At 47.2% G+C, this 140,801-nt stretch overlaps 6 protein-coding genes across 13 annotated transcripts in view; 2 read left to right on the forward strand and 4 right to left on the reverse strand.

Annotated features, from left to right (window-relative positions):
• The first annotated feature begins 7,248 nt into the window (after positions 1 to 7,248).
• On the forward strand, positions 7,249 to 42,839 carry CACNB3 (calcium voltage-gated channel auxiliary subunit beta 3). Of its 3 annotated transcripts, none has more exons than XM_035101107.2 (13): positions 7,249 to 7,339; positions 24,448 to 24,570; positions 26,192 to 26,314; positions 27,488 to 27,603; positions 28,043 to 28,095; positions 31,267 to 31,286; positions 32,354 to 32,434; positions 32,660 to 32,718; positions 32,838 to 32,947; positions 35,176 to 35,327; positions 37,094 to 37,189; positions 37,786 to 37,944; positions 39,912 to 42,839. In XM_035101107.2, exons 1-13 carry the CDS (start codon positions 7,301 to 7,303, stop codon positions 40,224 to 40,226), a joined length of 1,446 nt encoding a protein of 481 aa, XP_034956998.1. In that variant the 5' UTR covers positions 7,249 to 7,300; the 3' UTR covers positions 40,227 to 42,839. The 3 variants fall into 3 exon arrangements, with proteins under 3 accessions (XP_034956998.1, XP_034956993.1, XP_034956985.1); XM_035101102.2 differs by lacking the exon at positions 7,249 to 7,339 and adding an exon at positions 9,090 to 9,350; XM_035101094.2 differs by lacking the exon at positions 7,249 to 7,339 and adding an exon at positions 10,686 to 10,947.
• A 2,403-nt stretch (positions 42,840 to 45,242) lies between these two features.
• DDX23 (DEAD-box helicase 23) lies at positions 45,243 to 63,094 on the reverse strand. Of its 3 annotated transcripts, none has more exons than XM_035101086.2 (17): positions 62,953 to 63,094; positions 60,806 to 61,002; positions 58,657 to 58,767; positions 57,664 to 57,760; positions 56,636 to 56,701; positions 56,286 to 56,424; positions 55,793 to 55,926; positions 54,611 to 54,723; positions 54,106 to 54,249; positions 52,630 to 52,855; positions 52,108 to 52,253; positions 50,245 to 50,422; positions 49,524 to 49,766; positions 48,200 to 48,351; positions 47,280 to 47,388; positions 46,586 to 46,760; positions 45,243 to 46,153 (listed from the first exon to the last, which is right to left on the reverse strand). In XM_035101086.2, the coding sequence occupies exons 2-17, from the start codon at positions 61,000 to 61,002 to the stop codon at positions 45,930 to 45,932; spliced, it is 2,454 nt and encodes an 817-aa protein (XP_034956977.2). In that variant the 5' UTR covers positions 62,953 to 63,094; the 3' UTR covers positions 45,243 to 45,929. The 3 variants fall into 3 exon arrangements, with proteins under 3 accessions (XP_034956977.2, XP_034956969.2, XP_034956965.2); XM_035101078.2 differs by having other exon boundaries at positions 62,899 to 63,042; XM_035101074.2 differs by having other exon boundaries at positions 62,737 to 63,042.
• Positions 63,095 to 68,147: 5,053 nt separating this feature from the next.
• RND1 (Rho family GTPase 1) lies at positions 68,148 to 78,901 on the reverse strand. Its single transcript, XM_035101064.2, has 5 exons — positions 76,589 to 78,901; positions 75,778 to 75,865; positions 73,845 to 73,954; positions 71,584 to 71,718; positions 68,148 to 70,461 (listed from the first exon to the last, which is right to left on the reverse strand). The coding sequence occupies exons 1-5, from the start codon at positions 76,706 to 76,708 to the stop codon at positions 70,216 to 70,218; spliced, it is 699 nt and encodes a 232-aa protein (XP_034956955.1). The 5' UTR covers positions 76,709 to 78,901; the 3' UTR covers positions 68,148 to 70,215.
• Positions 78,902 to 98,369: 19,468 nt separating this feature from the next.
• CCDC65 (coiled-coil domain containing 65) lies at positions 98,370 to 110,680 on the forward strand. Of its 3 annotated transcripts, none has more exons than XM_035102886.2 (10): positions 98,370 to 98,678; positions 100,571 to 100,701; positions 101,374 to 101,513; positions 103,267 to 103,434; positions 103,875 to 104,044; positions 104,160 to 104,298; positions 106,043 to 106,240; positions 107,501 to 107,719; positions 109,235 to 109,387; positions 110,073 to 110,680. In XM_035102886.2, the coding sequence occupies exons 3-10, from the start codon at positions 101,382 to 101,384 to the stop codon at positions 110,364 to 110,366; spliced, it is 1,473 nt and encodes a 490-aa protein (XP_034958777.2). In that variant the 5' UTR covers positions 98,370 to 98,678; positions 100,571 to 100,701; positions 101,374 to 101,381; the 3' UTR covers positions 110,367 to 110,680. The 3 variants fall into 3 exon arrangements, with proteins under 3 accessions (XP_034958777.2, XP_060128125.1, XP_034958785.2); XM_035102894.2 differs by lacking the exon at positions 98,370 to 98,678 and adding an exon at positions 98,762 to 99,193; XM_060272142.1 differs by lacking the exon at positions 100,571 to 100,701.
• Positions 110,681 to 110,752: 72 nt separating this feature from the next.
• FKBP11 (FKBP prolyl isomerase 11) lies at positions 110,753 to 119,749 on the reverse strand. Its single transcript, XM_035102905.2, has 6 exons — positions 119,146 to 119,749; positions 118,687 to 118,752; positions 117,139 to 117,226; positions 114,724 to 114,757; positions 113,618 to 113,688; positions 110,753 to 111,822 (listed from the first exon to the last, which is right to left on the reverse strand). The coding sequence occupies exons 1-6, from the start codon at positions 119,596 to 119,598 to the stop codon at positions 111,605 to 111,607; spliced, it is 930 nt and encodes a 309-aa protein (XP_034958796.2). The 5' UTR covers positions 119,599 to 119,749; the 3' UTR covers positions 110,753 to 111,604.
• A 12,906-nt stretch (positions 119,750 to 132,655) lies between these two features.
• Positions 132,656 to 140,801, reverse strand: part of ARF3 (ADP ribosylation factor 3) — a 14,060-nt gene continuing 5,914 nt past the window's right edge. For both annotated transcript variants that reach the window (XM_035102872.2, XM_035102879.2), the window contains exons 2-5: positions 140,050 to 140,260; positions 137,994 to 138,104; positions 136,039 to 136,163; positions 132,656 to 134,610 (exon numbers count right to left, since the gene is read on the reverse strand). In XM_035102872.2, the coding sequence (XP_034958763.1) occupies positions 134,449 to 134,610; positions 136,039 to 136,163; positions 137,994 to 138,104; positions 140,050 to 140,197 (546 nt within the window). In that variant the 5' untranslated portion in view covers positions 140,198 to 140,260 and the 3' untranslated portion in view covers positions 132,656 to 134,448. The remainder of the gene's footprint in view (positions 134,611 to 136,038; positions 136,164 to 137,993; positions 138,105 to 140,049; positions 140,261 to 140,801) is intronic.

Raw genomic sequence — 140,801 nt, forward strand, 5'->3', positions numbered from 1 at the left:
ATGCTAGTATCCAATCTGGAACCCATCTTCTCAGCAAATTCCCCCCACCTTTCTTTCCTAAAGCATATTCTGTTTGGAGATGCAGGAGGTGCCATCTAGAATGGATAGTGTGCTTTCATCGCAATTTTTCTTTAGTTATTTACTGTATTGCATTTACAGCCCACCTTTTTCTCTAAGGAACTCAAGGAGGCATACATGGTTCTCTTCCTCCTCATTGAGTCCCCACAACAATCCTGTGAGGTAGGTTAGGCTGAGAGGTAGTGATTTGCCTAAGCTTCATGGCCAAGTGTGGATTTGAACCCTAGTCTCTAGCTCTTAGTCTGACACTCTGACCACTAAACCACACTGGCCCTCCTTGTTTACCCTGGAATCCCCTGATCATTAATATTGGCTGCACATGCTGTCACCTAGCGAAGATTTGCTATTATTTTATTTTTTTCCGAATAATTTTATTCATTTTCCAATATTCACAAAAATAAAATCACAAAAAATAAAACAAACAAAAAACAAACAAAAAGATAACATGAAAAAAAAACATAAAAGTTCTTACATTTTTTACTTAACATTGTTGACCTCCTCATTTCCCCCCACACTGGGTCCATTTTAAAATCTCAATTAAACAATTTTCATTTTGTATCTTAAATCATTCTAACACATTTTATCATTATCTCTCAACTATTCTATTCTGAAAAACGTCCACTATCCCCCACCAATAATTAATCAATTAATCCAAATCAAAAATTATTTTCCCATCCTCTATCTTTTATTTCTCCCCTTAGCCTAAAATTTATTACCAAAAACTTTCCATGAATTCAAAGATTAATTTTTCTAACATAATAACATTTAATCACTTAACACTAAATCCACCCCCTTCCCCTAGATTCAGGGTCTCCCAGATGATTCAGCGAGTTCCATAGGTCATTCCAGTTTCGGACAATCTAAGGCAATCAAAAAGTAACATCCAATATTGCTCCTCACCCCACTCCCACCCTGTCCCTTCCTATCCACCCTTCTTCCTTGGTCATCCCCGGCTGCCTCCCCAATTCTTTAAATATTACAAAACACCATCCAACTGCTTTCCCACTTTTTAGCCCTTTCACAATTTTTCTTTCCCTTAAACTCTGGCCCCAGTATGGATTCTGCCCACCCTCTCTCACTGGGATGGCATTATTCCATACTGGTTCTTCTTTAAAAGCTCTTAAAATAAAACATGAATTTTGTTTCCCCCCCCCTCATTAAGGGAACAATGTTCCCTTAGGCTTCCTTTTCTTCTTTTAATTCTGCATTGTCTAGGACTACTGGTTGTAAGTCTTTCTTGTCTAAATTCTCAGTTGGGAATAATCCTTCTTCATTTTCCACACAGTTCTGATTTTTTTTTTCCATTTTTGCAATCTGTATTGTGTTCTGATACACGTCACATCTTAAATCTTCAATAAGTTCCAGAAGTTGTTTTTGAAGGTCCAAGTCAGATGATGTTGTGTCTACTGACATCCTGCTGGTCTCAAGTTTCCTGGGAAAGCAGAGATTACTAGACAGGAAATGGCGTAGTTCTTATTTCCAAAGTTCAGAAACAAAAGTTATGTCCGATCCGGTTACACTCATTTTTAATTCTTCCTTATATCTTTAAAATCTTGTTTCTATTTATGAAAAGAGCATTGTCCAACTTCATATACACAGCCTTATATTTTGTGCTCTCTTCACTGCTGACAGTTTCCAGCCTCAAAGAGGCAAGCAAATTCCTTTCTATTATGATGTCATAATGGCGGCTCGCTGATCCCTCCAGGGACACAACTCCAGCTTCAGGGGGACTTTCCCCTGATAAAAATCTTTACAGGGGTTTTGCTCGGTTCAATCCTTCTCCCCTTTACCCTGCCCTAGAGGGAAGGTTTTAGCTCCAATTTTTGATAATTGAATGCTTCCTATCAGTCTTCCCGGCTTCAGGCAAATTAACTGTGTCTCGATTCACTCAATGGGGGAGATTGACTTCCTGTTTAAATCTCCTCCCGTATCCAATTAAAAACATTTCAAAGTCTTTTTCTTTACTCACGGTGTCCAATGTTCTCAAATCCAGCTAGTTTAGAAGAATCCACCACTCCAGGCTGCTGGCACGGAGCTTCACATTGCGAGGGTAGCAGTTTAACTCAAGCACCCCGTCTCCACTCCGCTCATTCTCAGCGCCCTTATTAGGGCTACCAGGGGGCGGAGGAGACCAAAACGGTGCAGCTGAGTCCCCATGTCCCCAGAACGCTCAATCTGGGGCTCTTTTGGGGGTCTGCGTCACTCTCACGGCTGCCCCCTCCCTCTCAATGCTAGGGAATCCTGGAGCTCAGGATTCTCTCGCCAGTCAGCAATGGCGGCAGACCGGAAGTCGTCGAAAATTTGCTTTTATAACTCAAATGGTAATGCAGTTTTTAATTATTTTTATTGCTATGCTTTGTTTTGTTTTCAAAAGGTTGTGGACCACTTTGGATACCTTGTACATAAATCTGTATAACGTTTCTATAAAAACAAATAGGTAGACATTGTGAATTTGCAGCAGTTCTTGCTTTTGGGATCACAGGGAATATTGGGCCATTATCCAAACTGGCAGCAACTCTCCCCCCACAAAAAAACCCACACCTTTATTTTCTTCCTAACCTTGCTCTGCAGGATGATGATGAAACATCAGAAGTTGCTGGAGTCTCCAGAGGCATAAAACTCTGTCTGTGGTGTCCTCCCATCACTTGCTGTTCTTACATGCACTCTTTAATTCCTAGCTGCCCTCCATATCCAGTATGCTAGGGCATGGGGGGGGACCCTCCAGATCCTGTGCTTGGACTCCCATCAGCCAGCATGGCTCTATAGCCAGGGATCATGGGAGCTGTAATCCAGCAACTTCTGGAAGCAAAAGCAACCTCTTAGCTCCCACTCATCTCTTTTTAACTTGCTAAAGCTGTTTGGAGTAAAACACCCCCAAAATACACTCCTCCACGAAGACTCCATTGTGATGGTGACACTGAAGGAGACCACGGTGAGGCCTCCGGAATATCAGCCAGGAAGGGGCCAGTGTTGACTTTGCTGAGCACATGGCGGGACTATGGAGGACTTTTGTGGCATCCGTCAAAGCTTGTGAGAGTCAGCAGGAAGCATGCCGGCCAGATAGCGCTGCCTGGATCTGTCTTGCTATTTTTATATCTAGCAAATGCTGTGTCAGAGGACAGCATCCGGAGCTGCCGAGCTTCTGAAATACCAGCTGGCAGGGTGACAAGGTGGGCAATTGCTCTCAGCCCAGCAGCAGACAAAGGAGGGGGGTGGTGCATGTGGAGCCCAGGCTGAACCTCCGAGTTAACAATCCAAATGCCGCCATTTGATGGTGATGGTGGGGGAGCATGTTAGAATGTTGAATCACAGTGTGCCTTCTGAGCACCGGTGGACTTCTTGCAGGTTGTTTTAGCACATTTGGTGAAATGTTAATGCAATACTTTCTCCCTTGCACCATGCATAAGAAGTTGCATTGGACTGAGTCAGAACACCAGTCCATCTAAGCCACATCCCTACCCCACTTACTGGGAGTAAGTTCCATTGAAATCAGTGGGATTTGCTTATGCGCTTTTTGTGTTTTTGCTTTAGTGCATAAGATTGCACTGTTAGCCCCTTATTCTAACTGGCAAGAGCTCTCCAGCCCATCAGGTTTAAGTCTTTTGGGCCCCTAAATCCCAGGATGCCAGGGAAAATTAACCTTGCCTTGCTCTGTAATACAACCCAGTCCAGCCTGATTCTATAATGTAGAACAGGAAGGCACCATCTTGTCCCAGGCAGCAAAATGGGTTGGGCAGGTCTTGAAAGACCAGTGATACTGACACAGCTGCTGAGGAGGAACGGTCCTATAATTTGGAACAAAAGCAGGGAAATACTCTCCCTAAATGGCCCTCCTGCATAAGCATAAGATCTGGCAGCACTAGGACATTAAAAAGAATGGCTGAGTGTTTCTCAGCAGAGAGGTTATTTTTGGTAGGGCCCATTTGGCCAAGTACCCCAAGCCCTAATGGGGCTGCCAGTATAAGTTGTCCACAGACAGGGTTGGGGGCTGGGGAGCCACCAGTTGTGTACGCGGTTCGATATGGATCCCTGACAAAAGCGAACTCAGGATCTGTCCTCCCTCCCCCGAATGCAACGGGAGGGAGTGAAGGGCTCCCCCACCTCCTCCCCGCATTCCCTTCCCTTCCCCTCTTCTCCTTCTCCTGGAAAGTGAAGATGCTTCTTGCATCCCCAGGGCCTTCCTTGGCATAGGAGAGCATCCATTAACAGGCCACTCTGAGGGCCCCTCCCCCGCCCTGCCTGCCTTTGTGTTTTCTTATTTATGAAGCTGCTCAGAGGCAGCCAAATGGAAGAATTCTCCACACACACAACACACACTTCCAGCTCTGCCTCCCCCACTCTTCTAAGTGGAGTGACTCACTGTGTGTGTGAGGGGGGGGGCGCAAATAATTTGGATTCAGGCTCCTTATCCTTTTATGCCTTCAGGGTATAACTGAGCACAAGTCCCCCAATGCTGTCACACTGGGCAGAATAAGGGTCCCTTAGGAGGAGATGGAGGGTACTTTCTCAGGCACCTGAGATGGCCTGAATTTTCTGCTCCTGGGGTAGAGTTCCTCATGCCTGGCACACCACCACCTTCACCCACCAAGGGCCCTCTAGATCACCCCCAGTGCCAGCTGCGGGGGGGGGATTGTAGACCAAAACATTTGGAGGGCCGAGGTTGGGGAAGCCTGCCCTACTGAATCTGTGGGTTTTCTCAGTAAGGTGCCATCCGATGAAAGAGCTGCCAGGCTTCCCAGCAATCCCTCAGTGGTTCAAAAACCATTTCACTGGGAACACAAATAGCTCAACCTGTCAAATGGGGCGGGGGTCTTTACTTAGGCCAAAATCAAACAGAATAAAGCATAAGTTGTTGAATAGGGGGGGGGCTCAGTATTTCTGGTCACGTGTGCTGTAGGGGTGGGAGTCTCAATTGCAGACCAACATGCACAGTTGTTTCTGACTCACCTGCAAGGCACAGAAGAGCAGTTGCCTTGAAAGGATGGAGTAGTGAAGGATAGCTCGCCCTCCCCACCACCCTGTCCACAATATTTTCAAAGGCCCTTTGCTCATCTTTCGTATAAAAGGCAACTTGTGTGGTTACAAGGAGCAGCTTGTAGCTGGGAAGAAGTACTGTTACTCTGGGCTCTTCCACATGACCAGGTGTTCATTGAGCATGCACCCTGATTTGTTTGCAGGGGTGTTAAGAATGCATTTTCCACCTTCACTTTCCAGATTGCAAAGTCTGATCTTTTGGGGGAAGCGAGCTTGTTGTGTAAGACCACCCAATCCACTATAACCCAGACAAAAGCAGCAAGAGCCTGGAAGCTCCCCTAGGCTGCAAGCCTTAAGTGGTGCTAGCCTGGAGTCCTGGAAGGAATGGCAATGGAGAGAGCAAAGGAGCCACCTCTTGCTCCTTGCTCTCACCTTCTATCTGATGGGTTCCCAATATGCTAATTGCTGAACATGTACTGAGGATAAATATCAGACCAGTTGAGGATGATTTGAGAGCCCATCCATGGTCTAGAAACTGAACCAATGATGGGTAGAAGCCATAGCTGGAAGAGAAATTCCAGCAAGGGGAGGAGAACTAATGTGGACCAATGTGGGTGGCTGCTGAGTTGGGTGGCTTGCTGATGATGTGCCCTCTTATAGCAGTTTTACAATTTAGAGGGATCTCTCAGGAAGGTTTAGGCCAGGGTTTCCCAAACTTGGGTCTCCAGCTATTTTTGGACTACAGTTCCCATAATCCCTGACCAGTGGTCCTGCTAGCTAAGGATGATCCAAGTTTGGGAAACCCTAGTTTAGGCTTTTATTGGGCACTTGCTGGCCTCCATCTGTCTCTGGAGACAGTGGAGGAGTGCTCCTTTGGAGTAAAGTCAAACTGTTGGAAGGGAGACCAATACGAGAGAGACATAGAATCATAGAATCATAGAATCATAGAGTTGGAAGAGACCACAAGGGCCATCCAGTCCAACCCCCTGCCAAGCAGGAAACACCATCAAAGCATTCCTGACAGATGGCTGTCAAGCCTCTGCTTAAAGACCTCCAAAGAAGGAGACTCCACCACACTCCTTGGCAGCAAATTCCACTGCCGAACAGCTCTTACTGCATCACACTGCTGACTCATGTCAAGTTTGTGGTCTACCAAGACTCCTAGATCCTTTTCACATGTACTGCTCTCAAGCCAGGTGTCTCCCATCCTGTATTTGTGCCTTTCATTTCTTTTGCCCAAGTGTAGTACTTTACATTTCTCCTTGTTAAAATTCATGTTGTTTGCTTTGGCTTAATGATCTGCTCTAGAATCTTTCCTGGTATTGATGTCAGGCTGACTGGGCGGTAATTGTTTGGGTCCTCTCTTTTCCCCTTTTTGAAAATAGGGACAACATTTGCCCTCCTCCAGTCTGCTGGAACTTCGCCTGTTCTCCAGGAATTTTCAAAGATTATTGCCAGTGGTTCTGAAATCACCTCTGCCAGTTCTTTTAATACTCTTGGATGTAGTTCATCTGGCCCTGGAAACATGTTTTGTTACAGCTGGGGCAGAGGAAGGCGTCTGGTTGTGCTGCGTTATTTCTCTCTGCGCTCCTCCCATCAGTCATTCCTCCTCTGGTCTGTCTCCACTGCAGTCATATTGGGCTCACTTACCAGTTTCAACAATTGATCTAGAAGTGATCGTTAGATTGTATCATCTCTCAGTAGCCACTTTTGACAGCCCAGAGACCCATGGCACTGAGATCCTGGCAAGCGACTGCCTCCACCCTGTGAGAATCTTTGTCATGAAAGCCATTTGCACTATAGGCCCGCAATAGTCATGGGCTGCCACTGAAACTGCTCCTGTTGGGTCCCACAAGAAGCTGTGAGCTGATGCCTGAAGCCAGTGTCGTTTTTAAATGCATTGTTGCGGCTGATGCGCTGTTCCACGATGGTTGTTTGTGCTTGGTGCTAAAAGATGATGGTTCACAAAGCTGGCTTTGTGATGCGCACTCCCACACCCATCCACACCCACAATGTCCCACAAGAGCTTGGGAGCCAATGGGATGCTTGCATACGGCGCCACAAGACAACAGTGTGCACGTTGCACAATTTGCTCATGCCCCTGAGCTTGCAGGCTGCTTGCTCTCCATCCCCTGTGGGCAGGGCTTCCTGTCTGCCCCGTGAGCTGGGCTGGGTTCATGAGAGGAAGGTAGAGGAGGTGTGTGAGCCACACAGTGTCAGCTGCAGTCCAGCAAAGCAGACACTCTGCATGTCTCTCTCCAACTCCAGTGTTTTCCTGCTCAACGAGGTAAAGTGCCATCATCCTTGTCTCTTGGGGGGCGGGCTGGAAAAAGAGGAGCGGGTGAGAAGGGGGTGAGGAAGCAGCCTGGAGAGGGGGCTGCCTGGGTGGCAGAACCGCAGCACAGGAAAGTGGAGTCAAATGCAGGAGATGTGGGTTGAGACACTCACCAGAGCTGTCAAGAAGAGTTAGGTTTGCCCAGGTAGGCAGATGGCACCAGCTACTGCAGCAACTCATGGGTGTGTTGAGCCCTGCTGTGCCATTAGCTGCCCCCCTTTCCCCCTTGCCCTGAACCCAAGGCCTGTGCCCTATAGTGCCCCTGCTGAGGGAAGACCACCAAGGCAGGAGCACTGCCCCCCTCCAGCAGCTGAATATTTTCTGCTTTAACCCTTATAGTAACTAAAATATTCCTCCTCCATCTGTGCTCTCTGCAGTTTTCATCCCATACACAGCAAAGTCAGAAGCTTCCCCTCCACAACATCTAGAACTATTGAACCTCAATACATAGCGCCCCCTGCAGGGCTGGAGCTAGGAAGGCTCCATTCTAACTGAGAGCCAGTGTAATGTTATTTTCACAAGCTTGTTCTGAACAGTTTTCTATTGCACTGACCGGGTGGCGCCAAAGTTTGTTTTGCCCCTTTCCCTCCTCACCCCCTGGGCTTCCTTCCCACCCCAAGTTAAGAGTGGTGGTACTGCCTAGGTTGAGCTAAGCTTTTCAGTGATTTATCTGTCCCATCACCCGCCCTCAGTAAGAGGGTCCAGTGGCATCACTGATCTTTCCTCTGCCTCCCTTCTCAAATCTAGCTGCTCTTTCATACTGCAAATAAATATGGTTTCTATTTATTTATTTATTTATGACTAGCATCTGCATACCGGTCTTCATAGCCAAGGTCTGTATTCCCTGATGACAAAAGCCTCAAACTGAGATTAGAATAGGGATCTGCTTTTTTAACCCTGTTTTAAACACACCAAATATTCCCTAGCAAGGGAAGCCGAATCCCGATTATCCTCTTACCTCCACCAGGGGGCGCTCCAAGGAGCTGGGGCAAAGTGCTAGAATGCAGCCGCAGCAGCCACATTGAAATCCCTGGAAACGGGGCGGGAAGGATCTCGAGGTGCCGAGAGAGAACAATGTGCCTTGCTTTTTAACAGTCGGGGATGGCGTCTGCGGGAAATGGCAAAGCTTAATTTCTAGCACAAGAGATGCTAGGGCCGGAGGGCCTTCAAACAACTCTCTGACGGTGGCTGATACGTGGCAATTCTCTGCAGCCACTCCGCGGAAATGCACTCTGCACTTGCTCTAGGGTCCTTTCGACTGTTCCGTTTTCCCCAGGGATGAGCATCTGGCGTGCCAGGGACAGCTGAAACCCTGGGGAAAGCAAGGGAGAACAGCAGCGGGTGAGCGGCTTCCCCCATCTCCAGCTTCTCGGATTTGCAATGCCACCGACGGGCGGGGGAGAGGGAGCGATGGCATTAAAAACCCGGGAAACTGGACTCAGATCTCTCTATCTGCTGGATGAGCATCTGGGAGCTTGTCGACTGCTGGAGCGAGCCGCATCCTGCACGCCAGCGTGCCTCCCTTCTTCTTCAGCCCAGAAGCGCCCCACCCCGGCGAGGAGGACAGGGGAGCCCGGGGAAGGCGCCATCGGAGAGGCTCTTGCTTCGCAGGGCGCATCCTGCCCCCCCCCAACGTGATTATATAGCGCCTGGCACGTCCCCGAGCCCATTCTCGGAAGGGCGCGTGTAGCGCGGCGGGAGGAGGGCCGGGAGGCGCGGCGGCGCGCACCGCGCTCGTCGCCAGGAGGAGGAGAGCGCGGGCGAGCGGACGAGCGCAGGCGGCCAGAGCCGGGCAGGCGCTTCGGAAGCGGCGCAGCGGGGCCGGGGGCGCCTCCCTCCCTCCCTCCCTCCTTCCTTCCTTCTCCCCAGCGGGCAGCGCACCCCGGGCCCGCCCGCCGGCCGGCTCCCTCCCCCGCCGTCTATGTCTTTTTCTGACTCCAGCGCAACCTTCCTGCTCAACGAGGTAACGGAACAGGCAGCGCGCAGCCGCCGCCACCCCAGCGCAGCCCCGGCGCCATCCCCGCCCCGCTCGTCTCGCGCGCCTCTCCCGCGCCAAGCGGCAGCTTCCTCGCGCGCCCTAGACATTCCCTTCCCCACCCCCACTCGCGCCATACAGCCTGAGAGGCGAGGAAGCGCGGAGAGGGAGAAGGGGCGGGCAACTACTGTACGCGCCTCTCCCGCCCCTTCGCTGGGTTCCTCGCCTCTCTCTTGCGCGCCTTCAGTCCGGTTGCGTTTCCTAGATTCGGGGCTGGGGTGTCAGGATTGGTGCTGCGTCCTCTGGCAAAAGGCGGAGGGGTTTCTTTCTGCAGGGACTGCCCAACTTCCGTGGGGTGGGGTGGGGGTCCAACTGGCGCCTGCACCCCTGGCACCGGGCTTGGAGAGGCATCTGGAGACGCAGCTTGGGGACCCCATCGGGCACCATTTCCGGCAAAGCGGAGGACCGAGTCCAGATCAGCGGGCAGCAGTAGCAGCACCTGCCCAGAAGTTAACGATGGTGGTGGGGAAGGCGAACGTCCCCATCTGCCCGTTAGGGATGGAGCTGTGTGATCGTCTGGGTGGGCAATCCGGAGCTTAGAGCCGGAGGAGAGATCCTTAGGGAGAGGCGCTGCATCGGGGAAGCTGGAGGGAGGCAGAGGGTGGCCTGTGCCCTATAGTGCCTGTGCCAGGGGTCGCGCGGAGGGGCATTGGTTATCAGGGGCACTAAAGACACAGGGTGGGGGGCACGGCGTGCCGTGGCGGCGGCCTGGGCTTCTCACCCTTTCCTTCCTCTGTGATTCACTGCCCACATTCCTTCGCTTGCCCGGCCTCGGTGCCCGGGTCTCTGCTGGCCCAAGCAGGAAGGCTGTGTCTCCCCACCACCACCCACAATTCCGTTTCCAGCAAGGCATCCATCTCTGCCCTCCCTCTCTCTGGAGGCAGAATAAAGGGCAGAGCTTGGTTGGTGGGCACTAAGAATGCACTGAGAACGACCCCTGCCCCCCCCAAACCCACATCACACGACGCCCTCCTGTCCTGTCTTCCCTCTCCCCATCCTGTTGTTCCCCTTCTGCTATCTGCACCGCGCCCCTTGGCACCCCGCTTTGGTCTTGCCCCAGATGGGTGCAGACGCATCCGGACAGTTCAGGAGCTGTTGCCTGCTGCCCCACTTCTCTCTTTTCTCTCTCTGCCCGCCCCCCACCTCCCCGCTTCCTTCCGTGCTTGCCTGTCTCAATGCCTGCCCCCAGGGGAGGGCTGGTGGGTGGGCACTATTGTTTTTGCCGTCGTTGCTGAGCGGAGAAAGCGGGCGGGCGGGCGGGCGGGCGGGCGCATGCATGCATCCAGGGGGGAATCTTTCTCGGGGAGCAGACAGAGCAGCTCTGCCATTGCGTGCCATCCGCTGCCCCCAACCCAGCTTGGGGCAGGGGGCACAGCGCGCTGGGCATCCCTCCGATTGGAAGAGCCGTCCCTTTTCACCCCCTCCCCCCTGCTGCCACCACCATCTCTGTCTTGGTTCCTGAACGATTCTTTCATCCCCCATGTATGACGACTCCTGTCTCCATGGATTCGAAGACTCCGAGGTGGTGAGTCTGGCAGAAGCCAGGGGCTATTTTCAGCAGGGGAACCGCCCACTTACAAGAACCTGGCATCGTCCTGGTTTGCGTGCGGGGCTGGATGGCAGGGGGTAAGGTGGGGGGGGGAGCTCTGATGCTATTGACTAGGTGTTAGAAAGTTGGGGCAGGGACCCATGAGGGCAGGGGGGGGGGTGTTGCCGGGGGTAAGGAGACAGTGGAGTAGGCGACTGAGCTCAGGGCACAATCGCAGGGTTTAACTGGGCACCTTTGGTGGAGGAGGACCAAGGCTTGTTAAGGGTACCCCTTAGTTATGGGGTGGTGGTAAGTTGCTTTCCTTGGCTTCTGTTTGGCTCAGGGCTAGAAGACACTTGTAGGCTTGGTCTTCTCCAAGGAGTGGAGGAAAATGATTCTGGATAGATGGGGGTGCAGGTGGAAGCAGGCAGTAGGTTAGTGCCCTGGCATTCAAGGGAAGTGGTGTTCTTTCCCCTAACAGCTCCCCCCCCCCCGCTGGTGGGTGAATCCAGCACATAGGAACATGGGAAGCTTCCTTGTTCATCTAGCTCACTATTGCCTACCCTAGCGGACAGGAGATCCCCAGGGTTTCAGTCTCTCCCAACCATGTCTGGAGATGCATATTGAGAGGCACTGACTGGACCCTGGCATGTTCCTTGTCTGCAGCTGGTTTTTTGGGAAGGGTTTGTGCTTTCCTGAGCCAGGAGTGGTGGGAGCAAGTGCAGGGTTCCTCAGACCATGCACCTGTTTTGGGGTAGATCCTTGGTTGGAGGTCCTCCTACATGATTTGGGTAAGGGGTGGAGAAAGTCTCACGTCTCCCTTCAAGTGGGATCCCAAAAATAACTCCTTCCTGAAAGAGAAGGAGGTGTTTCTTCTCTTCTGCACTTTTCCTGGCTGTTGTCACCCAGGCATTAGAGCTCGAAAGAGGAGTTGCAGAAATCCTGGATGGAGAGTTTGTGGAGGGCTTTGACTGGATGATGTGGGCATAAAGGAACCTGCTTTGTACAGAATCAGATCACACAGCTCATTATTGGCTGCACTGACTAGCAGCGAGACTCTCCAGGAATTCAGGCGGGGATCTTCCTCTTAGCTGGAGATTCTGGGGATGGGACCTGGCCTGGAGTCTTTTACATGCAAAACAGATGCTTTAGCCACTGGACAATGGCTCTTCACCTAACATGCGTAAGCAAACAGGGGCTATAATCTAGATAGATGGCAAGGGAGAGGACACATGGCTAGGAAAATCTCCACCCAGTAGGCTAGTTCAGCAGGTCTGGAACAAGCCACTTTGTCAACCTCTGTAGGAGCCCATCAATTATAAGTCAGGTGTGGGGGCTCCCCTGTGTGATGCCAGCACAATTTTTATCATGCCCAGACCTCAGGCTTCCTGCCCACCTGGTTGGGGTTAGGCACCCACAGCAGGCACAGCTGCTCCGCTTTGAAATGTGTGGGTGGGTGTCGGCAGGAGAAGGTGGATGATCAGCTGACATGACAGAACTGGGCTTTGGAGGGGGGAGGAGGCTGGCATTTCCTAGTGTCTGCCTGAGCTGGGGGGGGGGAGAGAAGAGAGACACTGCATGCTGTAAGTGCGAGATGTTCACCTCTCCTCCCGCCTCCATTTCTAGCACCTCTTACCTAAGTCATAAAAGCACTTTTTAAAGACTGTTGCAAAGTATTTTTTTTCTTCTCAGTGTCTGTTGATCACACTCCATATGCAGAGGGAGGGGAGGACAGTGAAGGTGCAGAACTGGGGGTGGTAGCAAAGGCTGGGATTTATTCGAGGCCTTTGCCTTTCAATTTGCACTGGGGAAACCGGGAAAACATTCCCAATTCCTGGGAACCAGAATCAAGTTGTGCCCAGAAATCCTAGCTCCTGATTCATACCCTATCCAATCTTACTTCTTGGTTTTATTTACTTTATTTTTGCAGGGGTGGGGGACCAAATTTGGCTCAGTGACAGAGCATCTGTTTTGCATGCAAAAGGTTCAATCCCTGGCATCTCCAGAGAGGACTGAGTTTGTCCCATCTGAAACCCTGGAGAGCCACTGCCCAAGAGACTCTGTATAAGGCAGCTTCCTGTGTTCCTGTGTTACACCTGTCATCTTTCTCAAGTTCAGGTTGGCATACATGGTTCTCCTCCCCTGCACTGCATCCTCACAAGAACCCTGTGAGGTGAGTTAGGCTAAGAGAGAGTGACTGAACCCAGGGTTTCCTGGTGATCTTGATGTGGCTGAGTAGCGATTTGAACCTGGATATCTCCCATTCCAGACTGGTGCTCTTAATGACTACACAACATGCTAACTCTGGTTTTCAAAGGGCAAGGTAGGAATGGGGTGGACAGCAAGGCTGAACTGGAGCTGAATTGGCAGCAAAGGGAGAGGAGAAAGGGGGGTCCAGACAATAGCTAGCTTGGGTCTTCAGGCTATTCTGAACCCTCCAATTCTTGCAATGGTAATCTGATTGAATGGTCTGGAAAGGGAGCAGAAGATGGGCTGGTTTCTTATTTAGCTCATCATCATCAAATTTATTGTTCGAGTTTAAAATTCAGAATTAAAAACAAATTATAGTCACAAGGATCAGGCGTGTTGTGAAAACACACATTTCTGGTGTCGCAGGCCAGGGTGAAAAGGGGTAGACTCAGCATTCACTGAAAGCTGTAAGGTGAGGAAGTCAGGCTGGGGGCAGGGGGGGGGGAGAATGCCACAACCTAGGGGCTGTCGCAGAGAATGCCTTATCCCAAGCCACAGACACAAACACACCAATTCCCAAGGGAGGTAGAACTACCAAGAGGGTTCCCTCTGCAGTCCTTAACACCTGGGAGGGTCTGTAGGGAAAGAGGCAATCTTTCAGATATTTGGGGGCCTGGGTGGTTTAAGGCTTTGGTATCTGAGAGGCAGAATACCAGGGATTGTCATTGTGGCACTCCCATAATCCCCACAATGAGTGTTGCAATGTGGCAACATCTGGACGGCACTGCACTGGTCCTCTTCCTTCTTGCTTTCTCATGCCCTTCCTTGGTGTAGGAGTAGAAAGTTGACAGTGCAACCCCTCTCCCTTCACATTCTCCTTTAAAACGAGGTTTATCCCAGGGTGGGTGGGTGTTTCCCACCCCCCCTGCAAAAAGGAGAGGCAGTCTGAGAAGGGAGCTGGGTGAAGTGGTGGAGCTTTTCGTTGGGGAGAGGAGAGGAGAGGAGAGGAGAGGGAGCAAGGGACTGCTGCTCTCTGACAGCTTGGATCTTAAGCTCTTTGGCCGAGATTCATCCTTCTCTCAAGGGGGGGGGACTGTGGTTGCAGCTGTGACAACACAGATTGGGCCAGAAAGAGCCTCTCTCTCTTCCGCCATAGCAGAGAGGGTGACATTTTAAGGATTTTCCATTTTGTGCCTCCAAGTCCAGTTCCTTTCAGCCTGTCTGGGGGATGCCATGGGAGTACATAGGCGCTCATCTTGTGGGTATCTGTAAAGTGAGAAGCCCCTCAAAATCTTAGGACTACAACTCCCATCATCCCTGGCTGGGGCTGTTGGGAGCTGGAGCCCAGCAGCATCGGGTTGAGGGGGGCACAAGCTGCCCACCCCTTGCACTCTTAGGCAACAGTTCTCAAAACTGTTGGATCACTTGATAACCTCCCCCCCCCCTTCAGCCTCTGCTTCAAAACCAGTGCTGCTTTATACAAATTGTGTGGCCTAGGCCAGATTGTTGAGGAGGGCCACTTTTATGGGTCAGTTTTAAGGGGCGAAATCCATTGTGAACAAACATAATAATAATAATAATAATAATAATAATAATAATAATAATACATTTTATTTATACCCTGTTCTCCCTGACCGAGACTGGGCTCAGGGCGGCTAATGCCAAATATATAAAATACATTAAAAACATCAAACGATTCGTTTAAAATACAATTTTAAAATTTAAAATCAAAATAAAATTAAGTGGGAACCCACGATACATAACCGTAGGGATAAGGAATTAAAGGTTCACCAGGCCCACCCCCCCGTGCTGGTCCCATATGGGCCAATAGAAAGAGCCAAGGAGGCCACTTACATACAGGGTCCCATAGAAAGAAGGGGGTCAGACTGGGCCCGGACGGCCTGGCGGAACAGCTCCATCTTGCAGGCCCTGCAGAAAGATGTCAAATCCCGCAGGGCCCTGGTCTCTTGTGACAGCATTCCACCAGACTGGGGCCAGGGCTGAAAAGACTTTGGCCCTGGTCGAGGCCAGTAGAGAGATTTGTGATTGTTTTGCAATATTTTTGTGGACTGTCTGAATGGAGCTTGCAGGTCACCAGAGATGGATCACAATTTCAGAGCCTCCACTCTAAGGCTTAATTTGGGCAAGGACTCCAGGGTAGGGGATCTTCAACACTGGAACCTGTGAAGGTAGTGGTGAATGAAGGAGATACGTTTCTTAGCCACATGCAATGTGCCATTCCCTCGCCATTGAGTAATCATACACATTTTGGATGCATTTGACCTGACATTACGATGACTGGCATCCAGGGCAATGGGCAAGAATTCTGACTGGGATCCAGCACAACTCTCTTTTGCTTTGCTTTGATGAAGCACAAAATATCACCCTGGTGTTTCTAGAGTCATTCCTCTCCCTCTGGTATTCATCCTGTCCTCTCCCTGGCCAATGTAGAGGTTCAGATATCAGTAGAATGGAGGCTTAATTCTCTACACCTTGAGTTGTGTTCAACTAAGTTTTCCTCAGAGTAGTAGAAATTAATGGACCCAACTTTTTCATGGTTATTAATTTCAGTGAGTCTTACTGAATGTGAATCAAAACATAGTACTGTAGATGTTTTTCATGTCTTGTTTCACATCCCCCACTCCCTCTCATTTCCCAGGCAGTCAGAGTTCCATAAAGGAACCTTTGCACAAGGATAGGGAATTTGTGGCCCTCTAGGTTGCTTTGGACTACAGTTCCCATCTCTGACCCTTGTCTGTGCTGGCAGGGGCTGATGGGAGTTGTAGTCCAGCAACATTTGGAGGACCCTGCTTTACAAGGTCCTTTTTCTTTGGAGGACAGAGCATTGGAGACTTAACAGTCTCTTCATTATGCTGCTTTTATGCACGGATAGGTGGAGCAAGCATTATAGGGACAGAGAACAGAAGCACACAGGCAGAGAAAAGTCCCAAAGGGAATATCAACACGCTAGAAGCCCAAACAGTATTCCTTGAATACCTGTCCAAACAGTTGGTTTTTAGCTGTCCAAGCACATGGCACATGCAAATGTATGTGACAATTTCCTGAGTTTTTAAATACAGTGGTACCTCAGTTTAAGTACACAATTGGTTCTGGAAGTCTGTACTTAACCTGAAGCGAACTTTCCCACTGAAAGTAATGGAAAGTGGATTAATCCGTTCCAGACGGGTCCGCGGAGTACTCAACCTGAAAATACTCAAACCGAAGCATACTTAAACCGAGGTATGACTGTAAATGAAATGAGGTTTGGGGAAGCTGCGGTTTTGTGGAGGAGAACAGCAGCCGGAGGGGCTTATTAACCCTTTCATCACCAGCCACTTTCCTGCTCAAAATCATGCCCCCCCAGGAGAAAAGGGGTACATGGGGAACAGCTTAAGCAGCCCCTCCTACCACTGTTTCTGCAACTCAAAATTAGGGATGATTATGATAATAAATAATAATAATAATAATAATAATAATAATAACAATAACAACAACAACAACAATAATAATAATTGTTATTTATACCCCGCCCATCTGGCTGGGTTTCCCCAGCCACTCTGGGTGGCTTACAGCATATCTAAGAAGCAATAAAAACCTCCTGACACAGGGCTGCCTTCTCAATGTCTTCTAAAAGGTGTGTAATTGTTTATCTTCTTGACATCTGATGGGAGGGCGTTCCACAGGGAGGGCGCTACTGCTGAGAAGGCCCTCTGCCTGGTTCCCTGCAACTTTGCTTCTTGCAGTGAGGGAACCACAGAAGACCTCAGGGTCTGGGCTAAGCGATGAGGGTGGAGACACTCCTTCAGGTATACAGGAAGCTGCTTTAATTTAGTGAAGCAGAACAGAAGCTCTGAGGGCTCCGTCACATCCATTTGCACACAACTGTGTATTTGCTGCTCAGGCAGTCCTAGTTTGAAACGCCCCCCCCCCAAAAAAAAACTGGAGGCTGAAGTGGCTCACATTCTGGATGCTCGAAACAGCAATTACAGTGTCCTATTATCACTGATCTGATGCCAGTGCTAAATGGGGTTTTGAATATGAAACTCTTTTGGATCGTGATAATCTCTTACGGACTTCCGAGTGGGTACACAGACCACAGCTTTGGAGTCTTCCTGTAGCCCAAAATGTTCTGTGTCGGGGTGGATGAAATTAAAGAAGAAGAGCAATGTGTAATAACCCCTTTTTGCTAGTGGTAGCATCTGATCACTTTGGACTTTCTACTCTCTTTGCTAAATCTGCTTTTGTTCCTGCTGCCATGGCCTGCTTTTGTTAACCAAGCCAGCTGATGCAAATTTGCTATGTGCTCTGTTCCCTCATTCACTTCTGGAGCTCCTCTTACTTAGCAGTGTATCCCAGTAGCATCACAAGAAGCTGCCATATGCATCCCTTCTCCCCACTACTCAGCTCTTCTGGGCGTCCTTGATGGGCCCCATTGCATCCTTGTCTTTGAACAAATCTTGCCCAGATCCCTCCTCTGGACGTTCAAATGCTGTTTACCTTTTCCCGCCTCACCTTTGGAAACTGGCCCACCCCCTGCTTCATTTTATTCATTGCACTTACGTTCCACCTTTCTTCCAGAGTGGATCTCAAGATGGCATAAGTGGGGTTCCTAGATGGTCTCGTAGAATCATAGAGTTGGAAGAGACCCCAAATGACATCTAGTCCAACCCCTGCAATCCAGGAATCCTGCCCACAGCTGTCTCTGGGTGGCCTTGAACCACCAACCTTCTGGTTAACAGCCGGACACACTGGCCCTCTGTGCGTGTCCAGCTCCAGGTTTGCATAGCTTCAGTGTGAGGTTGCTGCATCATGTAGCTTTAGACCAATAGTGAGAGATGGTGTTGGACTACAGTTGCCTTCATCCCTCCCCATTGGCTGTGCCAGTTGAGGCTGATGGGAACTGAGGTCCAGCAATTTCTGGAGGACCACAGAGTTTGCCACACCCTTGCCTTGCTTTGCTTGACTTGTGCCAGTGAACGGCAAAGGTATAAGTTTGTTATGTACTAAGCTTGGATCCTAGAACAATAGGCAAGTAGGATCCTAGAATGCAACAACTGATTGGCTTGCAGGAGAAGACCAATCAGGCTCCAGGAAGAAGTTAATCAGCCTATTAGGCTTGTAGGATCGTAGAATGCAACAACTGATTGGCCTGCAGGAAAAGACCAATCAGGCCCCAGGAGGGAAGCAGAATCAGCCAATCAGATGGGACTCATTGTGTAGATAATGTATATAAAAGCCTGAGGTTTGGGGGGCATTTCATTCACTGTTTTACAAGCTGCAATAAAGAGCATGAAGTCACTACAGGACTTTGAGTATATTTCGAGAGTATAGTTCCAACGTATAACTGGGAAGGGAAAAGGTATTTCCATCTGTTGGTGCCCCAGATGCAATGCTAGGCCTCCTTCCTTGCCGTGATAAAGCGAGCCCTGCAGAACACTCTGAATCCTCTAAATTACCTGCTTTGGGAAAAGGACATGAAAGGGCTTAATTTGAGTCAGGGTTTAGGCCTAAAACTATTTTTGAATACAGTATAATAATATTGTCTTGGGACATTAATAAAAAAGGCAGGGAAATCCATAACATTAACCAGTCTTCTTAAAAGTAAGAAAATAACAATAATGGTTTAATAAGTGCTAGATTACGGGGGGTTTGGTTTGCTCATGAGTTTTTGAAATGAGCAGTGTCTGGCACCAGTCTGACAGTCATTGTAAATATGCTGTAGATGCTTGAATTTGAACCTTTCATTTGAACCTTTCATTTATTTTATTTTATTTAACAAAATTATATACTGTACTGCCTTATTGTAAGAAAATGTTGAAGCAGTTTACAAAAATATAAAATAAAGCATGATAATTTTTGTTAAAAGAGTTAAACACATGTATTTTAAAACATTCAAAAGATGATTAAATCCAACAGGAATGAAAAAGAAATAAAACACATGCCACTTTTACATGTCTGGATAGGCTTGTCTAAACAAAATACAGGTATGTTTTAAGCAGGTGCTGAAAAGTGAAGGCACTTGCCTGGTATCAACAGGCAGGAAGTTCCAAGTTGCAGGTGCTGCCACACGAAAAGATGGATTTCTTACAAGTGCAGAACAATGCCAGTTCTGCCAGTTCTGTCAAAGCATTTGTATTTAATTGGTGTTTGCTTGCTTGCTTGTTTGTTTAAAGCATTTTTACCCTGATCTTCAGCTGAAAAGGTCCCTAGAGCAATAAAAAATAACACTGTGTCATTTGGGAAATAATCTGAAACACACGACACAAAAGGAAAAGGGGAGGGAGAGGGAGGATGAAAAAAGCAAACTCAGTCACCAGTTCTGAAAGTTACTCATAGGAAGCAAGAATATGAAAGAGGCTCTCAAAAACCTTGTGCTATCTCTCTCTCTCTCTCTCTCTTTGGCCAGCTGTACACAAGAAACATAATCCAAAATGTAGTTGACCTGAAAGTACTTCAGAAAACCCACATAAATTACTGATTTCCATTTCTTCCCTTCATCAACACTCTCCCATGTTAATTTAACGTTGTTTGCTAAGTCTGGTGCTGAGTTTCCTGCTTAGCCATGTAGAGCATTTTGGAGTGTTTTAAAGTGCTTCACATCCCAATGCACAACAACTTTGTAAGGTAGGCCAGGATTACTATCCCCATGACAGAAAAGAGAGGAAGCAGCTTGCCTTAGGCTATCAAGTGAATTCACAGCAGAGGTGAAATTTGAACTTGCCAGATCTGGAGTTGCAAGTCAGCCTTTTGCCCTTGCACCACACCAGTATTCTCAAGCAAATGAAAACCCCTACCAAAGTAGGGGCTGGGGTGGAAGAAGAGCGCCAATAGGCATGTGCAAATGCCAAATGTCTTTTCAACCCCCCACCCATTTGGCCTTTTGGGGAAAGGTTTCAAGGCAGGTTCGTGTCTCCTTTTGTCAGTTAACCCTGGGAAACGAAGACCCTTTGGATCCCTGGGCTTCGCAGGCCTGATTCCCCTCCCCAGTTTATCTACATCGCAGGCGGTTCGCTGCAACGCGAAGCTCAGGAACAGGCAGGGCATCGAGGAAGCGCTAAGAAGCATCTTCTCTCTCACCCGCGCGCGCCTTTCCAGACTCCCGCGTTGCGGAAGAAACGTGGGCCGCCGAGCACCAGCCAGCAGAAACACACGCGTCGTACACGTGTGGGGCGGTCAGAAGAGGAGAGGCTCTGAAGGCTGAACACGGGGCCAGAGGCGGGTGCGCCTAAACGCACAGGCTCCTTTCCCCTTCCACGCGAGATCTAAGCTCCGTCGCGGGCCCCTCTTGCGCGCGGCTTCTCCCACGTCACGTGCCTCTTGGACCGTGTGGACACGCGACGGGAGACACGCGCCTGGTGGTGGCAGCTCCCTGTGGACTCTACAGGCAGAGACCCGCGTGGGCGATTCGTGCGCATCGTTACCAAAGGGGTTGGGCGCGCGGCAGCTCTGAGGCAGCCAGCATGGCGTGTTTTTAAAACGGTGCTCCACCGCCCTCGCCCCTTCCCGGCTTCGCTTCTCCTCCTACGTTTACACAGGCCCTCGTGCTGGGCTGGCACCTCCCCGTGGCGTTGCGCGTTGCTTTGGTGCTAGCTCCCAATTCCCTTCTCCCTCTCCGTCTCTCTCTGTCGCTCCTTCCCCACAGTCGAGACGAGGGAAGATCGGAGGCTGCTGTTCTGCCCCCTGCTCTGGTTCAGCATGGCGGTTTTTGCATGGCATTTTTGGTGCCACACTGTTGGGCGTGGGAAGGGAGGGCAGAGAAGATGGCTTCCGGGAGAGGTGAGGTGAGGGGGTACCCACCCTCCTCCTCCTCCTCCCACCGTCCCTGAATTTGTTTCACTGGAATCTTAGAGAGTCACACTTAGGTGTTCATAGAACTATGGAACTGTAGAGTTGGAAGGACCCCCAAGAGTCATTCTAGCTCAACCCCCTGCAATGCATGGATCCTGCCCACAGCCATCCCTGGGTGGGCTCAAACCATCAACAACCTGGTTTACAGCCAGACACACTGACCCATTGCATATTTTACAATATTGTAAAATACCAAAATAATAAATACACATTTTTTGTGTGTGAGGTATCCTTCTGGAAGCAGTTAGCACCAAAACCAGGCACAGGCTGCTGCTAGGTATTCCTTGCAGCTTAGGTTGCAGCCCTAGTTTCACTTTCCTGGGAGTAAACCACATTGAATTCTGCAGGGTTTGCTTCTGAGTAGACGCGCCTACTACTGTATTAATCTGTGAAAATTGAAGCGGAAGGGGGATTAAAAGTGCAAACCCCACTGATGAACTACCTCTTTTCTTTTAAAGTTAATGGGGGAGGCAGACAGGACTTTCAGATTCCCATTTTTTTAAGGGAGGGGAAATTCCTGCATCTCTTACATTGCTGGGCAGAAAGGAGAATTTTGGGAAATGGAGCTTCACCCATTGCAGTGACCAGAAGCTTCCCTGCTTATGTCACTCCTCCCCCTTCTCCTGTGCAACTGTTATAGAAGTGCAACACACACACCCCACATTTAATGTAGCAGAGGGCAGTGGGGACTTGCCAGAGGTCTGGTCTAGCCAAGTGATGGGGAACCTTGAGTCCAACAGCAATTGGATGGCCCTTTGAACTGTGCTGATGAGACCTTCTTGGGATTTTTCAGAGTTGCCAACTGATCCATCTTTTTATTCCCAGAGCTGGTGTTCCACCTTACAGGGCTGTTGTGGATGATTGCTGGTATAATGTACACAAAGTGTTTGGGACATTTCAAATACGCAGTATTAATAACGGTGGCGGCTGTTTTTGACTTCTAATAGGATGGCATTCCCAGATGCTTCCCTAGTGACATTGCTGTTGGTCTGTGACTTGTTAGAGAAACCCCATCTCCACCTTTAAGGAGAAAGCAGTCAGGTTGTCAGTGGCTGCCCAGGTCACATCCTCATCCCTTCTTCACCTGAGCCCCCTCTGTTTTCCTTCTCTGAATTCCCACCTTGCTTAGATTGTAAGCTGTTGTATGCACAGAATTTGTTAAGCTGATATAGGCAGGCCCTTTCCCTCAAGGAATTTGCATGTGAAAATCAACCAAGGAGAAGATAACACAAGGCAGAGAGAAGTGGGAGCAAGGAAGGGATGTGGGCAAAGGCAATTGATGTGATTGAAGCTAGAAATGGGGACTCATCTGGGTTTCCTAAGGGGAAAGTAGGATTTGAGGAGGGATTTGAAGGAAGAAAGAAAAAAATATGGTATGAAGTGCAGTGGAGAAATGGGAAAGGAGAGCTTGATTCCTCAGCCATAGGAATGATATTCTAGGGAAATCAATAAACAGCACCAATGATATAACTTAGCATTTATGTAACATGTGTCTGGTTTCTAAGGGCTTCTCACAGATTATCTGAGAAATTCTTACAACAACCCTGTAGGGGATGCCAGTATTATTGTCCTCATACTGTATTGCAGATGGAGGGGGCAGCAGCCTTCACCTATCTGGAGGGTGCTAGGTTGGCAAAAGCTGACTTAGCGAATATGTGACTGAGGAGAGAAGGGCCTGTGGACTGAAGGACTTTTGCCATCTTTTTCTGGTGGGCTCTGCTCCTGTACCTTTAAGAATAGTCAGATACCCAAACATGTAGAGTTGGTGGTTTCCTGGGATCAAGGTGCATGGGGGGGGGGAAGCTTCACCTATTGAGTTAGAAGGGACCTCTGAGGGTCATCTGGTCCAACCCCCTGCAATGCAGGAATCTTTGGCTCAACATGGGGCTCGAACCCACGATCCTGGGATTAAGAGTCTCATGCTCTACTGACTGAGCTATCACAGCAGTTCTAGTGAAAGTATAGGAGCAGTCCTGGTACAAAGTAAACAACACAGCTGCCCCCCTGACCACTGAGCTGCTGCTATTCTATACTAGAACAGAACTTGCTCTGACTTTGGGACCTAGCAAACAGCCTTACACTGAGAAAGACCACTATTTGCACTGACTGGCAGTGGCTGTTTAAGATGTCACCAGGGTTATCTGCCATCCCTCCTCGGAGACGGGATTGAACCTGGGACCTTTTGCCCACAAAGCAGATGCTCTACCACTTCCCCTTATATCCTCCAGCTTTCCCTATTTACTTGTCTGCCTGCATTTTGCCTTTGGGCAGATTTGGGGATTAAGAAATTCCCCACAAGCCATGTTAGGGACGGTTCTTGCACAGTGCACAAGCTTCCTTTGCACCTCAGCCATGCTGTGAACATTTTCTTGAATGCATCTAAGTTGCAGCTGTTCCATAAGTCTGACTATATATCTTGTGAAAATAAATGCTATAAAATATTGTTTATGTTGCTGTTTTAAAAAAGGAGATTTTTTTTGGCTTTACTAATAAGCTTTCATCCAAAGCCAGCACAAAGCAGGTGATTGCACAGGAAATAAATATAGCATACAGCTAAGAGCCTTCAGCAGTATATAATAATGTGTGTGTATTGTGGGGGTGGGGAAGCTGATCACTGCGGGGGCAGTGATCTTTAGTTCAAAGACAAAGGTGCTGTAATTATACAGGAGTGTCCTCTTTTCACGGGGAGCTGTTGGAGGGTATCTAATTTGAATATTAAGGCTGCAGTCTTGCATACTTCTGAGGAAATGTTAGGTGAGGAACAAGCTTTAAGAATTCTGATTTAACATATGCACTATTGGCATTGTAAAGCAGCTCCCAATTTTACCAGCCTTCCCCAACCTCCTACTTCCCTGATCCTCTGAACTATGACTCCCATCAGCCCCACTATTTGATCCTGGAGCTGATGGGGTCACGGCTGCGCTGGCTGGGGCTGATGGAGTTGTAGTCCAAAACATCTGCTAGGCATCATGTTGGCGAAGGCTTGACTATAGGCTATTACACCTCAATCAGAAAGCATGGGGAAACATGCCTTAAGGCGCTATAGTTTCTGATATGGCTGGCCCACTGTATTGACCCTGTCAGGGAAACCTCGAACAGCATGGAGGGGGGGGGGTTAATACATTTTTTATCCTCTCTTTCTTCCATCATGGAATTGGAGGACGTATGGATGCTGTCTCCCATCTGGTCCCCCATCCAGGCACACCAGACCCACCCCTGCCTAGCTTAGCAACTTGCAAGGCTCTCAGCCTAAAAGTGTGTGGAGCCCAAATGCACAGGTTTTCAGAAATCAGTGTGAAACTGTGTGGCTGAGGTACCCCTCCTTTCAGTGGCCGTAACGGAAAGAAAAGTCCCATCTCCCGAGAGAAGCTCTGGCAGGTCTCCTCAAATCAGGCTGCATCCTGACTTCCAGTTAGCTTGAATCCCTTACCTCACTCGAGCTTTGAACCTTCTCCTCAGGGCTCTGCTGATTCGTACACCAGCCGCCCATCACTGGACTCCGACGTGTCGCTTGAGGAGGAGCGCGAGGGGGTGAAACGCGAAGTGGAGAACCAGGCTCAACAGCAACTTGAGAAAGCCAAGGTACTGGCAGGGGAGGGTACGCCAGCCTTGGCTTCAGCTAAGCAGATGTTGGGTGAGGACCTCTTTGTCCATGAAACAGCTTTCCTTGGTCCCCAGCAGCTCTGAATGCAGGGAGGGAGGGAGGGAGGGAGGGAGGCAACCTGTGGCCTCCCATATATTTCAGTACCACAAATCCCATCATCCCCGACCACTGGACATACCGGCTGGGGCTGATGGGAGTGGGAGTCCAAGACAACAGCTGAAGAGCCACAGATTCCCCAGCCATGCCCTGGGCCGGGGGGGGGGGCTGTAAGGAGCAGAAAATAATTTTATGTTTTATGTAAACATCATACTGCTTTCTCATGAACATTCTGGAAAGGACTAGTGCATTTCCAAACGGCCTTCAGGATAGCGGCTCCTTAGCCCTCCCCCAAACAGTGACCTCAAAATGATCCATGATGACGGGGGTGGGCTGCTCTTCAACGACTTCTTGGTGGCCCCACATCTGCCCTTCATTTTGGCTTCTGAAGACCACAGAGAGCAGGGGAGCAAACAATTTTTGGCCTTCTGCTTGCTGGTTTCCATGACTGCGGTTTCTTCTCCTTTCTGTAGATTACAGTTGATGTAATCCTCACCCGTTTCTTCCAAAGGCATCATACACAACACACATAAGCCAATGGAGTGGCATTCATTAGTGAATAAAAGAGAAACAGGCTACAATCCAGTATGGGAGGGAGCACATCTGGGCTGCCCTGCGTGTTCTGTGGCTGCAGCTAATGACTACGCTAAGGGCCAAGCTAGACATTACAAAGCACATTCAGACAATAGTTTCCTGATCGTGGTTGTTGTGTATTTTGTTAATAAATAAAAAGCACTGTGTGAGGCTGTGGGTTTGATTTGAGGAGTGGGGGAGGGAGGGGTTGCTTTGCCCTTTCTACTCCTGTCATTCTTTTGCTCAAATTTGCTTCCCACAACAGTTAGTCAGGCTAAGGAGATGTTGCATCTTCGAGGAATGAAGTCAGAGAGAGAGATGGCTGCCTCCCCTGTGCTATTTAGTTACCTATTTTTGAGACCTGTGTCGAGCCACATTTTACAGTGTAATCTAAAACAACTGTGTTAGCAAACTCTTAAGCATACATGGTGAACTTTTCACACTTTGTAGCCCTTGTGTGTCGAGCCGCCTGCAACAGTGCCATTTTGTGACAACTGAGTTAGCAAACCCTTTTTATGTCCACTCTAGGAATGTTGTATTTGACTGCTCTGTGTTTCGTACCCCACACTCACGAGACAACCCCCTCTCCTTAAGTTCCCCTTACCTGCAACGTGTGGATCTTGCCTTATAGGGCTGTTGCAAGGATTGCAAATAAAGTGTTTTAAACACCTATAAGAAGAGAGACCATCAGTGGGCTCTCTAACCAGCGAGAGCAAGAGCAGGTGTGTGGAAATGTACAAACCGAGTCCTTTCCTCAGATGACTCCAACAGCCAAGCCAAACCTTGTTAAGTCTGCCATCGCTACCCTTTGGAACTGGGCATAATCCCGAGAGTGACAGATCCTGCACATTTGTTCTTGAGAGGGAAGTGACAAAGTCCCATCTGACCTGGTGCTGACAGGCTCCCTCTCCGATTTCTTTTCCTCCTCAGAACAAGCCAGTCGCATTTGCTGTTCGTACCAATGTCAGCTACTGTGGGACGCTGGACGAGGAATGTCCTGTGCGCGACTCTGCCATCAACTTTGAAGCCAAAGACTTCTTGCACATCAAAGAGGTGGGGCCTGGGTGGAGATGGGCATAGGGAGAAGAGTTTTCAGCAACAGCTTGTAATTGTAGTACCTCTTTTTCCTGGAGGTACGATGCCACCTGTTGACTCGGGAGATTCAGGGCAGACAAAATCAGTACTATTCACACAGCGCACACTTAAACAATGGAATTTGCTACCAGAAGATGTAGTGGAATTCATGGAGGATAACGGCTACTAGTCTTGATGATTGTGTACTAGCGCCAAAATCAGAGTCAACATGCCCCTGAATGCCAGAATGCAAGTGGGGAGAATGCCATTGCATTAACACCATGTTTGGGGGCTTCCCAGAGGCAACATCTTGTTGGCCAATGTGGAAAACAGGATGTTGGACCAGATGGGCCAAATTTAGATTGGATACTATTGAATTTAGTGCTGTTTTTGTTGGCATCCATCTGACTTGGGAGAGAATGGAGTGAGCCTCTGGGGGGCGAAGTAAATAGCACCAAAGTGACCTCCCTGGTGCGTATGGTGGTGTATGGTGGTCCTGGGCTGCACAGATGACAAGGACCACCACCCCCAGCCTCGCTGATGTCATCGAAAGGAAAGCAGAGCAAGACATTTGGCACCAGCTTGGCGGAAGGAGGCTCACAAGGCGCCACCCAACCGTTTTAGGAACTTCACCCTGGATTTGTGTAGGGTTTACTCCTTAGCCTTTTCTTCTTCCAGAGATATCCCCCAAGGCAGCGAAGGTTTGATTTCAGTTTTCCTTCTCCGAGATGGGATGCCTTTCCAGGTGGATGAGCTCCACCTGCTTCTCTAAAGTGCTAGCTTCTCATCTATTAAATCCTGCTGATTCTCTGATTGCTACATCCAGTGCTTCTTCTATCTGATATGTGACTTGAAATCTGGTCATAGCCTTCTGGTACTGAAGGGTCAGTTCTTCAGCTACTGCATGGTTTATTGATGTTGGCTTGGTTTTTTGTTTATTAAAATTAACATATCGTTACTCATCTTGAGGATTCAAAAATAGTAAAAGAAAAAAGGAAGTTCTAACGCCAGTTGTTTACATGAATAGATACTTCTCATTCCCTCCCTTTTTTTCTATATATGGTAGGAAGGTGTCTTTAAAGGGTTTATGACCCTACAGATCTATGAAGCCTTAAGTCTAATTCTTGACCTTCTACCATGATGTCTCTGCAGAAGTACAGCAATGACTGGTGGATCGGGCGGCTAGTGAAGGAGGGGGGAGACATCGCTTTCATCCCCAGCCCACAGCGGCTGGAAGCCATTCGGCTGAAGCAGGAGCAGAAAGCCAGGTAAGAGGGGCTTCAGTGGATGGGATGGCACATAACTCTGGCTCAGTCAGCCACATCAGCAAGAGAAAGGGATGTGATGCTTTTCTGTGGTGGGAGACAGCTTGTAAAACTGGCAGTAGTACTGTGTACCTGCCCCCCATCTAAGTTCTTTGGTAGCTAAACTCAAACCACTGTGTGATATTGTGCATGGCTTTTCAAGGACACTGATGCTAATTCTAAGTTCAGCATCAATGAAGAGATGCTAACTTAGGTCCTTCAGTATACAGCACTGGCCCTTGTTCCTTTGAGAAAAGGGACTGTGGGGGGGGCACTTTCTTTAGGCAGCTGCTGAATCTGCCAGACTTTGCTTTCCTATTTGGAACAAGCACATCCACACAAGCTTGAGCTCCACATTTCTCTCCAGTTTCCACACTGACTTTCTCTTTTCTTCCTCAATTAGGCATTCTGGTAATCCCGCCATCAGCAACAGGCGATCGCCTCCCCCATCACTAGGTAAAACCTTAAACAGGGTTGAGTGTCTGCTGTGTTTCTGTGGGAGCGCTGGATGCAACTGCCTGAGAACCTTAGCTTTTATTAAACCACAGAAGCAAGATTACGGCAACAATGATATGCTTGAAAACGACTGGTGATATCTTAGCATGTTTTTGCAGACAGAAAGCCCACCCACACCTTGGTTTTTAACAATTTTGTATTGGTTTGGTTTGGTTTATTTATTTCTTAAATTTTATATACTGCTTGTTTGTAAGGAAAAAAACCTCAAAGAAATTTACAAAAAGAACAAAACAATAAAATTATCAATATAAAAAGTTAGAAACAGCTATTTGAAACATTCAGAAAATAATTAAAATCAACAATAAGCTAAATGCAGATTAAAACACATATCAACCTTCTATATATTTGGGTAGGCTTGCTGTCATGAAGTTCCCCAGGCCACCATCCAGTCCCGGACCTACCCTCCCCCTAGTCCCTTCGCCTGAGGGCAACTGGGCTCCGTAGGAACAGACCAAGTGCACCTGGGTTTTTACACGGAAGGAACCGCTCCAACCCGCGGGTAACTTGCTGCCACCAGGGTTCCTTTCCAGGTAACCCACAAATATCACCAGCCAGTAGTATGGTCAAGTGGTTAGGACTTGGATTTAGCCCTGGCGCCAGGAGTAAGAAAAACCAACAGCAAAATGCCTTTAACTATTTATTAAAGTACTGTAAAAGATTAAACAACCAAATATAGCAGATATAAGCAATTATAAGCAATTCTCATAAAAGGAAGGTTACAGAATAAAACAACAAAACTTACTAACTAGCAGGTACATGCATAGAAGGTATCAGGTAACCTGGCTGCGTGGTCTCCATTCGGCAACACGCAGCCATTCAGAATCCCATAGAAGAGTCCCAAAGATGGCAATAGGCAAGAGCCCTGAACAAAACACTTTCCTTACTTTTATCCTTAATCCCTGCCTAGGGGCGTAACAGGTGAACCCACGAGGGATCAAAGCATATAACCAATCAACAGTTGTTTCACATTCAAATTGGCCTATGATGTTTAGGCTGGCCGTTAGACCTGTCAATCAATGAAGACACTTGCCAGACCCCAGGTGATTTACATTTCAAACAACCTTCAGCCTCTCCCCTTCTGGTTTCCCTTCCAAATGTGAAAGCAGTGATCCCCTTATCAGAAAGACCCTTACCCAAACAAGCCTATTCTCACAGCTGGACATGAGGTAATTTACAGCTTAATCAAAGAAGAGCAAGAGGGAGTGTGAATTCTGTTCTCAGGCTGGTTTCTCTGGGTTGAATAGGGCAAATTCCCAGCACAAAATCCCAGAGTTCTCTGCAATGCTTCCCAGCTTGCACTGCAAAAGAACAAGGGTTTCGCCACTTCATGACACTTGCCTAAACATAAATGTTTTTAGCAGGCACCAAAAAGTGAAGGGGTACTTGGCTGATGAACTTGTTGTTGTTTAGTCGTTTAGTCGTGTCCGACTCTTCGTGACCCCATGGACCAGAGCACGCCAGGCACTCCTGTCTTGCACTGCCTCCCGCAGTTTGGTCAAACTCATGTTCGTAGCTTCGAGAACACTGTCCAACCATCTCGTCCTCTGTCGTCCCCTTCTCCTAGTGCCCTCAATCTTTCCCAACATCAGGGTCTTTTCCAAGGATTCTTCTCTTCTCATGAGGTGGCCAAAGTATTGGAGCCTCAGCTTCACAATCTGTCCTTCCAGGGAGCACTCAGGGCTGATTTCCTTAAGAATGGATAGGTTTGATCTTCTTGCAGTCCATGGGACTCTCAAGAGTCTCCTCCAGCACCATAATTCAAAAGCATCAATTCTTTGGCGATCAGCCTTCTTTATGGTCCAGCTCTCACTTCCATACATCACTACTGGGAAAACCATAGCTTTAACTATACGGACCTTTGTCGGCAAGGTGATGTCTCTGCTTTTTAAGATGCTGTCTAGGTTTGCCATTGCTTTTCTCCCAAGAAGCAGGCGTCTTTTAATTTCGTGACTGATGAACTATTTCTGACTAAATGAACTGTGCCGAAGCCAGATCCTAGTGTCAAATAGCACCACCTGCTGGAGCAAAAAAGTTTTTTATTCCCTTGAGAATTTCACGTGTAGCAAGGGGAAGGCTCCTTGCATATGCTCAAAGACACACTTTGAAGACATTGTAGTAGAAGAGGCATCTCACCTATGCCAGCTCTTTCTCCCCCTTGCTAGTTTCACTTGAGAAAGAGAGAGGGACCAAAAAGATATTGCTGGAGGGGTAGTTAGACAGGCAGTGCCAAAAGTGAAGAGCTCCATGACTGCCTCTCTCTGCCTGAACCTACCCAGACCTTGCATTTGTCAGCCTAGGCCCTGCTTTGTGTGCCCCCTCCCTCGGCAGCAAGAGGAGAACGGGCCTTCTCAGTGGTGGCTCCCTGACCGTAGAATGTTCTCTCTAGAGAGATGCACCTGGCGACATCACTACCAGCTTTTTAGGTGCCAGGCAAAGAGGGGGACTGGTTGGTTGGTTGGTTGATTCTTGTTCTGGTTTTTATCATGTATTTTCTGCTTTTATATTTTATGTTTATGTTGTGAACTGCACTGAGATCTGTGGATGAGCGGTAGTATACAAATTTAATAATTAAAAAATATAAAATTCCAGTTCATCTAGACATTTAGCTTTGAATTGGGCTCATACGGTATGTTGATCCCCTAGCCTGCACTGGTGCCCATCTTTTAAGAGGGTGGAGTGGGAGATGTCCTTTTTAATGCAATTTCAGGACAGGCTCTTTTAGTCCGTAATGTTCTTTTAGCTTTTTGTGTGTTTTAAATTTTGTATTATTGTGTGCTTTTATCATTGTAAGTCGTTTTGAGACATGTAGTAAGCGACGAATAAATGCAACAAATAAATAATGCCAAGTAAAACAAGAGCACTGTCACATGATTTGGAAATCAGAGGTTGTTTTAGGGTTCCACAACCAGTGCCACATGGGTGCCACAACAGAGATGCCTTGCGTGAGTGAGGCCAGGGGAGAAGGGGAAACAGGAAGGCAGCCATCACGCCCTGCCCCCAATTCCAACTCCCAAGGGATTAAAGCTCTTAAACTCTTGTCCTCCTTGTAGTCTTGTTCATTTGCTGATACTTCACTGTTGACAACCCCCTATTTTCTTCCCCCCCAACAAGCCAAACAGAAGCAAAAGCAGGTAAGGACTCAATGCTGGGATGACCCTCTTCATGCTGTGCTGTGCTGTGTCTTTTCCCTGCTAGCCAGTTCTACAAGCGGAAGGCGGGGTGAACTATGAGGCCATCCTTTCCAAGGCTGCATTTCCACTATGCCTCTAAACCACATTCAAAACACATTTCCCCCTTCAGAGAATTCTGGGCATTGTAGTTTACCTCTGAGTTACAATTCCAAGCAATCCCAGAATTCTTTGAGGGGCCCCCGCAGAATGTGCTTCCAATGTGCTTTGCACATATGTGTGTATGCAACCTAACTTTGAACAGAGTGGATTTTATGCTAGAATGGCAACTGAGGTGGAGCTGCCTTTGGCTGGAGCAGCTGCCTCATGACCTGCAGTGGTGGGGGCCTTCCCTCCGGCCACCCCAACCTGTGTATGTGTGCTGGGGGCATTTTGCCCCATGCAGAGCAGGATACAAAGGCATCGGGCTTTTTCATCGGTTTTGATTGGGCTTCTTCCCCATGCTCAGCATAGAAATGTGAGAGGAGGGGAAGGCTGGTGGCCCACGTGTCCACAGGAAGGAGGGGACAATTGCTGTCCCTGGTTGAGCCATAATTCCTTGATTCCCAGCTTTCATTTAAAAGAAATGTGTGTGTTAGGTTTCTAGCCCTTTTAGAACCTGAGATATGAAGCAACATGTACAGGTTCTATTCTTCCCATTTTTTGGTGAGAAACTAGCTTGCTCTCCCCTTTTAGTGTTTTACTCCCCGCCACCCAGAAAAATGCCCCCATGTAGCGATTTTGGTGGCTGCTGTAGGCACAGGGCAGAGAAGAGGGGTTGGGGCTGAGCAGGTGAGGCCATTTCCTGTTGCAAGGAGTTCGTAGCTTGTTGATACTGATATGATACTGTAGCAAAGCAAAAGGGATATAGGGGTGGTATCTGATACCTCATCATCCATTGGGTTGTGTATATGCGTTTCCGGTTGAAATGGAGAGAGCCCCCACTTTGTCATTACTGCTGTCCTTTCTCCTACTTCTTGGGCTGCAGAGGAGGGGGAAAGCCGTTTTGTGACACACCCTCCTTTTTACAGACAGAGCACATTCCACCTTACGATGTCGTGCCCTCCATGAGGCCGGTGGTGCTGGTGGGACCATCCCTGAAAGGATATGAGGTATGGGAACGTGGAAGGGACAAAACTCTGCCCTAAACCCATGTTCTGAAATGTGGCTCTAGCCAGTGCATTTTTGGTAGGGATGGGGAAAGACAAGGTGCCAGTACTTGTATATTCCTAGAAGTGCTGCGGGTACCAGCATAAAATAGCTCCCCTGTCACAAAAATATTCCTGGCTGTAGTAGTCATTTGACCAGCACTGCTGCCCTCTGTCCTTTCTTTTCAGGTGACAGACATGATGCAGAAAGCTCTCTTTGACTTTCTCAAGCACAGATTCGATGGCAGGTAAGGCACTATTCTGAAATGAAGAGCAATTTCGACCCCCACCCTCACCTGTTGCCTAGTTCCTGTGCCGCTAGTGAATGTTGGGTAATGGTCTTGTTGCCTGTCATCCTGTCTTTCAGAATCTCCATCACACGCGTCACAGCTGACTTGTCACTGGCCAAGCGCTCAGTGCTGAACAACCCAGGCAAGCGGGCCATCATTGAGCGATCCACGACCCGGTCCAGTATTGGTGAGTCCCAGCAGGTCCCTCAATGGCGACGGGAGTTGGCAGGCGAGCAGTTTGTCTGGCATAGCCACGCTGTTCCTTGGTTTACCCTGTTTCTCCGAAAATAAGCTGTAGCCATAAAATAAGCCATAGCAGGATTTTTAAGCATTCAAAGAATATAAGCCATACCCCGAAAATAAGACATAGTGATAGGCGCAGCAGCAATGCCGGCCGTGGCAGGAGAAGGAGGAAAAAAATAAGACACCCCCTGAAAATAAGCCATAGTGGGGTTTTTTTTTAGGAAAAATAAATATAAGACGGTGTCTTATTTTCGGAGAAACACGGTAGCATCCCAGATTCCTTGCTTATAGAAAATGAGTGTGCCAGGGAGAAAGGTAGTCTAGATTTTCCTCTTGGTGTGGGTAGGTCTCAAGTGACGCTCTTGGGTGCAAATTGTGCAAGTTTCTAAGCAGAATTCACAGCACTGTTTCCTTCACAGCCATCTTCTCCTGCTCTTTCTTTCTGCTCACCCATCAGTAGATTCCAGGGTCCTGCTTTGAAAGGCTGCAATCCACAGAGGGCCCTGGGTGTGAGCTCCCTGAAAGCATACAGGCTTCACTCTTCAAGGATTCAGAAATGCCTGCAGAAACTATTAACTTTAAAACATTTTTTGGGGGGGTGGAGATCATTTTGGTTTCTGTATATATTGCTGTCATGCTCTCATTGCTTGTCTGAGCACGATTGGGGAAACACAGTTTTAAAATCTCCTGGGCAGAGAGCAGACCTTCTATGTATCCCTATTGGGAACAGGATGCAGCCTCTGCTTTGCACACAGAAGGGCCCAGGTTCAACCCCTGGCATCTCCAGGGAGGGCTAAGACTATCTGCTTGTCTGAAACCTGGAGAGCCACTGCCAGTCAATGCAGTTTCATGTGGGGTGAAAAGAAATAGACGGCACAATTGACTGAGGTGCCCTGATGCTGTTTCTTGCACGATATCTGTGCAGTTATAGTTGCACATGTGGGAATGTGCTTGGGCAGAATGCAGACGCAATGCGAAAGCATCATGTGGCTGCATCTCAGTGTCACCCTGTAAAAATGAGTAACATTAGCAGAATTAAAGGTGTTTTTTCCTCCCTACATTGACATTGTACTATAAAACTGGATCCTGTAAGTTCACCTGAAGCAGCCTCCCTCCTCATTCTCCTTGAATGTACCCAGTGTCTTGCATTTCATCGCTTCCTGCAGTAGGCAACACACTGTCGTTATTTATATACCTCTTACGCCCCATTAAGGCAGCTCACAGCATTTTCAGAATGGGTTTGTGCTCATTTCCCAAGCTTACAGGGAAGGGTAATAATAATCTCAAAGACCCACCAAGTCTGAAAAGGGACAATTATTCTTTTAGAAACTGGTGTATCTCATTTTCACTTTTGGAAAACAGGTTTTGCAGGGCATTGTATTGCATTTAAAAAATTGCACAATTTGCTTGACTAGAGGTAATAGTGGGACAAAATAATAATGAATGAACCATGCCTAGCATTTATATAGTGCTTTCAAATGCCCCAAACACTTCAGACGTGTTACCTTGCAATCCTTGCAAACCCCTGTAGGATAGGTCATGTCAATAGAATTGAAGATAAAGGCTGGGAGAAAGTAGGAAACCTTCCCAATGACTGGAGGCTTTGAAATAAGGACCTTCTGGAGTGTAGCTCCCTGTCTCTTACAGGGCAGTCCTATACTTGTCTACTCAGCAGCTTTGTCCTGCTGAGTTTAATGGGACTTACTCCCAGATAGGATTACATGTGATTGACTCCCAACATCTGGAGGGCCACAAGCTCCTGTCCTTGCGCTTCACCCAGAGAAGGGCCCTGCCATTGGACAGAGTGAGGAAGCTGGCTGAGGCAGAAGATGCCCAAATGATGGGAGGACAGAGTTGTGTCCTCTGAACCTAGCCTGCTGTCCAAACCAAAACTTTCACCAATGCTACATCCCAGACACTTAGGGTCTAGAAACCTGAACAGGCAATTATAAATCATTTTAGAAACAAGAAGGAAGCTTACCATAAGTAGTTCTTCCAGCCTACAGTAAAAACTATAGTTTCAAAGGTGGTAAGGAGCTGTGGAGGTGAGACTCAAGGGAGGTAGGTGTGTGTGGAGGCCAGAGAGATGGTTGAGGCAGGAGGCAGACAGAAGCTTGTTTCCTTCCTATTCAAAGGGGCACCCAGCCAACTGTCCTTCTGCTTCCTTCACAGCTGAAGTCCAGAGCGAGATTGAGCGGATTTTTGAACTGGCCAAGTCGCTGCAGCTGGTTGTGTTGGATGCTGACACCATCAACCACCCAGCACAACTGGCCAAAACTTCGCTGGCCCCAATCATCGTTTACGTCAAGGTCTCTTCCCCAAAGGTAAACAGGGGAGGAAAAGGCTCCTCAGAGACAAAGGGGACTCCTCTGAATCATTCTCAGTTTTTCTGAAGGCCCTTTCAGCTCCCCCAGCTGTGTTTTCTGATATCCCCTAGTTTTGCAGTGGGAGATGGATTCCTCCCGTCTCTAGGCTGTTCCCCAGCTCACTAGGTAAGCTGGTTTCTGCCTACGGTAGTTTAATTTATGCCCGCCCCATGTTTTCCTGAATGGGCAGGACCATGTTCAAAACAGGGGTAGGAGCTTAGAGCCCCCCGGATGTCGGATATTAAGCTCCCCCCCCATCCCTGACTATTGGGCATGCTGGCTGGAGTTGTTGATGGGAGCTGAAGTCCAGCAATGTTTGGAGGGCAGCAGGTCCCACCATCCTGTTTTAAAACCTTACCAAAAGAGTTATATATATTCCCTCCCTGTGACCCCCAATTTCAGCTCAGGGTTTGGTTTTCGGTAGGACAGCCAGATTGCAACTCAGAGATTCCACCACCACCACACCCAGTTATCTTGAAACCCAACTCTGACTGCAGGTTGTTGAGAAGGAATCCAGGTGTGCTGCCCAACAGGTGCCAGTGGGGGAACTGGGCAGTGAAGTGGCAGGAGCAGCACTCAATTTAAGGCTGTGTGTCTGGTTCCCCCGCACAGGGCGCTGAACGGAGGGGTGAAAAAATTATTATTATGACTATTATACCTATATTTATACTGGTACCTACTCAAAGCAGCAAAAGGAATTATTGTGAAAATAAGAAACTTGAGGCGGGGGCCCCACATTTTGTCCTCACTCAGGACACCATATGTCCAAAGTCCACTCCTGGTGGCAGGTGAGGAGAGGAAGTTGCTTCTCTCTTATTCTGGATATTTGAAGATACAGGCGAGGTCTCTGAGTGAAGACCTGGCCACTCTAATTCCAGCTGCTGGAAACACAGGGTTGGATCACTTTCCACACCGGCACACAACCCTTTTACCTTTCCTGTACGCAGAAGGTCTTCTCTTTAACCAAGCTGGTTGCCCAGGGTCAGCTCTGTGCTGTAGGGTATACAGCAGCAATAGTACATGGGAGATGTGTGCTTGGATTTCCTGGTTTCTTTTTCCCCCCTATGAGGTTCAGTTGTTGGGCGGCAGTGGAAACAGCGGGAACTTTCTCGTTGAAAATGTCCATGTCAGGTGACCCATGTAGCATGCAGTCTTCCCATGAGAATGTGGGGGATTAATAAGCCGTTTAGGATTTAGGGATTAATAAGACATTTAGGATTTAGGATTACAGGAAGTGTCATAGGTCAGTGGGGGAGCAGCTGCTCTGCATGCAGAAGGTTCCTGGTTCAATTCCACGCATCTCCCTGTCTGAAACGCTGGAGATCTGCTGCCAGTCAGTGTAGACAATACTGAGCTAGATGGACCAGTGGTCTGGCTCAATATAAGGCAGCTTCCTGCACACCCCTTCTCTGAAGCAACACTGTAAAGAGGAGATCCTAATTATCTGCAATGGTGCCCTCTCAAAGCCTGGGCTTCCCTGCTGCCTCTTCTAGCCCCATGACTCTGCCAGTCGGTGGCTTCATAAGTTTTAGGAGCTGCAGAGGGTGAGGTGGAGGGAGGAGGCTGAGAGAGACCATGTGATAGTTTCATAGTAAATTCTGCTTCACAGCTCCGTCATCTCAGCCAATGCACCCCTCCCTCCCACCCACTTTAGGTGTCCCGCTGGCAGGGAGCCTTCCAGCTCTGTAGCTGTGTGCTTTTCTCATTTTGTTTTTTTCTGGAAGGTGCTGCAGAGGCTTATCAAGTCCAGAGGGAAGTCACAAGTGAAGCATCTCAACGTGCAGATGATGGCAGCTGACAAGCTTGTGCAGTGTCCTCCAGTGAGTTTCTCTGTCCCTGTGTGGCATGCCTCTGCCTTGCCCTGGGCTCTGTCTGGCTCTTCACTTTCCTTCTGTGCCTCCTGTAACTTGACTTCCTCCTCTGGGCACCTCCTGGTTCTGCTTTTAATGGCAGAAGGAACCCCCAGCAAGTGCTACACCCTTTCTTTTAAGAAACTGATGTGAGGTCGTCTCATATGGTAAAATGTGCCTTTGAGCATATGCAGAGCGCCTTTCCCACACTCCTGAGCAACCTGAATCTGGCCTTATGTGTTTAGAATTCAGGAACATCCTTCCAGGACAAGTGGCAGAGATTCCTTTGCAGAGCTTTTTCGTCTAGAAATTAAGAAGTGCTCCTGCCTCATTTAACAAACAACCTTAAGATTGCAGTGCCCCATCCTCAATTTTTGGGGAAAACATTTAAAGGTTGGAGCTGATGGTGGCCCTTCTATGCCTCTGCTATACACCATGCCAGGCTGCCATTCTCCACCCAACACTACAAGCCTGCCCACTTCTCTGCTCTCTGTGCCTGGGTCTCTGAGGAATTGATCCCTTTCTCTCCCTCTTCTCACCCTTGCGGCTCATTCCTTTCCCCCAAGGAACTCTTTGATGTGATCCTGGACGAGAACCAGCTGGAGGATGCTTGCGAACACCTGGCAGACTACCTGGAAGTATACTGGCGGGCAACTCACCACCCTGCGCATGCTGCCGGTGGCCAAAACCTCACCACACCTTCGACCGCCATTTCAGGCCTGCAGGTACAAATAACCTAACAATTGGGGCAGGGGTGGGGAGCTGTGGTCCTCCAGGTGTTGGGACTGCAAGTCCCATAATCTCTTACCGTTGATTCTGATGGAACAAATGGCTGGGAGGGGGTGGGTTAGTGCAGAAGCCTCAACCTTCTGGCAGGCCAAATAAAATCCATCACCCTTAAGTCACCACTGGAACTAGCTGTACGAGATGCAACACAATTCCATGCATGACTACCGTACCCGGTGGGAATTGCTTCCTGGTACATTGGCTCAAGGTTGTCATTCTTAGTTTGAATTGTTTCAATGGGATTTAAGTGTGAGTGACTAACTGTCTCATGGGCCATGTCCAGACGCACGCATTATGCGCCCCCAGGTGGCGCTGTGTCCTTGGGTGCTTTTTGTTGTTTTTTTTTTTTAAAGTGTTTAAAACAAACTTTATTTCTCATCTTTTTAAAAAAATTACAACAAATCCATAAACAAAAAAGAGAATTCAAACTCATAAACAAATTAACAAAACACAACAAAAACAAACAAACAAACAAACAAACAAACAAACAAACAAACAACAATTAATATAATTTACAATCCATCAATAAAATCACTCCAATTAAAATTCCTTCCCAACCCTTTATATATCGCTTTACTTGTAATCTTCCTGGTACTTGCATTACCCTTTTCTTAACCGTTAATTCTCTCTAACTTCCTTAAATTTTACTATTATTTATGTGAATGTAATTTTAACTATAACTATATCCCCATGCAGCTCTAATCCCAACAAATCGCAAGCTCAGTTTTAATTCCTTTATTCCTAAAATACACTTCTACACATTCCCATTCCATTAAAGATTTTTCTTTAGATATATTTCTAATTATTGCTGTCATCCTTGCTAAATTAATGAATTCTATTAACTTCAATTGCCACTCTTGAACCGTGGGTACCTCCTCTTTCTTCCATTTTTGGCCAATTAGAAGTCTTGCCGCTGCACTTGCATAGAGGAAAACATTTTTTTTGTTTTCTGGAATATTCTCGGGTAGCAGACTTAATAAAAAGTACTCTGGTTTCCTTCTGAAGGTGATTCTTATCAATTTTTTCATCTCCTCATATATATCTCTCCAAAATTTATTGATTTTATGACATCCCCACCAGCAGTGAAAATAATCCCCTACCTCCTTACTGCACTTCCAACACATCTTGGATTCATTTTTATAAAATTTCGCTAATTTATTCGGGGTCAAATGCCACCTGTACATTAATTTCATTATATTTTCTTTAATACCTGCACTGGCCGTGAATTTCATTGTTTTTTTCCATAATGTATCCCATTGTGATTTGAGAATTGGCCTTCCCAAATCCTGGGCCCACCTAATCATTACGCATTTCGTATCTTCGTCTTTTAATTCCCATTCTAACAAATATTGGTACATTTTAGATAGAGGTTTTATATTATTGTCAATTATAATTTCTTGCAATTTTGATTTCTCTTTTTTAAATCCTAATTCTTTATGCTCCTTAAATAAACTCTTAATTTGACAGTATTGAAGCCAGCTGGCGCAGGATGTTTTGATTTCTTCATATGATTTTAAAGTTAGTTCCCCATCTTCTTTTTTAATTAAATCTTGGTAAGTCAGCCACCTCTCATTTTTGCCCCTTCCTCCCATCGCGGTCATCTCTAATGGGGAGGCCCACCACGGTGTTTGAGGTTCAATTAGATTCTTGAATTCCTTCCAAATTCCAAAAATTGATTTCTTTATCACATGATCAGAGAAATGTTTAGAATTCCCTTTATTCTCTAATAAGAGGTAGGCATGCCACCCCATTGTATTCCTGAATCCCTCTATTTCTAGGAGCTCTTTATCCTCCAGAGAGATCCACTCTTTGAGCCAACATAGACAAGCCGACGCGTAATAAATTCTTAAGGATTTAAGAATCCTTGGGTGCTTTTTGTGACCCGCTCTACGGTTCCCCACTCCAGAACCAGGCCTCGCTGGGTGAGAGTGGCAACGAACGTTCCCCGGTGGAGCACGACGGCCTGATGCAGTCAGACGAGGCGAGCGACGCCTCCCGCAAGACTTGGACGGCGGCCTCTCAGCGCAGCTCCCGTCACCTGGAGGAAGAATACTCGGATGCCTACACCGACCTGTACCAGCCTCACCGCAACCACAACAGCGGCCTCCACAGCACCAACGGCCATGACTCCCAGGACCGCCTCCTGGAGCGCGAGACAGAGCACAACCACAACGAGAGGAACTGGCAGCGCAACCGGCCCTGGGCTAAGGACAGCTACTGAGGCCTCCTGGCCGGGCAGCCAGGGAAATGGGACAAGGCCTCCTTCTCCTCCCGAGTCACATCAATTGCCTGGTATTAAGCCTTCCTCTCTCCCTCCCCTCCTAGCTCAGCCCCACAGTATACAGGTGCTGCCCTGGTATACAGGTGCTATCCATGGAACCCCAGACACAGCCGCAGCTGCCTGATTCCTATACCCAGGATGGGTGGAATCTCTTGCCCACCTTTGCTTTGGCTTAATGAGGGCCACAATAACGCCCTTGCAGGGTAAATTCCATTGGTAGCTTCTCATCCCAGGTCCATTGTTTTTGGGGGGAGGGATTTGGGCTTAGCACATCTCCAGGAGAGAGGCATTTGCGTGTGTGTGCACGCAAAAGGGGGTGGGGGTGGAGAAAGGGCTGCGATTCTTTTTCTGGCTCCAGGTGAGCAGGGCTACTGTTAGGACAAAGGAGGCTTAGCAGGGAGCGAAGTTTTCCTGGTAAGATGGAGTAGATGGATTACAAGCGGAAAGACAAGACTGTGGGATTTTGCTGAGAGGACTTGGGCATCGTTCTCATGCTTTGCTGTAGGCCAGTTCAGAAGTAATACAGTTGAGGTTGCTGAGGAACACGAATGTCTGCTGTGGGAATGGGTGTGGTCTGTGAGTAGATTTTCGGATTTGCAGTTACAGAGGGTGAAAGCATGAGATGTGAGCTTTGTGGCATTGGCGACTGTTTGTGCATATGCAGCAGTTGGGGTGTGTGTGTCCAACTGTCCCCTGGGCTGAACCACTTCAAGTTGCAGGGGTAGAGGAATTGCATAGTTAAACATAATGGAAAGGAATTTCCCTCATATAGAAAATTAGTGTGGAGAAGGCTAGACTTCATGTTTAGTTTCTGTATGCAGGGAGATATATGTTTTCAACAATGTGATTCCCTTACCTGTAGCTTAAAGTAGCAGTCTAGAAACAGTTCTTCCATCTTTTCCTCCTCTTCCATTCATGGCAGTGGAAAAAATGTGGCATAATCCACGAGGTGAATGTGAAATGCAGTCATAGAGGCCACCCCACAGTAGCTTTTCCACCTGGAGATATTCTCCTGATAAGGGGAGGTGCTTGTTTTTTCAGCATCATCACCACTCACAGGCGTGGCTAAGGCCAATAGGAGAGGCCTACATGGCCTTTGCCTGACATTGCTCCTGTGAGCACCATGAGCAAAGTCATGCTCCAATGTAACCGGAAGAAGTGCCCCAAATTCCTTCCTCCTCTTCTTCTCTCCCAGTTTGGCTTCTGTGAAGTGGAAGCCCTCCTGATTCCTAGGAGCCTGAGAGGTAAACTGCACATATTACACAAACATGTGTAATAAAGTCCTGATATGGTAGAATCATGTCTTGCACATGGGTTAATTTCCAGGTGGTAGCACATAAAGCCGAAATTGTGTCTTGTCAAAACAACTCCCTGGAAACACCATCATGCAAGCAATTTTACCTTCAGGAGACAGTGCGAGATCTTGGGGGCCGTCCAGGATATCACAAGACCTTCTCAGACCCCAGTGAGAGTCTGAGAACTTAAAAGCATTTTGCCTTTTGTGCATTTAATTTGTACGATATCAGCTGGCCAGTTGCCAAGTGCATAAAGCTGCGATCGCTCAAGTTAAATATGTGTAAGTTGCAACCCTACTGCACTTCATATATAATATATGGAGATTTGGGAGGGTATGATTTTGGATAGCAGAGCAGCAGGTTTGCGTAATCATTTGCAAGTTGGCTGCACTCAAAATGCTCTCCCAGCTGCTCTCCCAGTGATGGGGGTTCCAGATCCACAGGAGATAGATGGAGGGGGCAGGTGGAGGAAGCATGTTTTTTTGGGGGGGGAGAGGAGAGTGCAATTTTGTTGCTGAAAAAGTTGCTGCCTCCTGAGACCAGAGGATATAATATTCAACTTGTTCCCTGGCACAGAAGAGAAGCCTGTAATGAACGAGCAATGCATCACCTTAGATCCACAGTCCAGGCATCTGCTTGCATTTGACCCCCTCACTCTTCCCTTCACAGAGGCTCTTTGTCTCCTTTCAGTGCACAGCCACCCCTCCTCTGTCGAGGAGCTGGTGGGATAACAATCAGTTGTAAAGCCACAATGTGATAATTTTTTATTCTTCTTCTTCAACCTTCCTGGAGTTCTCTGCTCTAATTGCATGAGGCCTTGATCTTCCATCGTCTGTCTGGGAGGGGTGGGCCAGTACCAGCCAGCGCTGCTGCTTGGCAGGGATGCCCACCTGCATCACTCACAGGTTCTGTTTTGAGGAGCCTCCCTAGGCATAGGGCTAGAGCCAACCCCACCCCACCCCTTCCTGCTTCCTATCTCATGCACAAGCCCCCCTTCCTACCCCAAAGGCCCAGCTGACCTGCCTTCGGTTCTCCCGCCGCCCCTTGCTCCAGGCTCCTCAAGCCCTTCACTGGGTAGTGAGTGGCAGCTCCCTGCCTTTCAAAACCACGTACACACCTATCAGAAATCAGCCTGTAAATACTGCATGCTACCATCGGGGAGTTGTTTCAAGTGTGTGTCCTACGCCCTGGGCTGGCTGGAGGAACTGAGGCGGCTCCAGGGGCCAGGAATATCCAGGTTCTGTCCCTGCAATTGCCGGTCAGTCAGCCATGGCAAGAGCTTTGTTACTATTCTTTTGTAGAGAGCACTTATTTCCCTGACAACTTGTAAGCGGTTTGAAACAAGCGTTTGCTGTTTATAAAATATGGCTGGGCTGTCTTTTTTAACATGAAATATGGCGGGTAAAGAACAGTGGAGCTCAGTGGGTAATCAGTGAGCAGAAATTAATAGGATGTTTTGTATGGTGTATGCACTCTGAAAGGCAATGTGGGGGGGGCCTGCTGTGAACTGCAGTGGGGCCTACAATCTGGGTTGGGGGTGTTCAGGGTTGACTCACAAATGTGATACTTCTTGCAAAAACCTTCAAAGAGGCTTAACGGCTCTTTGCTCCATTGTTTAGTTCTATGAGGCAGAGCCTAGGACAGGAGAGGGTTGGGGAAATTGCAACGATGCCACTCGCTTGCCAGAATACACACCTGTTGGTTTTTGTGGAGCAGGAACATAGCCTGCCATACAAGGGGAAGAGTTGTATCTGTTGCTCCACACATTTTTTACTTCTGCCCCCCACCCACCACCAACACGCTGCCCAGGAAGGCTGCACATAAGTGCATGTGGCTCTCTGCTCTCTGCTGTGCCACACAAAACCAGTGTTCCTAAGGATTCCTTATGGCAGTTAATGTGGTATATAAAAACACATAAATCAAATGGAGAATCTCAAGAGCTTAGCTGCAGCCCAAAGAAGTTCAGTTGGCTGTAGCTGGACTTGACAAGCCCACACGCACACATTAAACAATGGTTACTTGTATAAAAGCCGGGCAGGTGGGGGAGGCCGTTGACATTGTGCTGATAATTCAATGTGCATTTCCCACCGAGCCTTAAATTGGAGACTAGCAATTCAGCAGCATACACACTGCCCTCTGTCAGCACTACCTGAAGCACAGCACAAAGTGCACTTTAGCCAAAAGGAAGGTTTGAGTCTGCATATCGAGTCTTTTCACACTACAGGTGTTAATACTCCTACTGGGTAAAACAAGCAAAGCAAGGTATGTGAATGGCTGCATGTCACTTTTGCTTCTAATGTATGTGTGTCCTGGTTTTCAGAGATGTATACCAGGAGCAAAAGGGGAATTTGTGTAATCATTTAGTTCCCCTCACAATAAACTATCACATGAAGTACCTTCTCTCCTACCCACCCCTGCAACCCCCCTCCCCCATGCACAAACTGGAGACTCTGCATTCCAGCACCTGCTGGGGACTCTTTCAAAAAGTCTTTTAAAGAGCACATTTGAAGAATTTAGTCTGCAGATATGCAAATGAAGCTGTGGAAGTGGACACCCTGTCCCAGAGAACAAAGATGGTTCAATAACACACTGTCCTCATAGTCCATGTGGAACAGTCCTAAGCATCGCTAAGACAGGCCTTCCTGCTTTCAATGAACCAGACTCCATAGTTAGTGAACTCAGCACTGCAGCTTTCTACCATCAATGTCTTCAACTCTGCATTATCACAATTCCTGGTGGAAATGCAAATTTATTGGTGGAAAAATCCATACTCTTTGCCCTGGGCACTTAATTTACATTTCAGATTATGCAATATTGCATCACTTGTTCCAGTTGCAGCAGAGTGAGGGAGCTTTTCAATATGCAGTTCTTGCCTTATCCAGTGCTGAGCAGGCCAGCAACTAAAGGTAAAGTCACCCCAAAGCATGGAGGGCTACACAAATCTAATGGGGTGCTGTCCAGTTGCATTATGTTGAATTTCATTTGGGGCACTCTTGCCAAAAACCACCACACTGGGTTGCAACAGGAGTGTAGGGCTGCAGCTCACCAGACATAGAGCTACTCGCTTGCAAAAATACATGAGCCTCATGGGGTCTGCAAATGGTTCACTTTTACGGCAACCCAAGCAAGTTCCTACTTCTCTTCACACGTCTACTTCTGCACACTTTTGCTGAGACATTCAGCAGTGACATCAAGACATTCAGCAGGTTTTATCCTAGGCATCTTTAGATAGGACAAGAAAAGGCTTCTGTTTGAAATCCCTGGAGAGCAGTGTAGAGGATATTGAGCTAGAAACATTTTGTTTGTTTTAAGTCCAACATGCCATCAACCTTTTGGGTTGGGGAATAAACAATTTCTACACATTTTGTTTTTTAACAAAAATAAGTTGCCCTTTTATTCTAGACCTCCAGCTGTCACGCTTCAAACACTACTTTGTTCCAACTACTGCTACTGCCCTCACACACACAAGATTTACTATATCGGTAGTGCAAAACTGGTTCTCTTGCTTCTAGCTGATAGTCTCATAAATAGCTTGTAAGGGCAATTGCTACATTTAAAAGGCACAGAAGCTGGACACAGAGGAATACAAGTTCTACAGAGGAGACACAGTTTGAACCTGCATCTGTGAAAAGGGAGGAGTAAAGGAAGAGACAGACCTGAGTAACAGTTCACATGGATTTATAGAAGCACAGAAACATCATTGAAAAATATGAGTGTCTTTCTGTACATCACCTGTCCCCTTCTACTGAAAGTAGACAGTACTAACCTCTGAATAAATCAAGTTTTGTTAAGAAATTCACCCCACCCTTCATGAAATTACCACCCTGAAACATGGTACTGGAAACAGGGTGATGTTATCATCTGAAGAAGAAAGGAGGGCCCTGCAGCATCCCAGTCAGAGTGCCACAAGCTGTATCACTACCCCCCCCCCAAAAAAGTCAGGACAAAATCTCAGAGTCTCGCTTGATCATGGAGTAGAGGAGGTGGCAGGCTTAAAGCCACCAAGTGGCACAAACCAGGCCTAGCCTAGCTCAGCTTCCCAACTCAAATGTAAAGCAAGGCTACAGGAAAAAGGAAGTAGGGAGAATTGTCTAGCTCAGGATTCCCAAAGAGACATTTTAATTTTTTAGATTGAAGTCTTCATTGTTTGGTCCTGAATTCTTTGCTGGGTGTCACATCAACAGCTCAAGGGGTGTACCTACTACGTTTGAAGGGGAGGGGGGAAGCACATTAAAAGCCACTGCCTCTTTAAGGTCTAGGCAAGTGGGACTGAGAGCCATTTCACCAGTCTGCTCCAGGCTCCAGGCAGTGGCCCAGAGGGGCCTCTTGAAGAGCAACCCTACAGGACTCAGGCAAAGATAGTCTCTTCCCGCCGCTTCTTGGTGAGGATGGTTCCCGGCTTGTGCTGTGCATCTGGGTGGTTGGCTAGTTCTGGAGGGCAGGAAGACACCGGACTCTCGAGGATCGCCTGCTTCAGGTCATAGAAGACAGCAGAGTCCTCCTTGGTGACAAAAGAGATGGCTACACCGCTCTTGCCAGCTCGTCCTGTTCGGCCAATGCGGTGAATATAATCTGTAAGCAAGGAGGGAGGGAGGGAGGGAGGTGTTAAGACGCTGCTAACCTTTGGTCCTGGATGGAAAATCTAAATGATGGCTCATACTTGAGGGTCATGGACAGAGACTGACCACTCCTTAACAGAAATATATATATATATAATTGTCCGGTAGCACCTTAGAGACCAAGTTTGTTTGTTCTTGGTATGAGCTTTCGTGCGCATGCACACTTCTTCAGATACCTTGTGACTACACACTGCCAACTCCCAGACATGGAATTAGAAGGACCTACATCATTTTTATGACTTCAACACAGCATGCCAACCACTGCCACCCCACCTCTCCCGCTCGGTGGCCCAAATTGCTGAAGGCATGCCTCACAGGCCCAGAGGTTTCTGTTATAAGACCAAGGAAGTGCCCAGAGAAAGGCAGAGAGCACTGGACAGCTCACCTTCAATGTTCTTGGCCATGTCGTAATTCACCACCATGGACACATCATGGATGTCGATACCACGTCCAGCCACATCTGTGGCCACCAGAATATCCTTGGCACCAGCCTTCAAGTTGGAGAGGGCAAACTCTCGCTGCTCCTGACCTTTGCCGCCATGAAGGGTGCAGGCATTGTACTGCAGAGATGGGAGAGCAACGGGTTACATTAAGCCAGATGTTATCTGTTTGGGCAATGAGGACAGTAACAAAAAGGCAATGAACAAGCAACAATTTCCTCCAGAGACAAAGACAGCCAAGTGTTTCAAGAGGAGACACGGGGCAGAGTGCTCCATCATTCCCAGACATTCCTAGTGAATACCAAGAGATGTTGATTATCTTGCGAGGGGCTTGCAGGGTGGGGGGAATGGCAACTGCCAGACCAAGAATGGGCATTGAACTCTGCCAATTCAGGGCTCAGCAGTAAGCCAGAAAATGTCTTACCAGCTGCCATAAGCTCAACAGCTACACCACATTATTCTGATAATTTGCTGATAGTGAGAGGAAACACCTACGTATCTTCCCGAAGTTTGACAAAGGACACAAAGACACCAATTCTGGGAGCCTCAAAGATGGGCTGGCTAACATCACGTGGGCCTCAAATACTTTCATAGGACCTGCAGTTCTTGAATTTAACAGTTCTTGAGATTACTACTTACCCCCATCTTCTCCAGGGATTTAGCCAGCACATCACAACCCTTCTTCTGGTTCACAAAGATGATGATGGGTGGGTCAAAGCCCTGCTCCAAAATGTTCAGCAGTTTCTTCCTGTACAGGGGAAAGGAGAGGAGAAGCAAACAGGTGAGCCACGATGGTGGGGTCTGAAGATGCAATCTGTTCAGCAGAAACATTACATTGCACCCCTGCCCTCTGGCATACATATCACCTCTGTATTATCATTTGGAACAGTTCAGTACCCTGACATCCAGAAACAACACTAATAAAACTGGGCAGGAGTAACCATGTGTGCAGCCTTGAGCTCCTTGGCAGAAAGGAGGGCTAGAACGTGTAATACGTAACTAAAATGTGCACCAGATTCAAGTACGCATATAGGGGGGCGGGCTGGACTGAATGATATTCTAGGGTCCCTCTGCAACTCTAAGCCACATGCCAAGTTCTCTTTTCTGCACTCACACCAAGGAAAGGATGCACTGGCCGTTACACGGTACATGGTTCCTTTGGACCTCCCCTCCACCTTGCTTGAGTAATATGGGAACCATTTCACGGTTCAAGTCATGAGGAATGCTGGCGGGAAGTCTAGCCGGCTCATTCCACATAGCCCTTCTCTGGAAATTACATTACGGTAGAAGCCCCATGTTTGGGTTGAGGCTTTACTTCATAGCCAGAAATGTGCTTATGCCACAATTCAGAAGGAGCGAAAATAAAGCATAAAATGGATGTGAATTGCCTCTACAAAGGGTTCTCTTTTTAAGCACAGAGCCTTGTGCCAATCAAAACAAACACAGTTCTATGTTCTATGCCTACCACACCTGAGGGCCCAAACTTCAAAGGCTCCCGTTACCTCATTTGAACTAGACAAACCAAGCCCCTTGACGCAACCTCCCACACCAGCAGTTACCTCTTCTCAGACTCTGACATGAGGAAGACCTTCTGCTCCACACGCTCATGTGGCTTGCCAGCAGAGCCAATGTAGACCACCGCTGGGCGGCGCAGGTAACTGCGGGCCAGGCGCTCCACAGCAGGGGGCATGGTGGCTGTGAACATCACAGTCTGCGGGTGCGGGGGGGGGGAGAGAAGAGAGAGCATGAGTGCAAGGCAGTCTGCCTCTCCTCCCACATAATGGAACTCCTCCAATTTAAGCAGAAAAGGGGAGGGATGCATTTTCACAAATATCACATTGCAGGAAATATGTACAAAGCCACAAAGAGCTCTTTTATTAAGAAAGTTACCTCCAATCATTGCTAAAACAAGTTTCCACACTTCCATTTGCGGTTTTAGCCAGAAATAAAGGAAATCAATGAACCCTTCACCCTGCAAAGGGCATCAAATCCTACCATTTCACCACTTCTGGCTGGTAAGGTTTTGTTTTTTTACTATGAATGGTGCCCAAGCTTAAATGTTCTTGTTCTGTCTCGCTCCCTCTCAAAGCACACTTTCAAGCACTCAGTACGTTCCACGGAAAAGGGAATGGCCACTAACATCAACCATCCTCTTAAACGCCTCATCTTTTGTGCCTAAGAATCTGAACTCGAGGTGGAACCCAAGTGATCGGTTCCATTAGCACATGGACTATTTATTATTTATTTATTTATTTATTTATTTATTAATTATTATTATTATTATTATTATTATTATTATTATTATTATTATTATTGTACAGCCCTATACCTGGAGGTTTCAGGGCCCTCTCCTCTCCCTACACTCCCTGTAAATCAGCTCTGGAGGATTGAGGGAACCTTACAGGGGCCATATGGGGAGAGAGGAGCAGACAGAGAAGCTCCATTGCACAACTACAGGTGAAACTCGGAAAATTAGAATATCGTCGAAAAGTGCATTTATTTCAGTAATGCAACTTAAAAGGTGAAACCAATATATGAGAAAGATGCATGACATGCAAAGCAAGATATGTCAAGCCTTTATTTGTTGTAATTGTAATTATTTGTCGTTAGGTGGGTCAATTATAAATGGAATGTAATTAATGAAATGTAATAGTGATGTTTATTTTTCAGATAAAAGCATCTCCCTGCCCACAAGCAGCCACCAACCACACCCTCTGTGCCTTATTTCTCATGTGAATTGAGAAACATTGCTAACCAGGTCAGATTAAAGGAAGGGTGTTTGGCTCAAAGGGTGGAACTCAATGGTGGACTTGAACCCCAGTGCTTTACTTTTTACAAGTTAATACACCAGATGTGACAGCAAGGCATCCAAACCCCACTAACCTGCCGGTATTTGTGCTTCCCCAACTCGAAGTTAGCCAACATCTTTTCAGGGTCTTCAGCCTCATCCGTATCTGGTTTCTGGTTAGTGACAGGTATGTGCTCCAGGATCTTCTGCACATCAGGCTCGAAGCCCATGTCAATCATGCGGTCAGCCTCATCCAGTACTACATAGGTGCAGCGGCTCAACACCAGGTAACGGTTCTCCAAAACGTCAATCAGACGGCCCGGTGTCGCAATCACAATCTGTGGCATTCAGAGAGAGAGAGAGCAGATACATGGAGGTGGAAATGACCCTTGCAACCTGTGTCCATACAGCTTTTGCCCATCCTTTCCTGACTCAAGAAACAAGGCAACATTTTCCAATGTACTATCCAGGCAGGGACGGTGAGCCAGGCCATGAAGTTAAGAGGATATTAAGCTATGAATGTGTGTCATTATTTATCACTCACAGGAGCAAAGTGAACATTTAGGGTTGTAGCCAATGATATGCCAAGAGTGTTCTGCTGGTACAACAGGATTTCCATTTCTTCTCCTCCCACTGTGTGGCCCTAAAATCTACTTTAACGTAGGGGAGCCCTACCCTTTGGAGCTGATTTTGAGGGTGTGCAGGGGGTATAGTAAAGGAAGAAGCAGCTCCATTGCAGGATGAGAAGTTGGTTGTATCAGCAGAGCTGCAGCATTGGCTGTGGCCCTTACAGACCACCCGCCCTAACCCTCTCACCTCACAACCCATGCGCAGGCGGAAGCCTTGATCCTCACGCGAGATGCCACCAATAACAGCCACTGTGCGGATGCCCAGGGGCTTTCCAAATTTGATGGTCTCTTCCTCAATCTGCTGGGCCAGCTCACGGGTGGGAGCCAGGATGACGGCATAGGGGCCCTGATCTGACTCCTCAATCCTGCAGTGAACAAAAAACACATGCTGAGCTGAAGCAGACAGTGTGAAACCATCCCTCTCTGGCCTACAAGACTTTGCAGCAAAGGCAGGGTCCCAACCAAAGAATGCCCCAGGTTTCTGCCTGCTAGATTGGACTGTGAGAAATGTATACATTTGTGACCTCGATCTACTGACTACCACTGAAACAAAATTAAGTAAGGGTGGGCGCCATGCGATTTTTTTGGAGGAGGGGAAACAAGCCAGTGAAGTAAATGGGTTCCAACTGAACCAGATTATTTCAAGCTCACCTAGAAGCCAAGGTTTTGGCTTTGGAAGGGTCTTGGCTTAGTGCAGGGTTGGCAAGGTTTATCTCGCCTGGGCAGGTTCACTCCAGTGGAGATCTCTCCGTGGGCCGGATTGCACATGCACCCACAATTTCTGGTGTCTGCGTCTGTGCAGACATGATTTCCGGCATCTGCGCATGCACAGACGTGATTTCCAGCACTGCAGAAGTGAGTCCCCACAATGCACCATGCCAGTTTAGCGCAGCGGACAGGGACTCGCCAAGCGGGCGGCTCGGTTCGGGGATAGCTTGTAGGCCAGTTAAATGACCCCCGTGGGCCGCTTGTGACCCATGGGCCTTAGGTTGCCTACCCCTGGCTTAGTGGTACGGCAAATGCCTTGCATGCAGAAGGTCCCAGGTTCGATCCCTGGCATCTCCAGGTAGGGCTGGGAGAGAAACCTGCCTGAAACCCTGGAGAGCCACTGCCAGTCAGTGTAGACAATGCTGAGGTAGATGGACCAATGGTTTGACTCTGAACAAGGCAGTTTTCTAGGTCTTTACACAGCCTGAGCACAATAAAAGCTGCAAGGAGGTCCCCACAGTGCACACGGGGGTGGGGGGAGCCATCTATCCATGGTGATTTGGCTTATCTCCAGCATGGTTAGTTTGTGAGCTTCCCAGAAGTCTCTGGGTAGCCACTGATAGAAACAGCATTGCTGGACAAGATGGGGTTGTTTTGTTTTGTTTTTTTGTCAATGTGAGCAAAGCAATTCTTATGTTTGTATGTTTGTCCTTCTCACTCAAAGCTGCACACCTGGAAGCAATGGCTTTACCATGGGAGAAAAATCCTCATCTTCCCACCTCTCATTCATTCTCACATACACACAAAAACAGGGGTAAGCAGTGAGTAGCATGATTCTGAGCTTTGCCACCAAAAGTCACCGAAATATTAGGGGGATTACAAAGGCTTCCCAAACAGATTACAGATTACCTTGGTTCCCAAATGGCTTGGTTCCCGAACAAATTGGCTCCTGAATGTCGCAAACCCGGAAGTAAGTGTTCTGGTTTGTGAATGTTTTGGGGAAGCCAAACATCTAATGCGGCTTCCGGTTGAGTGCAGGAAGCTCCTGCAGCCAATTGGAAGTCGTGCCTTGGTTTTCGAATGGTTTCGGGAGTGAACAGACTCCTGGAATGGATTAAGTTCGATAACCAAGGTACCACTGTACTTGATGTGTGGTATTAGATAAATGCCACTCCCCCACAGAAGAATGCCTGGCTGTGGAGAGCACTAGTGCAAACTGTGGTGCTGAAGAATCATTTGCAGGTGAGCATTGACCCAGGGCCCTCAAATGTCCATTTCTCCCCCCCCCCCCCTCTGGAAATGTGGTCTAACCTGCCACAGCAACCATCACTCCCTCCCTCACCTGTCAATTTTGGGAAGTGTTGTGATCCACACCAGCAATGGGATAAGGAAGGCAGCTGTTTTACCACTGCCAGTTTCTGCCACGCCAATGATGTCACGGTTCTGCAGACCAATAGGAATGGCTTGACGCTGAATAGGAGTTGGTTCCTGTGGAAAACGGGGCATAAAACCTATCAGGAAAGCACTAGACTTCTTGGGAGAAATCAAATTCAATTCAAATTCAAGCAGTCAGCAACAGAACTAGGAATCCTGACTCTTAGCCCTCCCCAACATCCAAAACACTATGTCCTTTCAAGAACACAAAGCTGATCTCCAGAAGCCATGATGCTCAGTCCCTGTTCAACAGCACCACCCCCATAAACTAAATGATTATTTTTTTAAAAAATGATCATTTTCAAATATAAACTTTTAGATTTTAAAACAGCATTTAAAATATACACTTATACAGTCTCTCAAAATAAACTGAAGTTTCAATGGTTAACAGAAGGGCCAATCCATCTTTATGAAGTGACTTGCATCTCACCTTGTAGCCGCATTTGTCAATGACCTCCAAGATGTGAGGGGGCAGCGAAGAGTCTTTCCAGGAACGAATAGGGTTGGGGATCTTGCCTCCTTTGGTGGTGATGCTGTAGTCCTCCCGGAAGATACGCCAGTCCCTGTCTGTCATCTCATCCAGTTTCTTTTGAGACCAATGCCTGTCATCCCAGCGTTGCTTGGCCTCCTTTTTACGCAGCTTGCGCAGACGTGCCCTGCCAAGAAGGAAGATCCCAACAGGGTCAGAATAGGCAGGCCAAAATGGTAGAAGGCAAAAGCAAAGAAAACCCCCAGCAAACTGGAAGAGGGCAGCTCTTATTTGCCCACAGTTGCACAAACCGTTGCTTACTGCAACCTATTCACTATGCCAGGAATAGGACTGGCATTTCTTCAGGATATTGAGATATCGTCCAAAGCTGGTTTGACGTTCACATCATGATAACTGTTTCATAATTTTTTACCTGGCAATATATCACAAATCACAGTATGTGCGAGGATTAGGCGATAACTAGTTTTCAACATCGCAATGTCTCCCCAGCCAAACATTGCAATGTTATCACCAGCTAAACATCACAATCTACCACAATGTCTGAAATAAGCATGGAACTATGCAAAGGCGAAAATGACAATATCCTGGCAACTGCTACTACTTAGGGGTCTAAAACGGATAAATGACGATATTATCAATCACCTCATGGTCACTTTAAACAGCAGTCAAGGCAAAATGCATCCAAACAGGACTTTTAGTTTGGGACTTGGCTACCAAATGGTGGTATTCAGGACAATCCACAATACAAATAACCTGGGAGTGCCAGACTGCCAGCATACCTTCTGGCAGCAGTAGAATCAGCAACAACCAGGGGGCAGAAGCGGTGGCAACCTGCAGGGCCTTGCCATGACAGCGGCAGTAATGGTTGCTTGCAAGGCCCTGCAGTGGCAGCAGCAGTAGTGGCGGCCTGCATGGCCTCACTGAGGCAGGTGGCCGCAGCTTCTGCCACCGCCTCCTACTACCGCCCAGAGAACTTGAAGACCGCTGCCACTTTTTGCCACCATGGCGAGGTTTTGCAAGCCCCACTGCTAAAGGCACAAAACTCCAGCCAGAAAAGAAAACTGGTGAGCACAAGCTGGCTCAAGTAACCTATTCATTACTTCTGTAAATGCTGTGGCTAAAAAACCCAACAATGGATTTGATCTATTAACAGAGTATGCATATAATTTGAACAATTTTCATGATTTACACTCCTCACAATGAACTCTTAAGAGTCTGACTTTCCTTGTCAGAGTTTTGGTTGGTTGAATTGAAAACAACAACAACTCCTTGTACATGTGATGAAAACACAGAATGTCTTCCCATATCCACCTGAACACCAACATCCAGTTTACTGCTCCCTCATCAGCTGGGGAATGTCATCATAAACTTTGCAACACCAGCACCTCCCTCCCTCCCTCCCTGGATGCAACTTACTCCTCTTGCTCTTTCTCCTCCAGCGTGCGCCGCTTCTCCATCAGGTCTCCATAAAAACGTGACTGCTCCCGCTTCTGCTGTTTCAAGTCAATGCCAGCAATGAAGCCACGTCCCAGCAGCTGAACCTGATGCCGCTCCTTGTACCTGTTGAACAGAATGTCAAATGGTACTGCATACACTCCAAACTGTAGGTGGTTAGAATCTGGTTAGAAACTCCCAGAATCCCATCTCAATTTTTTCCACAAGCCCACTTAATTTGCACAACTCACTGTCATGTGAGAAGTTGTATTTTTAGGGTACAAGGATGTAATTTTTTTCCAAATCCCAGACCTCTAGACATCCTCCTCTCACAGGGCTGGGAATATTCCTGGTTCATTGCGAAGGAGGAAATGGGATTTTCAGATTCTTCCCAGGAACAAGGATAGATATGTGGCTCTGTGGACACCAGTCTCTCTACTCTGAAGTAGCATCCCATATGGAACCCGCCTCCCACAGCAATACTCACAGGGGATTGTAGTCAATGGAAGTGTCTTCGGAAGCATCCCACTCAAAGACAAATTTGCGGTCATTCAGATGCCGAGTACGTCTCCGCTTCTTGACCCCACCCAAGTACCGTTCCTAAGGGGACATGGTATTTATTTATTCATGCCCTCTCAGGCTTTTCCAAAGGAAAAACAAGGCAACATTTCCCAATGAAACACAAAGAAAGTTTGCAAGGAAACGATATGTGCCTACACACACCGGTTGGATCAAAATTACAATAAACATGTATGCTGCTCTTTCTAATTTTCCAGACGCTTCATATATAACAGCCCTGTAAGGTGGGTCAGTATTATTATTCCTCTTATTTCTGATAAGTGCCTGAGGCTGACAAGACAAGACCTTCCCTAAGGCCCTGTAGTGACAGAACTGCAATTTGAACTAGGGATGCCCTGGCTAACAGTTCAGACTCTGCATTGGTTCCCAAATCAGCTTTTTGCTCACTTGGGCTCATATCCAGATCATCCTTTTCATTCCCAGCCCAGAAAATGTGTATCATCATTGGACCTTGGGAACGAAGACCCAGAAAAAAGCAGGAAGAATGAATCTGCATAGGCTCTGATCTCAGCCAGTTTTGCCACAGCAAAGCAAAAAAACAAAAACAAACCCTTTTTATTCCAATGCTGAAAACTCCAAACAGCTGTTTCTGAAGATGTGTTCCTAGTGACACTGTTAAGAACTGGGCTGTTGCTTTCTTCTTCAAGTGCACATTTCAAAAACTCAGGAATCCCCAAAGAAAAGTCATTACAGTAGCCTAGCCTTAAGGTTATGAAGTCATGTAAAGAACAAGAAACGAGTGATGAAAAGAAAGTGAACAACTATTTTACGGACCATTTTCTAAAGCTGGCTTTTTGAGAGGTTGAAAGTACGTTGGCACTGTCAGGTTGATTTTGTGAGCGGTTCTACTGTGACAATCAACCCACACCGATAACATATTTTTCAGGACGTAGAAAACTGTGATGACTTGCTCAAAAAACTGGTATGATTGCATTAAATTGATCAATGAATTCAACTAATCATAATGCTAACCTCAGCCACTTGGATGCACATCAAAGACACTCTCCTATCCCAGTCCCCTTATTCTAACCCATTAATCCTCATCTCCATACTACTTACAGAGAGAAAATGAAATGGCCTAACATATTACCTTGATGGCATGAAGTTCCTTACTCTTATCTTTCTCCTCACGGATTTTTTGCCGCCCTTCCTCATCTTCATTGCCATTGGTCTCTCGTTCCATGCGCTCTCTCCGCTCACGGCGCTCCCTCTCCTGGGGGTCTTCTGTAGTAAACGGCAGAATGTCAGGAAATGTGGCATCAGGACACAAGCTCAGAGCAGGGAATCACATCATGCCCCTGAAGCTGAATAGTGTCATACTTTGGATCCTGAATGCCTTGTGAGTCAAACCTTTTGGGTCCCAAACACCACAAACCCGAAAGTGAGTGTTCTGGGTTGCAAATGTTCTTTGGAATCCGAATGTCCGACGCAGGTTCCGATTGGCTGCAGGAGCTTCTGCAGCCAATCGGAAGCCGCACCTTGGTCTCCGAACGTCTTGGAAGTCGAACGGACTTCTGGAACGGATTCCATTCAACTTCCAAGATATCAGTGTACCTGATGATCTCCTGGGAGGTAATCTTTACCTAGCATCTTCCTCCCCATTTCTTGGAATTGTTTTCTCTTTTTCCTCTCCTCTTCTATGAGCCTCTGCCGCTCCTCCACCTCCTGCTGCCGTCGTTTCAAGGCCTCGGCCTCTCGTTCTGCCTTGGAAAGGAACTTCGGCTGCAAGAAATCAGAGCAAGATGTTGAGCGTGCAAGGAAACCCTGTGTACTTCCCTCATCAAGAATTGCTGGAGATGCCAGGAAGCAAAGCACAGCTTTAAATACACACAGCTTGCTGTAATCTAATACACCCACCTGCTGGTCTCACCTGGGCAAAAATGGAATTGGTAGGTGGGGAAAAAGAAAGTGGAGGCATGCCCCATGCTCTTACCTTGGCTTCAGCCTCTTCCTCAGCTTTCTTCTTGGCCAGCAGCTCCTCCAGAGAAAGTGGCTGGGCCTGTGAACAAAATAAAGGTAAAGGTAAAGGGACCCCTGACCGTTAGGTCCAGTCACGGACGACTCTGGGGTTGCGGTGCTCATCTCACTCTATAGGCCAAGGGAGCTGGCGTTTGTCCGCAGACAGCTTCCAAGTCATGTGGCCAGCATAACTAAGCTGCTTCTGGCAAACCAGAGCAGCACACAGAAGAACTGTTTACCTTCCTGCAGGAGCTATTTATCTACTTGCACTTTGATGTGCTTTAGAACTGCTAGGTGGGCAGGAGCTGGGACCGAGCAACGGGAGCTCACCCTGTCGTGGGGATACGAACTGTCGACCTTCTGATTAGCAAGCCCTAGGCTCTGTGGTTTAGACCACAGCACCACCCGCATCCCTGTGAACAAAATAAGTGCATGCTAAAATCAGGGGTGGGGGAGAGAAACCCAAAAAGTAGGAATTGCTATCACTGAAGCTGTGGGGTCTATACTTTTGGCTGTAGGGAAGAAGTGCTATATTATAAAGTTCCAAAGTAGCAAGGTTGAAAGAGAATGTAAAAAACTGTTTTTAAGTAGCCTGATTAATTGAGGAGATCTGCCCTTTCATCTCACAGCAAGCACTTTCCAGAGATACTGTATAAAGAAGTAGAGAACAGAAACATACCAGAGATTTATAGTATAAGGCCTTTCAACCAAAAATGGTTCTTATCTATGCCATCCTAGAAACACACTTTGAAAGATAAACATGGAGTTGTAATCTATATATATATATAAATGTAAAAGTGGCATGTCGGTGGGTCTCCACTTTTCTCCGAAACTGCTTGACCGATTGTGTTCAAATTCAGACTAAGCCACAGCAACGCGTGGCAGGGCCAGCTAGTTTTTAATAAAAGAGGTCTCAAATTAAAAGAATCAGGGTGCGGTGGGGAATTCAAACCCACCCAGCTTAACTGCACATGTTACAGAGAACTGAACAAGAACAGTTACCTTCTCCTTCTTGGACAATGAATCATCATCATCATCTCTGCGAGAATCTCTGTCCTTCCTGGATTTGGAGTCTTTGTTCCGACTTGGAGAGGTACTCCTGTGCCAGAGGGATAGAACAGTCAGGAGTTGGGGTTACCGTATTTCACTGGGTAGATCTAGGTTCATTCCCTCAGGTTCAGCTAGCCTCAACTAGGGATCATTCCTTTAGTGTGGCAAGCCCTGCCCTGTGGAACTCCCTACCAGTAGAGGTTCAGCAGGAACTTTCCCTCCCTTCTTTTAGATGTCTTCAATTATTTAGACAGGCCTTTGAAATATGAATTTCTCTTTTTAACCAACCAGTATCTGCTGATGTTTCACTGATGTTTTTAATTATATTTTTATGGAGTACTTTACTGATTTTATTATATTTTGTATGTTACTCTCCATTCTGATCTACTTTATGAAAGTATGGATTATTTAAATATATCCAAATCTAAATAAATCTATTGAACAAATCCTCAGCACCAGTCACTCATGGTAACTATAGATGCTACTGCCCTTTCAACAACCTAAACAAAATAAAAAAATTCCTTCCAGTAGCACCTTAGAGACCAACTAAGTTTGTCATTGGTATGAACTTTTGTGTGCATGCACACTTCTTCAGATACCATGCACATGAAAGCTCATACCAATGACAAACTTAGTTGGTCTCTAAGGTGCTACTGGAAGGAATTTTTTTATTTTGTTTTGACTACGGCAGACCAACACGGCTACCTACCTGTAACTAGAACAACAACCTGGGCATTGTACCTTGAGCCCAGTTCCTATTGTTGTTAACCCAAGAATTTAGATGAAACTTCTCTTTAAATCCAAACATAAAGCTAAAATGGTGAAATTGTAGTTATCTTTTTAATCATGTTTCCACCCCAGCTACCATGAAACAATGCTATATTCCACAACAGCTGTGACACCTCAGAAGTAACTGCATTCATTGTCTAGGAAACACTGTTTTACCTGGACCGTTTACGGTCCTTGTCCCTCCGGTGCCCATCTTTCTCACGATCCCGGTCCTTCTTGCTGCGCTCCCGCTCTTTGTCTCGCTCCCGCTCTTTATATCGCCGCTCTCTACAAACAAATGGTTTACATGCAGAATAACTGATTTCAATGCACACAGATCAAGCCACCCCTTCCATCAGACAGTATCAATAGAAATCAACCAACTGTAGAAACCGTTCAATCCCACCAAATTAAATTAGCATCCTCCTATATACTCCCTTTATGCTTTGCTCACACCCATTAACTCAGCCTTTGTATAAAGGGTACAGCTGTGGTTTATCTGTACAGCAGACCTAGAAAGTCTATGGACAATAAATGTAATCAAGACTGAGTGGATGTAACTCTGCAACAGTGCCTCCATTTTCTTTCTTAAAAATGAAAAAAGTTTAGCTACAGCTCAAATTCAGAAGGAGAGGATTAGGACAGAGCAACATTTTCAGTGGTTGGGCTTCAATAACTTGCATAGTCTCACAAGCTCCCTTCCCCAAAGAAGGCAGATGCGTTATATCAAGTAAAATGATACACTGTAATCTGTTTAGCATGCATAGTGTTTACAGGTCTTAGAAACCAAATATCAGTGTAGTTTAGAAAAACTTTGTACCCATTTTTTATTTCAAAACCAACAATACCGACTACCTAGCCCAGTGTTTCTCAACCTTTTTTGGGCCAAGGCACACTTGTTCCATGAAAAAAATCACGAGGCACACCACCATTTAAAAAGTTGAAAAATTTAACTCTGTGCCGCCCTATAGTGACTATATAATTATGACTGTATGAAACACTTGCCAATTGCTGTGTTGGTTGCAATCTCCTGTAATAAGGCTTCACAAGCCGCTGATTTCTCTGCCAGCACAATCCTTTGCTCAGCAAGTTTCAGGTGGAGCTCATCCAGCCAGCTTCTTTAAGTTTGTCTAAAACCACCCTCCCGTGGTAGTGGCTGTTGAGAGCTGCGCTCGCCCCGCGTCGTGACCCGGCCGGCTTCCTTTCCGGTGGGTCAGTGCAAATCGCCCTTCTCGTTGCCGCACGTCGCGGCACACCAGCCAGCGTCTCGCGGCACACTAGTGGTTGAGAACAGCGGTTGAGAAACGCTGACCTAGCCCCAGTGTAACAAGGGATGCAGAACAGTATGTCCACAAAGGACATGCACTGGGTGTCCTTAAACTTATGTAAGCAACATTCCTGTTTGTGCAACAGGATTGTTTGTGCAATCCTGGATTGTGACTCTATTACTAAGTGCACCCCCAAAGCATTTGAAAGTAACTGCTCTGAGAAACTGGATAAATTATTGGTTTGAGTCCAAAATATAGTTCAGTGCTGAATTGTTGAATCCTAAAGGTAGAGGTAAATGTACCCCTGACCATTAGGTCCAGTCGCGGATGACTCTGGGGTTGCACGCTCATCTTGCTCTATAGGCTGAGGGAGCTGGCGTTTGTCCGCAGACAGCTTCCGGGTCATGTGGCCAGCATGACTAAGCCACTTCTGTGAACCACCTTCTGCTGCTCCAGAGAAGCGGACACGGAGCAATGGATTCAAACTACAAGAAAGAAGATTCCACCTAAACATTAGAAAGAACTTCCTGACAGTAAGAGCTGTTCGGCAGTGGAATTTGCTACCAAGGAGTGTGGTGGAGTCTCCTTCTTTGGAGGTCTTTAAGCAGAGGCTTGACAGGCATATGTCAAGAATGCTTTGATGGTGTTTCCTGCTCGGCAGGGGGTTGGACTGGATGGCCCTTGTGGTCTCTTCCAACTCTACGATTCTATGATTCTAACCAGAAGAGCGCATGGAAACACTGTTTACCACGCCGGAGCGGGAAGCACTTTGACGTGCTTTCAAACTGCTAGGTGGGCAGGAGCTGGGACCAAGCAACGGGAGCTCATCCCGTCACAGGGATTCAAACTGCCGACCTTCTGATCAGCAAGCCCTAGGCTCTGTGATTTAGACCACAGTGCCACGCACGTCCCCACAACGCCACCTGCCACCCCATGTTGAATCCTACTAATAGCCAAATAAAAACACCTGAAGCCAACAGCATTCCCTGCTACTTATTACACTCAAGGCTGACTAACCTTCATCATCCTTGCAGCAAACCAAATTGATCTGGCCTTACCTCTCAGTTGATTTGGACCTAGATCGGGATCTGGATCGACTGCCTCTCCTTCTCTCACGGGAGCGGTGCCTTTTCCTGTCCTTTGTGACGGGGGAGCCTTTCCTGTCTCGCTCTCGTTCAGCTGAACGTGAGCGTCTCCACTCTTCCTTGAGGGGTGAAGAATCTCTCTCTCTCTTTTCAACAGTTTCCCCAGCCATCTGGATTGAAAAAGTTTTGTTGGTGGTATTAATATACAGAAGTTATTGGGAAGAGGAAGGGGGATTGGAGACCTGCTTCAGTATGGAATTGCCCCAACTGTCTGTGGATATAGCTTAATTAAGAATCTGAAATCTCACTCCTCGCATTATACACCTATTATGTCATTCTTAAAATCCTGACCAAGTTTTCAAGGTGTGGAAGTTGGTGAGGGACCAACAATTGGAGCCCCTGATTCCCAAGAGAAATGCCACCTGAACCTCTCCCAGTTACTGATTCAGACTTGAAAAGGGAATCTGTGGAGGGGATGGCATCTCTGAAAGAGGATTTGCTGGCAGGTTATTTTGGGAAGGTGGCAATCTGGCATATTGCCTTCCACTCTATTCTCAACATGGTCCTCTTAGAATAACTACACAGCTAGCCTGTTTTTAGAGGGGAAGACCAAAAGCTGATCAAGGCAAATTTATAAATGTCACATAGACTGAAATAAAGTCTGCCAATGAGCAATTGTTTTGAATTCGTATAGACTGGTAGTGAAAAGAAGCACGCACACACGCGCACACACACACAAATCATCATGTCCAACAACAAGTAGTTCTTCTGCATATAGGCATGATAAAAATATCATGATCAGATGCATGCTGAAGGTTCAAATGAACATGCAGTTCTTGCAGCTGATGATCCACATGCTGGTTCTATGACTGCAGGTATGGTATAGCAGCAAAAGTGTCAGACCTGGGTTTACTGTATATCTCCCCTCAGTCATGCAGAGATTGGTTGTGAAGATAAAAGCTGGGAGAGGGGGAATTACTACTTTGAGCTCTTTGGAAGAAAAGTGGGATATAATAAAATGTAACAAATAAAACATACTTTAACATAAAAATAGAGCATAAAATAAAATTTTATGTTGGAAAAAGTGGCATGTGATGCACAAGCCACCGTGGTGTAGTGGTTAAGAGTGGTGGACTTGTAATATGGGGAACCGGGTTTGCTTCCCTGCTCCTCCACATGCAGCTGCTGGGTGACCTTGGGCTAGTCATGCTTCTCTGAAGTCTCTCAGCCTCACTCACCTCACAGTGTGTTTGTTGTGGGGGAGGAATGGAAAGGAGATTGTTAGCCGCTTTGAGACTCCTTATGGGGAGTGATAAAGTGGAATATCAAATCCAAACTCTTCTTCTTCAATGACAATCACAGTTATTCCGGCACAAACCTCAACAGAACAATCTGTTCTGTTCTAGATTTCTTTCACCCAGTTCACTCCCTAAAGCAGGAAGGAGATACTTGATCTTTGGGTTAGAGGGGGTTTGGTGTTGTACAAGGAGCTCAAGTCAGGCTAGAAATGCCCCACTCTGATCTGGATGGGAGCCCATGTGGGGTAGTGGTTAGAGGAAAACTCCGGCCCTCCAGATATTTGAGACTACAATTCCCATCATCCCTGACCACATGTCCTGTTAGCTAGGGATGATGGGAATTGTAGTCCCAAACATCTGGAGGGCCAGAGTTTGCCTATGCCTGGGTTAGAGAGTGCCAGACTGGGTCCTAGGAGGCCAGAGCTCAAATCCCCACTTGGTGATGAAGCTCACTGGGTGACCTTGGGCCAAGTCACACTCCCGACCTAACCTACCACACAGGGTTGTTGTGAGGATAAAATGGGAAGGAAAAGGAGGATACAAGTTTAACAAACAAACAAACAAACAAACAATGTCTCTTCCTCCCACTACCCCTGGTGCACAAACCTCTGTGTTTATTCTCGCACCATCCCCGTCAGGGCTGAGCGTCTGAAAGCAAACCAAGGCGAGGGAAGCGACGGCGTGAGGCGCCCGGAACTACCGCTAACCTGAAGCCAGCAGCCCTTCTGCCTCCAGCGGCAGCCCTTCTTCTTGGATACCTTTCCCTACCTGCAGTCGCTGGAAACACCGAAGGTGGCCGGGGGGCAAGCGGATGCGCCTCACCTGTAGCCCTTCCCGACGTTACCAGCAACTCACTGCGCCGCCAACATCGCCGCCATCTTATTAAAGCTAATTCCAGTCACAACAGCGGGTTTGCCGCGGAGCATCATGGGAAAGCAAGTCCACTCGGGCTATCCCTCCCGCCTCAATGCACAGGCTTAGGACTACAATTCCCACAGGACACGCGAGGCAAGGGAGAGAGAAAAAAATCCCAGCATGCACCACACTCGGAAGGCGCACTGTTAGCCCTGCAAATAAGCTTCTTGGGGTACGCAGCCTGTGCGTTCTAAACGTACGTAAGTACGTAAGTAAGAAAACTACAATTCTCAGAGGCCGTTTCTGCGTCGTGACGAAAGATTAACGCCGCCTTCCCCCCGTAGGGGCTACTGGGAAATGTTGTTCTGCCGGGTCCGCGGGACTTCGCTTCGGGCAGCTTGCCTTCATGCGAGAGGAGGGAGACGCGTTTCCTGCGAAGGAACTTGCTGGAGGCAGCACCGCCGCTCTACGTTCACCGTTGTTCCTGATGCGGATCATCGCTCATCTCTTTTCCCCTGGTGGGAAGGAAGGGGTTTCATTTTGTGGTTCCCCCCAGGTGCCAAAATGGGTTGGGGCCAACCCTGCGTCCTACCCTGCAAAAACACAACTACTGTACCACAAAAACACCCACCAGCCCAGTGCAAAAGCCAAACAAACCTGAAACCCCACTTTAACCACTTGCAGGTTTGTGTTTGTTTGTTTTTTGAATTCGTAATTATGTTTGAAATGGACTTGAATGATAGGTTAAACTGTTTTAAATAGCCAGTCAACCCGAGGTGCCACCTTTGGTTGTGAGTTCCAATTGATTTGTAGCTGCAGGTTGGTGCAGCAGGCATTAGAGGGCGCACCCAGCCTGTATCAAAGTTATGGGCACTGGTGGGTTCAATTTTATTTTATTTTTTCTTTATTGGAAGTTTCCCCATCGTTCCCCCTTTAAACTCTTAAGGATTCACAAGGTGCCTGTCAGCAATAAAAACACAGCACAAACTCTTGCGTACCACCATGATTAATTTCATTATTGGAAGTTTGCTGGCTTCTCAGCTAATTGAAGGCCTGACATTAAAAAGCATTTCTGCTTGTGGAGGTTGTGTTTGAGTGGAGGGAGACCTTGGGGGCCTCTAAGAGGCAAGGGCGCTGGGGGATGGCAGATGGCCAGTGAAGGACAGGAGTATCCAATGTATTAAGGCTGTTGTCTCTTCAGGACCATCCCTCACCTGACAAGATTTGGGATGGCATGCCAACCTGACATCTCTCACCTGGTGTTGTTAGAAGCCAAGTCAGTCCAAAATACAAACTCTCACCCACAGTTTGACTGTAGATGAAGTGGCTCACCTGGCATGTATCACCTGTGTGGATGGGCTGGGCAGGCTTGATCTGACCCAGTTTGCTCATCCTCCCTCCGTCCCGATACTTGAAGCAGCACCAACAGTGGGGGTGCAGAGGCAGTTTTAGGGTGGTGTGACCAGTGTGCCACAACAATGCTGTAGAACAGAGCACAAGAGAGGTGGGAGAGCACCAATTTTAGCATAAATTTGAGAGCCCAAAGCCCATCACTGGGGGCAGGTTGCCATCATTCATAGGAATTCTATCTAACTAGGAAGCCAATGTGTCTGGAAGCTGGATTGGGTGTTTTTTCTTGACACTGGATCAGAGACTGAACAGGGATCCAGTTGGTGTACTGCATGCCCTACTGCCCAGCAGCCTTCCTTCCTGAGCTGATGCAGGTGGTCTTGGTGGTAATTGGAGATTGAGGGCACAAGGAGAAGGGGACTACAGAGGACGAGGTGGTTGGACGGTGTTCTTGAAGCTACCAACGTGAGTTTGAGCAAACTGATGAAGGCAGTGGAAGACGGGAGTGCCTGGTGTGCTCTGGTCCATGGGGTCACAAAGAGTCGGACATGACTAAATAACAGAGATGTGAAGGTCTGGGGGGGAGGGGGGAACTGAGGGGGGGGAATAACACATTTTTTCCTAAGATTCTCCCCTCGCCAGGCCTATACATCTCTAGAGGTGCTGTTGGAGGAGGAGCTGGGAATGATCTGCTAATAAGTGAAGACTACAGGTCACTGGTCACCCCACCATTATGTATGTATCACTCCCTGGTTAGGTTTGGATTTGCAGTGGTGGTTATTCCCTCTAGTGGTGTTAGGGGGACCGTTTAATATTCCTGAATGCTTGGGATGGGCATGTTCAATGGAAGTCATAGTACTGCTCTATTCTGCCTTGGTCAGTGCTATGTCCAGTTCTGGGCAGTTTTCAGAATATTGACAAGCTGGAACATGTGCAAAGGAGGGTGCCCAAGATGATAAGGGCTTTGGAAACCAAGTCTTATGAGAAATGGTTGAGGGAGCTGGGGGTGTTTAGCCTGTAGTATAGGGTGGCAATGACCAGGGCCAGAATAATCATGGTCAGGCCACGCAGGCCCTAAGTAGCCATAGGGGCAAACTCCAAGCCAGCAAACCATGCAGTTTAAAAGTTAAAACTGTTTTATGTGTATTCAACACTCCTTTGTACCCCCTCCCTTATCTGTTTGTACCTTTCTCTGTAACCACAAAGCTTCAAAAGGAAGCTAGCTTATGTTCTGTTCCATCTGACTACAGAGGATGTAAAAAGGTAAAGGGACCCCTGACCATTAGGTCCAGTCGTGACCGACTCTGGGGTTGCGCGCTCATCTCGCATTATTGGCCGAGGGAGCCGGCGTACAGCTTCCAGGTCATGTGGCCAGCATGACAAAGCTGCTTCTGGCAAACCAGAGCAGCACACGGAAACGCCGTTTACCTTCCCGCTGTAGCGGTTCCTATTTATCTACTTGCATTTTGACCCGCTTTCAAACTGCTAGGTTGGTAGGAGCTGGGACCAAGCAACGGGAGCTCACCCCGTCACAGGGATTCGAACCGCCGACCTTCTGATCAGCAAGCCCTAGGCTCAGTGGTTTAACCCACAGCGCCACCTGGGTCCTACAGAGGATGTAGCCCACCACAAAACCACAAGTTCTAAGTAGGGCGCAACCACAATTTTGCCTGTAAAATTCCAGAAATATAGACACGGGTATGAAAGGTACCAGGTACATAATGCCACTTAGTGGAGTTAGGTAAATGACTTTACAGCTTGAAATACTCTCCTTTGATTGGTTGATGAAGTACTGCAGGAAGGCTGACATTCGCTCTGTCAAAAAGGTATATAATCAACACTCTGCACATGCACGGGTGTGCAGAATGACAAACTATTATTCTCACTGCAACAATTTATTACATTTGTCTGACAAATCTAATAAATCTGTTTATGATATAGAAACTGCCTGAATTGTTTTCATCTGGTAAATCTGGGCAGCTAATCATCCGTATTACATTTCAGGAGACTAAGAGATGGTAGCCATTTTCAAATATCTAAAGTGCTGACACATGGAAGCTGGAGCAAACTTGTTTTCCCTTCTCTGGAGGTTAGGACCCAAACCAATGGATTAAAGTTGAGAGAGAGAGAGAGAGAGAGATTCTGACTAAATACCAGGAAGAACATTGTGACAGCAAAAGCTGTTTGACAGTGGAATGGTCTTCCTTGGAAGGTGGTGGACCCTCCTTTATTGGAGGTTTTTAAACAGAGGCTGGATGACCACCAGTCATGGATGCTTTAGCTGAGATTCCTGCATTGCAGGGGGTTGGACTAGATGACACTTGGGGCTCCTTCCAACTCTACATTTCTGTGATTCCAGTTGACATGACTTGACAGACCTGTCAAGGCCCTAGTCTTGTTCCAGAATTGCAAGATGGAGAGGGGTCATCTACACAGTTGCTCCTACCATAAATACCTTCTCTAGCATTGTGGAGCCCAGTTGGCTCCCTTGTTTTCTGTGGCCAATGAAATCAGTATGACAGTTGGATGACAGGTGGTGCAGGTCCTGTAGTGAAGTTGCCAGAACACAGCTTAAAGTTTATAGTCTAGATTAATGCATGGCAGTGAAGACAGCATATAAAACTCATTCCATTCCACAGTGCCATCCAGCAGAACAGGCAGATAGATCAGAATCTTGGGAGGCCTGCCATGATGAATTTGCAGCGCAGAGCTTGATGGGTTGGGACAGGGCATAGGGAGGCTTCCAGAGTGCTGTTTTATGGGACCAGGTTCAGTTGTTGCAGCCTGAGCTTCTGAGTACACACTTGTGGTGGTCTAGCTAACTTTGCCGTACCCCAGGTCAGCCTGTTTTCTCATCCTGCTGGATCAGGCCTAAGGCTTAGCTAGTCCAGCATTCTGAGTATTGTCTGTTCAAACCAACAGTGACTCACTGTGGTCACAGTCTTTCCCATTACTGACTAGCTGGTCCTTTCAATTGAACCGAAACCCATCATTACCGTTAAAAGCAAAAATGAAAACCTTTCACCTCAGCAGCTAAGAGAGGGCACCCCTGGGGAAGCTGCGACTCCTCTTTCCCATGACGGAGTTCACTCCTGCAGTATCACTGTTGCAACTATGAGAAAGAATTAGTATGCCGGATGTGATAGGAGGCCTCTATTTGCTGAGAGGGTAAAGTGCAGCACAGCATGAGATCCTGCTTGGCAACAGCCTTGCATAGTAAAACTAAGATACTGCATGGGGAAGAACCCTGGGCCAATAGAGGTGGAGTGGGATGTCTACCCTCCCTTCCGTCACCATTTCTCCCCTTCTCAGAAGGAAGGATCTCTGCCAGGTCTACCCAAGGGATTACTTAGTCTTAGGGCTTTGGATTTCAATGATTTTTAACCCTGTAACAGAATTAGGTTGCTACAGGATATTCATGAACCAACAACTTGGAAAGCAAAATGCTTAAAGCTTGCTCTAAACAGGATAAAACATGTAAAAACTAAGCAAATAATGATCAGCAAGTGAAACACAACTCTGCAAGTGTCAAGCTATTCAAACAGGGCTGGCTCTAGGCCCACTCCCGGGGGCGTCAGGCCACCAGGGGCACTGCTGCGCCCGCTGAGAGGCGCGGCTGAGGCTGCCCCAGGCGCACCTCCGCTGTTCAGCGGCGTCAGGCCACTCTCTGGAGGCGCGCAGGCCTGGGGCCGCCTCCACCGCGCGCAGGGGCGTCGCAACCCGCCCCCTGGCCAGCCCTACGGCAGGCTGGGTGGCGCAGTGCAGCTGCGCCCGCGGCAGCCCCCCTGTGCGCGGTGCCCGCCCGCCATGCTAGGAAACAGGGCCGGGGGGGCGCCGGAGGGATCCAGCGCACCACGGCGCCAGGGCGCCGGGCATGCTTAAGTATTCAAATGTACTCTCTTGTTCAGGTATTCTGATTGTAGATATGCAGAGCCCTTTTAACAAACAGTGGATAGAGTTCATCATAAGGAGGGCTAGGACTCTTCAATCCTTTTATGAGGAAAGCTGGAATTCAGAAGACTGACTCTGGAAGGGCTCCTGCCCGTTTCCTGAGAGCTGCAGTTGTAACACAAGCACAGCCAGGCAGTAACAGCAAGATCACAACTTCTATAGGTGTGCCACTGTCTGCAGAATAGTTGGCCTCAGACATTCTCAAGTTATCTTCCAGCAGCAGAGGTCAGGTAGTCAGTCATGAGGCCTCAGTGAGCTCTTTTGGGTAAAGAGAAGAGTACAGACAGCCTCGGGTGAGAAGCTTCTCTTACTCAAAGCAGTCCATTCCTTGAAACTACAGGATTAAAACTTCCATACTATATTCCACTAACCAAATTCAGAAATGGTGAAAGGATGCAGAATTCTAGCCCAGCTCAAGCTAAGGCTTCTTGTAGTGCAGGTTAACTGTGGAACACAACCAGGTGGGGGCTTAGATAACCACAAGGAAGGGAGGCAGTATGCAATTCAACATCATTGTTACCTGCAACCACTTTGTACACCACCACTGAAGTCTGCTTCCATAGTTGGTGCTTAAAAGGGAGCCACGACCTCCAGCATCCCAGCTTAATTAGATAGTGCTAGCATCACCTTACATTAACCTTTAGCTAGAGAGATTGCAAAAGGTATGCCCCTCAATATTATTCTAGCTGTATTCATTGTATTCCCCTCCACCCTAGAAGTATTGCATTTGCTAGGCTTTGGTATGAAGAAATGGTTTGGGGACTTGTCCATTGTACTGGCCAGTTAAGAGAATCAAAACTGCTGCACGAACTAATCAGAAGATCTGTAGAAGCAGACAACCTGTCCTAGAAATACAGCTATTCCTGAAACACACATTGTCACAGAGCATTGGGCATGTTCTAGAGCGCACGGAAGCAGAGCACCAATGAGGCAGATTTGGCCAACTGACTGCTCACTCGAGAACATGCCCCAGAATCTATTGCAATGGACAGAGGCACCATAAGACATGTCAATGAGGAAAAGGATTCCCTAAAAGGCTCACTTTGGTTTGGGCTAGGTATCTACAAGTCAATCTCTCCCAGTTTCCTCCATGACCAGGAAAATCCAAGAATGAAACCAACAAATAAGAAACCCCTCAAATGTGGATGTTAATCTGCATTATATTTTCATTAATAAATAAGTTTTTTTTCTTTTAATAACACTGAACATTTAACAGATTTACCCCATTTCCTTTCCTTCCCATACACATAGAGACAATGTCTATAAAACAACCACTCCCTCGTCCTGCCCTCCACCCCCCTCCACCTGCAATTGTAGAGGGTGAAGAAGAGGGTACCTGGACACCTCTCCTGCTAGAGGGAGGAGGGTAAAAGGAAGGACATAATATTCAGAAGGCTTGGGGGGGGGAGAAGGGAGAGGTGATCTGCACTCGGCCTGCTTCACACAGGCAATGGAGACAAGCAGCTGATGGGAAGAGGTGATCAGGGCCAAACGAAGATATTAACTGTGCATCAGAAAGGGGGCGATTCTTTAGAACCTTCCAAATCTATGTGGAACGACCACCAGAGCCACTGCTGTCCACGATGTTGCTATGCCAAGGCCCAAGGCTTTCCGGAGCAGGGTTGGTCTTGAGCCAACCTTCACCTTTGCAGTCCAGCCAAACTCCCCCTCCCTGCTTCATGTCTATCAGGAAGAAGCGCACACTGCAACTGCATGGAGGGAAGCATTGCAATGCGGAAGGGACGGCAGGCTTGCTCAAGCTGGCAGGGGAGTTGGGAATGGGATCCTTCTGGAGTCTCCAGGCCTGGCCCATGGGAGCCAGGCAGCCCCCTCCCTTCCCCACCCCATAAGGGCCAGCTGGAGGGCCCAGTGTCCGCAATGGTTCCGCTGCCACCGCCACCCCCTACTCCCCGGAAGTAGGCAGCCCCTTCACATGACAGAGCAGCTTTTTGCTTTCTCCTTCTTGAATGTGGAAGAGATGAGCTCAGATCGGCTGGGAAAGTGGAGGAGTCTCTTGGGGAAACTTCGGGCTGGGCTCTTGGGGGGCTGGGGGCCAGGCTTGCTCAGGCAGATGGACGCCGCTGTCCGGAAGATGCTGTGGATGCTTTTCTCTGATGTGAAGGCTGAACACTCCAGGTAAGTCTCTGCTCCTAGCTGCTTGGCCACAGCACAACCCTGAAAGGGGGGGGGGGAAAGAGGAGGGCATGAGGACCCAAGCCAAGGAACAGAGCTAGTGCTCCAAATTAGGACACACATGTTGAGATGGTTGGCACATCATTGTTTTTGTCCGCTATATATTTTTGTGTTTTTATACTGTAAATTGCCCTGCAATGAAGGGTGGTATAAAAATGTAATAAATAAAATTATTAAGCCATAGTTAGATGGAGCACTATGGTTTACTATGAACATGCAGTGCACTGGTGCAGCATGTTGCTGAAAAGTTCTCACTCCCCTCCTGCCCCACTGGGAAACAAGCCAGAGTCCGGATTGTCATTTGAACCCAGGATCATGGTCTGCTTTCCCCAAAACAAACCACAAACAGTAAAGCCAAGATGCAGATGCCAGAATGTAGCCTTCTGAAATGCATCACACTTGGGCATTGGATTTGAAACAGTCCTATAGCCAGTGCAGCCAAAACACAGCCCAGGTGCCATGAAGCTGCCAAAATCCATCTCAAGGAGGGATGTTCCCATGGTGGCTTGTTCATCCCAGCAGTTCCAACCATACCCCCAACATACAAGATGTCAAAGTTCTATTAAATTTCAAATTCCTCAGCATGTTTGTATTTCAGCAAGGTCACTTTATTATAGTTGGAGGAAGCCTTTGCAGAGAGGCTTGTAGGTTATAAACCCAGTGGATTTTAAAGAAATGTTTGTAGTTGGTATATGCAGTTGGAGTGCTATTCTACCCAACTTAGGACTTCTAAGACCACATAGATATATATATCTATACTTATCTATAGATTGAAAATATCATTCTTAGTTAGAATCATTTTGTGAGGGTATGTTCAGAATGCCTTTTTAAGTTGTATACAAAGCTAATTTCAGTTTGCAAGGAAGCAAATTCAAGCTCAAATTCCTTGAGGGATAACTTAAAACAAAACAAAAAAAGTATGATTTGAAGAAAGAATTTGAGCGTGAATTTAATCATGTGTGCCATCATATCTACAGGTGCAAGTAAAACCCTAAGCATAGAAGACTAAAAAAACTGAAGACATCTACTGCTCAAGGAAGGGATTCATACTGGGGTAGGTGTGTAGGTGTGGAGTACGTCACAGGTTATAAATGCAGACCTTACCTGTTCATAAGAGACAGGGGCTTGCTTTTGGTGGGACAGTTCCATCAAGGTGCTGAGGTCAGTACGCAGATCTATCTTGCAGCCAATCAGCAACACTCGGGTGCTAGGACAGTAGTCCAAGATTTCTGTCTTCCACTAGAAAAACATACCAGAGGAATTGAATCCTCTAGCGTTCCAAGACTGAAAACGTGTTCCAGGTAGATATATTGCCACATCACTATGACACAAGCTGTCCTGTCCTCTGGGGCTCACTTAATAAGCTGTTTTGCTAACTGGGAGAAGTCTAACTTGGTGTTGACATTGCTTAATTTCTGCAGTGGGCATGGGATTTTAAAAAACACGAGTGTAAAAAGTTCTGTATGAAAATTCAAACGCGTATTCTCTCCCCCCCCCCACTCCCATAGACTGGGCACACCTGGAAGCAATCTCTATAGCCCCCTCACCATCCAACAGTTCTAACAGTTATGCATGACAAGAATTACAGAGCATTTGTGAAAATAAGAATAGAGAAGCAGCCCCGGAACCTAAAAAAACCAGGATCACAGCCCTAAATAGCTAAAGGCAGAGTTTAATTACTACCAGAAAAGAAACTGAAGGATAATATCCTTTATAGATCAGTTGGTTTGGTATTATTAATATGGTCATATCTTAGGCCAAACCTCTTTCAAAAGACTTTAAAGACCTCCTCTCTTCCTTTGAGCAGGATAGGCTATGAAAAAAAATGCAATTTCTAACAGAAAAAAGTACTGTAACACTAACTTAGCTGTCAGGCAGTGTATCCTCTGCAGCTTCCTGAAGAAGTGGATCAACTCACGTTTCCCCCTTAATAGCACCCAACACTGGGAAGCCATCCTATACTCCTTTGGCAATTGACTTCTCCGGATTTGTGCTTTTAATGTGTTTTCAACCCACCAAAGAATCCATTAGATGCTACCAATGAATTTGTGTCATATGGCTCACAAGTAATGTGACTCAACTACAGGACTCATTAACTGCCTTACTATCCAAGGAGTGCTTAGAAGACTTTCCACATAGATTTAAAGCAGCAAGTATGAACAAACATGAAGGGATTCTGAACAGAGACGTTTCTAAATATAACAGCTCAAAGTGGCAAGAAATTCAAGTTAGAAACAAAGAACTGTTATTCATATTTTAGTCTGATAGAGACCAGGAGTTTAGGGATACCTTGCTCTGGAGTATTATTGAAGACCAGGGAGGAAAAGTTAAATAGGGGGAACAGCAGCACTATCCATTTCTAATTTTCCAGATGGCACTTAGAAATTGTGGGTTCTGGGGGCTTTTAAGGAGAGGCAGACATGCATTTGTTTAGGTGGCTGGAGGGAGAGAATAACTAGATGAAGTCACTTTCAACTCTGGGGACACAGGATATGAGGCAGGGCCCTGGGCTCAGCAGGCCTGCTTTGCATGCAGAAGGACCCAGGTTCGATCCCTGGCAGCCCCAGGTAGGGCTTGAGAGACAAGACTGGGCAAGGCAGCTTCCCATGCTGCATTTTATGGCCTTTAAAACTATTGTCGCATAATTCTCCCAGACAACCTGGATCTCCAAGAAACGTAGTCTTGAGGGCCATTCTTCTTCAAACAGTGGTTGGGAAGGGGTGGGAGGAAAGACAGGGGTGAGTTTTGTGGAATGGGCAGACTCCATAATAAAGTTGGGTACCTCGTTTATATTGTGCTTGTGTATGCCCAGGCATAAATAGCCCTCAGTATTGGGTATATCTGCATGTGAAGTTAAAAGGGAAGAAATATTAACAGGGAGCGAGTTCCCCCTGCGCACCACACTTTGACAAAAGGGTCTCTAAGATCCGGGTACAGCTGGGATAGCTCAGCTGGTAGAGCATAAGGCTCTTAATCTCGGGGTCATGGGTTCAAGACCAAATTGGGCAAAAAAAATTCCTGCATTGCAGGGGGTTGGCCTAGATGACCCTCGTGATCCCTTCCAACTCTACAATTCCATGATTTTATGATTCTACACTGGGGGACCTGCATCCAACCTATTAGAGTTTCTACACCCCTAGTATAACTATGCCTGGTGGATGCGCATGGATTTCACAAGATCTGAGAGGAAGCATGGATGCTTCCCATGTAGGTCAGGGACCAATGACCCCTTTAAGGATGCCTCTCTTCCCAGGAGGCATGTAAGTCTGGTTTGTGGAGAATTATGTCAAACTATGTACCAGCAGGTACCCCCAATCCGACTCTCGGGCCTTATAGTAAGGGGGATCAGCACACATCTCTCTCACCTTCTTCAGTGCACTGTCCATGGTCTCAGGGCGGCTGACATCAAAGCAAAGCAGGACCGCATCGGAGTCGCTGTAGCACAGGGGGCGCACATTGTCATAGTATGGGGATCCTGTGCAGAGAAGAAGGTCATGGACCAGCTCAGGAGACTCTCCCCCCCCACCTCCACCAAAAATCAAAGCCAGTAAGCAGCATCCGATTCAAATAAGACTTTGATAAAGCTGCCTTTTTAGGTGAAAGGAAAAAAGAACCCACCCAGGGCTCTGCATGTTTATTCGCACCTATTTTAATATTCAGCCTTCTTAAGGAATAGCTTCACCAGGCTTTATATAACCAAGGCCATCTCTCCACTACCCTTCTGTACAAGCAGTATTGAGGGCAAGGTGTGTGTGTGTGCAGGGCTCCCATTTTTTTCAAGGGATTTTTTTTGGGGGGGGGGGAATACAGGAAGGAACGGGTTGCTTAGCAACATCACTCATCAGCAAGAATTGATGAAAAAAGGTTGCATGTGTGCAAGGGATGTTATGGATGCAAGAACTGGAGGTGGGGGTGGGGAACTGCTGCGTAGATGCAAGGGGGTGGAAGAAGAGGAATAGGATCGCACAGCACCCCCCTCTTCGAAGCAGCAGCAGCAGCATCCAAAATGCTTCTGCAGCCCAGACACTGCGTGCCCAGAATAGCAAGCAGCCCCTGGCTCCCTGCACCAGCACAATCACCATGGCAACAAGGGGGATCCGAGTAGCCAGGGACCCCCACCACCTCCGGCCCCCTTCAAAAAAGGGGATGCTGCAGCCATTCCCCATCCCTGGTTGCTAGGGCAACTCCACTACACCCCTCTCCATGTGCACACACAATACCCTTTAAGAGCCCCTTATTGTTAGTGTCCATTTCCTCCCAATTTCACTACCAAAGTCCACACCAAGCCCCTTCTGCCCTGGGATCCCTCCTCCTTAACATGCACACAATGGACAAATCTCCTCCCCTCTGCATTCTACAGGAGGGGGGGGATGCAATAATAGGCAAAGCTGGAAGAGAGGGGGCATCACAGACCTTACAGCAGCTTCCAGAGGCTGCAGAAGATGTGGGAACAGACAGGGGTGTTGGGGAAGCCAGAGTGGGGGTGGCAGGAAAGAGGATTACTGCATTTTTACTTCAGCCCTGAGGGACTGGAGTCTCTCATTCTAACAGCTAGAAGGGCAGATTTAAGATATTGCCCACAGCTGTCCTGCTGTCCTGCTCTCCACACACACAAACAAGTGCGTTTTAGGGGAGCGCCCCCTGAACATGGGGTCTTGGTTCTTTTTTGGCTAGGATTCCAACTCTAAGACAGTCTAAAGTCTTTGCCTCTCCTACTCCTCCCTCCTTTGCAGGAGCCACCAGCTCTGCATACCAATGCTAGGTGCCCCCTTTTTCCAGCTCAGCACTGCAGTGCATAACACGTTCTCCCTACCCCAAAACTCTGAATTATGAAGAAACCCCCACCCCTTCTAACACACACACACACACACACACAAAAAAAAAAATTCAAAGCCATTTACTCGGGCTAGCCAGATCCTTCCTTTACAAGATCTAGGTGGGTAGAACAGAATTTAATCCACACCCACTATTATCATTGTATTCTCCCATACCCAAAGCTAAGGTAGACCAAGAAACAGAAACATGGACTGGACAGGATGCTCCCCCCGCCTCCCCCCGCTGAGCCCTTGAGAAATCCTCCCTTCCTCATCTATATCTGTTCTCAGAACTGATTCACTTGTATTGTTCACCATTCTGGGATCTTTTGATAAAGGGTGGTATATAAGCTGAACTACTGTACTGTATTATTATTGCCACAAGTTACCCCCTCTACAAAGGCTGCTTGACTGCAGCGAGCAGAAGGGTGTAGCTTGGTCCTTAGCAGTGGGGCAGAGTCCAGAAGGGAAAAGGGAGCCTCACCAGATGTGTCCCACAGACTGAGCTCCACCCGTTGCTCCTCCGTCTCCAGGCACGCCGTATAGTTCTCAAAAACCGTGGGCACGTATGTCTAGCAATGGAGACAGGATACACAAAGGCATTAGCTATAACTTTCTGGATTGCGGAGTGGGAGGGGAAGAACTATCAACTACAGTGTCAAGCTCTGCCAGGAGAACGTTACCGATATCCAAGGATGGAGAGGGCAGGGAGGTCAGTACCTTCAAGTACAAACAGCGGTGGGGTCAGCCCCCGACGACGTGGGTGTTCAAATGATGCCCATCAGACGCATCACCAGACGCCGGTGAGCAGAAGCCGTTTAGTGCGCAGCTATGTGCATCAAGCCCATTTCACAAAAAGACCGGGGGGGGGGGCGGACCGAGGCCATATTGCCTGCCGTGCGAGCAGGTGAGATACGACAGCAACGCGCGCGCCCCTTCCGAAACTGCAAGCCCTCTCTGGCGCTAAGCTCCACAGGGCAGGCAGGCAGGGAGAATCGGTGCCCAAGGCGGAACCCGAAGGGGGCCTGGAAAGCCGGGGAGGCGACGTCGCATCGTAGTCCCTGGAGGCGCGGGACACCGTTACGCCGTCGAAGCTAAGTCGGTCTCCGCAGGATCGGGAGCCGCTGCGTCGCAGCTTCTCGAAAGTTAAAAGCAGGGCGCGGGCCGAATAAAGATGGGGCAGCCAGGGAGCGCTTTGAACGATGCAGCGCCTCCCCTCCGACGATCCAGGACAGGCCCGACCCCCGACGACGCCTCCTGCAAATGGAGGCCCCGATCCCGGTTCGTCCACTTACCTCCGGGTAGCAGTCCTTGGCCAACACTTGCAACATGGCAGTCTTCCCGCAGTGCACATCCCCGACGAGAACCAGCTTGCAGCGGGCCACCACCGGCTGAGGCGTCCTCCTCTCCCTCATGACGGCGCCGAGGAGCGAAGCGGGCGCACCGGCAAACGTCTTTGCAGCTCCAAAGGGAAAGAGAAAATCCTGCGCGACTCCCTCCCTGACTGCAGGACTCTACTAAGCCCAGCGGAGGGGGGAGGCTACCTTTATAGAGAACAGGAGACAGACGCCAATGACCAGCGGAGGCGGGACTCTGCGCAGCCAACCAGAAGAGGCCGGGCTCCAGCCTGATGACCAGTGATAGAGACCAAGGTGGCTGAGTCAGAGTTTCTTTCCCTCCTTCCTCCTCAGGTTAGAGATACATTCCGGGGGCTGGGAGGATTTCTCACCTTTCGGCTCAGGGTAAAATTGGGGGAGAGCCTGAGGGGGGTTACGGCAAAAGAAGAGCGTTCAAGGCACCGTGGGGCAAATAAAGTTGAGATTCCTGCATTACAGGGGGTTGGACTAGAACTCTGGGGATCCCTTCCAGGTCTAGAGGTTCTATGGTTCTAAGTGTAAATCATTTAAAGGGGATCCTTGGTGTTTGCTTTTTCATGTGGCTAGAGCCACATGAAAGCAGGCTTAAAGCTTAGGTTTTTGAAAGGGAGTTAGAATCATAGAATTGTAGAGTTGGAAGGGACCTTGAGGGTCATCTACTTCAACCCCCTGCAATGCAGGAATCTTTGGCTCAAGATGGGCCTCGAACCCAAGAACCTGAGATTAAGAGTCTCATGCTCTATTGACTGAGCTATCCTAGGAGTTGTCAGGATTTTTTTCCTAATCAACCAGTGACTAAGTTTGTTGGTTTAATGACCAAACAATGTTTTGTTTTGCTTTTTGTTTCAGTGTCACACCTAGGAGGAAATGGACAACATCCTGCCAAATATTCTTGCTCCCCAAACAAGTGTCATTAAAATGCTCAACTTTGAATTCATTTACACATTCCTAGATCCCAAAATCTGTCCTAATTCGGGCCTGGGTTGTTTTTTTTATAGCAAGTTAATAATTTATTTGCTGCTGGCTTCCAGGTTAAAAATAGCTCAACAATAGAAAGAAGCAGACGCAGAATCAGCTGGTTGGTAGTTTCCAGAGGGTATGGCTGTTTTGCTGGCTGGAAAACATACTTGTTTTGTATGTTGCAGGTAAAGGAACTGGGAACACAATACATTTTTATGGTATAGGTTTATTCTGTCTGTCGATGAGGCAGAGGCCAGAGGCAGAGCAAACAGCAACAGAAGGCTTTGGCTTGATTTAATTTGATTAGGTGGGATGAGAAGGGAAGGAAAAGGAAGGTGATGGGGAAGCAATGGATACCTGAATGCCAGGCGATGCCCCACAATATTGTAACCTGCTCTGTCAAGAATGCTTTGATGATCTGCCTTGCTTTTGTCAAGGTACATCTTTTCCTGGAAGATATTGTCTTGAGTACTGTTATGTATGTTATGTATGTTGTGTTTCTTTTTCTTCTTTAAAAAACACCCCTAAATCTAGAAATCTCAACACTTGCATTTATATTTTCATTTTTGAAATGTAAGCCTCAAGTACAGTCTTTGAGAGATGTGCTTTGATATATTTGGTGAGTCTGCATGTGTGAGTCTGTGATCTCACCTCAATGATAGAATTATAAAGGGCAGTAATATCCAGTGCTGGCTATAATCAGAGCAGTGGGCTTAAGTCCATTCACCAGTGGGGGTGCTCTGAATATGACTTAGTTCAATGAAAAACAATTTTTTTAAAGTCATAGTTCGTTTTCGCCTTTGCTCCTGAACACCAGATGTTCCCAGATAATAATTTGTCAATATCTGAGTCTGTATTTCAGACGAGAAAGAATATTTTGATAATATTTGTAGGTTCAATAAAATAAGTTTGAGAAAGACATTCAGTTTTCTCTATTGTTTTTCTAAATGTTGAGAAATTTATACAAAATTTCATTTTAGCTCTAAGGAAAAAATGGAAACATCACCCCCTGCAGGAAACTCATAGAAACAGCAGACACAAATCGAAACTGATACGTAATCTAAATTACTGTACAGTAGATCAAGTCCTGACTTGTCCTGTTGCTGCTTTGATGCATACCAGTTTCTGTGGCAAGCTAACCTACTTGTTATATTATTCTTTTTTTTAAGCAGACTTGTTCCTGTCACAGAGGGTGGGGCCCAATCTGATGCTGACCTCCTGATCCAAATTGGTCCCAGCACCAGTTTCCCACCAAAAATTGCTCTTCCTGGTGGCGCTTGGTTGCTGAATGTGCTATTGGCAGTATATAGCAAAAGCACTCATCCAGATCAGGAGGGGGGTGGTCCCACGTGCCTGCTTTTGCTTAAAAATAAAGGTACTTTGGGTGATGTGCCTTATCCCACATCCAATCAATTTTTAGGTTCCATACCCTCCAACATTTCTCCAATGAAAATAGGGATGTCCCATTCCATAATGAAAAATTTACTATTTATACCCTACACATTTTATTTGTTTGCCCCAGCACTCTGGGAAGCTTCCAACGTATATAAAAACATAATAAAACATTCAACTTAAAAAAACACCTTCCCTATACAGGATTGCCTTCAGAGGTCTCAGGGGTTGGATAACCCCATACCTTCAACATTTCTCCAGTGAAAATAAGGACATCCTAAGGATGGTGGTGCTGTGGTATGAACCACTGAGCCTCTTGGGCTTGCCGATCAGAAGGTCAGCGGTTCGAATCCCCACAATGGGGTGAGCTCCCGTTGCTCGGACCCAGCTCCTGCCAACCTAGCAGGTTGAAAGCACATCAGAATAAAAGTAGATAAATAGGTACCACCGCTCTGGCGAGAAGGTAAATGGCATTTCTGTGTGCTGCTCTGGTTCGCCAGACCTGAAGCTGTATGCTGGCTCCCTCAGCCAGTAAAGTGAAATGAGCGCAGCAACCCCAGAGTCGTCCACAACTGGACCTGATGTTCAGGGGTCCCTTTACCTTTACCTTTTAAGGAAAAGCGGGAGATTTCATGATCAAATCAGAAACTGGGATGGCTTCTCTAAATCAGGGACGTCCCTGGAAAATAGGGACACTTGGAGGATCTGAGGTTCCCAAGTGAGCATATACCATGAGAAACTCTATGCTGAGTCAAACTCGTGGTCACTGGTGAATGATGGTCAGATTGTGGCTAGGAATGGTGAATCAGATCAGTATTTTAAAATAACTAAGTGTCCCAACCTTCTTTGTTTTGGGGACCAATATGTGAAGCAGTTGAAACACCTTTACTGGACCTTGGGTCAGTGACTGAGAAAACACAGACTAACATTCTAACCCTCTTCACTGTCAAGGAAATTTTGGACGACCTGGTGGGGATTAAGGGAAAGCTGCACTATTACATTATGGCCATGTGTGTAATGTTAGCCCAACAGAGCCATGTCTATTGTCACACCAACATTTTTCAGGCAACCCCCCCAAAACAAACTCTCGCATCCCATGGAAGCAGACATGGAACCAGGGTGCTCCAATAGCAGGAGAAGCAAACAGAGTTACTGGGAACTCATAAAGGGCTTGGATGGCAAACAGGATATGAGCCCCAGCGGCAGCAGCAGCAGTCCTGAGGACCATACACATAATTAAGTGTAATATGACAACATGGCAGGTGAGGGCACATTGCTTTGAACACATTTGCCTAAGGGGGGGGCGGAGAGACGTGTAGTTTTCAAGCTTGCAACTTCTAAGGACCAAGTTGGCTCAGCAAAACATGCCATTTTAGATGTGTTTGTGTCTTAAATGGCTCCAGGGTAAATATGTAACTGCCCAGGAATGGGCAGGGATAAACAATAACTTATAAGACCAGGACCCGGAATGGGATCTTGCCTCTAATCTAGGGGAATAACACTCATCCTATTCCCAGCAGTGATCTAAGAACGTTGCCTTCTTACACTTGTCCACAAACTGTCACTGAACCAAGCTGAGTTTTGAAGGCTACGTGGACACTTGGTTGCCACTTTTTAGTCAATGGTCCGAACGCCACTGATGTTCTGGAGTGAACTTCTCACCTTGCTTAATGCTTAATGCAGGTGTATTTCCGGTGAGAGGGAGGTAATCTTTGTTGCATTTCTAATAGATAGTTTTTACATTCCCATGCTCCAGCAGAGAGGAATCCAAATTTGTGTCATGTTTGCATAGCTGCCAAGTTATCCCTTTTTTAAAGGGAAATTCCATTATGCTGAATAGGCTTCCTCGCGAGAAAAGGGAAAACTTGGCAGCTATGTGTTTGCTGGACTCATGTTTGCTTAAGTGGCTCACAGTTTGTTACAACACTGTGGAGACTCACTAACTAAACTGAGTAATTTGACAATAATGCCAGCCCATTTAAAGAGTTGTCTTGTGTGAGTGAGGGTTGGTGTTTGCCTCATCTCGCTTTATTGGCCGAGGGAGCCGGCATACAGCTTCTGGATCATGTGGCCAGCATGACTAAGCCGCTTCTGGCACCAGAGCAGCGCACAGAAACGCCATTTACCTTCCCGCCGCAGCGGTACCTATTTATCTACTTGCATTTTGACGTGCTTTTGAACTGCTAGGTTGGCTGGAGTGTATGCCTAGGATCTCAATAATTTACCTAGGCTTTAAAATGGAGCTAGATTCTTTCAACTAGAGATTCTCCTACGAAGTTCCCTTATATATGGCAGAAGGAGAAATCATCTGGTCCCATCCACCAAGCTGAGAAGGAGAAGCTATACAGTTTGCTTTCCACATAAATACCAACACACAGTTGCCCTGGGCCTGTACATACAAGAGGAGACTGGTCAGCTTCCCACCCTCACAAAATTTTATTCAGTTATTATCAGTTATTAAACAACCATTGTTGTTGTTGGCATCCAACAGTCTTGAAAGATAATGAAATGCATCTCCAGGAGTGAAGTCCAACTGCTGAAGAATCACAGCACCTTCCGTTGCTGCAGAGACTACGCATAGCTGTCAGGTTTTCCCTTTTCTCGCGAGGAAGCCTATTCAGCATAAGGGAATTTCCCTTAAAAAAAAGGGAGAACTTGACAGCTATGGAGACCAGGAAGTTGTAACTGCTGCTTCCCTTGTTTTTGTTGTTAGCAGCACCGAAGTGACCTCTCTGGGCGCAAGCCTAGGCAGTGCATATGGAGGTCCAAGGCTTCCCAGACAAGAAGACCCCTCTCTAGCAACTGCATACGAAGGGAAGCTGGAGCTGTTGAGTGTGTGCTGGGCATCAAGCTGTCAAATAACATGAGAATAGAAAGAGAATCCTTCTGGATTTATTTGTTTGTTCAGTGTACTGAATTAAATGTTTATCCTCCCAAAGGTGCATAGGGATTAGATGGGATTAGTCCATCTAGTCTGGCCAACCAGTTGCCTCTGGGAAGCCCAAAGACAGGACTCTGTCCTCTCAGCCCAACTGTACTCTCCTATTATTATTTCCCCAACCACTGAAATTCAGAGGCAGCCTCTGATACTGAAAGCCTCTTATTAATAATGTCACATATCAATGCTGCTCACTGATTGGTACCCAAGGGTGGGGCTAGTGGCCAAGTGAATTGCATAATAATACATGCAGTGTCAGTGGCTCTTCCCATTAACTGAGCAGGAAGCAGAATTCCCAAAATAGCTTATCATGTATAGTAACTTGAAACAGATTTGGCCCTCATGTGTCAACGAGCTGTGGCATCTTCCACTTTCTGCTCTAGATGTTGATTCACAGTCTAGTTCCTGTCATTAGCAACATCAGATAATTCATATCACTTTTACAGCTGGGCTGCAATCTATTCTCTGCTGTTCAAACGGTTGAGCTTATGAATCGCCTTTCATAGAACAGATAGGGAAACTGAGGAACAGAGCTATAAAAGTGATTTCCCTACAACCCATAGGCAATAAATTGAGAGCAATTATGTTGTTGTTGTTTAGTCGTTTAGTCGTGTCCGACTCTTCGTGACCCCATGGACCATAGCACGCCAGGCACTCCTGTCTTCCACTGCCTCCCGCAGTTTGGTCAAGCTCATGTTCGTAGCTTCGAGAACACTGTCCAACCATCTCGTCCTTTGTCGTCCCCTTCTCCTAGTGCCCTCCATCTTTCCCAACATCAAGGTCTTTTCCAAGGATTCTTCTCTTCTCATGAGGTGGCCAAAGTATTGGAGCCTCAGCTTCACGATCTGTCCTTCCAGTGAGCACTCAGGGCTGATTTCCTTAAGAATGGATAGGTTTGATCTTCTTGCAGTCCATGGGACTCTCAAGAGTCTCCTCCAGCACCATAATTCAAAAGCATCAATTCTTTGGCGATCAGCCTTCTTTATGGTCCAGCTCTCACTTCCATACATCACTACTGGGAAAACCATAGCTTTAACTATACGGACCTTTGTAGGCAAGGTGATGTCTCTGCTTTTTAAGATGCTGTCTAGGTTTGCCATTGCTTTTCTCCCAAGAAGCAGGCGTCTTTTAATTTCGTGACTGCTGTCACCATCTGCAGTGATCAAGGAGCCCAAGAAAGTAAAATCTCTCACTGCCTCCATTTCTTCCGCTTCTATTTGCCAGGAGGTGATGGGACCAGTGGCCATGATCTTGGTTTTTTTGATGTTGAGCTTCAGACCATATTTTGCGCTCTCCTCTTTCACCCTCATTAAAAGGTTCTTTAATTCCTCCTCACTTTCTGCCATCAAGGTTGTGTCATCTGCATATCTGAGGTTGTTGATATTTCTTCCGGCAATCTTAATTCCAGCTTGGGATTCATCTAGTCCAGCCTTTCGCATGATGAATTCTGCATATAAGTTAAATAAGCAGGGAGACAATATACAACCTTGTCGTACTCCTTTCCCAATTTTGAACCAATCAGTTGTTCCATATCCAGTTCTAACTGTAGCTTCTTGTCCCACATAGAGATTTCTCAGGAGACAGATGAGGTGATCAGGCACTCCCATTTCTTTAAGAACTTGCCATAGTTTGCTGTGGTCGACACAGTCAAAGGCTTTTGCATAGTCAATGAAGCAGAAGTAGACGTTTTTCTGGAACTCTCTAGCTTTCTCCATAATCCAGCGCATGTTTGCTATTTGGTCTCTGGTTCCTCTGCCCCTTCGAAATCCCTTCGAAATGAGAGCAATTATACAGACACCCGTTTCCTATATCTTTAGCCCTTGGACCCATTTCGAAGATGGGCAAAGAGAGAAACAATCCTGCTGGCTCTCAATCTCCTTTGTGTGACCAACAGTGGCCTTTGACCAAATAGCATACTGTACAGAAATCATCTCGTGCCCCATCCCTATTGACTCAACTTTTGGATACCTTGTGTTATATATGCAGCCCATTTAATGATTTTAATGTAATTTAAATACAAGCTGATCACAGTTGCATACATTGATCTGATCATAATTGCTTGTGTGTGCACCCAGGCATTAATTATGTAAATAAAATAAAATAAAATAAATGAACATCAATGGAATCCTGGCCACACTGGTTCGTGTCACTAGCTTTACAAGGGAAAATTAACGATTTGGACTACGAGTGGGACCTGCCACAAAATGCGTGGAGTGCTCCTGTTCAGTATCCCAGACACACAACCTTCTTCCAGGATACTTCATTCCTTCTCTCTCCTAATCTCCCTAATCTCCCTACCCCCCCAACATTCACTCAACATGTTGTGTCCACTGAGCATGCTCAATGCTGATTGGGTGGTTCTGCAGCAATTCCTCTCCTTAGTTTTTCTTCTTCTTACATACAATACTTTTTGTACTCCTGCAAAACCTGAGGTTCCACAGAGCCCACTGATACCACCCTCTTGTGTGTTTTGGCTGCATAAGGATCTACACTCCCACCCTTAGGAAATGGTCATCCTCCAGAACGTGTCCTCAGAGACTTGGGTCCCAGGTCCAGGAGGTATAAGCCTCCAGGGCCAGATGGAGGTTTGATGAGGCCCTAAGCTACTGAAGGTAATGGGGCCCTTTATATGTCCAGCTGTCCTTTGTCAACAACAAATTGTTGCTGTTTTCTGTGTTGAATATATGCTATATGGAAATGAGCAAACCCGTGATATCTTAGGGAGCAGGTCTTACATTACTCACATCATAGGAGCCTACACAACACAAAACACTGTTGCTGCATGTAAGTTTTATTTTATTTATTTATTATCTTATATTTTGGAAATGTACATCCAGTTCTTTTTTCCTTTAATTTTTTGGGCCCCCCCAAGAGAGTGGGGCCCTAAGCTATAGCTTGTTTAGCTTATACTGTATGTAAATCCGGCCCTGTAAGCCTCTCACCTAAGCACGCACTGACTCAGGAAGTTCCCAGTGCAGTGCAGGGCAGTCTAAATCAAGCAAAGGTCAAATGCAGGGAATCAGTGTAGGTCCAAACATGATTCGGAAGCAAGCTCAGGAACCAGTCCAAGATCAATATCACAGAGAGTTCAGTAAGGCAGGGGAACTAGACCAACGACTTGAAGGCTCAAGAGGGAGGAGGTGCAAAAAAGAGAAATGAATCTCACAGATGAAAGAAAAGGGATGGGTTCTTTAGGTGTTTCGGCCAAAAATGCCTTTGCCACGCTTTGACTTATTCCTTTGTTTCTTACCAGACCAATCTCAAAACTTTCTGTTGAGGAAGAAACAGAAATGGTAACATCCAAGAGAGAGGATGCCTATGTACTCTGGCCTCCTGACCTCAGGGAATGCTTACTCGCAAGTAGACTCTGGTCTGTAGAGGCCTACTATGTCATTACTCATCAGCCTGAACCCAAACCTTTTGGCGCCAGCATCCTTGAGAACCAGTGGGATGGTTCCATTTCCTCCTCCACAGCCCCAGGGATTCTTCAGCAGGTCCAGCCAACACAGGGGTTGCCGCAACCATGATTTACAGTGGAGCGGGACAGGTGGAGGGGCGCCAAAATTTGGCGCCGCACAGGGCGCTGTTGAAATTTAAGACCCCAAGACCTGCCACTGCCTCAGCATTGCCTCGTCCACAAGGTTCTTGACCTGTGGGGTGTTGGGTTTGTCTCCAGAGGTTTCCATGCCTGGTAGCAGGTCAGAACAGGGCAGAAATAGAGGAAAGGCTTTGTTCCAGGTCTTCAGTAAATAGCTGAGTAGAAGCCCATGAAACCCAAATCCTGCATAAACTGGCCACTTTGATATTGAATTTTAAAAATAACAGCTGGAGGTCCCAATCCAGAATGGGGCCTTGTACCAGTTTCCTTGTGAAAAACACCGACAGCCTGGATAGCTCAGTTGGTTAGAGTTTGTGACAGCTCCATATTCCTGCATTGCCTATAATATGATTCTCAGGGTCCCTTCCAACTCTACAATTCCATGAATCTATGATTCCCACCTGCTGTTTGCCCCCCCCCCCAAGGTAAACAGTAAATAGCGTCATCAGGGGCAAAAAATAGGGGGGATTTTCAGCAGAAAACTTACTGTGTTCAGCTCATCTTGAGTTAGGGGGAGGATTTTCAAGCTGATGTAACTTCCAGGCAGACTTAAATCCTGCTTTGTTTCAGAGCTTAAGCCTTGCTTGGTTTATTCAGAATTTCATGTATGTTGCAATGTCGCTGTTGAACATTAACCAGAGTAGGAACTCCCCACAGAGAGAAAATCCCCTAGCTGTACAAACTTTTCCTTCCTACATTCCGAGATGGTTCTTAAAATGTCAGTGGTGTGGGAAAGAAATATGGTTAGATTAATAATGGTAGGCCTGGAGAAAATGGGGAAAGGGAGGAAAGAAACTGAGTTGGCTACAGCAGGACCATCCCACAACAAAAGTTAAGGAAGAGTTTAAGCACCACAGTAACTCGATATCTCATTTGCTTCTGTCCCATAGAAGTGAAAGGGAGCTAGGAGAGCCTCTGTTACATTTGTGATATTTTGGTTGGGCTAAAAAAGGTATTAGAATCATAGAATCATAGAGTTGGAAGAGACCACAAGGGCCATCCAGTCCAACCCCCTGCCAAGCAGGAAACACCATCAAAGCATTCTTGACATATGCTTGTCAAGGCTCTGCTTAAAGACCTCCAAAGAAGGAGACTCCACCACACTCCTTGGTAGCAAATTCCACTGCCGAACAGCTCTTACTGTCAGGAAGTTCTTCCTAATGTTTAGGTGGAATCTTCTTTCTTGAAGTTTGAATCCGTTGCTCCGTGTCTGCTTCTCTGGAGCAGCAGAAAACAACCTTTCACCCTCTTCTATGTGACATCCTTTTATATATTTGAACATGGCTATCATATCACCCCTTAACCTTCTCTTCTCCAGGCTAAACATACCCAGCTCCCTAAGCCGTTCCTCAGTCATAAGGCATCGTTTCCAGGCCCTTGACCATTTTGGTTGCCCTCTTCTGGACACATTCCAGCTTGTCAGTATCCTTCTTGAACTGTGGTGCCCAGAACTGGACACAGTACTCCAGGTGAGGTCTGACCAGAGCAGAATACAATGGTACTATTACTTCCCTTGATCTAGATGCTATACTCCTATTGATGCAGCCCAGAATTGCATTGGCTTTTTGGTTGAGCTGCTCTCATGCTGACTCATGTCAAGTTTGTGGTCTACCAAGACTCCTAGATCCTTTTCACATATACTGCTCTCAAGCCAGGTGTCACCCATCCTGTATTTGTGCCTTTCATTTTTTTTGCCCAAGTGTAGTACCTTACATTTCTCCTTGTTAAAATTCATCTTGTTTGCTTTGGCCCAGTTGTCTAATCTGTTAAGGTCATTTTGAAGTGTGATCCTGTCCTCTGGGGTATTAGCCACCCCTCCCAATTTGGTGTCTTCTGCAAACTTGCTCAGGATGCCCTCAAGCCCATCATCCAAGTCATTGATAAAGATGTTGAATAAGACTGGGCCCAAGACAGAACCCTGTGGCACCCCACTAGGCTCTACTCTCCAGGATGAAGAGGAGCCATTGATTAGCACCCTTTGGGTTCGGTCAGTAAGCCAGTTATAAATCCACTGAATGGTAGCATTGTCTAGCCCGCATTTTACCAGCTTCTTTACAAGACTATCATGGGGCACCTTGTCAAAGGCCTTGCTGAAATCAAGATAGGCTACATCCACAGCGTTCCCTTCATCTACCAGGCTTGTAATTCTGTCAAAAAATGAGATCAGATTAGTCTGACATGACTTATTTTCCAGAAACCCATGCTGACTTTTAGTGATCACAGAGTTTCTTTCTAGGTGCTCACAGACTGTTTGCTTAATGATCTGCTCTAGAATCTTTCCTGGTATTGATGTCAGGCTGACTGGGCGGTAATTGTTTGGGTCCTCTCTTTCCCCCATTTTGAAAATAGGGACAACATTTGCCCTCCTCCAGTCTGCTGGAACTTCGCCTGTTCTCCAGGAATTATCAAAGATTATTGCCAGTGGTTCTGAAATCACCTCTGCCAGTTCTTTTAATACTCTTGGATGTAGTTCATCTGGCCCTGGAGACTTGAATACATCTAAACTAGCCAAGTATTCTTGTACTACCTCCTTACTTATTCTGGGCTGTGTTTAGTTACCCTGATATAGATTTGGGGTTTTTTCTTATGGGACAGTACAGCCATCTTTAATTATTTAAAATTTTCAAATATATAAGGAAAAGAAGCAGAATAAAATCCACAATCCAACTGAAACAAAACCTTCCTCTAACAAAGGATGTTGACATATATGGCCAGTAAATCACATTTCAACCCCAAGCATGCAGGAAGAATTAAATGATGCATATAAGAAAAACATACGTAATGAGTTCCATACTGATAAAGATGCAGAAGATGCTCACAACATATAAACTCACAATATATTGCTTAGAATTTATCTGTCTTTGCTGATTCCGTAATAACTGATATTCCAAGTATTTTTTTCCTATTATCGCAATATTCCAGGTGTTAGTCAGCTATCTTTACTTTTTGTGTTACATTTGTGTAGCAGAATATCCCTATTGCAACCACAGCATCACACTGTCCCCTTGCTTGCCTCCCTCCCCACCTCCCTGCCTTCCAGCCGGAGTCATCAGACGATTGTGAGCTCAGTTTCTGAGAAAACAAAAGCCCACTGTCATGTGCACAAACAAATCCAAAGCAAAGTTGATGACTTGGGATAACTTCAACGCAAACTGTTTGGCAACCACCCCCCTCTTTTCTCTAATCCCAGCCCAGCAAGTAATGCAAAGAAGCTTCAAATTTACAAGCAGGAATGTCTTCTCTAAGGCTGGGTACACACTACTGTTTATTCTGGCCCCAGTGCACTCCTATCGTTGGATTGAAAACTGAGTAATCAATCCATATGAATCCTCTGGTTTCTTGAGAAATGCAGCTGATTGGTGTACTGTCCCTGAACCCTGGTGTACTGCCCTGGCGTACTGTCCCTGAACCCAGCTTCCATTCAATTCGGAAATGTAAGGTGTGTACTTACATCTGAGACATCCATCACATATGCTCAGATGAGAGCTTCATTGAACAGCAGCTCATGGGAATCAAGCAATCAAGTACAGTAATGGCATGTGCAGCAATGTTAAACATGACTTGAAATGCACTAGTAGAGGAAAGGGGGAATGACCTTGATGCATTTTCAGCCACTCAGGTGCACATGCCTAAGTGTGTCTGCACCGAGGGACAAGCCCTTCTGGGCACATGGAAGGGGATCTGTTGTGTCCCCATCTTCATATTCTCCAACTGCCCCGTTTATGAAGCACAAACCCTGCTTCCCTTGTAAAAACACTGTCCTGGTTTTACCTTTTCTTGGGGAAATGATGTGTCTTTAAAAGTCAGATCTCTCTGCGTAGGGAGCAGATGCATCTTGAGTCAAGTTAATACACATGTCAAGATGTGGGCGGGGAAATGCCATGGCTGCACTGCTTTCCTTCCTGACCCTTTCCCTTAACCACCTAATTGACAGTGGAATGGAAAAAACAAAAAGACAAATTCCTTGCTTTATTTTTGAAGACTCTGGAGAAGACAAATTATGTGCCTTATTTCCTGGCAATGCTTTCCTGGCTTTGGGACCACACATGGAAATTCTGATGTCTTCCATATAAATATGCAATAGTAAAAAAAAAACCACCTTCATTGCCTGGCAGTGGTGGAAAGGAATGCAATGGATCAGAGCCAGCCTAGTGAGAAAGTGGGAAAGTCCAGGCTGAGGGTTTTTCCTTCTCTTATATATCATTTACTTAGAAAGACATGTTCTGAGCAAGTTTAGCAGCTGACAGATGGAACTTGCTCATCAGGAAGTCCCTGGTTCAAATCTCACCTCAGCCAGGAATTCACTAGGCAAGCAAATCTCTCAGACACATTTGAAATTTCGGGATAATAATACTGACCTGCTTTAAAAGGTTGTTGTAAGTTTTTTTAAAAAGTATTTATACCAGGGCAGGGGACCTTTTTCAGACCAAGGGCCACATTCATGGGCATAGCTATGGGGGGGCAGCTGCCCCCATCAAGTAAAACAATAGAAATACTTAACTGATCAGTTGGTTCTCCTCCACACACAAAAGTCCTGCCCCCCCCCACGAAAAATCCTGGCTATGCCTATGGCCACATTTCCTTTTGGGGAAAATTCCAGGGGTCACATCAGTGGGGGGGGGGGAGGCAAAAGTGAGCAGAGCAATTTTGCCTTGGAACAGGACACTACTTTCTTCACATTCACATATCCCTCTTTATGCTCCAAGCAAGAAGCACCCTTAGAGACGAGTGTTTCTCAAACTTGGGACTACAACTCCTGCCATCCATGAACACTGATCTTGCTAGCTAGGGGTGATGGCAGCTATAGTCCAACAACAGCTGGTGGCCCAAGTATGAGAAGAACTGCCTTAGACAGACAAAAACACTCAAGGAGGGTGCAAAGGAAAGGAAGATTGGTGGTGAGTGTGGCTTGAGGGAAATCCTGAGGGTCAGATAGAAAGACCTGCTGGGCCACATTGCCCTATAAAAGTTCAGGGCAATTCACAGGAAACATCAAGGACAGCATAGCTGCATCTGAACCACTTTGGACATTCAAATGTGCTGCATGTTAAGAAAGACGATGCTCTGGGCAGGAGGCCCCTTTGTGCCACTTTCTCCCCTGTGAGTGTTTGACAGAGGTAGAGAAGTATGGGAAATGGGGACATTTGTGAAACACCAACCTGTGCAGGTAGCTGCAGGGGAAAGAGGACACAGGGAAGAACTGATCTGTGAACGGGAATCCATGAGAGATGCAGTGGCGGCTGAAGAGATGATATTCAAGAGGCAGCTGAAACGGAGGATGAAGCAGAGCTCTTGATGAGGGGTTGAGAGGGGAATGAGAGGAATGATTTTTTCAAAAGAAGAATTACACTGCTGGGTGAGGACAGAGATAGGTGGTTGCATCCAATCAAATCCCCACCTGTTGCCATGGCAAACTGCGCTGCAAAGCAGCCCTCTTCAAAGATGGGAACCAAAGGGAAAATATGCTCTAATGTGCTACCTCTCAACGATGTCAGGTCTTGAGTGGTGTGCTGGCATTGTGGAGAAGTCTTCTAGCGGGCAGCGCTGTGTTTGGATGATCAGTGACTGACTACTGTATATTCCTGCGTATAAGACTACTTTTTAACCCAGGAAAATCTTCTCAAAAGTCGGAGGTCTTCTTAAACGCTAGGACGTATTTCTTATACGGTGAGTATATCCCAGACTCTATATTTTAACTGGAAGAGTCGGGGGTCGTCTTATACGCCCAGTTGTCTTATACGCCGGAATATACGGTAGTTCTGACTGAAGTGATTCTGGACTGTATCTAGAATGGTGCATGTTCAACAAACTTTCTAAGAAAAACATGAAGGCTCTTGAGTTTATTTTTTTTTGTTAAATGTCCTTCATCTGAGGATCACACAAAAATACATAACATTAAAAACAAACAAAACAATACACCCCCCCCAGTAATCTCACACCTCTTTCCCCACACCTGAGATCACTGCCAAAGTCTCCCCTCCCCTTATCGTATCTACATTGGAAGAACATAAGGGCGAGACCAACATGGCTCCACCCACAGGCCAGGGAAGAAGTGCTCCTATGTTTGCTTTCATCCTCATTTTTTTCCTTTTGTGTGGTGTATATTAGATTGCGAGCTTGCAGGCAGGAACTGTCCTGTACAGTACTTAGAAGATTTTAGGCAAGTTTTAAGTGAGTCACATGACAGAGAGAGTTGTTCGGAAAGAACTTTGATGGCTGCTAGCCACCATGGCTATGCTCTGCCTCTGCAGGTGGAGGCAGCAACTCGCTAGAAACAGAAACCGCAGGAGGGGAGAGGGCTCTTGTGCTTGAATCCTGCTTACTAGTTTCCCACACACAGGCAACTGTTCAGCCACTCTGAGAACAGGACGGTGGACTAGCTAGGGCAGTGGCCTGATCCAGCAGGCTCTGCTTATGTTCTTATGAACTTACACATAAGGATTGAAAACTTAAACAGTAAACAGGCAGTAACCAGTAACCCCTAAGCCAACTTGTATCAATACCATGTATTAACCAACAACCTCAACAATCCATGTCACTAATAGTTCAGAATAAATCCTGAAGCTATAAACAACTGAAAAGTATTTAAATTCTCCTGCCATCTCTCGCCCTATATTGACAGGAAGCTCTTCCCGAACTGGCTGTACCTGCCTTTGAATGCTCATCATCATTCTTCCTCATCCATGTTCTAAAAGGGCCATGGCATTAGTTACTTGTAAGTAAAGCAATGATAGCAACGGCCCTTTCAAATATATTTAATGAAGTACGGTAATCAGTCTGATTAAACTTATATGCAATAGCTGTAACATAAACACATCCAGAATCTCACACTCCAGGAAGAGCCAACATTGTGCTTTCCAGATGCTGTGGAGTACAACTCTCCTCATCCCTGACCATGGACCATGTTGGCCTTCAGGAGTTGCAGCCCAAAACATCTGGAAGACACCACATTGGCAGCACTGGCTTTACACACTTACCTGGGAGCAAGTCCCATGTAACTGCTTTATAGGGATGCTTCATGGGAAGTGATTAAAAAGAAAGGAAAACTCAGGCAAAGCTTTCTCCTGCACTTCATCATGCTGGGGAAGCAGCATTATTGAATTTCTACCTGCATTCACATGTTAAAGATACAAAAGTTTGCCTGAAAATAAAACGATGGCCCGGAAAAGAAGGGAAGCAGCTTGGTAACTCTTAGGAAGTGCTGCCACCTTGTGGAATCAGTTTGTTTTGGCATTTTCTGATGGTGGAGAAGTGTGCATGCACATGAAAGCTTATACCCAGAACAAACTTAGTTGGTCTCCAAGGTGCTACTGGACAACTTTTTAATTTTATTTATTTATTTCGACTGTGTTAGACCAACACAGCTACCTACCTGAATCTGGAAAAGTCCTATAAGAGCTCATCTCCTGCACAAAGGCTTCAAATATTGTGAACAGTGATCTCTTATCCTTCTGAGCAGTTGGGGTACAGGCACTGAGATAAGGGGTGGACTAACGGAATCTTTCAGAAAACCAAGCCTTCATTTAAAGGGCATGGATTCCACCCTCTCCAACATTTCTCCAATGGAAACAGGGGCGTCCGATTCTCACCCAGGGCAGTATAAAGAAAGGTTTCTAGGTGGGGTGTGGGGACACATGTGGGCTTCATGTTTAGGTTTATAGCGGTGCTTAGCACTGGCACAAAGTTCCATAGCAGAAAAAAAGCTTTAGACATTCAACATTTCTTCAGACTTGTCTGTTTCTTGGAGCTGGGGTTATTTACCAGTCAGTATCTGCTGGCTCCAAGCTATGTTCTGCCAGGGGCACTCCTACTCTGGTGCTATTTATCCTAGAATTATGTGTCATAAAAGTGTGTGCCAGCGATACACGTTTTTGGGAGGTCAATAAAAAAATGATCAAACAGCAGTGTAATAGTCATTATCCTTTCAATTTGTATACTAACAAACTTTTTTTCAGTCATCACCTGGCAATATATATTATTATTTTATTATTTTAGCAGTAGTAATTATTCCTGTTGTCATTATTTCATTGCCCATGAACATGACAGGTCCCTGCCCCAAGTAGCTTCCAGTTAGAAGCAGAAACAAGGGAGACAACAGGGGGAAAGGAAAGAAATGGAGGCAGGAGTAAACGGGTGGCGCATGTGTAATCACGGCAGTTCCTATATTTAGCCTTATATAATTACAGCAGGGTATGGCGACTGGAGTTGGTTTATTAGTTATTATCAAAAGAAGAAAAAGTACTTTGCCACACCACTCACTATAGAAGTCATTGAGCCAGGATGTTGTGTCTGCCCAGGACCGGATTGAGGTGTGATGAGACCCTAAGCTACTGAAGGTAATGGGGCCCTTTATATGTCCAGCTGTCCTTATGCACCAAATGAAAATAAAGCTGATTTCTATAAGAACCTGGAGGAAAGATTGTTAGAATTTATGGACTGCGAAATGATTTTGATGGGGGACTTTAATGGCGTGGTATCTCTGGAACTTGATAGGACAAGGAGGAGGAAAAACGAGGGAAAACTACCAAAGACTTTTTTTGACTTGGTGGAGAATCTGGGGCTACTGGACATTTGGAGATTAAAACACCTGACAGTAAAACAGTTCACCTTCTTTTCAGAACCAAATCAATGTTCAGGAAGAATTGATCATATGTGGATTACAAAAGAGCTGGTTCCCAGAGTAGTAAAGAATGAAATAATACCACGGACATTGTCAGACCATAATTCGATATTTATGGAAATAAAAGGAAAGGAACAAAATTCATTTAGATGGAGAATGAATGAAGATTTGTTTGATGATTTGAGCATTGTAGAAAAATCTAAGGAAATGTTAAAGGATTATTTCCATTGGAATTTACATAAAGAAACTGGACTTGAGATGGTTTGGGATGCTAGTAAGGCAGTGATGAGAGGTTTTCTAATACAAAAAACAGTTTCCTGAAAAGATCGAAGGAGAAGAAAAAAGAAGAAATTCTGAAGTACCTTATGGAGAATGAAAAGAAATTAATCTTGAAACCAGAAGACCAACAGATTAAAGACAATATTAAAATGTTGCAGACACAGTTTTCTATGTTGGTGAACCAGGAAATAGAATGGAAAATAAAACAAATAAGACAAAAGAATTTCGAATCAGCAAATAAAACAGGGAAATTGTTGGCTTGGCAATTGAGGAAGCGTCAAAATCAAAATGCAATTAATAAAATCAGAAAGGAAGAGAAAGTGATAGAAGATCCAAAGGAAATAAGGATTTTTTTCCCAGAAATTCTACAGCAATTTGTACAGGAAGGGAAAAAAAGAAGGAGAGAAGATAAAATAATATTTGGAAAAATATAGATTAAATCAAATTCCAGAAGTTAAGAAAAGAAAATTGAATGCAGCGATAACAATACAGGAGATACAGAACACAATTAAAATAATAAAACAAGGCAAGACACCAGGACCGGATGGGCTCTCGGCAAGATATTATAAAACATTAAGTGGACAATTGGCTCCAATATTGGCAGAAGTGATGAACAATACATTGAAAGGAGGAAAGATACCGAATACGTGGAAGGAAGCCTATATAACATTGATACCTAAACAAGATACAGATGGAATGGATGTCAAGAATTATAGGCCAATATATTAATTGAATAATGATTACAAACTCTTTGCTGATATAATGGTGATGAGATTGAAAGAAATTCTTAATGAAATAATACATAAATATCAAGCTGGATTCCTTCCTGGTCGACAATTAAAGGATAATGTAAGACATATCATAGATATAGTAGAATATTTGGAGACCAGGATTGATAAACCAGCGGCTATAATGTTCATTGATGCAGAGAAAGCTTTTGATAATATTTCTTGGCAGTTTATGATGAAAAATTTAGAGTTGATGGATGTAGGAGGATCTTTCATGAATGGAATAGAAGCCATATATTCACAACAAAAAGCGAAATTGATTGTAAATAATGTATTAACAGAAGATATTGAGATTACAAAAGGTACTAGACAAGGTTGTCCACTATCACCATTATTGTTCATTACGGTCCTGGAGGTATTGCTGAATAGACTGAGAGAAACTCCAAAGATTAAAGGAATTAAGTTGGGTGCAAAAGAATTTAAGTTAAAAGCCTTTGCAGATGATTTGGTCTTAACTTTGGAAAACCCTAGCGAAAGTGTTGCAGAAGCATTAGAAAACATTGACAGATTTGGACAGTTGGCTGGGTTTAAGTTGAATAGAAGGAAAACAAAAATGGTGGTTAAGAATTTAAGCAAAAAAGGAAAAGAGGAAATTCAACAAAAATATGGCATTGAAGTGGCTAAAAAAGTAAAATATTTGGGAATTTGGATAAATCAGTGTGGAAGGGGATAAAGAAAGATCTAGAGATATGGAACAGAATGAAGTTGTCGTTTATGGGAAGAATAGCTGCTATTAAGATGAATGTGTTGCCCAAGATGTTGTTCTTGTTTCAAACAATTCCTATAATAAAAGGGACAGGAAAATTCAAAGAATGGCAGAAAATTTTATCAAGATTTGTCTGGCAGGGGAAGAAGCCAAGAATAAGATTAAAGTTATTGACTGATAGGAAAGAAAGAGGTGGATTCTCCATGCCAGACTTAAGGTTATATTACGAAGCGTCCTGTCTCTGTTGGATAAGAGAATGGATAACACTGGAAAACACTGATTTGTTAGACCTAGAAGGTCATGACAACAGATTTGGATGGCATGCCTATCTATGGTATGAAAAGATTAAAGCACACAAAGGTTTTTCAAATCATGTGATAAGGTCATTATTTGAAGTTTGGGAAAGAAATAAGATGCTGTTAGAGACCAAAACGCCTTGGTGGATCTCACCAGTAGAGGTGCTGATGGTTAAAAAGTTAAATATGGAGGGGAGGAGGGCCACTTATGAATAAATGTTGATAAAGTCAGATAGAGGTTGGAAATTAAAACCATTTGAAGAAATTAAGGAGGCTTTGACTGGATGGTTACAACATCCAGTGAATGATGTTTTGACAAAAGATAAGAAATTAGGATTTGAAAACAAAAGGTCCAAATTTCAAATTTGGGAGGCAGAGTAAAGTTATTGTCAAAGATGTACAATTTGTTGCTTGAATGGTGTACAAAAGATGAGTTGATGAAAGATGTGATGATAAGATGGGCAAGAGATTTTGCGTATAATATTGAATATGATGCGTGGTTGAAATTATGGAATGAAACATTGAAATTCACTGCATGTACCGCCTTGAAAGAAAATGTTATGAAAATGAGGTATAGATGGTATTTAACACCAGTTAAATTTGCAAAAATGTATAGAACAAGTAGTAAAAAGTGCTGGAAATGTCAAGAGAAAGATGGTGAATTCTATCATATGTGGTGGACATGCGAAAAGGTGAAAAGATACCGGGAAATGATATATAATGAATTGAAAAAGATGGTTGATTGATATTTATTACGGCCATTGGCCCATCATGCAACAATTTCCCAAACCAACATATATGTACTTAAACTTCCAAATTTAAAACCCTACGCCAAAGGATAAATGGACATAAATCTGACATCAGGAATTACAAGACAGAGAAACCAGTAGGAGAACACTTCAATCTCCCAGGACATTCTATACAAGATCTCAAAGTAGCTGTCTTACTACAAAAGAATTTCAGAAATACAGTAGACTGGAAAGAGAAGTTGCTGAATTGCAACTTATCACCAAGCTCAAAACAATGGAGGGACCTGGTTTGAACAGAGACATATGATTCTTATCTCATTATACATGATAAAGCGATCTTCAGCCATCCCAACCCTTGCATTTTCATGCAAGACCATTTGCAGTCGTTCACAGTCATCAACAGCTATCAGTCAGTCAATCACCCATTTCCACCACTCTTCTGAGTGATAACCCCCCCTTTCCCTACATAAGCGCCTGGGGACTTCTGCTTCAGTGTATCTGAAGAAGTGTGCATGTACACGAAAGCTCATACCAAAATAAAAACTTAGTTGGTCTTTAAGGTGCTGCTGGAAGGAATTTTTTTATATGCTATATGGTAATTTATGGACCTAATAGGTATCTAAAGCCATTTCACATAACAAAATATGTATTTTATCAAAGTAATTATTGAACTGAAATACAATTAAGAAACAGTATATGGGGGGGGGGAGAGAGAGTGGGGCCCTAAACTATAGCTTGTTTAAAGGTAAAGGGACCCCTGATTGTTAGGTCCAGTCGCGGATGACTCTGGGGTTGCGGTGCTCATCTCGCTTTATAGGCTGGGGGAGCTAGCGTTTGTCCGCAGACAGCTTCCGGGTCATGTGGCCAGCATGACTAAGCCACTTCTGGTGAAAAGCCATTTACGTTCCCGCTGGAGCGACCCCTATCTACTTGCACTTTGATGTGCTTTCGAACTGCTAGGTGGGCAGGAGCTGGGACCGAGCAACGGGAGCTCAACCCGTCCTGGGGATTTGAACTGCCGACCTTCCAATCGGCAAGCCCTAGGCTCTGTGGTTTAGACCACAGTGCCACCCGCGTCCCACTTGTTTAGCTTATACACTTGTTTAGTTACAGGTAGGAAGCCATGTTGGTGGGGATGCGGGTGGCGCTGTGGGTGTGAGCTGTACGCCGGGTCCCTCAGGCCAGTAAAGTGAGATGAGCGCCGCAACCCCAGAGTCATCCACGACTGGACCTAATGGTCAGGGGTCCCTTTACCTTTAGCCGTGTTGGCCTGCTGTAGTCAAAACAAAAGAAAAAAATTCTTTCCAGTAGCACCTTAGAGACCAACCAGGTTTGTCATTGGTATGAGCTTTGCCAACAACAGCAGGTGCAGCAAATAAACTGCCAGCACCTTTGCAGTGCAAAGCAGGGTCCGCCCGGCATGGTTTCAAAGTGGATTGGGGATCCTGCGTCGACATCCCTGCATGGCCGCCCGGGGGTTGGACTAGACGGCCCGCCCCTCGGGATCCCTTGAAAAGTCTCCGGACGCTGCTGGCCTCGGAAGGATCGCCGGAGGCCGCTTTGCCTGGAGGGCCGCTTTGCCAGAGGGAGCTCCGGCTCCGCCCTCCACGCCCGCGCCGCTCCGGCTCTGTTGCTAGGAGACCGAAGGGACTCGGCCTGCAGCGACGCGGGGGAAACAGAGAGGTAGGCCCGGCGGGGCGGGGGGGGGGCGAAGGGGGCGAAGCCGGGGGGGGGCAGGTTTAACCACGACGGGAGAAATTCCTGGGGGGCTGGGAAGATGCTTTGCGCCGCATACAAGATCCGAAGCGCCCGCCTGCCTGCCTGGGGGTGGTGCCACATTACCATATCCAAATTAGGACTGCACAAGGGGGAGCATCCACTTTAATATGAAGCATTTCTCTTGGGTCCAGGTGACAGGCTTTTTTAAAAAAAATTAAAACCATGCATCGTCATCCGTGTAACCAAAAAGCCTTTTCCTCCACCCCATTTATGTAAGAGTGAGAATTACCCACGCTCAGGGGAGCCGTGTGTTTTTGCTTCACGTGCCTGGAAGCAGGTGATCCCAGAGATGCTCCTCCCTTCCTCCCTTCTCCCCTAAGGCTGGGGAACTGGCTCTAAGGCAGGGATGGCTGACCCAGCAGCATCTGAGGGAGAGGCGTCACAGACCAGAGCAGGGAACCAGGCAAAGGGCACTGACTGTGAGCAATCTTTGCTTGGTGCTTTGGGGTCTCAGGAGCCCTTGATTATGCCAGTTTATTTCTTGTGGCCATTAGCAGTTATGTCAGGCCACACCATTTGGGGATTAGTGCTTTAAGAGCTTCTGACAACAAACCAGGAGATAGTCTAGTCGTGAACATGGGTTAGATGGCAAAAATGATCCCAGGAGGGAGGGATACTTTATAGGCAGGATAACACATCTAACAAGAAAGAAAAGGGGATTATCTCCAACTTATTTGCTACTCCTTTAAGGGCTTTAAAGGTAATCATTTGATATGGACAAGGGACAGGTAATCATTTAGAATCATAGAATCATAGAGTTGGAAGAGACCACAAGGGCCATCCAGTCCAACGCCCTGCCAAGCAGGAAACACCACCAAAGCATTCCTGACAGATGGCTGTCAAGCCTCCGCTTAAAGACCTCCAGTCTCCACCACACTCCTTGGCAGCAAATTCCACTGCCAAACAGCTCTTACTGTCAGGAAGTTCTTCCTAATGTTTAGGTGGAATCTTCTTTCTTGTAGCTTGAATCCGTTGCTCCGTGTCCGCTTCTCTGGAGCAGCAGAAAACAACCTTTCTCCCTCCTCTATATGACACCCCTTTATATATTTGAACATGGCTATCATATCACCCCTTAACCTTCTCTTCTCCAGGCTAAACATACCCAGCTCCCTAAGCTGTTCCTCATAAGGCATCGTTTCCAGGCCTTTGACCATTTTGGTTGCCCTCTTCTGGACACGTTCCAGCTTGTCAGTATCCTTCTTGAACTGTGGTGCCCAGAACTGGACACAGTACTCCAGGTGAGGTCTGACCAGAGCAGAATACAGTGGTACTATTATTTCCCTTGATCTAGATGCTATACTCCTATAGATGCAGCCCAGAATTGCATTGGCTTTTTAGCTGCTGCATCACACTGTTGACTCATGTCAAGTTTGTGGTCTACCAAGACTCCTAGATCCTTTTCACATGTACTGCTCTCAAGCCAGGTGTCACCCATCCTGTATTTGTGCCTTTCATTTTTGTTGCCCAAGTGTAGTACTTTACATTTCTCCCTGTTAAAATTCATATTACCTGGCATGAAAAAGCAGTGACAGCAGTGCTCGGCAGGGGGTTGGACTGGATGGCCCTTGTGGTCTCTTCCAACTCTACGATTCTATGATTCTATGACATGAGTTGTTGATTTCTGACCTCTACACAATGCTTTAAAGAAAGCACAGAGCATCTGTCCGTAAACAATGTGGCAACGCTAATTTTTAGGAAGTCGGGCCTCCCCAAAGGACAACCAAGTCAGGCCACCATGATGTTTGATTATTTGCCATTTCTAGGCTCATCCATGCTTGCTCCCTCTCCTCTAATAGGCATTCCTGGCAATTCTGATCTCATCAGACGTGTCGCTCACAAAGCTTTGGTAGTGTTGGTGGAAAAGCCTTCATAGCTAGCCTGTGACAGTGAGACAGTGGATTGACCCAGATTTGAAGCTTCAGGCAAGGTGAGCTTCAGGCAAGAAAGAGAGAGCTAGTGGACTTAATCGGAGGAGAGCCAGGTTCCAATAGGGACTTAGCCATCAAGCTCGCTGGGTGGCTTTGGACCTGCCGTGATTTCTCAACCTAATCAATGTCACAGGATTGCATGTGGGTGAAAGGGGGAGGGACCATGTACACTATGCATGGTGGCCCTCCAGATGAGGTTGGACTACAACTCCCATCATTCCTGGCCATTGATCATGTTGGTGGGGGCTGATGGGAGTTGGAGTCAACATCTGTAGGGCTACAGGTTTCCCATCGCTGATGTTCATAATCCTGAGATCCTTAAAGCAAGGCCAGGATATTAAAGAGGGAATGGGTATGGACAACAAGTTAAAGGAGGCTACAGTAGAGCCATATTGGTGTGTCTATACCAGTGATGGCCAAACTTGGCCCTCCAGCTGTTTTGGGACTACAACTCCCATCATCGCTAGCTAACAGGACCAGTGGTCAGGGATGATGGGAATTGTAGTCCCAAAACAGCTGGAGGGCCACGTTTTGCCATCACTGGTCTATACATCTGTATACTATACAGAAGTGGTCTGACCATTAGAGCTGCCCCCCTTTAGCATAGACCAAAGGGGTAGGAGGAGGCTTGGGTTCCTCTTCTTTGTACTTTGTACTTTCCTCCATTATAGGTGCAATCATGCCGAAGAAGAGAGGACGCAAGCGGGCACCCCTGACTGATGAAGAACGGCTGATTATGATGCAACAGAAGCGGCTGGCTGAGGAAGAAAGGACGAAGAAGAAGGAGGACATGCTGGCTCAGTTCCTAAAGGTACCATTTGTTTGCCTGGACATAAAGGGGTTTGTGTTGCAAGGAAGCATGAAGATATGTGGCGTGTTGTGGGGAGAGGAGAGGAGTGTCAGCAGACCTACAAACCTGCTCACAATTCAAAATAGTGCTCCAGGGGTCTTGTTTCCAAATGTGAGAGAACAGGGTGAATCACATAATCTTAGGGTGTTCTCAGCAGTGAGGCTAAGAACATCTTTTAGTCTGCAGCGTTCCACTTGTAAGATAATGCAGGATGGAAAACAGAAAGAGTCATTTACTGTATTTATATTCGGTGTTAGCCACCCTGGGGAGGGCAGGGTATAAATAAATTATTATTATTATTATTAAATCATATGCTCTGACCACAGCATTTTATGCAGTCAGGATGTGAAAGAGCTTGAAGCTAACATGGTAAATTGTAGTGAGAGTTTATATGTGATCTCTGGGAGGTAAAAGGTCAAAACTGGGTTAGTGGTTTGGAGGCAGGTGGGCAAGGCCAGACACAATCTTTATTGGGAAATCCTAGAATCTCAACACATTTTGAGCTCAGTACTTTTCCCCAAAGGAGTATTTTTTGAGAGCAAAATAGATGTTTAATTAAATGGCTGCCTGTATTGTTGGAGTTTATTTTAAAACTACTTTGAGGAAGTCTTTCAAGCTCAACACCTTTGGGAGTTTTCTATAATTACTGTTCTGTACCATTTTGGGGGTCTTTGCTTCTGTTCTGCTGTAAGAGGAAAGACATAGAAGGCAAGCAGATGGGTAAATAGATAGATGCAGGCAGGCAACAAGTTACTCAGATGGAAGAATAGTGAAAGACTTTGGAGCTTATATTGGAGAAAGTGAGCTGCGGCTGATTCTCATGGTCACCTGACTTCTCAACTCATGAAGATTCAGACCAGTGAGCAAAGTTACAGTGCAGCCCTTATTGACGCTTTTGATATTAAATTGAACTGATTGCTGCTACAACAATAGCCGATGCCAGGCATATATTACTTCCGCCACAGAAATCCAGTGAGAGAGCATTGACCCTATGTGTGCCATAGGTGAATTTAAATTTAGTACCAGAAGCTTAGATTGTGTGTCACTCTAGTTTTTATCATATCTCTCTTGTTCTGACCAAAGGTTTCTGCCAATTAGCCCAAAATGCTTTCAGTTCCTTTTCTCACCAACTGACTTGGTGGCACATTGAGTATGAAACTGCAATTGGGAGATGTAACGAATAGTTTCAGGTAACCATGGCAATAGAGTTGGAAGACCCCAGTGATACAAATCCCTAAATTTAAAGTGGTCCTACAGTGTCTTCATGGACACTCTGAAGACTTTTCATAAGTCCCCCAGTCTGTCTGTCATGTTGACATGGCCTAAGGGGCGTTACATTTGGGACGTATTTCCTGATGATCATTTGAAGGCACTCCCACATCACTCTGAAAGGATCAGTGCTATTTCAGTACAGTTGATCAGCACAGAACATGCTCAGGGTGTTCAGTTGACACTGGGGCTAATATGTGACCAGTGTAAGTGGTGTCTGACTTGTGGAGGAGGTTGCCATCCTAAGAACATAAGAAGATTCCTGCTTGATCAGACCAAAGGCTCATGTAGTCCAGCATCTTGTGTTTATTGCTCAGTCACTAGTTTTGTGATCACAACGGTTTTAGGAAACAAATTTTACTGCCTACTATCTCTATTCTTTGTCTGGTTGCGATGTCTGGGCTGTGTTGGGCTTGCCAGGGTAAAGCTGTGGCTCTCAATGCAGGAAAAACTGGCCAAAGAGGAGCGCAACAGTGAAATAAACCTGCACAAGATCACCCTACAGTGGCGAACGGTGCTCCGTGAAGTCAAGGCCAGGGAGCTGCGCAAGGACATTGAGATCCTTAGCCAGACCTTTGAACGTGTGGTGGACTGCAAAGACAATGTCATTAAGGTGAGCCCTGGCCCAGAAAAGCCCTTGGAAGGAGACTGTGAAACTGTTAATGGCTCTCTTAGAGATTGGAGAGGGAAGCTCTGTGACTCTGGCCAATACAAAGGGGAATAACAAAGGGCACATCTGTATTGTAGGAAAAAGTTGTTGTTTGCACTTTGTACAATTCTGCAATGACCTCTTAACAGTTCTTTATTATTGCTTATCAGTGGGTCCCAGTGGTATAAGAACTGAATGCAGTGTGGAATGCTAGGGCCAATCTACAGGAGATTCAGTTCAGAAGCTTTATGTGTGTTTACCAGCTGAATATAAGTTATTTCAGATACCACAATTTATTACTTTAGATCATAGCATTCTCAATATTCTTAGCGTGGAATTCTTTAGCTCTTTAAAACAGATTGGTCTCCTGCTATGGTTGTCTGATCCATCTCTGTTCCCTCCAGTCCCTCGCTAAGGACCTCTCGGAGGCAGAAGCTCAATATGTGCATGCTTTGCGGAGCCACTTGCACAACATAGACCAGCTGTTGCAACTCCAGCGCTGCCGCATTGGCTACTTAGAGGAGGATTACCAAACGGAGCTGCAAGCTCTGCAGAAGGAGTTTGACACAGAGAGGTAGAAGGGAAGAAGGGAGGGAGGTGGGGCTGGGAAAGATGGTGGCTCAACAACTGTGAAAAACTGTGTTTTGTTGGACTCTTAGAACTCACGTGGCTTTTCATATTTTCACCAGGAAGATAATTATAGGTCACCATAATATAGAGAGCCGGTACCTGCAGGATGTGCTGCTGGCTATGGAGCAAAACTTTACTGACAGTGAATATGAGGCCAGGCTCGACTTCCAGAGTACAAGAGATGACGTCAAGAACAAGGTCTGGGTTAAAACTTGGGAAGGAAATTTTATGGCAACTTCTAAGTTTGCTAACGAATGGGAGGATTTATCATACTTTGAAACGGACAATATCCTCAGAAAAATATATATGCACGTTTTAGCAATGGCATAGCCCTGAAACCTGCCTTTCATAGGCCTTTAAAAAGTTATTTAATATGCAAGTTGGGGCCTTATTATTTCATACGTGAGTTTTAATTAGTTACACTGATTTATCTGTGAGTGCCAGTTGCTGGGAATCACGAGTGGGGAGAGTGCTGTTATGTTCAGGTCCTGCTTTGAGGCTCCCCGTAGGCCTCTGGTTGGCCACTGTGAGAACAGGATGCTGGACTTAATGAACCGTTGGCTTGATCCAGCAGGCTCTTCCAGTGTTCTTATACATCTGCTATGTGCCAATATGTTTATATATTGGTTAATTTAAAAAAACAAAAACAAAGAAAGAATGTGAGACTGGTAGAAGCTACATGGAGATGTTCAACGGAGGTTTAGTCATGCCAGGGCTTCCTTGAAATTATAAAGGTTCTAAATATATCACCTGTACCCAATATCAGGCATTGGCACCTCATTTGACTGGAAGCCTATGTATATTCTTTCAACTCTTTGTCTGTTAATACTCATCATCATATACTTCGTTTGGGTTTATTTCCCCTTCATTGATTTGTAGCTGCCGCTAATGATGAAGGGCCCCAGCCCAAACACATGTTATGTAATCAAAATGCACCCACCCTGTGTTTTTCTGGCACATGTAGCTGTAGTCAGTGGCTGAACTGATCCACAGACAGAACTAGACATTGAAAGAAACATGAAACCACCTCTGCTGTATATTTCTTTCTCTCTTCTTCCCAGTAATGTGTAGTAAACAAACTCATGACCTGATTTCGTTGCCCCTTTTCTCCTCCCATATAATTGGCCGGCAGGCTGGGGGAATGCATGGGCAGATGGTGTCATTTACATGCATTGTGTTATGCCACACATTACTGGGCGGGGAGGAAGAAAGGACCCACAGAGCCGATGCTGTAAAATCTGGTTCCATGTAAGATTCCAAGAAGAGCCATATGAGAGATTCTGGTGCTTAGGGAAACAAGACTGTGGCTGAAACGATGTGCAGGTCCTTCTTATTTTCATTGTTTTTCCAGGTACTGTCCCCAACCTCAGCCAGGCCTAGTACACCCGCTGCCTCAGCCTCAGCCTGGCCAAGCCCATACTCATGATTTTAAAAACTCCAAAGAAAACCAGTTGGGCATACTAAGGCTATCTGTTTATTTTAAATTTCTATACTGCCTTTCATCCAAATGTGACAGGGCAATTTATAATCTAAAATTACACAAATATACAGCATAATAACAAACAATAACAATACCCCTCCCCACATTTTTAAAGGGCAGATCCTCCACACCATACATTTAGAGCACATCCGATGCACATTTAAAGCTCATGACTTCCCCCAAAGAATCTTCCAAAGTAGTTTCCTCCCATAGAGCTACATTTCCCAGCATCCTTAACAAACTACAGTTCCCAGGATTCTTTGGGGGAAGTAATGAGCTTTCAGTGTGCATTGGATGTGCTCTAAATGTATGGTGTTCTTTTGCGTGGGAAAGGAGTTCCTGGGCAGGCTGATCTAGGGTTAGTCCAAAATGAGTCAGTTAACTGGAAAACTCCAAAGCAGACCAGAACAGGACCGGCTGTTCTGCTAACAGAATACTAATCTGTGTTCATTTCCACCCCAGAACTTGGAGGACAAGCATTACCTGCGAATGCAGTTGGAGGGTAAAGTGGAGGAGCTGTGGAAACGCTTCCAACAGGCCTTGCGTACTTACACAGAGGCAACGGAAGACCGAAAGATTGCCTTTGAAGGCCTCAAACGCAGAGATGAGAAGAGCACCAGGGAGATTGAGATGCAGATGAGGAAACTGCAGAAGATGCAAGTGAGTGGGCCTGCTCATTTGGGCTTCAGTCAGGCTGTGCTGTCCCTTCTACGCAGTGGTGTTCTTTCAAAATGGTAGCATTAACAACCTCCCCAAGTTACCTTTGTTGACCTATATCCCCACCCCCACCCCTTACAATTCACCATCAAGAGAGATACCTAACTGGTGGCCCAGTTTCTATAATTGGCAGCCCACTTGCAATGACTTCCAGGAGTGGGTGAGGTTGCCACTTGGCACACAGCTTAGTTGGGTTCACATGGTGGAGACACTCTTTGCTGGGTCCGAGGCCTTTACCTGCATTAGTGATTATCATGGCCTTGTCTTGAAGAAGTGTTGTTCTTGATTGCAGGAAACAGGGTGTCTGTGGATTAATTTATCCCCTCTATGTAAGGGACGCGGCTGGTGCTGTGGTCTAAACCACTGAGCCTCTTGGGCTTGGTGATCAGAAGGTCGGCAGTTTGAATCCCCGCAACGGGGTGAGCTCCCGTTGCTCAGTCCCAGCTCTTGCCAACCTAGCAGTTCGAAAGCACGCCCCAAAAGTGCAAGTAGATAAATAGGTACCGCTCCGGTGGGAAGGTAAACGGTGTTTCTGTGCACTGCTCTGGTTTCGGTGTTCTGTTGAACCAGAAGTGGCTTAGTCATGCTGGTCACATGAACCGGGGTGGGGTGGGGGACTGTCTGCGGACAAACGCTGGCCCCCTTGGCCTGTAAAGCTAAATGAGTGTCGCAACCCCAGAGTCGTCTGCGACCGGACTTAACTGTCAGGGGTTCTTTACCTTTACCTTTTTACCCCCTCTATGTGGGTAGATCCTGGCCTGGCTGCCATTCAAGTGGTAGCCATGGAGGGAGCACTGAACGTTTGATTTGGGCCTGCAAAGCTCAGTGGACAGAATCGGAAGGCTGGAAAAGATCAAAAATTCATCAGCCTCCAGCACTCCTCTCCATAAATCTACCTTCTCCCCCTCATCCCACCAACAGAAGAACCTGGGGAAAAATAGATTCATGGGCAAACGTCTGGTGATGCTTATCAGTGGTGGGCAGAGCAACAGATCCTCCTGAAACTCCCCCCCCCCACAGCTCCCATGCCTTATAAATATCTGCAGTTGTTCCTCATCCCATTACTCTGAACCTCCTACAACAGTAAAATCTCACACCACGAAAGCTGCAAACCAAAATGGCCATCTAATCGCACCTCTTCCTGCAGCCATGAGTTTGTTTATAGTTGCCTGTCAGCTGACTAGATCCCTCTCTTGTCACCAGGACCTCATTGGCATCCTGAAGAACAAAATTGCTATTCATGCACGGGAGAGCGAGGAGCAGAACCGGCGAGTCCGCGAAGAGAAGGAGGTGGTGCTGAAGCAGCTGCAGAAGCTCAAGAGCGAGATGAACCAGGCCAGAGCCAAGGCCAGAGCCAACCTGGCTAAGCTGTCCAGGGAGAGCAGTGGGGCTCTCAAAGTGTTGGAACATGTTATGCAGAAGGTAAAACCGGATGCACTTCTGGGTAGTCATGGTCTCAGGCTCCTTCCTCCCACAAATTGAGAAAGTACATAGGATGGGGAGAATGAAGGTAGCTGAAGAGAACATGCATCAATCAAACTTTGGTGATCTCTGGTAGCCCTTGGGAATTCCCAAAATGGAGTTCAGTCCAGGAGAGTTCTTGCAGATGATGTGCAAGCACAGCTTTGGCCTGTAAAAATAGCACCTGGTTGGCTCCAAAGAAAGCTGTATTAGTGGAGACTAGCTTTCAGGGGAGGCTACTGCCTCCTGAATGGACACAGATGCCTATACTGCTGACATTTCCAAGGCAGGGGGGAATCAGCCAGGTTTTCCCTCCCTTGCTGAGAAGCTCCCTTGCTTAAAGGAATTGCCCTTCGTTTCCCATCTTGCAGTCGTGAGCAGCTGAGGTCTGGTAATCTGGAAAATAATAGGGTTTAACCCCCCCCCATTTCCCCCCTACCTTTCTTTAAACTATTTTAAGAAGCAATGCCTACTCTGTGTGCCTGTGCTCCCACATGACCTTGGAGAGCAGCGGAGCTTGGCTTTTGCCTCTCTTAGTCCTAGCCATGCTGGAACAGAAAGCACTTCCAGAGGAGGAGTGGGGAGGGAGCTGCGTAGTCTATTGGGGGCAAAGATAAGGTGTTCTTGACTGGGGAAAGGAACAAACTGTGGCTGGGATTGTTCAAACAGAAGAGATGGCTGGGAATTCCTGCAAGAATAATAAATGGTGAGAGTGAGGGAGAAGCAGCAGTAGTGAAGGCTACACCTTATGCTTCTGGGCTATATGGAGGTTTTTAGCATGTGGTTCCTTTTAGCCATCACCCCTGTTGAATGCATAGCTTTCTTGCGCAAGCTTACCCTGATTATTAAAGTTGGACCCTTTACTTTTCTATCCTATGATGCTGTTTTATTTTTGAATTTCAGACCCTGGTTTGTTTTTAGTGGTTTTATATCAATGGTTTTGTCCATGGAGTTTTCTTGGCAGGGATACTGGAGTGGCTTGCTGGTTCCTTCTCCAGGTGGATCACATTTGGTCAAAACTTAACTTCTCTAAGTTATTTAAGCCCCTTCACCGCGACAAGGCAGTGATCCATGAAATTTGTAACCTACATTACAAATTTATATTGGTTTTATACTCATTTGATTGCCATGGCTCTCCCTAAAGCAGGATTGGGGAACTTACGATCTTCCCGTTGTCAGAACCACCAGTTCCACCAATCCTGACCACTGGCCATGCTAGGAGTTCTGGGTGCTAGAATCCAGCAACAAACATCTGGAGGAGCACAAGCTCCTCGCCCTGCTCTAAAAAATCCCGGGAATTGCAGTTTGGTGAAAGTGCTGAAAATTATGTGAAGGCATTCCTAGCCCTCCAGAGAACTCAAACTCCCACTTTAGGACTATACAGAGATACTCCAGTGCAAGACCCAACCCTGGGGGGTATATCCTGTTCTAGATAGAGGAAAACAGAGTCTGATTATTGTTCCACATCCCCTATAGGCAGAGCTGATCCTGCGCCGGGCTGAGATGTGCCGCAGGCTGGAGTCTGAGGAGGAGAAAGTGCTGCCATTTTATGTCAGTTCCCTAACCTGGGAAGAACAGAAGTCTGTGGATAAGGTGGTTCTGGAGAAACCAGAAGAGCCATTAGCCCAGGTGAATTGTCTGTGTGTGGAAAGGGGAGGAAGGCAGGTCTGCCTGGTTCAACAGCAAAGAGGAGGAAAGTTCTTTCATTTCAGTGTCTAGGTAATGCCTTTTGGAACTTCAGGATTATTCTGTGTCTCCAGTTTAGCATTCAGGGCTGTTCTTTCCCAGAAGGAATGGTCAGATTGAGGCAATACAGCCCTGGCACCAATGGGAGCACCCACCCCAAGGCTAGCAGCAGCAGCAGCTGGGATGGAGGGGTTTGCAGACCATGGCAGGGGCAGAGTTAACCCCCATGTCACAGCCCCAGTCCTGATCAGGCTTCCTATGTCTGCTCTTCACAGCAGAGGAACCACCATACTTCAAGGGATGCACTTAGCATCATGAAAGATTTCCCCACAACACTTGCTCAACCTTTGCCTCTGGTTCTTTCCCAGAATGCATTCTGCCTGCCCCTCTATCCAGGCACACCCGACTTTGTGGTGTTTGCTTGCCGCACAGCTATAGGAAATAATCTTTGCTACAAGACCTGTAGCTGCTACATTCACAAGCAGCATTTCCTAATTTAGCAGGTGATCAAGAGCAGTTTGTTTCTCCCAATGTAGCCCCCGACTCAAAGCAGGGATTCTTGTCCAAAGACAGCATTGCAGCTCTTTAGAACCAACCCAGAAGCCTCTCTTTTCCATGTCTTTTACAGATGATGCAGGATTACGTGGGGCTGGAGCGCTTCTGGCAAAGATACAACAAGGTGAGGCTGGAGCAGCTTTCGCTGGAGCGGACTAAGCAAGCGCTGCTCCAAGACAACCTCAGGCTGAGGGAGCTGCTCAAGCAGTACCTGGATGGCATCTCAGTGAACGACGAGGTTCTGAGCCAGATCAATCCACTGATGATTGTCAACCAGCAAAATATTGCCCCCCCTTCGTCCCAGCCTGCCAAGCAGCCTATCTACAACGTGGTTGAGGCAGCACTCGAGGTCAAGCGGATCCTCTAAGTCAGCGGCATGTGATTTCAAATTAACAGACCACTGGGCATAAAGAGGAGCGAAGCCATCCCAGCCAGAAGCCTGTTGGGGAAGGGCCAATACCTGCCATTAAACAGTTGAACATAGCTGAGCTGATGCATACTAGAACCTTTTCTCCCCTCTGCAAGCAAAGCCCCCCCCCAGGCTGGTATATTGGGAACTCAGATTTATGGTGGGTCTACTGCCAGTGGTTTCTTTTATAGGCTTGTGCACAGGCCTAAGAGCTGTTGTGCAAAGGCAGCAGCTAAGCACTTGTGCAGGTGCCAACTTTTGTGTGTAATTCCTTTTCGGCGTGCTAGCTTTTTTATTTAATTCAGAGTAGAGGTAGGGTTTAGCTGACTTAGAGTTACCCACAGCCCTGCCAAATGCTGGGAGATCAGATCTATCGTGTGCTGCAAAAAGTCCTTCACTTTGCAGGACTACAATTCCCAGGGCCTCCAAGGAAGATGTCATTAGTTAAAGCTCATTGTGCAAATCAGGGATGCCCTTCAGATGCTGCTGGGCTTCTGCTCCTGAAGTACCTGGCTTCTGTCCATGCTGGCTGGGACTGGTGAGAGCTGGAGGCCACCGACGTCTAGAGAACATATTGCAAATGTGCCTGAAGGATTGCAAATGCATCACTCTGCCCCCTGTTGCAGCACAATCTAGGCCAGGCACCCCCAAACTGCGGCCCTCCAGATGTTTTGGCCTACAACTCCCATGATCCCTAGCTAACAGGACCAGTGGTCGGGGAAGATGGGAATTGTAGTCCAAAACACCTGGAGGGCCGAAGTTTGGGGATGCCTGATCTAGGCAATGGGAATTTTAAACATGAGTACTGCTCAGTGTATATTCTGAATGGCTTGCCAGTGCTTTGCTAGACGTGACAGCCATCTGTCAGGAATGCTTTGATGGTGTTTCCTGCTTGGTAGGGGGTTGGACTGGATGGCCCTTGTGGTCTCTTCCGACTATGATTCTATGTGACTCTCAGAAATAGGCAACCTTCAATTGACAAGCGAGACTGAGCTGCTTATATATTGCAACAATACCCCCTAGATACCCTTCCCTGGTTAAAGACAGTTCAAACCACTACATCCTAGTAGGTGAGACCAACCATTCACCCAACCTACCCCTACCCTCTGCTTTTTTGTGAAAGTGTGAGCACAACAGAGCAGAACCCCCCAACAGAAGCAACTGCAAAGCCATGTCCAAAAAGGTGAGGGGGCACTTTATTTCTTCTTCGCCTTGTTTCTCTTCTCCTCCTTGAGTTTCTTCTTGGAGACACGGGGGGCCCGGGCTTTCTGGTACAGGTGGTAGCCAATGAGCCCCAAGAGCGCAGGGACGAGCCCGATGCATAGCAGGGGCAGCACGTCATTCAACATCTTCTGCCAGTAGGTGGCTCTGGACAGCCCCACCAGCTCCACCTCAAACTGCAGGGCTGCATCAGCTGGAGAGAGAGGAGGGAGTTGGGTGAGGCAGCACTGGGAGACAATTCAGGCAAGGCAGGTCCCTAGGAAATCTGTCCTGTCCGTGTTATGCATCTATGGCAGCTAGAGAAGCACAAACAAGGCTTTGCGCTGCTCAGTGGTGCCATCAGGACTTTGGGGTCTCACTCAAAAGGCCCTCCTCAATATCGTAGTCCAAACTGCCCCACTGGTGCTGCTGCAACTGAATGTCATTTCTAGCATAGGAGAAAAGAGAAACTTTGTTCTGCTTCTCTGTGCTAGGCAATCAGTCCCTCCAGCCTCTTATCCTGTATTGGCAAAAGGTAACTTTTGCAGAAGGACTGTGGCTCAGTGGTAGAGCACCTCTTTTGCATGCAGAAAGATGCACGCCCAGTCCCTGGCCTACACAGGTAAGGCTGGAAGAGAATCCTGCCTGAAATCTTGGAGAGTCACAGCCGGCCAATGTAGACCACACTGCGCTTCCTGTGTTTCTCTGAGGGTCTGTATTGTCCACAGGATGCTCCACGCGAGAGACCCAAAGGGTTGCCTTCACCCTCTTTATGCCGTCATCTCTGCATTGGTGCATCCCTGCATTGTGTCAGGGCACAAAAGCCAGCAGAGAGCACGGCCATCAACCTGCATTTGCATGGAGGCTCAAAATGCATGGCTCTACAGACTGCATGAACTGCCAGGCCAAGGGCAGAACGTAAACAGAACCATAGAGGCTTGTCTAACTGCAAATTATATTCAAACTGATTCAGACTATACGCAAACTAATTCCTAGGGGAGTATATACTTCGCCCAAGCTGATACCTGGATTGCAACCACATATGCCAGTCACACTTAGGGGGCAGCCACAGATCCTTAAAGCAATGGGGTTAATGTGGGGTGATGAGCACAGGGCAGCTTCAGCTGTGGATGCCATGCCATTCAGCCCCAATGCCAGCAGCTAGTAAGTCAAACATCCTAATTACTTACTGAACTGGCCAGATACTCCATTGTGAGCTATACAGGTTGGCAACCATGTTGTGTGCATGCTCCTCTTATCTCACACGTTCAGTTGCCACTCTGGGCTTTCCACACGTTTGTGTGACTTTTGTCCCATTCAGTCCACATGCCTGAATTCATCTCGTGTTAGGGCGCATCTTCACTAGAAATGTGAAACCACGGCTCAGCCCAGCAAACCCTTTTAAATGCCTTGTTTTGGCCCAGGAAATTATGAAGTAATAATAAAGGAAAGAGTGCTTCTGAGTGTGTGCAGAGTACCTTTCACCATTGCTTAACTACAGCAGTTCTTTGCTGCATGCTGCAGCAAAACTAAAAGCATTGGGCTCTGCTTCAGGCAGGAAAATCTTGAGCCAACACTGCTTCTGTGCAGGATTCAGGCTTAGCTCAGCCCTTTTTAGAAGTTGAACCTACTGCTTGCTACTGCTGCTTCGTGATAAGCAGGAGGTGGGAGAAGGGAATGGAAGGAACTAAATATCTTGCATTTAAAAAGAAGACTGATGGAGAAATACTGTACCAAGCACCCCACATCACCTCTTTCTCATACAGCCACCCAGTGGTACTTCACATCTAGCTATCCCACAGCATCAAAATGCTATAACTGACCACCACCCCCCTACAGTCAGTTGCTATCCAGGCTCCCCTTTTCAGTTTCTCAACCCCAAATCAGAGCCCATGTGCCATCTGTACATCCAAAGGCAATGGAAGCGGATGGACCAGCCTAGAAAAACACAGCCTGCCAAGATGTCCTGCCGAATGGCCATCAAGTAGGTGCTAGTTGCTGGATCGTACCTGGGACAGCTGGCGGGGAACCTCGTTTGCCGTATGCCAGGTGAGGGGGGATGAGGACTCTGCGTTTTTCCCTGCCAGGAAGAAGGAATGCCATGTCAGCATTTGAGGACAGGACAGGACACGGGTGTACAAAGCTGTTGACTTCAGTGGGGATTCATTGGGCATTTTTTTAAAAAAAAAACCCGGGCAGAAAATTGCAGTCATCAGTGAAACAATCTAGAAATTCCTTGTCTGGAGGGAGCAGGGTTCAAATAAATGCTCTACAGATGCTTCACACCACTTTTTAAAAAGTTTGATTTCCTTTTCACATTTACTTATACATAAAAATATTTGTATGCTGCTTATTGATATATAGAAATAAATCATAGTGGTTTACAACTCTAAAAAATCATAAAACCATACAGTAAAATAATAAAAAACCAAAAACATCCTAAAGTCAAAACAATTTAAAACAAACATCTTTAGAGCATTGTGCGATATCAATCATTTTATTTGCATGCTGCCTTTCCAAAGTTAAAGCTCAACATACAAAAAAATTTACACAACTACAAAAATAACAAAAGTAGTCATAAACAATAAACAAATGAACAGGAAGTGCACAACCAAATTGAACAACTTCTACATAAACCCAAAGATCCAAAATAAAGATCCAAAAAGGTAACAGTAACAGCAGCCGCAACAACCCTCTAAACCAGGCTTCTTCAACCTCAGCCCTCCAGATGTTTTAGGCCTACAACTCCCATGATCCCTATCTAGTAGGACCAGTGGTCAGGTATGATGGGAATTGTAGTCTCAAAACATCTGGAGGGCCGAGGCTGAGGAAGCCTGCTCTAAACAATACCCTAGCCAAAGATATGTACTCTTAATCACCTGCATATGCCTGGCAGGATAGAAAGGTTTTCAGCAGGAACATTTATGGGATGAGACCAAGAGTTCTTACACTGCTTCACAGGGAACCTTCCCAAGTTAAGAAAGGTTGGGCAAGGACACATCAGAAGAAGGTGATAAATTGTGGCTTGCATTAAGCTTGTGAAAGGTGCATTTTAGGGAAGGGGTTCAGAGATGTTAACACAGACTACAAGGCAAGTATACGGAAAGTTACTTACCCAACACACATATCCAGCAGACCCTGTTCTAAACCTGAGCAAAAGAAGAAACACAGATAAGAGTTAAGTATGGCATACATTCAGCACTGCTTATATTTGACAGAGAATGCAAGGCACACTGCTTTCAGCCAGGGTCAGATTCACTTGTGAGCTGCTGAGTGCATCAGTAGAGTAGCATGTGCAGAATTTAAATGATGCCACATGCAAGCAACATTTGTAAAGGAGCAACAGGAAATACAGGCTTCCAGTTTAACTTTTAAAGTTTTTACCTGGCACCTAAAGATATGAAGGTGCCAGGCGAGCCTCCCTGGGAAAAGCATTTCATAAACAGGGAACCACTGCTAAAAAGGCCCATTCTCATGCGACCACCCTCCAGACCTCACTTGGAAGAGGAAAATAAAGAAGGGCCTCAGATTATGATTGCAAGGTCAGTTCATATGGGGAGAGGCAGTCCTTGAGGTACTGTAGTTCTGAGCCATTTAAGAGGTGAAAACCAGCATTCTGAACTTCTTTAACAAATACGCGCAAGAGGCATACAGTATATACCTGACTTGTGCAATATATGCCTGTACCTAAACAACATACATGCATATAGGGGTGGCCAACTTCCAGGAGACTGCGATCCACTTGCAGAGTTACAAACTGGAGGTGATCTACCCCCATGTTATTGGGATTGGAGTTCAGGTCAAAGTTGTTGTTTTTAGAGAGAGGAAATGCAAAAACTTGATAAAATGCAGGGAGGGGAGGGGAGACTTAGACAAAAGCAAAGGAAAAGGAGCCCGTGATCAACAGCAGCCTATCCCTGTCTTAAGGTTACCAGATGTCCCCGTTTCCCGGGGACAGTCCCCGGATTTACAATGGACAAAATCCATTGAAGTTTAAAAGTGTCCCTGGATTCATTGAAAAAAATCTGGTAACCTTAATATATCCCTTACATATGTACTGTGATTATAGTCTCCAGGTCCATTCCCTACATTTACTATGTGGAGAGCTTGAGAGAAGTGTTTTCCTGAACAGGACATGCCTGCAGCCTCTACTCCTTTTTTTGAACACCCTCCTTTGTAGAATGTTCCCTCAGCCTCCTCCCCTCTCCTTGGGAATCCTCTGGGCAGCCCAAAGAGAGGTGCCTCTCAGAGGCATCATTTGCCTGTGAAGCTTGTAGCCAGGGCTGTTGCTATACAGCTGTGCAAGCCTTTGAGAGGCAGAGAGACGAGAGGGCATCAGAGGAGGGAGGGAGGGAGGGAGGGAAGGAAGGAAAGAGGGACAGAGGCCAGGGCTGCTCACAGCACTCCTGACCATCATTCAAGGCACCCCAGGGTGCCACGGCACATTGGTTGAAAACCATTGTGCTAAATAGTTATCAAGCCTGCTCAGTTGCCAGGATAAAACACAGAATCATAGAGCTGGAGGGAGGCCTCGGTGCCTATCTTGTCCAGTCCTCTGCTCAGTTCAGGAAATGCAGGACTGCAGCACTCCACAGTGGATGGCTGCCCAGCCTCTGCTGGAAAGCCTCGTGCAAGAGATCCCACTTGTGAAACCATTCTCACTATTAAGAAGCTTCTCCCAACATTCAACCAAAATCTGCCCCCCTATAATTCAAACCCATTAGATCGAGTCCTGCCCTTCGGGGCAGCAGAGAGCAAACCTTTGCCCTCTTCTATGTGACAGGTATTTGAAGTTCTCTGTCTCCTACCCCAACCTTGCTGTCTACAAACTCAACATAATCCATTCCTTCAATGTTTCCTCGCAGGACTGGTTTTCCACATATCTGTTGACCTCCAATGCCCCTGAACCTGTTCCAATCTGGAACCAAAACTGCTGATCATTTTGTGTTTTTACATTTGGATCATTGCTACGGCAATGTTTGCTATAATATTTGCTAAGCCACTTCAAGAAACTCATTTGTGGAGTTGAAATGTGGGGTTTAATTTTTAGATAAACAAGAGGTCAGGTAATAATGGTTACTACAGTGGTAACTTGGTCTGCAACCGTTTTGGATTACAACCACGTCAAACCCTGAAATGTATGTCCCTTTTTTTGGATTACAACCCAATTTCTTTTGAGGCCCCATTGGCGAAAGCATGCCTTGGGCTACAACCTGTTTTGGTTTACAACTGCACCTCCAGAACGGATTATGATTGTAATCCAAGGTATCAGTGTAATTGAAAAGGTCCAATAATGCAGTGTTTCCCAACCAGTGTGCCTCCAGATGTTTTGGGACTACAACTCCCATCATTCCTGACCACTGGTCTTGCTAGCTAGGGATGATGGGAGTTGTAGTCCCAAAACATCTGGAGGCACACTGGTTGGGAAACACTGCAATAATGTATAAAGTTCCTGCTCCAGTTCCTGTCCAAATTGCATGGGAAGTTCATTAGCCAAATTGGCCTCAGAGCGCGAGTTCCAGAGATGTACCTGGGATGACTTGTCTTTTGCCCAGCTCCACTTGCAGTGGGTCACGGGACAGAGAGCTGTCAATGACGCGGCCATCTTCAAGGGTACCCTGCAAAGAAAGAATGCAATGATCCAGCAATTCAGCGGCTAGATCCCACCAAAGCCCCAGCCAGTCCAGCAGCTAGTCTAGTCTCATGGCAGCGAAGCAATTTCCTAAGGGAATCCCACAAGCAGTTGCTAAACTGCACGGAAAAACAAAACTTGCAGAAGTGTGGAAACTTGTGGTTTGAGACAAATGGAGCAACACGGTGTCAGGAAAAAGGCTGCTAGTGATTCCCACCACGACAATGTCATTTTCCATTATTATTTTTTAAAATCCAGATTTTTACAAAGGAGAGGCATTTGCTTTTCTCACACTGACAGAAATCTTGGTGTTGTGGTGTGTGCATCATCTATCCCAGCAACTAAGAAAATATGCTTCCCTCCCTTCAGAATACTTGTTCGACTTTCAAGGGACACTTTCTACACCAGGGGTAGCCAATGGGGTCAGGGACAGACTTTGGTAATACAGCACCATGAACGAGGACAAAATTTGGCACCTCACCACATATTCTTATTTTCACAATAATTCCTTTTTGGTGCAGTTGCTTTTTTATGGATTTTCTCAGTAGGCTGTTGTTGGCATCTGTCTGTCTTGAGAGGCAATGGAGTGCACCTCCGGGGGTGAAGTCAAACGGTGGTGGCGTGTATGGAGGTCCTCACCCAAGCCTTGCTGATGTGGTCCAAAGGAAAGCAGAGCATTTGGAACCAGCTTGGCTGCAGGAGTTGCCTAAAGGAGGCAACCATCCTAGGGACTCCACTCCAGATTTGTGTAGGGTTGCCTCCTTAGGCTTTTCTTCTCCAGAAGATGTCCTGCATGGCAGCCAAGATTGAGGATCAGTTTCCTTCTCTGAGATGGGCGACCTTCCCAGGCGAATAAGCCCCATCTGCTCCTTCTCAGTAAGTACCCATATAAATCTGGGTGTTGTTGTTGTTGTTGTTGTTTTGTGTCCCCTAGACTGGGTGACCTGTGCGGGGTAACTGCCTGCACTGCCCTAAATCCCCTCCATATGTTGGGACTCTCAGCTCCGCCAGCCCAGCTTGCTTGCAGGACCAGCGGTCCAGAATCCAACATCTGGAGGGCACCCGGCTGCCCCACGCCGAGTTTGCATCAGGCTGCCCAGTGCCCGCAACTGAAACCAAGTTCTTCCTCTGCTTTTTTGCTGGGAGCCTCCGCCCGGACTCCAGGGCATGTCCCGCTGTCCATGTGGCAGCCGAGCAGAAGCCTATTGGGCCTCGTGACGCGGAAGGCTGTTCCGAAAACACGCGCCCGGCAAAGGGAAGACTGGCAGCAGCGGGGCGCACAGCTCGGCTCTCCAACACAAAACGCACCCACTCGCCCCCCGCGGCCCATCTTTCCAGCCGAGCACCCGGAGGGCGGAGCCGCGGGAAGCCCCTCCCCACGCGGCAGGGAAACGCCGGTGCTGACGTGTTCGTGCGCGGCTTCCCCTGCGCGCGCCCTCCGCTTACCGTGTAGTGAATGTGGAGCGTGTCTCCCACCGCCGAGCGCTCCGCGCAGTCATCGGGGGGCTCCACCTGCGGAGAGCGGAGAGAGAGAGAGAGGGGAGAGAGGCCGTGAGCGGGGGCCCCGGATCCGAGCCGCACGTGGCTCTCCATCCGTCCAGCAGCGCGCAAACGGGAGGCGGCGGAGGGGCCTCTCCAAAGAAAGACTCCGCTGCGCCCCGAGAGTCCCTGGTCCCGGCCGGCCCTGCTGCTTCACTCCACCCATCCCACCCGCCGCCGACCGGCCGCGCAAGAGGCCCGGCCGAGGACCACGCGCGTCCCCGGGCTGCCGTGGGCCTGCGTCTCCCTCTCCCTCCTAGCTTCGCCGGCGGCATCTCGGGCGGCAGCGCCCCGAGTCGGAGGTGTGCCGGGCACTTCTCGCTGCCGGCCGGGCAGGAGACACAGCTGCGCCCGCGCCCTCCTCACCAGGGTTTCCAGCTGCAGCGCCCGGAGCGCACTTTCGCTCGGGCTCTCGGGCTCGTCCTCCGCCCGCTGCGCGCGGCTGCCGGCTCCGCACAGGAGGACGAGGACGAGGCCAAAGCGGAGAGGTAGCATGGCGAGAGGGAGAGGGAGGGAGAGAGAGAGAGAGAGAGAGAGAGAGGTGGCCCACAAAGTCTGAGCAGCTGCGGCCGAGCTTGCACCGCAGGGCAGGGTGCCTCCTCCTGGCGCCGCCCCCTGCTGCCCGCTTCCCCGCCCCGAAGGAAGGAAGGAAGGAGGGACGGAGCGAGCAAGGGGCTCTCCTGGCACCGGGAGCGCAGCTGAGGTGCATCTCCAAGGCCTTCGAGCGAGAGACACGTGCTCAGCAACGCGTGCAAGTACAGTAATGCAGGAATGTTTCTGGAGAGGAATCGTGGAGTTGCAAGGGATCCTGAGGGTCATCTAGTCCACCCCTTTGCCATGCAGGTCTCCCCATCCAATTTGAAACCATACATGACCCTGCTTAACTTTGCAAATGTGCTAGCAGTTTTATTGCTGCAGAACAGGTGTCTCCTTCCTTGTTTGTGCCCTTCTGTTTTTAGGATTCCCAGCACTGGCATCTGGCTGTTGTGGGAAGGTGAGCTAAGCAGGCCTCTTTTCCCCACCCCCATCCAGGGCTCTGGGGAAATCCTGCAACAGGGAGTTCTGCAGGTCAGCTCACTGTTCCCCACAGCACCCACACAATGGCGCCCAGGAAGGTGCCCACCCTCTCTGAAAATATGATGATGATGATAATTTTATTTATACCCCGCCCACCTGGCTCTGGATAGCCCTGGGAGGAGGAGCACACTCTGCATATGCTCGCAGGGCACTTCTTCACAAATTGGAAGACTCAGCTTTGGTGTGGGAGATTAGCAGTCAAAAGCTAATAAAGGTATATTCTTGTCAGCATGAGAAAGTGCTAACACCACAGAGCTGTATTACTGATAGGCAGATGCTCAGACCATAGAAACACAAATGGTAGAGAGAACCCTGTGTGATGTCACTTCCCCTCCTCTCCTGGAGAGGAAGGAGCTTATACTGCTCCCTGTTCCCCGCTCTCTTCAACCAACCATGAGGGCAGACCTATGCTGCGCTTGCTCCAGTTCAGGCAAATGCCTCAAGCAGGTTACACTGTAAATGTACTGTAAGTCTTTTGCTTGCATGGCTTTAACTGCTGCCATTGCTGTAAACCAGTGCAATATCATAAAGTAAGCATTTGGCCTGGAGCCAACCTGATTCCCTCCCACTTTCCCCTTTTGCATGAGGCTGCATTTTTAATTTTTAATTTAATTTTGATGTATTTAGTTTTATTGTTGAGTTATATTTTAACCAGTTGTTTTATATTTGGTGTTAGCCACCATGAGCCAGGCTTTAGCTGGGGAGGGCAGGATATAAATAAAAAGTGCTTTTATTTAAAATGCTTCTATGGGTTATTTGTGGGGCATAGGAATTCGTTCATCCTCCCCGCCCCCCAAAAAATAGTCTGGCTTACCACATGGTCTGAGGGACAGTGGACCAGTCCCCTGCTGAAAACGTTTCCTGACCCCTGGCCTAGTCCCTATGCTTTTTAATTTTGCTGCCAAGGCTGGAATTTTAAAGCACTGTTCAAACCAACACTTGGGCATCTGGAAGAATAAATTGCAATTAATATATATCCTCTCTAACCTGTAAAAACCCACCCCACATTTCAGAATGAGAGAGAGGGCCTGGTCACACAGACTGCATGACCATGTGGAGGTTCTGCCATCCCTGCCTCACACTATTGGTGGACCTAAAGCGCATTCTTAATAACATGCTGTGCCGAGGATGCCCTTCTCAAGCTCTTGCTGCTGTCATACCGTATGTACACCAGTCGGCTGGGGCAGACAGACGGGTGATGCTGCAACGCAGTCTCACTCCCCGTCTCCTACTAGACTGGGTGTGTATTGAAAAATGCACATTTTTTTAAAGTGAAGAAACTGAGGGTGTTGCATTGATGTGCAGTACTTTGCAAATGCCCCAACCTGTACATGCAGACAGTGACTCCTGCTCTTGGCAATATTCTCATGCTAAGGCACCCTTCATTTCCTGCCTTGTCCTATCCTTGTGCTTGGCCCACCCTCTCTTCCAGGTCTCTTTTCTCTTCCTTTTATATCCTCCCCGTTTGCTCTCCTCCAGTTCTACCACCTATAGCAGAGGTCAGCAAACTTTTTCAGCAGGGGGCCGGTCCACTGTCCCTCAGACCTTTGGGGGGGCGGGGCGGACTATATTTTGAAAAAATAATAATAATGAATGAATTCCTATGCCCCACAAATAACTCAGGGAAGCATTTTAAATAAAACACACATTCTACTCATGTAAAAACACCAGGCAGGCCCCACAAATAACCCAGAGATGCATTTTAAATAAAAGGACAAATGTTACTCATGTAAAAACATGCTGATTCCCGGACCTTCTGCAGGCCGGATCCGGCCCCCGGGCCTTAGTTTGCCTACCCATGAACTATAGCCCACTGAAGGGCTCCTACTCTCTTAAATTATCTCTCCCTGTTCTTCCAGGGCTGCTGACCCTTGCATGTACTGTTGCATTCACGATATGTGAACATGATGCCCACTCTCTCCCTTTCTTCAAAACCCACCTTTCCCACATTGGGCCTGGCTTTTCCTCTTAATCCCCACTCATTCCTAATTACCAGCATGCTTTAAAGAAGGTGACAGCATCTGGCTACATTTCCTCTGCCTTTCCTCCATTTGCCCTATTGTTTCTTCACTGTTTTAAACTGTAAGCTCTGTGGGTGCAGGGACCCGTCTATGTTGCTTGTTTAGCTGTATGGTGCTTTACACTCTGGCAGTGTGCTATATATGAAAAGACGCAACCCAGAAATGTGCAACCTGCAGTGTTCGCAACCCGAGGTATGACTGTAATTATAAGGGTTGTGAATATGCACAGGTGTGCACTGGTTTGGAGCAGCCAGGTGGAAAGGAGGACATGGGACTTCTGAACTTTTACTAATTGTTTCCAAAAGGGAATGTGTATACCTGCAGCTTTGCATATCCTGCAGAACAAGCCTGTCCGTTGCACCTAATGATTCAACCTCTAGCCCAGATATGGAGAAGCCTACCAAAATGGATACAATCAAACCTCGATTTACACCCACCTCAGCGAGTGACCGCTTTGGCGAGCGACCACCACGGACCCGGAAGTGTTTACATCTGGGTCCCGTGGCGTCGGATGTGCAGATGCGATCTGCGCAGTGCGTGCGTGCGCAGAAGTGCTCTATCGGCGCTTCGCGCACGCGCAGAAGCATGCCTTCGGCAAGTGACCGCTTCAGCGAGCGACCGCCTCCGCAGAATGGATTGCAGTTGCAAACCGAGGTACCACTGTATAATGCTTATTTGCACACTTGCAAATGCATGTGCAGATGCGTACACAAACTGATGTTGGTACTAGCATACAACTTTGAATGCACAGAGACACCTCAACTTGCAGCTAAGATGTGTCTGACTACAGAAAATCTTTAGACCATTACACACACTCAGCTACAGGGTTCTTTGACCATATGGAATGGAAAGGACTGGACAGTTCTCAGGCATTTGCTTTCACAGGTAGCTTTGCCTATTACTAAAGCTGACGTGGAAAGCAAACATGCCTGCCATTTCCTATCAGCAGCGCCTGTCACCTTGAGCGTGCTGCAAGAGCAGGTTTGCCAAAAAAAGATAAGGGGACTTCTCAAAGGTGAGGAAAGATCTACCGTAGTCTTGGTGATGTTTGGAGGGTCAAACAAAACAGATGTAATACAGCAATGTGTGTAATTTCACATTTCTAGAAGAAAGCAAAGACAAGTCTGGATTTCAAAGTGAACCCAGACAGTAGAGGAACAGCTCTTGTAACAAACTGGGAAATATGTTGCATTCTTCAGCAGCAGCAGCCCTGTATGTTTTCCTAATTTCTAGGTGCCAGCACCAAAGTCTGAAAACTCTTTCAGTCGCCAGCATCCCAAGACTGATCTAGCTCTGAACATGAACAGAGTCACTGCCCCCAATCACAGAGCAAAGTACAGGGGTACCTCTGGTTACAAACCTATTTTGTTCCGGAGGTCCGTTCTTAACCTGAGGCACCCACTTTAGCTAATGGGGCCTCCTGCTGCCGCTGCACCGATTGCACACAATTTCTGTTCTCATCCTGAGCTAAAGTTCTTAACCCGAGGTACCACTGTACAATTTTGTGGAAGAGAAAGCTAAACAGCACAAGGCACTCTTATAAGCCATTGGCATGTAGCTAAAGAGTGAGCACATTTGCAACTAACTTGCTAGCTACAAATTACTATCAGCTTATGTATTGTATTAACTTGTGCAAAACTGATCCTAGTGACTCTTGTTTGCACAATGGGAGGAGGACAATAAATCTGTGTTTGCAAACACATGTGACCTAGTCACATACCTCAGTGGTAGAGTACATTTTGCATCCAGAAGATTCTGAGGAATGGAAGAGATCCTGTCCGAAATCCTGGACTGCTGCTGTCACTCAGTGTTGGCAGTATGGAGTTAGATGAAATAACAATCTGTGCATTCATGATAATAATAATATGGTTATACATGATCCCACTTTCAATACAGTATGTGCCTGTGGAAGTTTTGGGGCAGACATACTTCTTTGCCTCTCATTGGTGCACATCCTGTAGCTTCCTGCTAAAATCCTGTAACCTTTTTAATAGCACAAATCATTCTAGTATATATCCACCATTAATACATTATTATTGTGTCAATGACATGTTGCAGGAAAACACAGACACACATACACATAACCCACACCAGTTTGGATGTGCCTTTAAAATTTCAGTACACAGATGAATCCCTCTAGCAAAATAGTGGCAGTTCAGAGGCATCCTAGCCAATTTTTATACTGTAATTACAGAATGCAGATTTTGCAAAGGTGCAGTACATGCTGTCACCACTGTGTGGCGGCAAAACACCACAAACCCTCTTTCCACCCCCCCCCCCCACCGAAAATAAACACCCCAGGTTATTCAATCTAAAGGCCTATGTGGTGTCCCTTCCCTCTAGCCATCTCAGTCTCTGACAAGACAGGTCGGTCTTCCCACTGGAATGCATCCAGGATCAATCACAAGGAACTAGCTCACTGTGCTTTATTGATTTCATCTGGCTGCATTTGAAGGGCACTCAGCAGCCCTAGAGCATTTTTGCCCCCTTGGGAAAAACTCCTTATGAACTATCAAAGGTGTGCAATGCACATACACCCAAATTCAAGTAGTTTTGTCAGGTCAACTTACCTGTGTTGTAACCCATCCTTTTACAAAACACCCAAGCCTGTTGGCTTCCAGGCATTGTCAAAGCCATACTCCCCACCCCAGTCTAGAGATACACAGGTGGGTGAGGATAACTGTCATCCAGGCATGCCCACAAATCCACTCCTCCCCCACCAGGGACCCCAGGATCCTTACTTAAAACCTACTGCTCTTCCAGTCATGCCTGGGGAGGGAGGGAGGGAGGGAAAAGAGAGAAGAGCTCAACCTGCTCTTGGACTCTTTCAACTTGATATGCAGAGCATGTGGAGACACTGATCTGTGAATATCAAGCTGCTCTGAGCAGCACAGCTTCGGTGGCCAGCTAAAAAGTTGTCATCCAAATACTGTAGACCCACACCCCTGCCAGCTAACTTGCCCCGCCCTCAGAGACCACGGCTTTGCGGCATCTGGATGGCGCTGTAGACCACTTGGCTCTGCCGACCCGTCATGAGTTAAGCAGGCCCAGACTGCGAATGGTGCTTAAGAGCGCTCTGGGTGCCCCCGGTGATGGGATAGGCATGCCAGCTATTTCCCCTGCTGTGCTGCTGCCCCCATTGTCATTCCAGGGCTCTGGCTGCCCCCCTCCATATTGACATACCAGCCCTCGTTGCTGTGATGAGCCGAAGACGGGCTGGCGGCATTTAATGGGATTACGGGCGCTTCCCCCTCCTCTGCCCGGAGACAATGCAAGATGGATGAGCCCAGAACTGGTGAGAAACCAGAGGCAGGCTCCAGCTCAGGCTGGGGGTAAGTGGGGGGGGGAGGCACTCTGTCTCTCCCCGTCAATGTTGTCAGCTTGCTCCCCTTCTCTTCCATGATGTCGAAGAGCAATGGCTTCTCCACCGGTGCAGCAGGATTGGGTGCTGAGACTGGCAAGCTCTGTAGCCACAGTGACAGGCAGCCCCAAGTGCATCACAGGCTCCTCTGCTCTCATCCATTATCACCATTCAGTCCTGCTCCCAAGACTTCAGCATAGCACCAGCCTGTTCAGAGCTGTACACAGAATGGGAATGACCAATGTCGTCTCCAGATATTGGATGGCGCTTGTGCAAGATGGCCTCAGGGATGCATGAGGCCTCCATCCATCCGTTTGCCTCCACCCAAAGGGGGAGCGCAGGGCAAATGGAGAAGGCTGCTGCTGCTGTTCTTGTTGCTCCTTCTCGCTTGTCATGGCTCCCATGTTCGGCAAGGTGAAGGGCTTGGAGGTTCCAGGAGTTGGCAGCAGGCCCACGGGGTGGGGGGGTGGGCCTCATGCCAGTGCCCAGTAATCCGAGCCAGTCTAATACATTTTGCTGCCTGAGACAAAGCAGGGCACCACACCCTGCCCTGTCATTGCTTGCCCAGAAGCTGGCAAGACTGGCAGCTGAATCCCACTTCAGTACTGGCTGCCACCACTGCGCCTGCAGAACTAGGTTAGGGGGCACAGGGCAGGCCGGCCAAATGGCACACATCATTCTGCCCTCCCACACCAAACTACCACTACCTACTGCCTAGCACTTGTTGCCTGAGGTTGCTTTGCTCTGCCCTAACAGTGATTCCAACCCTGGATTGTTTTCTTCTTCTGCAGCAGTTAGTCTATAATAAAATACTGAGCAGCAACCAGCAGGGAGCATGACGTAAGAGAACCCGAAAAGAGAAGCATGATTAAAATGTCAGCTTTTGGGGGCAGTTTTCTTTCACATGAAAAATGGAAGCAATTACCTTTTCGTGACTGGATTAAAACTGGGTAGTAGAGTTACAACAGATCAGGTAAAATTGTTTCCTTAACAAATCTGGCTCACGTCCTGTCAGATAGCGAACTGTGGAACATAAAGAAAGAACACGGCTTTCCCAGGATTCACACTCCACATGATACACCAGAGAGAGAGAGAAGCCTCCTTTCAGATGTGCTGAAATGGGCAATGAGGCTACACTACACCCCACCATGTCTCCTGGTTCTGCCCTCTGACATTCACAGCTGGAGGGAGGCCTATGCATGAGGCTGGTGCTCTGAAGGCACAGGCAGCCAGTGGAATGTCTAGATTCTCTGCCTCTGGACGCCCATGCTCCATGCTCCATGCAGGGGGAGGCAGGGCAGGGCAGCAGGGTGACTTCAAGGGTGGAGGACCAAAAACCCTAATTACACGAAGCTGCTTCATGCCAACATGCCAGCGTGGAGCCTGGAGGTGCCAGTGTGCTTGCCAGTACCTACACAGTAGCCCCTCAACAATCCACCACACGCAAGAGGCTACTTGTTCTTCCTGCTCAGGAGTACCTCTTTGGCTGGCTCGGCCTCTCCTCTATCCAACTACAGACCCTTCAGCATGCTCCCATTACACTGGAGGCCAGAACTGGACACCCACCCTCTGAACAGAGAAGAGCAAAGGGCTTCTCTGTGAGGGGGGCATGGCAGTGACTGAGGCATGTGCTTTTTCTCCATTGATGGGGCAGTCGCTGATGCGGGGCATGCCAGCACAATGCTGTGGGCCCATCTCTTTTTCTGCTCTTTCAGGTGTGGCAGCCATTTTGTGTTATGCCCGGCCAGCCACCCTGATGGCAGCCATTTTGTGACTGGCGCCCAGCGTACTCAAGATTCCTGATGTGCTCAGTGGCCCCCCAAGGACTGCAGATCCTACATAATGGCTATCAGAGGCTCTCTAAGGTTTCAGCCCCACCTAGAGATGCCAGGGACTGAGGTTTTCTGCATGAAAAATAGGTGTTCTGCCCAACTTTGTACTCTTATCGGGGGTGGGGGGGATGCACGTTCTTACTCCATTTGCTTAGACTTTCAAAACCACCCAGGGCTGATCCCTAAACTTTCCCAGCAGGAGGCAGAACACACAGAAATATTTTATCATTGGCCGGGGACACACAATCTAAATAGCAGGATTCCATTTAGATGCCAAGCAAGTGTGACTCTTTTCCTGCTTCTCTTTGTAACAAACGTGTTGGCTGTGTTTACTCTCCCTACACCCCACAACGCACATATGTGCTGGTGCAACTGTAGGCTTGATTCTCCATGACAGAAAAGTTTACACCTGGCTCTGGGTTGTGACCATCCCCCTTCCTTCATGGCTTTCTCTTCATCCAAGTTGCTTCTTACCTACTCTCCCCTGGGCAAACTGGAACACCCCCCCCCCCGAGTAACAGGTGAGAAGCAGGAGAAAATGTTGGCATAAGGATCCACAAAAGGGGAGGAGGGAAGTCAAAGGGGATTCATTGGTTATATCTGAATTGTTCTCTTTGTTGTTGTTGTTGGTAAACCTGAAAATCCAAAAATAAACTAATATAATTTGGGGTGAATTCTTCAAGTGGAGTATCAAGGGAAAGAGTGGGACTAGCTGGCAGGCAAGCTGGTTATATATGCCACACTGCAACTTTCCTCCAGGTCCCAGTTACTACAGTATATCCTTCTGTGGAACGCAAGGTGACATTCACACAAGATTCCCAGTTAAGTCTGCCATCCAGGCCTGACCAGACTCAGAACAACTTAACCTCAGTGGTTTGCTGCGTGCACCATATGCCTTCAGCCTATGCCCCGTTGACTGAAAAACACCCGTGTGACATATATAACCATCCTACTTTGTATGCATTTTCACACGTTTTAACTTAAAGATTCTTCAGTCACACAATATATTGCCAACATACGCACTTGTGTTTTGCAAAGGCCTCTTCACTGCACAAGTGACAGGCATTAGGGAAAGACTTCAGATCACACTGCTAAATGCCATGCAATTGCTTCCCAACGTAGTCCTCAGAAACCCAGCCTTTGTGCACAAGGGCAAAAGTTCAAGGCCCTGAGGGTTACTGAAACTTAATATGATGACTGTACTGTGTGCTGCAGCTAAAGGACAAGAGACAAAGGTTTGGGAGGAGTTGACTGGCCAGTGTGAGATACTTCTTGGTTCCTCAGCATTCCCCCTGCTCCCTCCTCTGTGGGCTTCATTCCATATATACTGCTCACAAGCCAGGCTGTCTTGCAGCCAAAGTTCCCTGCCTGTTCTCCCTCAGGGAGAAGATGGAAGTACAGTGGTACCTTGGGTTACAAACACTTCGGGTTAAAAATACTTCAGGTTACAGACTCCGCTAACCCGGAAGTAATACCTCGGGTTAAGAACCTCAGGATGAGAACAGAAATTGTGCAGCGGCAGGCCGCAGTAGCTAAAGTGGTGCTTCAGGTTAAGAACGGATCTCCGGGACGAATTAAGATCGTAACCAGAGGTACCACTGTAACAGCAAACCATTTCCCCTGAAGTCAGTTTGCCTCACTACAGAGCTTCCCCTATAAAGGAAAGGCACAGAGATATATGTCACTTCTGGTCTCCATCACACTTGGCTGGGGTGACACATGACCAGAGAGCACCCAGTCTCACCCACAGTGGGAAAGCACGTTTGCAAAATTCAGAAGATCACAGGTCCCTGGGGGAAGCAGGCAATGTGAGAAGACCTCTCTAGGCCCAGACCCTGAAAAGCCACTGCCACTCGGAATAAACCAGGGATGAGGAACCTGTGACCCTCCAGAATTTGCTGAACCCCAACTCTCCTCATCCCGGCAGAGTTAGCAGGGTGGGACTGACTGGGGTTTGAAGCCAACATATTCTGGAGGGCTTCAGGTTAGGCACCCTTGGAATGGACAAGATGGCAAGAGAGCTGCCATATACCAGACCAGGCTTTCTGCAAAAGGGCTCAAGATAAAAAGCTGGTAATAACTCGTGGACATCTAATGCACCTGAACATTGAAGGTTCAGGGCAGATAAAAAGAAGGAAGGCACTTCTTCATGCAGTACAGTTCAGCTATGGCACTTGCTCCCCCAGGAGGCAGTGATGGCTTTAAGAGGGCAAGACAAATTCATGGGGGAGGAGAGAGCTATAGTCACGACAGCTGGGCTCAGAGTCTACAGTTAGAGGCAGATGTTTCTGAACGTCAGCTGCCAGAAACCACAGGAGGGGAGAGCTCTTGAGATCGGATCCTGTGTGCAGGTTTCACACAGGCATCTGTTGGACTAGATGGGCCACTGGCCTGATCCACCAGGGTCTTCTTGCCTTCTTATGGAACTCAAGAGATTTTGCATTGTTTCCTTTGCTTTCAGTGCAATTTCTGTTGGAAAGCCTAGAGATTCAGGGGTCTACAGACTACTGAGGGTTTTTTTAACACGTCAGGGCCATCTCTCTTTACAGCCACTCTCTATTATTCTCATCACATCTATTAAAGATTTGAGGTAAGGCACTTATGTAGAACAGGGGGGTCTGGGTAGGATTTTTAGACCCTGCTATGCGCTGTATTCCTTTCAGAGGAGGAAGCGGAACGGAGCCCAATCTGATGTTGTCAGGGTGGGCAATCTTCCCCCGCCTTTTCTTGGATTAGCAACTAATGGGATTTAGCTGCTCATCCAATATCCCCCTTCAATACAGGAGTGGAGGGGGCTAAATGCCACTCCGGATTAAAAAATACACCCCTTCCTCCATAGAAAAGTGCAGCTCAGTTAAGCTGTTTCTAATTAAAGCCAGCCCCCCCCCTACGTGTCCATCACCCCTCCCTGAGCAAGCCATGGCGACCCCAGCCAAAAAGGGGGAGCTTGTAAATGTCATACCTTTCATCCGCCAGCATGGAGAGACTGCTCAGGGGGTCAGAGATGGAAGACACACTTCTTTTTCAGGCAACAGGTAGAAACACAGAAACACCCCCCCTCCTGTTCTATGCTCACAGGCAGTTAAAAATGAACTGACGACCATTTGCAAAACAAAGAAGCCAATTTTTGTCTACAATGATTGGCAGGATTTCAGAGATGTCTCCCAACCCAAGTGGAGACAAGGGCGATGGAATCTGGGACTTTGCATGCAAAGCAGATGCTCAAATCATTGAGCCAAGGCTGTTCCTCACACCGTCAAACCCCTCATCTGTCCTGAGAAGAGGGAGCAGGTGTATAGACGCCATTTCAAAGGGCGAACACCTTTTACTTATGCGCTTTTCGCTTCTCCTTAATTTTTATTTTTATTTTTGCATTCTCCGCTCACAGAAAAAATGTCCACAGTAACTCCTACACGACATAATCATGAAGACTCTGAGAGTCATCCATCCCCCTGCAACTAGATCATACAGGGCAGGTGGCCATCCAACCTCTGATGAAGGAGTTTGTCACCTCTGGGGGGAGTCTGCTCCACTGTAAAACAGCTCTTGCGGTTTGTAGACCCGCCCCCTGCGAGAAATAAAGACACAGTGACACATGGTATTTGAGTTAATGGGTAGAATAAGGCCACAACTTTTTTGGTTAGAGCAAGTGAGAGGTATTGGCTTAGGCATTGGACTCCCTAGCAAGCATGACTCCACCCCACTCAGCAGGGGGTCATATCAGGTTAACACCCCGAGGAAGGAGCCTGTTGATGCAAATACAACTGAAAGCTCCCCCCGGTGTCACCGGGGGTTGTGCCATGGCCCTAGCCCCCAGCAGGGCGTCGGACAGGATCCACGACCGCTGGATCCCTTAAGGGGACACCCCTATAAGAGGAGGGTTGGATGATGGCTACAACCAGACCTCGAACACACCAGACAACTCCATATTCCAATGCCTACCGCCAAATACCGAAAGAAGTTGTGACGAATTGCTACGAGGCCAGTGCCAATTAGCCAATTGCATAAAAAACTCCTACCAGGCCCCTTGGGCAACCAAAGGCGACCAACCAAAGTCCATAGCAAGGTCAAAGCAAACACACTAAGGGAAGACCTAAAGGGAGGGAGGGCGGGAGATCCGTTTCGGAGCAGCAGCAGAAGGGGAGATATGGAGGCTGCCGCGCTATTTTAAAGCTGGTAAACCCCGCCCACGAGCTGGCCCTATTGGCCAGCCAGGGGTCTGAGCGTGGCAGCAGGTATAGGTGAAGCAGGGGGCCGAACCAGCCCCCCTGCTTGGCACGTAGAGGGGGTCCCGCCTGCAAAGTCTCCCCTCCCTGAAGAGGAGAGATCTTTCTAACAGAAAGTTCTTCCTGATGTTTAGTCAGGTTCTCCTTTCTTGTAACTTGAAGCCTTCGGTTTGTTTCCTACCCTCCAGAGCAGGAGAAAACAAGCTTGCTCCACCCACCACTTAACAGCCCTTAAGGTAGTTGAAGATGGCTATCATATCTCCTCTCAGTCCCCTTTACCAGGCTAAACATACCCGGCTCTCTCCACCGTTCCTCATAAGGCTTGGTTTCCAGACCCTTGATCATCTTGGTCACTCTCATTTGCACACCTTCCAGCTTGTCAATAGCCTTCTTAAATTGTGGTGGAATCAACAGTGCAGAATCTGACCAAGGCAAAATACAGCAGGACATGAATCACTGAGAGGAGCTATAGCTCAGTGGCAGAGGAGGTATTTCTGGTTCAATCCCACCTAGCATCTCTGGGTAGGGATGGGAAAGACCCCTCCTTGCCTGAAACCCATTGCAAAGTAGGCGCAGCAATGGAAGAGGCAGCTTCCTCTTCCTTAGAATATCTGGGGGTGGGGAGATGAATAGATGAGCAGCAGAGGTTATGACATCCACAATAAACTGTCCTTGTATTGACTGTGTCTCCAGGAGTGAAGCCAAACTGCTGCAATAGCAGCACCATAGTGACCTCCTCTCTGTGTATGGAGGTCTTGGGCTGCCCAGATGACAAGACCCCTCTCTCGGACTCACTGATGTGGTCCAAAAGAAAGCAGAGCAACATGTTTGGCAACAGCTTGGCTGCAGGAGCTGCTGGAAGGAGGCATACAAAGCGCTCCCCAACCGTCTTAGGGACTCCACTCTGGATTTGTGCAGGGTTTACTCTTCGGTCTTTTCTTCACCTGAAAATACCATGCAAGGCAGAGGAGGTTTGGGATAGGAGTTTTCCTTCTCCTAGATGTGTTATCTTTCCATGCTGATGAGCCCCCTCTACCCCTAGTTTCCCTTCTTGACCATTGGACCCACTTTTGGTCTCATCCACTCCATCCACTGCAGCCTGTCTTCACATGCAGGGAGTTCCTAACTCACAGAGGGTTTGAGGCCCATCAGCTCCCCCTCACCTGGTTTAGCTGGACAGTCAAAGCCATTCCCAGGGTTAGGCGACTGTCGCACGCCAAAAGCTTCTAAATGGACCTAATCCTCTGCACTTTGTGCGTGTGAAAACAGTCATCAAGAGAGGCAAGCTCCTATTGAGAAAGCTGCAGAACATAGAAATCACCTGCCCAAACCCACAAACACCAGACTAGAGCCAGCAGCTACATAAAACAAGTTTAATATCCAATGGGAGTGCACAGAGGTCGTGGTGCATCCAACTGTTCAGGGGGGGGGGGGCGCGAGAAAATCACATCTAGGGAGCCATGGCCCAGAGAATGAACAAATCAGAAGGAGGCAGGGAGAGGAGGAAACCACTTTACACCACGCAAAGGGAGCTGAAGCTGGGTAGGGAGAAGAGAAAAAGAGGAATAAATACATATTTGCCAGGATGGGGGAAGGGAACACACAGTACCAACACTGTCCAGAGGCAGGGAGGGACCAGAAAGTTGCATGCAGTGACCTGGGTTTAACCCGAATACAATCATTATCCCCTAAAATTAAAAAAGGGGGGGAATACAACTCTTCCAACTTCCCCCAGCATGGAAAAGGAACCTTGCAACAGAAGGGGTGTTTCAGAGGAAGGATGGAATGTTCTGTCCGACTGGGAGACATCCATGGAATAAGCAGCAACATTACTAAAAAGCCACCCTTTTGAAGCTGCCAAGGGCCGGGGCAGGGGGCACACATGCACATGCTCCCCTTGGCTGGAAAGAGCAGGCCAAACCAGGGGAAAAGGTGCACGGGCAGCTTTACGATAGCAGTGGTCCCAAATTTACTGCGGCAGCAGCCTGCACCAACGACCATCAAGCCCTAGTCCGTTTTCCAGGAAGGGAGAAAAACAGTAAGGAATTGGTGGGGCTCAGGAGAGGGGCATTATCAAGGGCTCCAGTGCCATTTGGTCAAAGAAGTTGGAGTGCAAATGATTCGAGTCCATCAGCAGCATTAAAAAATCTAACCGTTCTGGGCCACTCATGAGGATGCTGTTAACATGGCGACTGATTTGGGGAGGGAAGAGCAAGGAGGGCGTTCAGTATTGCTGCAATCTCAATTGTTGCCAGCAGGGGTCACTGTCCAACAAAAAATATACAGGGACAGAAAGAATACAAATGATTGGGGGGGGGGAGAGAGAGAGAGAGAATGAAGTAGTAGCACTGCTCTGCCTCCAGAACATTGCCCCAATCTGGGAAGAGAAGGAAAAAGGAGAAAAGGGCATTTGATCACCTGCAGACCCATTTCCTAGAATGCCCCCTCCTTGCGCTAATCGGTCTCTGTTCCCTCCACCCCCCCCCCGCACATATTGCAGATGCAGACACACACACACACACACACACACACACACACACCTTTTAGTCCCCGGCTTCACCACCTAGGTCCCTCTGCTGCAACCCAAAGCGCAGCACACAAAAGCAAGAAAGCAGCAGCTGCCACTGAGTATTGGTCACCTCCAGTCAAAAAAACGAGAGAGAGAGAGAGAGAGAGAGAGAGAGAGAGAGAGAAAGCTTCACAGACCACCAAGAAAATACAAAACTGACCAACAAAATAGAAAGGGAAACAAAAGAGAGAGAAAAAGAAAGGCCACAGAATCGGCACCCAAACCCCCCACTTGCCCCAACCCTCCCACCACACCCATATATTTTATTATCTCTCTATATATATATATTTATCACACACGCACACGCACACACACACACACAGAGACCGTGCAAAAAATCCTGGCAGAGCCAGAATATGAGAGAGAGAGAGAGAGAGAGAGAGAGAGAGAGAGAGAGAGAGAGAGAGAGAGAGAGAGAGAACCAAAAGTTAACCCCTACCCACCCCAAACCCCACAGCAACCGGTGCCGGCAAGGAAAAGCAAACCCAATAGGGGAAAGGACGTTGGGTAGGGGAGAAGGGCGGAATCAACCCATAATGGAACCAACAAGTGAGGGGGCTTCGCCCCACCGCCACCCCTCCACTCATTTCTTGTTCTTCAGCTGGTTGGCCAGCCAATCCAAGCCCTCGTAGAGGCCATCTCCGCTGGTGGCACAAGTGGCCTGGATGTACCAGTTGCGATGGCGCAGCGAATGCAGGCCCAGCTTGTCCGTGATTTCTGCTGCGTTCATGGCATTGGGGAGGTCCTGGGTGGAGAAGAGGAGGCAGAAAAAGACCAGAGAGTTCAACTACCCAAGAAGAAATGCGGGGAGAGGAGAAAGAGGAAGCCAGCCTCAAAGAGGCGTCCTCAAAAATCAATTTAGGACCCAATGTGGGTTTGAGCCAGAGGCAACTGACCCAATGGCGTTCATGTGGCGGGAGCATTTCCAGATATTACAGACCTGGTAAGAAGTGTCCATTTTTGCTAGAGGCACCATCTAGCTGCCCCTTCCTTCCTTCTTTAAGCCTCCTAAGATACTCTGCTAGTTCTTCCTACAGTAGCCAGACTCCATACGGGAAGAGCTTGAAATGCCTGCCTGGCGATGAAGCCCTCCGCACCCACCAACTTTTCAGATTTCATCAAGCGTTGCCCACAGGTTCTGCCTGCTCTGAACTAAAAAGTATGTAAGTTAGTAAAATGGCTACCAAGGTAGTCAAAATTGAAACCGATGCCACCCGTGGCTGCTCCTGTAAAAAACTTCTGCTGCCACCTGCCAATGGCTTCTTCCACATGAGGCCGGTTGAGGGATCATCTTATGAGTTGTGGTTCCCCACCTCTGGAACTCTCACCCAACAGAGGCTTGCCTAGTTATCTTTCACATCCCATTTTACTCTCCCAGACTTTTGAAAGGCGTTATAAGGACATTTACAAGCAGGTTTTTTTGTTTTTTAATGTTGCTTTAAATTGTATCAATATTATTCTCTTGTTTACTTGGAAAACCCACCTGAAAACTAAGATTGAAGGGTGGTATATAATTGTTTTTAAATACTATTTTGCACAGTTCATTCTGCTTCTGCTATTCACAGGGAGGAACAAATGGAGTTGCTTCACAGAAGAACTGATGCATCAGTGAAAAGAACTCTTACTGAACAACTCCTTTGGACCCCTTTGATGTAACCCCCACACTTCCTAGTCCATTATTGCAATCCAAAGGGCTAGAAATCCAGGAGCTGGGGTTCTTAGGAAACAGAATTCAAAGCTCATACCACTATCTTACATGCACTCCCACAGAATCACAGTGCACACGCAGCCTTGAATTATCCATGCACTTATTTTTGCAGCCACAAAAGCACTTGATTCGTTTTGCTCAGTCTTGCACCCAACAAGTAGCTTTCCTTCTGAACAGCTATTACCAGTAAATCCTGCTTCTGCCTGCCTCTGCCCTAGAGCATGGGTCAGTAGCACCTTGTTACTGCACTCCCAAGACAGTCAAATGCAGTCTGCCAGCAGGCCAATATGTTACCGTGCGTTCCTCGTCAAATCGCAGTGCCAGAGGCATGTCTGCTTACCAGAGGCAGGCAGGCAGGCAGGCAGGCATAGAGACCTAGATCAGATCAGCCCATCAAAGTGGCTCAACTGACTCCCCACCAATCTCCGATGTTCTGGAGCACCCCACCTCCCACTCTGGACCAACCTGTTTGTTAGCAAAGACAAGGAGAACAGCATCTCGCAGTTCATCCTCTGCCAGCATCCGCATCAGCTCCTCACGTGCCTCGTTCACCCGCTCCCGATCATTGCTGTCCACCACAAAGATCAGACCTGAAAGCAAGAAAGGCTGAGGATGAATGGACACAAGGTATATGAGGAGACAGACAGACAGACAGACAGACAGACAGACATCTTGCAAGCAAAGTATGAGGATGTGGAGTGGAAATGGGATTAAAGAATGTGAGACCTGTGTGTATAGGGAGGTATACAAATTTAATAAATAATGATGATGATGATGATGATGATAATAATAATAATAATAATAATAATAATAATAATAATAAAGAATTAACATGTGAGGAACTCTGGAGACTGCAAAGGGCAGGCCAGCTGCTCAAAAGATCTAACTACCTGGAAAGGCAGAAGTAAGGATGCAAGCCAGTCCAACCCCATTTTTTTCAAGAGAAGATGGGAGAAAAATGTTACCCAATGGAAACTCACAGCCCTTCCTCTCAAGGAGAAGTGAAGTCTCTTAGAAAAATCTCAGGCTTCGAGTGGCCTTTGCAACCACACAGCCTTATCAGCAACTCTGAGAGGCCTTTTCTCTATGCAGAGAATTTTTTTAACTCCCTGCCCTGCCTTGCCCTACCAACACATACACACAAAGAAATGGAGGGATGGGCTTGTTTTCAAACTTGAAAGGTAGAATTCATGTCCCAAATGAGCACTCCAGGTTTTAAACAGATCTCTCAATTGTCCAGGGGCATTGTCTGACTAAAAGCAAGCAGCACACGTTAAACCAGTGCCAATTACCCCCCCCCCCTTCAGCAAGGCCCCCCCATGCAAGATGCTGACGCTCAGGAATACAGAGGCTGCCTGATAGCTTCAGAGTCTTGACTGTATGGTCCCAGAGTTATCATACAATGCCAGCAGCACAGGGCTGAAGTTCATCCAAAGTCTCATGCTGTCCAGCTCCACTTGCATCCTACCCCAGGCCACATTCTCACTGTACATTCAAAGCACTATGTTAGCACTTTGAAAAGCCTTTCTGAGAGTTCTTAGGAAACCCTAAGAAGTACAATTCCTAGAGTCCCCTGTGAATTGTGTCTAGCTGTTAACCAGAAGGTTGGTGGTTGGAGTCCACTCAGAGACGGCTTTGGGGCAGGACTAGGGTCGCTTCCAACTCTACAATTCTATGATCTCTGGAAACTGTAGCTTTAGGACGGGAATAGGGCTCTCCTAACAACTCTCAAGCACCCTCAACAAACTACAGCTCCCCAAATTCTTGGGGGAAGCATCCTTAGGAAGAACTTCCTGACAGTAAGAGCTGTTTGACAGTGGAATTTGCTGCCAAGGAGTGTGGTAGAATCTTCTTCTTTGGAGGTCTTTAAGCAGAGGCTTGACAGCCATCCGTCAGGAATGCTTTGATGGTGTTTCCTGCTTGGCAGGGGGTTGGACTGGATGGCCCTTGTGGTCTTTTCCAACTCTATGATTCTATGATAATCCTCAACAGCTCAAAATAAGCCACTGCAAATGAATCATATAATTGTAGAGTGGCAAGGGACCCCAATCTCAGCTAAAGAATGCAAGACAGATGGCCATCCGACCTCTGCTGAAAAACCTTTAAGGAAGGACATACCACCCCCTCCCAAGGGAAGTTCTCAGCCACACAGTCCTGCTGACGCTTTGCTTGCAAGTCACTTTGTTCCTCTTTGGAATCGTGAGATTCACACCTCAGTGAGAGAGACACCTGCTCCTATTTAAACACCCTGGGATGAGAGCAACAAAGCACTCTGGCCAAGTTATCTCAAGACAACAAATCAGGGGGTTCAACTGAGTCCGGGGGTTGCTGTGCCAAAGACATCCCAAGGGTGAAAACAAGCCCAGAGCCATGCCAACCTGGAAGGTGATGGGCAGAGAGAAGCTTGGTAAATCCCATACCTTGGGTGTTTTGGAAGTAGTGCCGCCACAAGGGCCGTATCTTGTCCTGGCCGCCAACATCCCACACGGTGAAGCTGATATTCTTGTACTCCACCGTCTCCACGTTGAACCCTGAAGAAGAGCAGCAGGTTCAGAACCGAGTTTAGCATGACAGGGGACTCAGCCCTCCCTCTGAGCTAGAGAAAACCAAGCATTCCACATTTAAAGACAACACACCAAGTATTAGCATGATTTTGCATAAGCCCCAGAATTAGCAGGCAAGCCTGTCTTGCTTCCAGTTCTAGTTCTGGCTTCAGTTGACAACAGTGTGGCCATTAGAGACTCTATGCTGCTGCATGGTTCAACCATTTTTTGGTGCTCATTTTATGCATTGGTAATGCCAGAGAGGGATATTCTAAATGTTTTGAATTGTACTTTGGGAACTGCCTCAAGATCTACGGATGGAGGGCGGTATACGAATTTAGTGATTAAAAAAACCCACCACTTTATGAGGCAAGATTTGTTCTCAACAAATAATTTGGCAAAATTAAATCCAAAAGGGATCTTAGTTTGTTCTTCAGGCTTCACCAGTATGATGCATTCACCAGTGAGCATGTTACCATGAAGAAGATTAAGCACTTGTTGACCAAATCACTTGTTTCCATGTAGAACCTCAGCTACAGTCCAACAGGGGGTTGAAGAAACCACAGGGTTGTATCCAGTGAAGACACTGCACAAACAGAACTTCTGCTTGTGCAACGGAACATATCCTACCACTCCTCTCTCTGTGTGCCCCCCACATCACCCCAAAATCTGCCCTGGGGTCTGTTTGTCCCTTCAAAAAGCTCCTCTGAAGCAAAGTGGGGGCAGGTATCTTGGGGGGGGGGCACACAGGGGACAAGAGGAAGAGAAAGTTATTTAGTGCGAACAAGAGCCATTCTGCTCATGTAATTACCTTGTTGAATTTAACCCATGGGCTCCAATGTGACTAACTCTTTAAAATATTCTGAATAATGAGTCACCCCTTCCAACATAGCTGGATAAAAATCAGATGGTGCAATCCAGGGAGCACTAGTGCTCCGCAATCTGTTTCCTTCCACAGCAGAGGCACCGCTGGTGAATGGAGGTGGCGCAGCAACAGCGCATAACCAATTGCACTCGTAATAACCTCACAGAGGGGGCCCCACCCCAATTTTCCTCGTTTCTGAGCCATTAACAACAATGCTATAAATGTTTCCAAGCTTCCCTTTCAAATCCATAAAACCAGCCATGGTTTTTTGTTTTGTTTTTTTGTTAAAGGTTGAGGAAAGACCAAACCAGCCAGTCCTGTTGTGATCCCAAGATTACAGCAACATATCAGAGGCATAATTCATAGCCGAAATGGAATTTCTACATTTGAGGAGGAAGGTACCTTTGGAAACCAGCTGCTGAGGGAAGGTTGTTCTCCCCCTCCTGCCCTGGCCAGCCGCTGGTGGACCAGAGAAACCTTTGATCTACCTGGGCTTTTCTTAAGTTCCCGCGGCTCCAATGGGCTTCAAGGTAAATGTGCTTATGAGAAGCGCAGAAGCAACAGCCATCTCTGCTTAAAGCCTGCCAGCCAGGAATTGAGTGCGCTGGCAGGATTCTTGTACCTGACCAGGAACAAGAATCTCAACTGCTAGGGAGACCCTGCCCCAGTAAGGTGCCTTTCCAAAGCTGGAGATGGAAGCTTGGAATGGCAATAATCAAATTTGGGCAAACCGCTGGCATGGCAGGCATGTTTACGAGTTCTCCTCTGGATCTAGCGGCTCCTAGTTCTGTGAGTCACGCTAATTAAGCCTGCTGTGTGTTCCGTCAGGGACGGAACGGACTAGTACAAATGACAGATAAATTGCTTTAACTTAGCAGACACCCCTCAGCACACCGCTTTCTTAGAACTGGGACTCAATCCCAGGGGCAGTAAGGAAGACGGGGTGCAATGGGTGTACCATGGGGGAGCAAGGTGCTTGCTAACACTGCTGCCCTGAAGGGACAGCCTATAGCCTGGCTGCAATTCAACCCTTGGAAAGGGAAGCAGGAGGGAAGCAAGAGACTGTACCGATAGTAGGGATGGTGGTGACGATCTCTCCCAGCTTGAGCTTGTAGAGGATGGTGGTCTTCCCAGCAGCGTCCAGACCCACCATGAGGATGCGCATTTCCTTCTTGCCAATCAGGCTCTTGAGCAGGTTTCCAAATATGTTCCCCATGGTGGCAGGTTCAACAGTGCAGGACTTGGCTTCTTCTGTCCAGTCGGTGTCAAAGGACAAGTCCTGTGACAATGGAGAAGGGCTATTAGTTGGAGGAATGGCAGCTCACAGTAAGAACAATGCTCTTGAGACTTGCCCATCGTGGATTTCCAGTCTCTCCCAAACTGGAGCCTGTCAGATGTTGTTAGACTCCCAACTCCTACCATCATCGCTAGCCAGCATGGCCAATGGTCAGGGTTGATGGGAGCTGGAGGGCACCAAGCTGGAGAAGACTGGAGCCTGAAGCAATATGATGAGTTTTGCACCTTCCTTTAAGGCTGGGCTCACACACGCAAGCACAGGACACCTGGCCAGATTCAGCAGCCAATTGTTGAGTATACTGTACAGTAAACCAGGGGTGGCTAACTTGTGGCTCTCCAGATGCTGTTGGATTCCAACTCCCATCAGCCCCAGCAGACATGGCCAATAGCCAGGGATTACGGGAGTTGTAGTCCAGCAACATTTGGAGCAGGGCTGTCTCTAGGCCCGGGCTGGGTGGCGCAAGGCGCCAGGGCGCCTGGCCACCAGGGGCGCGGAAGGGGCGCCGAACGGCTGGTGCCTGGGA

This window comes from Zootoca vivipara, chromosome 2 (assembly GCF_963506605.1).
Source record: "Zootoca vivipara chromosome 2, rZooViv1.1, whole genome shotgun sequence".
Classification (NCBI taxonomy): Eukaryota; Metazoa; Chordata; class Lepidosauria; order Squamata; family Lacertidae; genus Zootoca; species Zootoca vivipara.

What these genes read in the sequence shown, in the direction of transcription:
- CACNB3 (XM_035101094.2), top strand. Translation starts at nt 10,903, where the DNA reads ATGTATGACGACTCCTGTCTCCATGGATTCGAAGACTCCGAGGTG. An exon ending in CATCCCTGAAAGGATATGAG is followed by an intron (nt 32,435 to 32,659) that starts GTATGGGAACGT and finishes CTTTCTTTTCAG; the next exon opens with GTGACAGACATGATGCAGAA. An exon ending in CACGACCCGGTCCAGTATTG is followed by an intron (nt 32,948 to 35,175) that starts GTGAGTCCCAGC and finishes CTTCCTTCACAG; the next exon opens with CTGAAGTCCAGAGCGAGATT.
- DDX23 (XM_035101086.2), bottom strand. Translation starts at nt 61,002, where the DNA reads ATGGCTGGGGAAACTGTTGAAAAGAGAGAGAGAGATTCTTCACCCCTC. An exon ending in AGGAAGAGGCTGAAGCCAAG is followed by an intron (nt 56,425 to 56,635) that starts GTAAGAGCATGG and finishes GATTTCTTGCAG; the next exon opens with CCGAAGTTCCTTTCCAAGGC. An exon ending in AATGGGGAGGAAGATGCTAG is followed by an intron (nt 55,927 to 56,285) that starts GTAAAGATTACC and finishes CGTTTACTACAG; the next exon opens with AAGACCCCCAGGAGAGGGAG.
- RND1 (XM_035101064.2), bottom strand. Translation starts at nt 76,708, where the DNA reads ATGAGGGAGAGGAGGACGCCTCAGCCGGTGGTGGCCCGCTGCAAGCTG. An exon ending in CCAAGGACTGCTACCCGGAG is followed by an intron (nt 75,866 to 76,588) that starts GTAAGTGGACGA and finishes CTCCATTGCTAG; the next exon opens with ACATACGTGCCCACGGTTTT. An exon ending in TGGACAGTGCACTGAAGAAG is followed by an intron (nt 71,719 to 73,844) that starts GTGAGAGAGATG and finishes ATGTTTTTCTAG; the next exon opens with TGGAAGACAGAAATCTTGGA.
- CCDC65 (XM_035102886.2), top strand. Translation starts at nt 101,382, where the DNA reads ATGCCGAAGAAGAGAGGACGCAAGCGGGCACCCCTGACTGATGAAGAA. An exon ending in GCAAAGACAATGTCATTAAG is followed by an intron (nt 103,435 to 103,874) that starts GTGAGCCCTGGC and finishes TGTTCCCTCCAG; the next exon opens with TCCCTCGCTAAGGACCTCTC. An exon ending in CAGAAGAGCCATTAGCCCAG is followed by an intron (nt 109,388 to 110,072) that starts GTGAATTGTCTG and finishes TGTCTTTTACAG; the next exon opens with ATGATGCAGGATTACGTGGG.
- FKBP11 (XM_035102905.2), bottom strand. Translation starts at nt 119,598, where the DNA reads ATGACCCTCAGGATCCCTTGCAACTCCACGATTCCTCTCCAGAAACAT. An exon ending in CAAAAGACAAGTCATCCCAG is followed by an intron (nt 114,758 to 117,138) that starts GTACATCTCTGG and finishes TCTTTTGCTCAG; the next exon opens with GTTTAGAACAGGGTCTGCTG. An exon ending in TTCCCCGCCAGCTGTCCCAG is followed by an intron (nt 111,823 to 113,617) that starts GTACGATCCAGC and finishes CTCTCTCTCCAG; the next exon opens with CTGATGCAGCCCTGCAGTTT.